Source organism: Oryctolagus cuniculus, chromosome 12, assembly GCF_964237555.1.
Source record: "Oryctolagus cuniculus chromosome 12, mOryCun1.1, whole genome shotgun sequence".
Classification (NCBI taxonomy): Eukaryota; Metazoa; Chordata; class Mammalia; order Lagomorpha; family Leporidae; genus Oryctolagus; species Oryctolagus cuniculus.
Genome location: NC_091443.1, coordinates 105655296 through 105777191, shown reverse-complemented (window position 1 = coordinate 105777191; position 121896 = coordinate 105655296). Strand labels below are relative to the sequence as shown.

The 121896-nt window shown below is 58.8% G+C and overlaps 1 protein-coding gene across 3 annotated transcripts; it reads right to left on the bottom strand.

Annotated features, from left to right (window-relative positions):
* Nucleotides 1–957: 957 nt before the first annotated feature.
* RASGRF1 (Ras protein specific guanine nucleotide releasing factor 1) lies at nucleotides 958–99936 on the bottom strand. Of its 3 annotated transcripts, XM_051834573.2 has the most exons (27): nucleotides 98898–99580; nucleotides 75850–75956; nucleotides 67994–68141; nucleotides 60178–60270; nucleotides 57841–58094; nucleotides 49302–49381; nucleotides 46848–47041; nucleotides 46500–46609; nucleotides 43692–43810; nucleotides 42225–42385; nucleotides 41435–41498; nucleotides 39496–39632; nucleotides 37750–37832; nucleotides 30882–31130; nucleotides 28021–28394; nucleotides 25145–25270; nucleotides 24376–24546; nucleotides 23427–23533; nucleotides 22679–22791; nucleotides 20295–20355; nucleotides 18391–18494; nucleotides 16851–16935; nucleotides 14587–14784; nucleotides 11400–11479; nucleotides 5549–5666; nucleotides 4615–4683; nucleotides 958–2225 (listed from the first exon to the last, which is right to left on the bottom strand). In XM_051834573.2, exons 1-27 carry the CDS (start codon nucleotides 99171–99173, stop codon nucleotides 2133–2135), a joined length of 3774 nt encoding a protein of 1257 aa, XP_051690533.1. In that variant the 5' UTR covers nucleotides 99174–99580; the 3' UTR covers nucleotides 958–2132. The 3 variants fall into 3 exon arrangements, with proteins under 3 accessions (XP_051690533.1, XP_051690534.2, XP_051690532.2); XM_051834574.2 differs by lacking the exons at nucleotides 958–2225; nucleotides 4615–4683; nucleotides 5549–5666; nucleotides 98898–99580 and adding exons at nucleotides 8764–10510; nucleotides 99727–99936; XM_051834572.2 differs by lacking the exons at nucleotides 958–2225; nucleotides 4615–4683; nucleotides 5549–5666 and adding an exon at nucleotides 8764–10510 and having other exon boundaries at nucleotides 98898–99584.
* Between the last annotated feature and the right edge of the window lie 21960 nt (nucleotides 99937–121896).

The following is a 121896-nucleotide window of genomic DNA, read 5'->3' as shown; positions in this document are numbered from 1 at the left end:
GTTCCCGGGGCACCACATCAGAGTGCTGCGTCCGAGTCCCAGCTCCACTCCCGACTCCGGCTTCCTGCTAACGCAGACCTCGGGGAGGCGGCAGGTGATGGCTCAAGTGCTTGGGGTCCCGCCGCTCCATGGACAATCTGGATGGGGCTCCTGGCTCTTGGCTTCGCCCTGGCCCAGCCCTGCCGTTGCAGGCACTTAGGGAGTGAAGCAGCAGATGGGGGCTTTCTCTGCTTTTACCTCTCAAAAAGAGAAAAATGCAGGGGTGACATTCTGGGACTTGTGACGTGGGTCATCGGAAGCCCTGCAGCTTCCCTCTGGGCCTCTTGGAGAGTCAACTCTTAGGACCCAGCTACTGTCCCGCGAGAGGCCCCAGGGCCAGGGACCGGCCATGTGTGGCTGCTCCTGTCAGCGCCGCCAGCGCACCGCCGTCTCCGACACCTGGGTCGCTGTTGCCCTAGATGGCCGCGGCTCCGCAAAAACTGCTCCGCCAGCCCAGGGTCTGTCCCTGGTGCGAGGAGGAACTGCCGGGCTCTGGGTCTCTGCTCCCAGCCTGGGGCCCGGCAAGCAGCAAGTGCTGATCACATATTCCTTGATGGGTTAAAGCCCCAGCCTGCGGTGCCGGCATCCCATATGGTTCGAGTCCTGGCTGCTCCACTTCCAATCCCGCTCTCTGCTGTGGCCTGGGAAAGCAGTGGAAGATGGCCCAAGTCCTTGGGCCCCTGCACCCACGTGGGAGACCTGGAAGAAGCTCCTGGCTCCTGGCTTCGGATCAGCACAGTTCTGGCCGTTGCACCCATTTGGGGAGTGAACCAGCTGATGGAAGACCTCTCTCTCTCTCTCTCTCTCTCTCTCTCTCTCTCTCTCTCTCTTTCTGCCTTTCAAATAAATAAAATAAATCTTAAAAATAGCCCACAAATATTCCTTGCGCAAATGAATGAAACTCCTTAGAAGGCAGTGTTCACCCTGAGTTAGAATAGATTTATTAGCAAGAGGTAATCAGGAAACATATATTTTTACAAAAATGGAAATTTCTTTTTTTTTTCTTCCAAACAAGCTGTAAGTTGAAATAGTTTAGAACTTGAAAGAGAACTCTCATACCACTAGGTATTGCTTACAGCAAAATGTCTGTTGTAGTGGACCATGCCTGCCACTTCGGAGTTCACCGATGTTTCCTATGCTGTACAACATAAAAAATACATGGTGATATTCACAGAATAAGCACTACCTTACTATATTCCTGCTAGAAGGCGTTTAGACAGGACTACAGTATATGCAATAAAAACACTAGTCCTACGGAGGGGTGCTAAGTACCACAGGGCACACAGACTCTGAGCAGCTCAACGGAAGCTTACGGCGACAGGTAGGCAGCTGAAGGAGGAAAAAGTGACATTTCTTGTGTTCCCGCCTTCCAGTGCAGGCTGGCAGGGCCCCCCGCCCCCACCCCGCCACTCACAGCCGCCACTCTGCGCTCCCCGCACAGGCCAGCTCCCCGTGCGTCCCAGAGCCGGGAGCCACAGGGTGCTGGGGCGACAGGGCGGCGGTGGTGGGAGGGGCCCGGTCCTGTGCGGAGAAGGCTCCCTTCAGTCCAGGTTGCTGGGAGACAAGACGGGGAGTTTCTTTTTTCTTTTTCTTTTTTTTTTTTTTCTTTTTTGAGACCTGCGGTTTTGGCTGAAAAAGCTGCTTTGGAAGCGGGAAGATTCGCCAGTGACTGGACTTCAGGGTACAGTCGCCCCTCCCGCCTCCCACCCCACCCCACCCCCCACCCAGTTAGAACAGCTACGTGGGACATGCTGGGGGGGGTGTCCCTGGGTGGCCAACTCAGCCCAGGGCCCCCGGAGCTGGGGCAGGGGGGAAGCAGGGCGGAGGCTAAGACTCGTGTCTGTGCGGGTTCTGTCTCCTCCCCACCAGCCCCCAGAAAGAGGGGAGGGGGTCTTCGAGGGACAGACTACGTGGCGGGGCGGGCAGCGTGTCCAACGGTACAGGAACTCCTATCCCGGTTCTGCAGGAATCTAAGAACAAGAACGGATTCGGGTTCTTGGAGAAGCACGTACTGAAGGAGAAGACCCAGAGAGACCAGAGCATTATGTACAACGTCACAGGGCAGAGTCCGGGGCGCAAGCGGCGCGGCGGCTTCAGGTGGGGAGTTTTGGTTCTAATCGGAGAGAGGACTCATACAGACTTTCTTCGTCCATGACGGAGGACTGGTCCAGCAGGTACTGTGTGACCTGAGGGGCGGAGAGGAAGAGGAACGGTAGGCGGAGGGGCCCATCCCACGCTGCCCGCCCTGCGGGCTTTCCTGGGGTGGCCGCGGGGGGCAGGACGGGGCGCCCAGGCTCCGGGTGTCTTGTCTCGGTTTTATTCTTCAGCGCTCTTTGGGGGACGGGTGGTGTTGCCTGGTGGTGAAGATGCCCGCGTCCCCCGTGCGAGGGCCTGGGTTCCAGCCCCAGTGCCAGCCCCTGACTGTAGCTTCCTGCTAACATAGACGGCCTAGGAGGCATTGGTGACGGCTGGAGTAGCTGGGGTCCTGCCACCCACTTGGGAGACCTGGATGGAGTTGCTGGCCCAACCCTGGTAATGCGGGCACTGGGGGAATGAACGAGACTATGAGAGCTCTGTTTCTCTTTGAAATAAAAGAATAAAAACTGAAATGGTCTTATTATTAATATTACATCACCTGGGGTCAACATTACCCTTGGCTGCTGTTCATTTGGTTGTAAACTTGAAGTGTTTTGGATTCAGAAATTCATACAAAATGGAATTAAAAGCTAAGTTTATTTTGGGGCAAAACCAAAAATCCATGCATAGCTTTTTCATGGTAGGCATTTTCCATGACATTTTTGATGATCCTTCTTATGCATGCTTTCAAAATATTTTTTTTGCACCCAAGTAAAATTATCTTTTAATTCCATCTCCCATGAACTTTTCAAAGTATTTTCCCCATTTGAAAAAAAAAAAAAAAGTCTAGAATGTCAGCTGTAGAGTCCAGGCAACAGGTGTGTGGGTGTTCCTACCACTTTCAACGCTTCTGTATGTTTGAAAAATTCCATCGTAAAATACTGGGACAGGGGCCGGCATTTTGATGTAGCGGGTACAGCTGCTGCTACATACGGGCGCTGGTTCAAGTCCTGGCTGTTCCACTTCTAATCCAGCTCCCTGCTAATGCGCCTGCGAAAGCAGCAGAAGATGGCCCAAGTGCATAAGCCCCTGCACCTGCATGGGAGACCCGGATAAAGAACCTGGTTCCTGGGTCCTGGCTTCTGCTTGGCCCAACCTTGGCTGTTGCCGCCATTGGACAGTGAACCAGCAGATGGAAGATTCTCTCTCTCTCTCTCTCTCTCTCTCTCTCCTTCTCTTTCTGTAACTCTGCCTTTCAAATAAATAAGTTAAATCTTAAGAAAAAAAAATACTGGGGTCACGTCCTCTCACACATCGGGATTCTACAGAACCATAAGATATTCGCCCAGGAGAGAGAGGGAGGGGTCACCCTTTCCTCCTCCCCCCTGCTCCTCCCTGCGCCCAGGTTCTGTGGGAGCGGAGAGCTCCACCCCTGCAGGCAGCCCCCCCCCAGAGGCTCCCCAAGCAAGGCTCATCTACTGGCCCATCGTCTCCAGCCAAGGTGCCTCCCCTCTCCCCACCCAGAAGCTCGGAGTAGAAAGAAAAAACCCTTCTATTTCTTGTTCTGTTTGTGAGTCTTCTGATAGCTGCAGGAGAAGAATCAAGTTTTTTTCTTTTCTTTTCTTTCTTTTTTTTTTTTTTTTTGGTCCAGGCTGACTCTCTCTGCACCCCAGGGCTGGAACCAGCGGTCTAGAATGCTGATTGATTGACAGCTGACAGGGGAGGGTGCGCGCACTTGGTTTAGAGGGGTAAGCAGCTGGGATGCCTGGGACCCTGGCATTCCATATCAGACTGCCAGTTCTGAGTTCTGGGCTACTCTGATTTCAATCAAGCTTCCTGTTAATGCACACACCATGGGAGGCAGCAGGTACTCTAACGACTGCGCCATAACGCCTCCCCTAATGGCCCAAGTATTTGGGTTCTTGGTGGGAGACCCGGATGGCGTTCCTAGTTCCTGGCTTCAGCCTGGCCTGGCTGTTGCAGGCATTTTCGGAGTGACCTAATAGATGGAAGATATCTGCCTGTCTGTCTGTTTATCTACCTTGTAAATAGCAATAATTAAATTAAAAAAAAAAAAAGGCAACCCAAATCAGCCACAGCCGCGATGCTTACGATGTCTGGTCGGCAGCTCAGACCCAGCACGGGAAGAAGACATGCACATGCCAGCCACAGCCACAGTGTGGTTTAACGGGTGACCCCGCTGCCTCTGGGAGGGAGACCTGCGACTTCTGTAACTCGTGGCCACGGCACATTGCAAGAGGGAGGTTATGAGTTTTTGCCTCTCTCTTCCTGGGTGAGGCCAGCCACGAGCTCAGCCTTGTGTCTGACCAGGGGGCAGGGGGCAGGCACGGCTTCCTGGAAGGGGTGGCCTTTGGGAGGTAGGCCCAGTGGAAGACAGGCAGGAAGCGGAGCCATGCGGAGGTGAGGGGGAGACGGCGCGGTCCAGATGGAGCCACAGGGACGGGGGGCGGGGGGGCGATCACCGGGAAATGCGCTCACCTTTGCTTGGTGCTCTATCTTGTAGGCAGTTTGCTGAAACTGGCGAATCTCCCGGATGATGTGGGATATCTGTGGGGAGGAGGGAGAGTTTGAGAAGCCGGCTGCCTTCCCCGCGCCCTTCTGCACCTGCAGAACTGAAGGGGCGGAGTCCACAGCTGCGTCTGAAGCCAGGCTCGGACATATTTATCTGTTTGTTTAAAGTCAGCAGCTTGCTTCCAAGGTGCTGCTGGTCGAGACTCTGGATTAGGCAGGCTCTGTGTGACGGAGACAGTGTTCCCCACGCCGGACACAAGCTACCCAACCTTGCTGAAACAGAACCCCATGGTGGTTGCCCCCCCAAGGGCCCTCTGCCGCTCTCCCAGTGCCCATGGTGGACCGGGCACCACTCAACAGGCCCCTGTCCCATCGCCAAATGGCATCTCTCATGCCCCTTTCTGTTGGCCACACGCGGAAGCCCAGAGAGGCTCCCGGGTTGCCGTGAGAGGGCGGAAGGAGCGGGCGAGAAGTCCCGCCTCCTTGTCCCCCACCCCCTTCCATGTTCTAGATTTTTCTGGGAGGATTTGGCGCCTCCTCTCGTAGGAGGCACAGCAGCCGCGATTTTGGCCCGAGAGAGCTGGTGCTTCTATGAACAGTAACGGGGGTGTGGGAACAAAGGGTCGCCCAGACCCGGATCTGGCTCTGCCCTTCCCTTGTGAGGGTCCCTGGGCCTCCCCCAGCCTCTGTAAGGTGCACCTCCTGTTGCATTGTGGGAGTTAGCAGAGGCAGACAGAGCACGGCTCAGGGCCACCATGCTACCCGCCCCTACACGATGGCGATGAGGCAGAAGCTGGGCTCAGGCACCCCATGTGGGGGTCCCCGGCGGGCAGAGCTGGAGAAGCCGAGGTGCAGCCTGGGTTTCGAAGCCCCGCCCCCCACGCCCAGGTGGGAAACGCACCATCCTCATCTTGGAGAAGTTGACCAGGCCGTCCTCCGTGTAATTGGGCGTCCCCTCCTCGATGAAGGCCAGGTCGGTGAGGTACATCCCCAGGTAGGGGACACACGGTGGGTCACAACTTGGAAGCAAACGGCATTCATCAAAGCTCGTCACTTGGAGAAAGGAACTCGTGCTACCGTCACAGTGCCTCGCAGGCAGCTGCCGGCCCCAGGAGTCACCGCGTGCTCTCGGGCCTGGGACTGTCGGCTGCGATTGTGGGTGGGGGGTGCCGTGGGCTGACGGGGGGCGGGGGGCCTGCCTGGGCTGGGGCATCTCCTTGTCTCCTCCCTCCCTGAGCCAGAAGACCTCGCTCTGCCTGTGTGTCCGCTGCCCCTCTGTCGCCAGCCCCTTCCGACTCACCCATCCTCTGTCTGCTGAAATCCCCAATGCTGATCCTGCCCAAGTCCCTCCCCAGAGGCCTCTGCGGCCCTGCCCCCCACTCCTGCAGCCACTCTGTCCTGTCTCCACTGAGCTGGGGGGCACAGCAGGAGACCCTCACCCTCTGAGCTCACTTTGCTACAAGCGGCAGTTTCCCCGACTGGAGACTCGGGGGACGGCATTTCTAGGGAGACAGGACCCAGGGCTGATGACGGCCCCACCTCTGACTCGCGGCTCTGAGGCCCCTCTTCCCGGCATGCACTGCGCCCCGGGCAGGAGCTGGGTGAGGGGCTGAGGGGGTCTGTGGGGGACTCCAGCTGCTGGGGCTCCCTTTAGCTCCCTCACAGGGACTCCTCGCAGTGCCCTGCAGCCTCCCAGCCCGGCGCACAGATGCAGGGGAATCGCTGTGCACGCGGCAGGAGCCCCTCCCCCGCCCGTCTCACCTGTCTCCTCGGGGCCACCCCGGGAGAAGATGAGGCCGGGAGGGTGGCAGAGCAAGGACAGGAGCCCAGGCTCTGTCTCCTGCCTGCTTGCTGTGTGACCCTGGTCCTCCGAGTCCTCATGGATAACAGCTCCGACGCCACTGACGCCGTGCTGGGTGGGCTGAGAGTTGTGCTCTCTAAATCTCTATCTATCTACCTACCTACCTACCTACCTACCTACCTACCTACCTACCTATATTCATTATCTATCTATCTATCTATCTATCTATCTATCTATCTATCATCTATCTATCTTCATCTATCTACCTACCTACCTATCATTTATCTTTATCTATCTATCTTCATTATCTATCTATCTACCTATCATTTATCTCTATCTATCTATCTATCTATCTATCTATCTATCTATCTACCTACCTATCATTTATCTTCATCTATCTATCTATCTATCTATCTATCTATCTATTATCTATCTATATCTAATCTATCTAACTCTGCCTTTCAAATAAGTGAAATAAAGCTTTAAAAAACACGGGTGGAGATTTAGCACAGCAAGTTAAGCTGCTGCCAGAGAATCCACACCCCCTATCGGCGTCCCTGGGTTTGAGCCCCAGCTCCGCTCTCCTTTCCGGCTTCCTGCCCATGCACACCCTGGGAGGCAGCTGGTCATGGCTCAAGTACTTGAGTCCCTGCCTCCCGCGTGGGAGACCCGGCTGGAGTTCCTGGCTTCTAGTTTTGGTCTGGCCTGGTCCCAGCTGTTGTGGGCATTTGGGGAATGAACCAATGGATGGATGGATGGGAGAACTCTCTTTGTCCTCATCTTTCTCTGCTTTTCAAATAAAATAAACAGAAATATTAGAAAGAGGACTAGAGGCCGGCGCCGAGACTCAACAGGCTAATCCTTCGCCTAGCGGCGCTGGCACACCGGGTTCTAGTCCCGGTCGGGGCACCGGATTCTGTCCCGGTTGCCCCTCTTCCAGGCCAGCTCTCTGCTGTGGCCCGGGAGTGCAGTGGAGGATGGCCCAGGTGCTTGGGCCCTGCACCCCATGGGAGACCAGGATAAGCACCTGGCTCCTGCCATCGGATCAGTGCGGTGCGCCGGCTGCAGTGCGCCAGCCGTGGCGGCCATTAGGGGGTGAACCAACGGCAAAGAAGACCTTTCTCTCTCTCTCTCTCTCTCACTGTCCACTCTGCCTGTCAAAAAAAAAAAAAAAAAAAAAAAAAAAAAAAAAAAAAAAGGACTAGAACAGAAACTATCTGAGTTTATTGCATGGAATAAGGGCAGGTGTTGCTTTGTGGAATTTTTGCTCCTGTTATGCATTGGTACACGGGGCTGTAGTTTCACACGCACACACACACACACATGCACACATGCACACACACACCAGGGTACTTCAGAAGGTTTATGGGGCCGGTGCTATGGCGTAGCAGGTAAAGCTGCTGCCTGCAGTGCCCCTATGAGCAATGGTTTGTGTCTCAGCTGCTCCACTTCCAATGCAGCTCCCTGCTAATGTGCCTGGGAAAGCATTAGATGGCCCAAGTGCTTGGGCCCTGCACCCACGGGGGAGACCCGGATAAAGCCCCTGGTTTCTGGTTGTGGCCATCTGGGGGGTGAACTGGAGGAATGAGGATCTTTCTCTGTCTCTCCCCACCACTGAATTTATTTCAAATAAATAAATAACTCTTCTTCTTTTTTTTTTCTTCTTCTTTTTTTTTAAAGGCTTGTGGAAAAGTGGAATTAAAATGTAAGTTTACTCTGGTACAAAAATTTTGAAACCCATGCATCCAATAGATCTTCAGAAGGGCCACAGAAATTGCCTATTTTGAAAACGCAGGCACGAATTTCACATGCTTTTGCACCAAAATAAGCTTTCCTTTTCTTCCCATTTTCCATGTACTTTATGTAATTATTATAACAATTTCTCCACTATGAGTTGTGATAGATAAAAATATTGTAGGGACTGGTATTGTGGTGTAGTGGGTTAAGCCATCACTTGTGATGCTGGCATCCCCTATTAGAACCAAGAACACTCAAAATACAAGATTTTTTTTTTTTTGTAAATGACAAGACTAAGTCATTACTTATGCACAATTGCCTTGAATGCAAACCGACTAAATCCCCAATTAAAAGACACAGAGGGGCAGGCGTGGTGATGCTCTCGGGACACCCGCACCCCACATCAGCGAGGCTGGGATCAAGTGCCGGCTACCCCACTCTTGACCCAGTTCCCTGCACTGGGAAGACAGCAAATGACGGCTCAAGTGCTTGGGCCCCTGCCACCCAGATCTGGATGGAGTTCCTGGCTCTTGTATTTGGCTTGGGCCAGCCCTGGCCATGGAGGCCATCTGGGGAGTGAACTAGCGGAGGCAAGATCTCTCTCTCTCTCTCTCTCTCTTCTTGCCTTTCACATAACCAAATAAATCTTTTATAAATGTTGCAGTGGTCAGCTTGGAGAGTCCAGTTGTGCTTTTTTGCCACCTGGACACCCACTGGCCTCTCATGCCGCCAGCAGCAGGCTGGGCTTTGCGGGGCGCCACCGGCAGAAAACAAAGCCGGAGCAGGTATGTGACCTTGCATGAGTCTTTGGAACTCTGGGATTCCAGAGTTTCAGCCTTTGGACTTTGGGCTCATGCAATCCACATCAATCAATGGACTTGCACACTGTCTCCTGGGAGGATGGGCTGGCCGGTCCCCACCCCCGCCCTCCCGCCCACAGCTGTCCCCAGGCTACACACAAGCCTGTACTCCAGGTCCCTCTAAATCTAAATCCCTGTTCAAATGAAAGACAATGGGACAATGTTTCTGTGTGGGAGCAAACTGTTGAAATCCTTACTTAAGGTATACTAAGCTGATCTTCTGTATATTAAGATAATCGAAAATGAATCTTGATGTGAATGGAAGGGGAGAGGGAGTGGGAAAGGGGAGGGTTGTGGGTGGGAGGGACGGTATGGGGGGGGGAAGCCATTGTAACCCATGAGACGTACTTTGGAAATTTATATTCATTAAATAAAAGATAAAAAAAAAAAAAAAAGAAAGACAATGGGACAGACGAGCACGTGGGCGCTGGGCTGAGACAGGACAGGGCAGTCAAAACTGGAACCACGCCCACGAGAGCTGGGACCTCATCTCGCTGCCAGCCAGGGTTGTGTCATGTGGAGCTGTGTCCACTCCCTGGGAGGCTGAGGAGGGCAGGGTCTTGTGGGCTTTGCGGGGTGTGTGTGTGTGGGGGGGGTTGCAAGAGAGAGATAAGGCCACTCTTGGGGTACCTGGGAGGGGAACGAAGGGGTAGCAGGTGGCAAGGGTTGTAAGGGGGGGCAGTGGTATTTAAGAGAGCGGCTGGGATTTGGGGATGCAGCCTTGGCTGCTCGAAGGTTGCAAAGCCATCCTCCTGCCTGGGGGTCGGCACAGATGCGACACTCGAATGTCAAGGTGAGGGCGATGCCTGGGACAAAGGATCGGGACTGAGGACCTACGAGGGACGTCCAAAGGTGCACAGAAAAGTGGAATGAAGAGTTTATTCTGGTGCCCACGATATGGAAATTTGTGCCTAGCTTTTTTCCACGCCTCACATTCCCCATGAATTTTCAAAAGACCATCACGGGGGGGCTCCTTGTCTGGTCCCCTCCCTATCCATACAGACCCTTACCTTGCTGCTTCTGCCACTGTCCCTGCCTGATGACTGGACCCCCGTGTCCGCACGGCATGGCTCCGAGGGAAAGGGTGCCGAGATGCTGCCCCCCAGAGCCCCCTCCTTGTCCCGCAGGGCCCTGCGTTTCCTGGTTTGCACAAAAGGCTGAGCTCCCAGGATACCCCCTGGACCCTGTGCGCCAGGGAGCAGAGAAGCTGGGGGAGGAGGCACTTACACGGCCTATAGTAACCTGGGAGGGGCAGACAGTGAGGACGGGACCCTGAGACAGAAAGGGGGGCCACGCAGCCGACGAGGAAGCCATGTGAAGGAGGCGGATGGAGCGACGCCCGGGGGCGGACGGACAGGTTGGTGAATGTACGGTGGGGCCGCTGCCCCAAGCACCTTCCACGGGGGCTCCGGGGAGCCCGGGCGGGAGAGAGACGGCCGACAGCACAGATGGGTGGGACATCTGTCTGAGACACAAACAAAGTGGAGATGGTCAAGGCGATGGCACACGGAGCCGGTGAGGGACAGGCCGAGGACACAGGGCAAACACGAGACGAGGCGGCAGAGCGGGGGTGAGCAGCGTCTGGCCCGGGCCGGGGGCTCTGCCTGGCCCACACCCAGATTTGGGGGGTGGTGCACTCCGGGCGGGGGGCAGCAACCGTGTGACGGAGGGACAGCTAGGAGCCTGGAGGGAGCAGCAGCCCGGCCAGGGGAGGGAGACCCGTCTCACACATGTGAGTGGCCAAGGCGCCTACACCCGGGCTGAGCCATGGCTTCCTTGGAGGAACCTGGAGGAGCCCCGGGGGACCAGGCACCGGCCTCGGATGGCGCCTGGCTGCGCAGCGTCTTTGTGGAAACAGAGTGAGAGGGGCTGCCTCGGGATGGCTCATTCTCAGGGAACGTTCGTCCATCTCTCCCTCCCCGGGGGCATTTCTGTCTGCCCTGGCTGGAGGGGCGCCCTTGGCATTCCCTGGGCAGAGGCCGGGGTGCTACTGAAGGTTCCACCACGCCCAGGACAGCCCCCACCCCAAAATAAACCAGGGTGCCGGGCTCCAGGAACCCTGCTGGGTGGAGCACCCTGCCCCCTGCTGGGTTCCTGGACTGCGTTTCTTGGGGCTATGGTGGGTACAGCGCCCTGTGGGTTTGGAAGTCCAACGACATGTCCATCGCCTTGAGGACACGGGGCCTCTGGGTTCACTCTTGGTGTCTGGGAGGTCGGGGGGGGGGCGGGGAGGGGCTCTTGTGGGCAGACAGAGGGACACACAGAGAGACAGACGTCCTGCTGCGGCCAGGGGCGGTGCTTGAAGCCCCGTGCCAGCGCTGAGGAAGAACAGCGAGGTAATGTCGCACACTTACTTTTTCAGAGCTTCTCTGAGGTTCTTGAATCTGCCCTCGGACGACACAAGCTTTTGGAGTTTGTCGATCAAAGCCTTGGTCTGGAAAGAATGAGAAGCGTTGGCGCACATCGGCCCGTGCTGCACCTGCTTCGGGTCTGGAGACGGGGGCGGGGGCTTGGGGGAGACTTGCGGGGTCAGGTCTGGGTCCTTGCCTCGTGTGTCGGGGCTCACGCACACACACCTCTAAGAAACACGGGCGTGGACACAGGGGTCCTCGCAAACGCGGGCGGCTCCTGAGACCCCAGTGGCTTAGAGGGGCTGGGGGAGGGGGTGACTCCAAGGAGTCCATCCGGGGAGCGGGAAGCCAACGATTTTTCCTGACCATCCTCTGTTCACCTAGCAGAAGCCTCCTGCTTGGCCAAGGACGTTCTCTCCCACCGGGAGCCAGAGAGAGACTCCTGGGCTTCGTGTCCCCGGGACAGGGGATCCCCAAAACCAAGTTAGCCATCGGTACTGACCCACGCACGGGCACTACCAGCCCTTTTCCAGGGGAGGCTGGTTTTATTTATTTATTTGACAGGTAGAGTTACAGACAGTGAGAGAGAGAGAGAGAGAGAGAGAGAGAGAGAAAGGTCTTCCCTCCAATGGTTCACTCCCCAAATGGCCGCAACAGCTGGAGCTATGCTGATCCGAAACCAGGAGCCAGGTGCTTCCTCCTGGTCTCCCATGTGGGTGCAGGGGCCCAAAGATTTGGGCCATCCTCCACTGCCTTCCCGGGCCACAGCAGAGAGCTGGACTGGAAGAGGAGCAACTGGGACTAGAACCGGTGACCATATGGGGTGCCGGTGCCACAGCGGAGGATTAACCTAGTGAACCATGGTGCCGGCCCTGGGAGGCTAGTTTTTATTTGTAAAGAGGATGTGGAGAGGGGGAAACGACAAGTGTCTAAACCTGACCGCAGGCCGCTGGCTGTGATTCAGGCCGGACTTGGACATGAGGCTGCTCTGCGCTGGGAGTAAGAAAAACTTGCTTCTGAGCCCACCTTACCGGCCCTCCAGCAACTGTGGGTCCCAGGTGTCCAGGGGCTACCTGCAGAGAGCTGCTGACCCGGCCACGGCCGGAGACCCCGGATGCACAAGCTGCTAGGGTGGAGAAGCCGGTGGGTCCAGCCTGCCGAGGGCACCTGTGACTTCTGCAGCAGGCTGGACGGTCCTGGGTCCCGCGTGCTCTCCCGGAACATAGGCCAGGCCTCGTGCCCTGGCCACTCACTGCCCTTGACCTGCACTGTCCCAGAAGGGAAGAGGTTCAGATGGCCAAGGTGGCTGTTCCCTCCCAGCTCCACGGGGACAAGGGTACTGGAGAAAGTGGCCAAGGAAGTGGACAGGGTGCTGTGGTGTAGTGGGCTAAGCTTCCGCCTGCAGTGCCGGCTTCCCATATGGGCACTGGTTCTAGTCCCAGCTCCTCCTCTTCTGATCCAGCTCTCTGCTATGGCCTGGGAAAGCAGCAGATGATGGCCCAAGTGCTTGGGCCCCTGCACCCACATGGGAGACCTGGAAGAAGCTCCTGGCTCCTGGCTTTGGACTGGTGCAGCTCCGGCCATTGTGGCCATTTGGGGAGTGAACAAGCGATGGAAGATGGTGCTTGCTCTCTCTCTCTAACTCTGCCTCCCAAACAAATAAATCTTTGCTCTGGGAAAGACTGATAACACAGGGCAGGGGGAGACAATGAGGGGTCTACAACAGACCCCCAGACCCTACAACTGGCCTACTGCAGCCCTGAGCGCTCGAATCAGCCTGGGTGATGCGTAGGCTCCATGGAGCCTTGCTTGACCCGTGCCTTGTATGCCCGAGGCTTACAGCATCTGTTCTTTCCTAGAGCCCACAAATGTGACAAGAGCCATGTCTCCATGTGCCAGGGGCAAGAGGCTCGGTCTGCCTGGGGTGCGAGGGGGTGGAGCGAGCAGGGGAAGGGGGCAGCGGGGCTGTCCCAGGCTGTCCCGACTTTGGCTTCTAGTGAGAAGGGGTCACGGCACGCCATCACTGCCTGCCCATGGGCAGCAAGGGGTGCAGCTTGCAGGCCCAGAGGGGAGCCAGAGGGTCTCCCTGGCACTGGCTGCAGGACCACTCACACGGGTGGGCCTGCTCAGCCTCCCACGCGCACACACACACACGGGGGCGGCCACAGTGCACCCAGCGAGTGTGCATTCCAGCATCACGTTCTGAAAGCCGCATTTAAGAGGAGCAACTATCCAGGAGGTAACAGGGACCAGCTGCCTGGGCGGCGGCCGGAGCAGCTGCTGACGGGGACTTGGGGGTCCTCCGGCCACCATCTCAGCCTCCCTGAAGGTCCGGAAGGGGGCTGGGAAGCCACTCTTTCTGGTTGGGACCGCCCATCCCTGCCTCACACTTCCCACATTGGGCTGTTAATGACTCAAGGGGGGACGGAAGTCCGGCAGGCCCCAGGGACTCCTCTGGATGCTGGAGGGGCAAGGCTGCTGGCCCCCAGCCCCGGCTCCTGCCCTGCCTCCAGCCCCACCACGCCCCGCCCCTGCCCCCAGATCCACGCCCCCATCCACGCCCTGGCTTCCTGCCCCGCCCCTGCCCCGCCCCAACCCTGGCTCCCCGACCCGGCTCCCTGCCCCGCCACGTCCCCAACCCCACCCCAAACACGCCCCCAGGCCAGCCCGTCCCCAGGCCCGGCACCGCCCCCCGCCCCGCCCCCAGCCCCGCTCCCCGCCCTGCCCCCAGCCCGCTCCCCGACCCGGCTCCCTGCCCCGCCACGTCCCCAACCCCACCCCGCCCCCAGCCCCGCCCCAAACACGCCCCCAGGCCAGCCCGTCCCCAGACCCGGCACCGCCCCCGCCCCGCCCCCAGCCCCGCCCCGGCTCCGCCCTGGCTCCCTGCCCCCGCCCCTCCCCAGCGCTGCCCCGCTCCCCGCCCCGCCCCCAGCCCCGCTCCCCGCCCTGCCCCCAGCCCGCTCCCCGACCCGGCTCCCTGCCCCGCCACGTCCCCAACCCCACCCCGCCCCCAGCCCCGCCCCAAGCACGCCCCCAGGCCAGCCCGTCCCCAGACCCGGCACCGCCCCCGCCACGCCCCCAGCCCCCCCCCCGCCCCGGCGCCCCGCCCCGGCCCCGCCCCGGCTCCCCGCCCCCTCCCCTCCCCAGCGCTGCCCCGCCCCCGCCACGCCCCGCCCGGCCCGGCCCGCACCTGCTTGGAGACCTTGAGCCACGTCTTCTTGAGGCGGAAGATGGCGCTGCGGTTCATGGAGGAGGTGATCTCCAGCACGGCGTTGTAGTTGTGCAGGCAGCGGCAGATGTCGGCCACGGCCACCCACTTCTCGATGGCGCTCACCCGCGCGTTGATGTCCTCGTTCCGGATGATCTCCGAGGCGATCAGGTTACTGATCTGCAAGCCCACGCGGGAGGCAGGGAGAGAGCGCAGGGAGGCGAAAGCACGAATTAGAAAACTGCTAGGGGGCCACACCGTGGGTAGCCGGTGACGCCGCCGCCTGCAGTGCCGGCATCCCATGTGGGCGCCGGTTCGAGTCCCGGCTGCTCCACTTCCGATCCAGCTCCCTGCTATAGCCTGGCAAAGCAGTGGAAGATGGCTTAGGTCTTTGGGCTCCTGCACCCACGTGGGAGACCCGGAAGAAGCTCCTGGCTTCGGCCTGGTCATTGTAGCCACTGGGGCCATTTGAAAGGCAGACTTACAGAAATCAGCATTCTAAATGGGGCAGTGTTAGAAGCCTCCCCCCAAAAACTGAGAGCCAGACCCGCCAGCACCACCTCCTTTCCACACTGTCCCCGAGAGGCCGGCCCCAGGACAGGACAAGGCGGGCCCCAGGTGTGAGGACAAGGGAGTGAGTGGGATGGAGTTCCAGGCTCCTGGCTTTAGTCGGGCCCAGCCCTGGCTGATGCGGGTATCTGGGGAGTGAACCAGCGGATGGAAGAATTCTGCCTGTTTTTCTGCTTTTCACATACATGAAACCAAATAAATAAAAATTGGGGAAAAAAAAAGAGCTAATAAGGCCAGGGAGAGATGGAGGCCATGATAGGCTCAGATTCTGGGCACCTGAAAACCCCTGGCACAGAGAAATGGCCAAATTCCAGGCGGCTAAGGGGCCACTGCGGGGGTTCAAGGGCAGCCTGGGGCCAGGTGATGTGGGGCAGAGCAGTGAAGGGGACCCCGGCTTCATCACTCATAAAATGCAGGAGCAGGATGAAGTGAGCGGACGTTTCTAAAGGCCCAGGCCTGTGTCCAGCACGTGGGTCTCATTCAGACTCCCACTGGCGTGGTGTCCAGAGCTGGGAGGCCCCAGGGGCTCCTCCCGGAGCAGCCAAGCCTGGGCTTTCTTGTTTCCTCCTGGCTGCCAGGGGCCCCTGTCACGGTGGAGTGTTGTTTGCTAGGTGGTCAGGACAAGTGGAATCCTGCGCTCCCACCTCCGGCCATCCAGGCTCTTGAGGGTGCGTTGATGATTAACCTTGGAGTTGGCCACGCCAAGTACTGCGGCGGGGCCGTCATGAGGCCGGGAGCTGATGGCTCGCGTGGTCGCTGGCCTCAGAGCTTGGGCAGATGCAGGGAAGTCTGCCCCACCCAGCTATCTTCCACCGGGCATCCAGGAAAGGCAGCGGCTGCCTCGCAGCGGGTCGGTGAGCTCAGGGACTCCGGGAGCAGGCTGTGGGATGCGCCTGTCTGAATTCAGGCCAGGCCCTTCCTGCTCTGCACACGGGGCCCCGCCGCAGGTCCAGTGCTGGGTCCCACCCCTCTCTTCCCAGGGAGCTAAGGTGCGGGGTTTCTGGGGGAGGATTCAGACACTGGGCCACCCTCATCTGGCTCTGTGGCTTCTGGTGTCTCCTGCCGCGGGGCCACGGCACCTGTCACGAGAAGGGGCTGGAACATCACATGTAGGGTGGTTGAAACCCAGCCAACATTCCAGGAGGTTCCAAGTGTTCTGGGAAATGTACGAGTGTACTTGTAACAGTTTGTGGGGAACAGAATCAAAAGAGAAGTTCGGGGGCAGGTGTTCAGCCTCACGGTTAAGAGGCTGTGCTGCGACACGGTGCTTGAGTTTGGTGCCCGGCTCCAGCTTCCTGCTCACGTGGGTCCTGGGAGGCAGAGGTGATGGCTCCCGTCACTGGGGCCCTGCCATGCCTGGGCTGGGGTCGTGGCTTCTGGCTCTGGCCCTGGCAGTTGTGGGCATGGAGAGTGAACCAGCTCTCTGTCCGTCTCTCAAGTAAATCATCGTCATAGTAAAGGTAAGTTTACTGGGTCCAAAACCTTTTTGAAATCCATGCATCCTTCAAGAGTCAGCCCCATGGTGCAGGAGAAGCCCTGAGCCCGCGGTAAAGCTGTCAGCCCCGGGCCCCACGGCTGGGAGCCAGCAGGTGTGTGGCTCCCTCGGTGCCCAGCCTCGGGAGGGACCTGCCAAAGACAGAACCAGCAGACAGAGGCGCTGCCCGCCCTGTACTCACGTCGTTAAAGTGTTTCGTGGTTTTCATGATATAGGGGGTCCGCTCATTCTTCTCCAGTTTCATCCAGCCTTGTCCAAAGAACTCCCTGCAGGAAGCAAGGGGAGAGACCACCCCCACCCCCGATGGGCGAGGTTAGGTTTGCTTTGTTGACCCCATGGTTTCACGATGTCTTTGCTTTCCGGGGCTGTTAGTGACTTTCTGCAGGGCCCTGTCCAGGAAGGAACCCCGGGCTTGCTGCTGTGTGGATTCGGCCAAGCCCTTCACATCCAGTTCTACAAAATGGGACTAGCAGCGGGGATACTGTGCGGGCATGGGGCGGGGTGGGGTGGTGCACCACTAGCTGTAAAGTGCTGTGGGCGCACTGTGTCTCGTCCCGGCTCTGGCCTGGACGCTGTGTGACTGTGTTCCCCCAAGGTTCATGTGCTGGATGTGTGGTCCCCGGTATGGGACCTTTAAGAGGTGGGGCTAATGGAAGCTGGTGCCGTCATATCTTGGAAGGGATTAATGTAGCTGTCCCGGGTACCTGGTCCCTTCCCACAAGGCTGTAAAGGAGGAGCGAGCCTGGCCACGCTGTCTCCCTGGCTTCCTGTCTCATCAGGGGCTGTCTCCCTCTCGCGCGCTCGGTTCCCTCGTGCTGCCGGCGGCACCAGGCCCAGAGCTGCGAGCTACACAAACCTCTTCCTTTTGCCAGTTACCCAGGCTGAGACAGCGGCTGGACTTCCCGTAACGGAAAATCCCATCTCCCTCACCCCCGCAGCAGCTGACCCTAGGCCAGAAAAAGGAACAGGGGCCGGCAGGCCACGGCAGGAGCGTGCTGTGGTAGTGGGCACCTGGCACGCACCGCCCCGGCTCCTGGCCTGCCAGGGGATGAGGCAGGAGCGTCCCCAGGGTGCGGCAGGTGTGGCTGGTTCCCAGCACGCTGGCCTCTCCAGCAGCTGGCGACGGCTGCGAGGGCGCCAGGGTGGGGGAGGGCTGTCCTTCTGGGCAGAGACCAAAAGCCATGCAGTGAGTCCCAGCCCCCCACCTGCTGGGGCAACCTTCAGAAACCAGAGGAGTATTTCGGCTGCATGCATGTTTATCTCGGCTTTGAAAATACGAAGTCAAAGCTGCAAGCAACTTGCAAGGTGAGAGAATGCCAGGCGTTTACTGAAAAATTGCGTTTGCAAACACCGTTGTTAGAGAAAAAAAACTGCTGCCTGAGGTCATATAATTACAGTGAACGTGGGAGTGGCCAACTGCGGGCCAGAGCAGGCAACACCAGGCCTGGGAGTCCCGAGCTGTCCCCAGTCTGCTCGTGCACACACACACACACGCACGTCCACACATGTGAACACAGACCCCCGAGTAGGAGCTCCATGTGTGTGTGCAGCTGACGGGCGAGAACCTGGGGGCAGATGCAAGGCCTCTCCCCAGGCTTGCGTGTCTGTTTCGAGCAGGGGCGAATCCGTGCAGCCCCTGGAGGCTGCTGCCCTGACTTGAGGGGCACAGCTGGACTGGCCCCGGGGAGGGGCAGGGAGGGCTGGGGTGGGTGTCCACTCACTCGTACGGGATCTTCTTGAAGACCAGGTGGTCCAGCAGCGTGAGCTGCTCCGCGATCTCCAGGGCCGAGTGGCTTTCGAAGGGCTCGGCCTTGACGCCTTCGGCCTGCGGGAGCAAGGGAGGGCTTGAGTGAGGCCCTCCAGGGACCCCGCCTGGCACCTGGCTCTTGGCCCCTTTGCTGAGGGCGCCCCTGCCTCAGGCCTGGTGGGGGGTGGGGAGTGTGGAGGGCAGGGGAAAGTGCCCACCATACTGCTTGCTGGGGTGTGCAGATCTGTGTGTGTGTGCGAGTCTGTATGTGTGTGCAAGTCTCTGTGTGTGCAGGTCTGTGTGTGTGTGCAGGTCTGTGTGTGTGTGGTCTATGTGTGTGTACAGGTCTGTATGTGTGCAGGTCTGTGTGTGTGTGGGGTCTATGTGTGTGTGCAGGTCTGTGTGTGTGTGGGGTCTATGTGTGTGTACAGGTCTGTATGTGTGCAGGTCTGTGTGTGCATGGGGTCTATGTGTGTGTGCAGGTCTGTGTGTATGTGGGGGTCTATGTGTTTGTGCAGGTCTCTATGTGTGTGGTCTATGTGTGCAGGTATGTGTGTGTGCGAGTCTGTATGTGTGTGTAAGTCTCTGTGTGCAGGTGTGTGTGTGTGGGGTCTATGTGTGTGTGCAGGTCTGTGTGTGTGGGGGGTCTATGTGTGTGTGCTGGTCTGTGTATTTGTGCAGGTCTAGGTGTGTGCAGGTATGTGTGTGTGTGGAGGGGTCTATGTGTGTGTGCAGGTCTGTATGTGTGCAGGTCTGTGTGTGTGCAGGTCTCTATGCGTGTGGTCTATGTGTGTGTGTGCGAGTCTGTATGTGTGTGCAAGTCTCTGTGTGTGCAGGTCTGTGTGTGTGTGGTTGTGTGTGTGTGCACATGGGTCTATGTGTGTGGTCTCTGTGTGTGTGCATGTCTGTGTGTGTGCACATGGATCTATATATGTGTGTTCTGTATGTGTGTGTGTGCAGGTCTGTGTGTGTGTGCAGGTCTCTATGCGTGTGGTCTATGTGTGTGTGCAGGTCTGTATCTATGCAGGTCTCTGTGTGTGTGCAGGTCTATGTGTGTGTATACAGGTTTGTGTGTGCAGGTCTGTGTGTGTGCAGGTCTCTATGTGTGTGGTCTGTGTGTGTGCACATGGGTCTGTGCGTGTGGTCTATGTGTGTGTGCAGGTCTGTATCTATGCAGGTCTGTGTGTGTGCACATGGGTCTGTGTGTGGTCTCTGTGTGTGTGCATGTCTGTGTGTGTGCACGTGGATCTATATATGTGTGTTCTGTATGTGTGTGTGTGCAGGTCTGTGTGTGTGCAGGTCTCTATGCGTGTGGTCTATGTGTGTGTGTGTAGGTCTGTATCTATGCAGGTCTGTATGTGTGCAGGTCTGCATGTGTGTGGTCTGTGTGTGTGTGCAGGTCTGTGTGTGTGCGCATGGGTCTATGTTTGTGGTTTATGTGCGTGTGTGCAGGTCTGTGTGTGTGCAGGTCTATGTGTGTATACAGGTTTGTGTGTGCAGGTCTGTGTGTGTGCAGGTCTCTATGCATGTGGTCTATGTGTGTGTGTGCAGGTCTGTATCTATGCAGGTCTGTGTGTGTGTGCAGGTCTGTGAGTGTGCGCATGGGTCTATGTGTGTGTGTGTGCAGGTCTAATTCAGATGGGGTTATCGCTGGGGGAGGAGAAGATGGCCCCCCCCAGGACAAGGGTGGGCGTCCCGCGGTGACACCCTGGAGGGGCTCTGGCTGCCAGTGCTGCGGGCACCTGCTTTGTGGGACTTTGCCAGGGCAGTCCCGGGAAATGAACACGGGCGGGGCCTTGGCTCAGCCAGGGGCCTCGAGAGGGGCTGGCGGGGAGGGCCGGCCTGGCCGGCAGGGGAGCCAAGGGCAGCCGGGCTCACCAGCTGTGTGATCTCCTCTAGCGTGATCTGGCTGTCCCCGGGGTCCTCCTGGGTCAGGGTCCTGGGGAAGAGAAGGCAGGTGAGGCCCCGCCTGCCTGCCGGGCAGCCCCGCCCCCAGGTGCACTAACTCCCTACCCCCACCACCCAACACACACACCTTGCACCCTGCCTCGTGCCTCTGCAGATGCCCTGCCCCTCCCCAGCGGACTTTTTCCTGACTTCCTGGCTGGTGGAGGCCCCCTCTTGGGGACCAAGGGGGCAGGGGAGAGGGGCTGGGAGTCTTGCAGACAGAATGCTGGTCAGGTGGCCCCGGGGAGGGGGCAGGCAGCCATGCGGGAGGTGGGACGGGGGTAGGGGCAGCAGAGCTGAGGGGTCCCGGGCAGAGATGGGAGACGAGGCTGGCGGGTGGCAGAGCCAGGGTCAGGATGCCGGGGGTGCAGTGCTGGACGGAGGCCCACTGGGACGACTGAGAGCCAGGCCTGGGGCCATGCCTGCTCTGGGCTGGAGGCCGTGGCGTCCTGGCCGGGGATCAGCCCTGGCGGAAGGGTCACCATATAATGGGAGGAGGTTTCTCTGGCATCTGTGCACACAAGGGCTTCTCCCAATGGTCAGGAGAAAATAAGGCTCATGGTGAAGCCGCTCACGGCCCGTATGGGAGGGCCTGGGTTCGAGTCCCAGCTCTGCTCCCGAGCCCAGCAGCCTGCAAATGTGCACTCTTGGAGGCAGCAGGTGATGGCTCAAGTATTTGGGTTCCTGCCACCCACGTGGGAGACCCGGATGGAGCCCCTGGCTCTAGCTTTGGCCTGGCCCAGCTCCAGCCATTTGGGGAGTGAACCAGCAGGTGGAAGATCTCTCTCTCTCTCTCTCTCTCTCTCTCTTTCTCTAACTCCGCCTTCTGCCTTTCAAATAAATAAATCTTGAAAGCAAAATGTGTATTTATGGAGAAACTGCACGTATCTCAAAATCTTGGTGCATTAAAAGAAAGTTAACTTTTAATTCCATTGTCCACGAATGTGTTGAAGTCTCTTAGATATTCTACAGCCAGGAAACAGCCACTCAGGACCACAATGCACTTGGAATGCCCGGGCTGCAGCTCAGCCTCTGTCTCCCACCATAGCCCCAGCACCGCCGAGGCTCTGAGGGCCAGCTGCCCGGTGTGTGCCTGCAGGGGTCGGGGCCTTTGAAGAGACTCCGGGTCTGGGCCTGGGGGAGTGGGGACCTGGGGCAGGAAGGAGGAAGGCTTGGGTGGGGAGGAGAGGCCGGCACCTGGTCCCTTATCCAGCTGGGCTGGGAGGGAGGAGAGCTGTGGGCGGAGTGGGTGGCGGGCCTGTGCCCCATGCCCCTGAACAACTGGCAGAAGCTACACCCCCTCAACACAGTCCTTGAAGTGGGCATTGGCCACCCATTTTCCAGAGGGGAAAAGTGAGGCCGAGAGAGTCACCGGCTGCTGCTGCCCCCTGGGCTCTGCTGGAGGGGTGGAGGGACTGGCACAGGTCTGAGTTTACTCAGATTTTCCTGAGCTCCTGAGCACACACAGGCCAGGGCTGTGCTATGCCTGCGCTGTCCAGGACAGGATTCGCCAGCCACCAGGGCGCAGGTGGCTGAGAACCGAATTTCCCACATTTTGAAAAGCTATTTTGAGGGGCAGGCGTTTGGCAAGGCAGTGAAGGTGCTGCTTGGGGTCTCCGCATCCTATATTGCTGGAGCGCCCGGTTCGAGTCCCGACTACTCCACTTCCGGTTCCAGCTTCCTGCTGATGAGCCCCCCGGGGGAGGCAGCAGGCGATGGCTCCAGTACTCGGGCCCCTGCCACCCACGTGGGAGACCCAGATGGAGCTGCCGGCTCCTGGCTTTGACCTGGCCCAGCCCTGGCTGTTGCAGAAATTTGGGGAGTGAACCAGTGAGTGGAAGATGTCTCTGTCGGTCTCGTTCTGCCTTCCAAATGAATAAATAAATAAATAATTCTTAAATGTTTTGAGAGGGAGGGAGGGAGGAAGGGAGTGGAGGAGAAGTTCCCTGTGGGTGTTTCACCCCCTAAATGCTCACGACGACTGGGGCTAGACTTGGCCGTGGCTGAAGCCGGGAGCTGGGCGCTCAGTCCTGATCGCCCTCAGTTCTGGAGCCATCCCTGCTGCCCGCTGGGGTCTGCCTGGCAGGAAGCTGGAGTCAGGAGCCAGGGCCGGTGGTAGAGGAGGAGGCAGGGAGGGGGCAGGACACCCCAGACCGCGTGCTGCTCAGCCTGGCTGTAGATGGGGGGCCCCGGGCTGCAGGTGCTCCAGCCTCAGTCTACCCTGCCCGATCTTGCCTGGGGCTGTTCTCCTGGCCTCTGGCCAGCCCCTGTGGAGGCAGAGGTTGGGGTGGGGAGGGCGCTGGCCCTACCCTTACCTGATGATGTTGGCCGCAGCCTTCCGCTCCTGGGTCAGGAGCTCTGGGTCGTGCATCACCTCCTCCAGGAAGCCAATCACCTTGCACTTGAGCTCCTCGTTGGACTCGAAGTCCTGCCGGGGGGACGGGACGGGGAGCTCCGGCTACTGCCCTGCTGTATGGGCCCAGGCACAGGAGGCAGCCACTGCTCTGTTTCCGCCCCACCTCGTTCCCTCTCCGGCGGCTGCTGCGTGGCCGGGCACACTGGGGCCTCGGAACAGAGGCAGGGCCCCACGGGGTGAGAGCAGGTGCCAGCCCTCAGCCAGCCACACCCATGGGCCAGGGAGGCCTGAATCTACCCGCGTCCCTGCTGCACACAGAGGTGGGGACATGCTCTGCATGCCCTCCAAGGGGCAGCTTTGGGGTTCCCTCCCTCCCTCGCACAGCCTGGGACAGCAGCTGGTTCCTGGGGACCAGTGTCCATGGTCAGCTGTCTTCCTGGGGGGCTTGGGGTGGAGGGGCAGCTGTCTGCCTGGGGGGCTCAGGGTGGGCAGGGCAGCTGTCTTCCTGGGGGGCTCGGGGTAGGGGGACAGCTGTCTTCCTGGGGGGCTCGGGGTGGAGGGGCAGCTGTCTGCCTGGGGGGCTCAGGGTGGGCGGGGCAGCTGTCTGCCTGGGGGGCTTGGGGTGGAGGGGCAGCTGTCTTCCTGGGGGGCTCGGGGTAGGGGGACAGCTGTCTTCCTGGGGGGCTCGGGGTGGGTGGGGCTCGCACCTGAGAGTGCTTGGAGACCCAGTGTCGCAGCACGTTCAGGACACGGTTGGTGGCCGCTCTTCGGATCACAAACTCCTTGTCCCCGTTCCTCTGGTCAGGAGGAAAGCCTGGTGGGAGGCATGGCAGAGGGGACAGGGGACCTGAGGCTCCCACGCCCGCATCTGGTGCAGCTGAGGCCGCTCCTCAGGGCTGCTGGGCGACGGGGTGATGATGGCACCGATCAGAAATTTTTTAGTTGCAGATTTATTTTGAGAGACAGAGATCTGTCATCCACTGGTTCGCTCCCCAAGTGCCCGCAATGGCTGGAGCTGGGCCAGGCCGAGGCCAGCAGCCGGAAACTCTGTTTGGGTCTCCCATGTGGGTGGCGGGGACTCAAGTATTGGCGCCATCACCTGCTACCTCTCAGGTGCATGTCAGCAGGAACCTGGAATTGGGCAGAGCCGGGATTTGAACCCAGGCCCTCGTACATGGGAGGCAGATGTCCCAAGTTTGGGCCAACGCCAAACCCCATTGGGAGCAAATGTTTAACAGCCAAGCTCTGGGCAGCAAGACAGACGCCATGAGTTTGCAGGAGACACAGTCCACACACACGGCACCCCCAGCAGGCCCCGGGGCAGCTGGGGGACCCTGGCGGCCTCTCCCTCCACCACTCATGGGGCCACACTAACTCCTCTGCCACAGAATGTACTCTGCGACCTGGGAGGAGCTGGCCCAGTGGGTGGCCAGGCAGCAGGCAGGGGCAGGCGAAGCACTGGGGTGGGGGGGTGCATGGGGGGTGGCCCCTGCAGCAGCCCAGTGAGGAGCTGGAGGGGAGGGTACAGGCCCTGGCTCCAGGTGTGGGGTGCAGACCAGAGTGGGGTGTGAAAGTCCCAGTGGGAGCCTGGAGTCGAGGCCAGGGGCTCTCCCAGCAGGTCCTGTCCCCGGGCCCCACCTTAGGGCCCCCGCGTACCTGCGCTGGCCAGGGACATCCTCCGGTACTTCTCCTTGTTGGGGGTGCCCTCGTTGGCTCCTGCGGTTGCTATGGCAAAGGCAGAGGCGGCCGAGAGGGCGCTGCGGGAGCTGTCCAGCTCGCGGCAGGAGGTCATCACCACCCCATTGTTGTAGGCAAACAGCGGGAACTCTGCGGAGAGTGCGGAAGGCCCTCAGCCCCCCAGGGCCCCAGTCCCGGGGCAGGCTCTGAGGGGGTGGCGCTGCAGGCAGCCCTGTGGGAGTCTCTGGGTGGTGGTGGGGTCTCACAGCTGTCCTGGGGTGGGACAGCACGGCCACCGTCTCGCTTCTGCAGCTGCCCCTCCTGCCCCTCTGTGGCTCCCAACGCACCTGGTCAGACGGCTGGCTCTGTCCTGGTGAGCAGCCACGTCCGGGGCATGGAACATCAAGGCATTAATGATCACCAGAACCCATGAGCAGTAGTGACAGGAGCCACTGACCATGCAAACCTTGGCTTTGCCTCCTAAGTCTCAGGTGGGACACAGCCCCAGGGCCTGCGCAGTGAGGAGCAAACGACCTCGTTCAAACACCCAAAGCCAGGGGCCAGCATGGTGGTGCAGTGGGTTAAGCTGTCGCCTGCAATGCCAGCATCCCATACGGACGCTGGTTTGAGTCCCGGTGACCCACTGCACCCTCGTGGGAGACCCAGCTGGAGCTGCTGGCTTTGGCTGGGCCCAGGGCCCCCTCCCCACCTGTGGATCCACACGGAGTTTCCCACCGGCGGTTTGTACCTGAAGAGTTTTTGCTTTTGACGGATTTGGGAGTGGTCGGAGATTTCGTGGGTGATGTCTCGGCCTCACCATCGTCACTCTGGTTCTGGTCGCCGTCCGACTCTTCTCTCATGGACACCTCGGAGCCTGGGAGAGGTGGGGAGAAACGCGCTAGCCCTCCTCCACCTGTTTATCGGCGTGCAGGCTCAGGTCTGCAGCGGACGGAAGCCACAGGGCGCTCACCCGCTGGAGCGGGGTTTAACCACAGGGCTTAACCAGAACCTTTGCCAGGCTAGTGGACGTGGGAACCTCCAAGGTCACTGAGGCTCCTTGGGGGGTGTCTCAAATATTACCGGCCATCCCTGGCCATCCCAGCAGGATTCCCGTCCAGGTCCCTGAGGGGTCCGTGGGTCTGCATTTCTTTTTTTTTTCTTTGTTTTTTTTGACAGGCAGAATGGACAGTGAGAGAGAGAGAGAGAGAGAGAGAGAGAGAAAGGTCTTCCTTTGCCGTTGGTTCACCCTCCAATGGCCGCCGCGGCCGGTGTGCTGCGGCCGGTGCACCGCGCTGATCCGATGGCAGGAGCCAGGTGCTTCTCCTGGTCTCCCATGGGGTGCAGGGCCCAAGTACCTGGGCCATCCTCCACTGTACTCCCAGGCCACAGCAGAGAGCTGGCCTGGAAGAGGGGCAACCGGGACAGAATCCGGTGCCCTGACCAGGACTAGAACCCGGGGTGCCGGCGCCGCAAGGCAGAGGATTAGCCTAGTGAGCTGCGGCGCTGGCGCTGGTCTGCCCCTTGTGGCTGGCCCTGGGCGGTCCTGGCCCCGCCTCTGGTCTCTCCAAAGTGCAGTCTCTCTACTCTCGGGAGGATTGTGGTCTCCGCACTTTGCACAAGCCGAGGAATTAGACTCAGAGCCCATGCCTGGCAGGCGAGGTCTGGACCCAACCCCTCACCCAGGGGCAGGCGCTTGGCCCGGTGTTAAGCTGCTGGACAGCTGCCTCCCACACGATGGTGCTGGGTTGGGGTCCCGGCTCTGGCCCCCCCGGCAGCTTCCTGCTAACGCAGACCCTCGCAGGCAGCAGCGATGGCGTGAGTGGTTGAGGCCCCCCTAGACGGGAGACCTGGCTGGAGCGCCTGGCTGCTGGCTGTGGTCTGGTCCAGTCCTGGTGGAAGCAGGTGTTTGGGCAGTGATCCAGAGACGAGAGGCCTCCGTCTTTCTTTGTCTCTCTGCCTCTCAAACAATAATGAAAACCAAACCAGACCAAAAACTAGTCTTACACACACACACACACACACACACACACACACAGTTACGCAATCAGACAGGCTCGTGGTCCCCTGGACCACAATCAGGCAGCCGGGTGCATCATGTGATGTTCACGGTGCCACCTTCTGGACTAACTGGGGGTTTATGGGCCCTGTACTTCGCACCTGCTGGGTGGCCTCTGTGGCCGTCACCCTGGTGACTGACTTCCAGCTGGGCACGGTGCTTACTGTGTGTGCTGTGGAGACCGTCCCCTGGGACGGAGCCTCCCCGGCTCTGCCCTCTGCCACCCTCTTCACCCCCCACAGGGCAGAAATGCTACTGGCCTTCCTCCAGGTAGTTGGCAAGGGCCCAGGGCTTCCGACTAGGCCAAGGATGTGTGTATGTACAAGCATGTGCACCCAGACACGTGAACGAGAATGCACACTGAGTGTGCAAGTGTGCACAAGGCACACATGTGTGAGGATGTGAGTGTGCAAGCATGTGCATGCACACCTATGAATGAGACTGCACATTGAGTGTGCAAACGTGCACAAGGCACACATGTGCGAGGATGTGAGTGTACCAGCATGTGCACACACACATATGAATGAGACTGCACATTGAGTGTGCAAACGTGCACAAGGCACACATGTGAGGATGTGAGTGTACCAGCATGTGCACGCACACGTGAATGAGACTGCACATTGAGTGTGCAAATGCACACAAGGCACACATGTGTGAGGATGTGAGTGTGTAAGCATGTGCACTCACACGTGAATGAGACTGCACACTGAGTGTGCAAGCGTGCACAAGGCACACATGTGTGAGGATGTGAGTGTGCAAGCATGTGCACACACACGTGAATGAGAATGCACATTGAGTGTGCAAACGTGCACAAGGCACACGTGTGTGAGGATGTGAGTGTGCGAGCATGTGCACCCAGGCACATGAGTGTGCTCTCCCAGTGTTGGTGGCACCCACGCTGTGGGCTGATCTGATCCAGGAGAGAAACAGACCAGCCACCCAAACTGATGCCCTTCTAGATGGTCCCGAGACGCCCTGAGACCAGGGAGGCACCTGCTCGCCCCAGCCGCTGCCCTGCACCCGACATCCTCTGAGTGTCACCAAGCCTCAAGCTGTCCCCTGAACTTCGCATGCTTTCCTCGCACCGCACTCCGTCACCTTCTGTTCCCACGGCCTAGAATGTTCTCCCTTCCCCCTGGTGGAAGTCCAGCTCGGATGGGTCCTCCGGAAGCCCTCCCGCACACCCTCTGCACCTGGGCTCTCTCCCTCATACAATACGCATGAGGTGTGCATGTGGTGCATCCGCTCTGACTTCTCAGTGACCGTGAGCTCCGTGGGGCAGGAGCATGGCGGGCGTCCCCTCCTGTCCTGGGCAAAGGACACATCCATGGCCAATGCGGGTGAGGCTGCCTTGGTCGCCAGGGCAGGGGAACACCCTCACTGCAGGTGGTAGGAGCTGACACAGTGTGGCAGTGCCCGGGGAGCTTCTGCCTGCCTCACCTGGCGGCCTGGGCCCCCACGATCCAGCCTGGACGCCCCAAGCCTCTCCCCTTGCCCACTCCCGCCTGCGGCAGCCCTGAGCCAGCTCAGGCCCCCCAGGGGTGGCTCTGCTCCCCTCCCCCACTCACCCTGCTTGCTGATCGCCAAGGGGTCTTCGGGCTTCTCGGTGGAGGTGGCCTCGCCCTCGTCCGGGATCTTGTTGGCGAAGCTGCTGGACACGTAGAGCTTGCTGGTGTCCAGGGCGGCCTTGCTGAAGGGCGACATGGCGGAGTACATGCTGGGGTAGCCGTTGGAGCTGCAGCTGAGGGCGGCCAGGTCCAGGGCCTTGCCCCCCGTGATGATGGGGATGTTGAGGGACAGCTTCCGCCGGCGGCTGGGCGACGAGGAGCTGAGGGACAGTGGTGGCGGCGAGGAGAACTTGCGCACGGCGCGCGGGGACTTGGGAGGGTCGCCGTACAGCAGTTTGCTGCTCTGGCCACTGGCGAATAGCAGCTCCAGAGACCTGCAGGGGCGCGGGACGGAAGGACCGTCAGCCAAGGCCGGCCTCCCTGGGCAGCCCTGGCGTCCCTGTGCCCCGGCAGGCTCCGGGCGGCCGCCATGGCTCCCTCGGTCTCGTAATCCCCAGTGTCCGAGGCTGGTCCTGGGGCTGGCACTGTGGTGCAGCGGGTTGAGCTACTGCTTGCCAATGCTGGCATCCCCTTATCAGAGTGCTGGTTCGAGTCCCCGCTGCTCCACTCCCGGTCCAGTTCCCTGCTGATGCACCTGAGGAAAGCAGCAGAAGATGGGCCAAGTGCGTGGGCCCGTGCCATCCTCGTGAGACTCGGAGGGAGTTCCAGGCTCCTGGCTTTGGCCTAGCCCAGCCTCAGCCCCAGCTGTTGTAACCATCTGGGGAGTGAACAAGCAGACAGAAGATTTCTTTGTCTCTCGCTACTCTGCCTTTCAAATAAGCAAAAATAAATCTTAAAAAAAAAAATGCAAGTGCCGTGTCCTGGATGCCTGGGGTGGGGTTTGGCGGGGATGGGTCTGTCTGCCGCCCCTTCCTCGCCTCCCTCTGTGAGCAGCTGTGCGGGGCCTGTGGTGCATGGCTGGGCTCAGGGACGGGAAAGGCCCCATCCCACATATCCGACTCAAACTCCAGCGTTGCTTCCACCCTGGAACTGAGCCTGAGCGGACACGAGTGGGAGGGCAGAAGGCGGAACGGTCAGGGTCAGGGTCGGGTTAAGGGTTAAGGGTTAGGGTTGAGGGTTAGGCCCAGGGTTAGGGTTAAGGGTCAGGGTCAGGGTCAGGTTAGGGTTAGTATCAAGGTTAGGGTCAGGGTCAAGGTTAAGGGTTAGGGTTAAGGGTTAGGATCAGGGTTAAGGTTAAGGGTCAGGGTCAGGGTCGGGTTAGGATCAAGGTTAAGGTCAGGGTCAAGGTTAAGGGTTAGGGTTAAAGGTCAGGGTCAGGGTTGGGTTAGGATCAAGGTTAGGATCAGGGTCAAGGTTAAAGGTTAGGTTTAAGGGTCAGGGTCAGAATTAGGGTTGGCAATCCCTGTCATGCCCCCACCTGAGTGCCAGGTGGACACAGGGGGTCACCTGCAGTGATCCCCCCCCCCAAGAGGCACCACCGGGAGCCTGCTCTCCTCCGTGTAACACGCGGGACAGCCCTCAGCTCTCAGCCCTCACCATGTACCAGGAAGCAGGCGGGATCAGAGACTCAGAGTTCAGGGACTTGGCTGTGGCCACAGGGCTGAGCTGCATTTTAATCTTTCTCTCTCTCTCTGTCTCAGGTTTGTTTGTTTATTGGAAAACAGAACACCAGAAAGGGGAGAAGGGAGGGGGAGAGAGAAAGAGAGAGAGAGAGAGAGAGAGAGAGAGAGAGAGAGAGAAGGAGAGGGAGAGGGAGAGGGAGAGGGAGAGGGAGAGGGAGAGGGAGAGGGAGAGGGAGAGGGAGAGGGAGAGGGAGAGGGAGAGGGAGAGAGATCTTCCATCTTTCCATCTGCCGGTTTGCTCCCCAAATGTCTGCAACAGCCAGGGCGGGGCCAGGTGGAAACCAGGAGCCAGGAGCTGCATCCGCGTCTCCCACGAGAGAGGACTTGGGCCATCCTCTGCTGCCTTCATTAGCAGGAAGTTAATTGGACACAGAGTAGCAGGGACTGGAACCTTCCACCCGTGCCCGCCTGGATCTGCAGGCTGTCTCGGGGCGAGCCCATCCAGGGTGGGGTGCTGCTCTCTCGGAGCCCTGGCCTTGTGCTGGGGTCAGCACCACCCCACGCAGCCCGAGAGCTGTGGCTCTGGCCCCATGGCTCGCTGGGGTGCCGGGAAGCACTCGGGGGCCCTGAGGCTCTGGGGGTTGTGGGCAGGACGAGCACCTGTTGGCTGTCCTGTCTGCAAGCAGGGCTCCACCATCCCTGCTGGGAGGGGCTTCGTCACCCAGTGCCTCAGTTTCCCCGACTGTAAAGTGAGGGTTAATAACTACCTCCCATATGAATCTCATACCAGGCGGCAGGTGGGCCCTGCCAGACCCGACACCCCCTCCCTGCCTCGCTCGGCGCCGCCCTCAGCCGCCGAACCATTTGGTGAGACAGGGCGAGGAGTCCCACCAACTCTGAAGCTCGTCCGCCATGGGCCCCATAATGGGGGGCGGGGCATGAGTGTCCTTGGCATTCTCTACCTGCGGGACTAAGCGGCCACCAGGCAGGACAGGAAGCAAGGTCACCTCCGCCCGGCCACAGGCAGGAGTCCTCACTTGGCCACCACCTCCCGGGGGTCTTGGGGCCGGGCTCGTGGCCTCAAGGGCAGCACAGGAAAGATGACCTTGAACCCAAGACTTAGGTGGCCTCTGCTGTCCTTTTCCTCCCTCTTCCTCCTTCAGTTGTCCCCCCCTCCTCCTTTCCGCATCGGGGAAACTGAGGCAGCTCCGTCTGCTGGACGTGACAGTCGGGAGCAGTCTACACTGCATGCTCCTCCGCCGCCCCCGCGCCCCCGCCCCCGGCCCCGGGCAGGTGCACCTGGCGGGGATGGCGCTGATGGGCTTCCTGTAGATGGTGATGAGCTTGTCGAGCACCACCACGGCCGTGGTGAAGACGCGGTAGGAGTGCAGGAAGGTGTTCAGGAAGTCAATGCTGAGGAAGCGCAGGTCCGTGAGCCGCTCCAGCAGCCGCCCCACGCTGGCGTAGCGGATCTGCAGCACCTTGCACGAGTTCATGGTCTTGCTGAAGCGGATGTCCACGTCGTCGCAGTACAGCGAGGCGTCCGACCTGCCGGGGGCCGGGGACGCACAGGTCACGGAGGTCGTGAGATGCCCCGGGTGCCCACGGCGCCCCCTCCGGCCAGCCACCAGCCACTGGCTCCCTGGGGGCTGCCACCTGCTCATGGATGCTTCCCCATGCACCGCGCCCAAGGACTCCCTATGAGAACAAAGAAGATTCTAGAAGGAGGATTTTGGCGAAGGGGTGTGACTCCTTTTTCCCAATACCCTAAAACTCTTACTTTATACAGTCCCTAGAAACACTGGAAAAAGACGACACACTCAAAAACAAACAAAAAAACCCACAAGTGCCCAAGAAGAACAGGCGAGTGCTCACTGCGGCATCGCGGCTAACGGCACAGGCGGAAGCAGCCAGTGTGGCCCCCAGCCCGCGAAGGGCGACCCAAATGTGGGTCCTGTGGAAGACAGCCTGCACACGCTGTGGAAGCCAGGGCGCGATCCATGACTCCGTTTATGAGAAAGTCCAGAGTGGCAAATATACACAGCAAGAGGAGGGGCAGAGGCCAGGGAGGAAGAGGTGGGGAGAGAGAGACAGAGACACAGAGAGAGACACACACACACACACACACACACAGAGAGAGAGAGAGAGAGAGAGAGAGAGAGAGAGAAGAGCTCCTGACTGCTAACCGGTGCAGGGCGGGGCTGCTTTTGGGGTTATGGAATCTTCTGGAACTCGAGAGTATGGCTGTACATCAGAATGGATAGTCTAGAACCACAGCACCATGCCCTTTGCTAGCTTATATCCTTATTAAAAACATAAACATGGGCACAACAAGGTATGAGGGCGGTTTCCAGGGTCACAGAGGAGGAGGGGTGTCGCTGACCCTTTAGCTGTCCTGACGGCCAGGGTCTCGGGCTTCCTGGGAGCAGGAGAGGAGCAGCTGGGAGAGGTGCCCATGTGGCCCTGGGGGCTTCGCCCTCAGTGGAGGAGCCCACGGCAGACCCCAGCCCACCTGCCATGGGCTAAGGCACGTTTTTCTGTTTGGCTGGGCTCTGATGAGAGCTGAGGGGGTGGGCAAAGCTGCCGTAGAAAAAACTTAAAATTTTTTGAAATAACATCTTATTATTTCTTGCAACTTTCTTTTAAAAAACTTAATATTTGATTACTTTTGGTATTTTAAAAAATGCAATTTGATTTTAATTGAGGTATATACGGCAGGAAAGCACTTTAGAACAGCGAGGACACAATGAAGGTGTATCCAAGGAGTACAACCGCATGTCTTGGGTGGGTTTTATAATTTCCTTTGAAACGAAATGTAGAAAGAACGACTCAATGCTTCTTCAAACACTAAACTACCTGTAAAGAATACAAGTTATAGTCACTGTCTTGACTTGTTGAAAAACAGATCAATACAGTGTAAATGAGTTTCTTGTGAAAGAAATCAACCCCGTTCATATATACTAAGTGTTTTGGGTACTCCGTGTATCAGCTGCAACAAATCGGAGAAAATGCGAGATTTGTCTTTTTTGGGGCTGGCTTATTTCACTCAGCATACCAGTTTTCAATTACTTCCACTGTATTGCAAAAGACAGGGTTGCATTCTTCTTTATGGCTCAGTAGTATTCCAGCAAGAATGTATACCATAATTTCTTTATGCAGCCGTCAGTTGACGGACATCTGGGTTGATCCCATGTCTTTAGCCATAGTGAGTTGGGCTGCTATCAACATGGGGTGCAGATCACTGTTTGTCTGCCGACTGCATTTCCTTTGGGGAAGTTCCCAGCAGTGGGGTGGCTGGGGCACGTGGGGGATCCATTTCCAGGTTTCATAGAAATCTCTGTACTGTGTGTAAACCGGCACAACCATTACGAGATAACAGTTTAAACTTAACTCCAGTTAAAGGCATATTGACTCTGCTCAACGAAGAGTTCAATAGAAAAGTAAAACAAACAAACAAACAAAAAAGGCCCCAGTCTACCAGGACAGCAAGCCTGGGCCACACGCGAGAAGCAGATGCAAACATGTCCAACGCCACTCCGTTGGAGGAAATTTTAAAATAATAGCAAACTCCCTGAAACCAGAGTGAGCTCTAGCTCCCACCAATTTGCTGGCCAGAGATTGAAAGCAAAGCCTGGCAAGACACCGTGTTCGCAGCCAAAACTGCTACGGAGCAGCTCTCTTTTTCTTTTTTTAAAAAATGTTAGCCCCCACATATGAGGGAGAACGCGCGGCATTTGTCTTCCTGCGTCTGGCTAACTTCACTCGGCATCCAAGCTGCCGCGGGCATGTGCTGGGTGTGTGGTCGAGGAGCAGCAAGCACGCAACTGTGTGTGTATGTGTGCATGTGATTACATGTGTGTGCACGCGTGCATATGTATGCATGTAGGTGCATGTGTGTGCCTGTGTGTGTGTGCATGTGCCCCAGTGTGGGCGGCAGGAAGGCGATGATCTGCTGCCCCCCAGGGTCTGCGTTGGCAGGGAGCTCGAGTCAGGAGCCAGAGCAGGGACTCGAACCCAAGCACCCTGATCCGGGACGCAGGGGTCATAAACGGTGACGTAACCATTAGGCCACCTGCCACGCCCTCCACTACATGCAGTTAGCGGCTGCTCTATTTTATTTTATTTATTTATTTTTTGACAAGCAGAGTAGACAGTGAGAGAGAGAGAGAGAGACAGAGAGAAAGGTCTTCCTTTGCCATTGGTTCACCCTCCAATGGCCACCACGGCCAGCACACCGCGCTGATCCGATGGCAGGAGCCAGGTGCTTCTCCTGGTCTCCCAGCCCAAGCACCTGGGCCATCCTCCACTGCACTCCCGGTCCACAGCAGAGAGCTGGCCTGGAAGAGGGGCAACCGGGACAGAATCCGGTGCCCCGACCGAACCCGGTGTGTCGGCGCCGCAAGGCGGAGGATTAGCCTAGTGAGCCGCGGCGCCGGCCCTGGCTGCTTTAAATCTTGTATTCTGCGGGATGCGGGCAGGAGGCTAAGTAATCAAATACATGTTACAGCGCCCCCAGGAGAACAAGCTTGGGAATCGCACCCTCAGGAGCTTCTAGGGAAGAGGTAGCTGACGACCTAGGTGTCCCGGGCCCAGGGGGCTGTCCCCGAGGAGGTGAGCACGGGACACGCTTGCCTTCCTCACTGCCCTTCTGCAGAGGTGTCTCGGGAAACATCGCGCGAGCTGACCCGCAGTGTGTGCGGGGAGGGGCTCCAGGACCCCTGCAGACACTGAAATCTCTTCTATAGAACAGGGTTGGTTTTGCACCTGCAGCCCCGGCTGCACCTGCGGGACCCAGCGTATTCACCCTGGAGCTCCCGCTGGCTCACGGCCTCTTTGCCAGCCCCCTGCTCTTCCTTTCCCTATCTTCAGGATCTCTGCAGAAGCAGAGAGCAGTTGTCACCGCCCACGGGTGGTCCCGGGAACACGGCACCACGCATGCGCACAACTTCCCGGGCGCTTGGCAGGTCACGCCCTCGTAGCGCAGCCGAGGGTCTGTGTCATACTGAGCCCGTGAGACGCCTCTGGGAGAGGCTGGGTGGGGGTCAGCCAGGGACCAGGGACCACCCGGAGACGCGACTCCCGGAAGGCTGCCTGGATCTGGTCGGTGAGGGTCCCAGGTGTGACGTAGGAGGGGGGCGGCTCCGGGGGCAGCAGCAAGCCCCAGTTCGGCCCTCTGGCCAGCGTTCCTGGAGGTCGCGCCACTGCCAGCAGCAAAGCTTCTAGCCGGTCCTCTCGAAGCCATCACCCCCGCTTCTGCGCATGTGCAGAGCCACTTTGCGTCCCGGCCGGCTCCGCCTGCGGGGAACACGAGGACGCCCGGCTCCTCCAGTTGCAGGGCGTCCAGGGCCCCGGACCTGGGGACAGCTTCCCTCGAAGTTACCCCGGGAATGAAGAACAGCGGCGCCGTGTGGACCCCTGGCTGGGTCGCGCGGGCTGCTGGATAGGGCAGATGGTGCACAGGACCTGCACAAACCCCCTGCTGCTTCAGGCATCTGCAGGCGACTGGAAACACAACGCAGCGCTACGCCAGTAGTTACCACACAGGTAACATCCCGTATGGACGCCGGTTCAAGTCCCGGCTGCTCCACTTCCGATCCAGCTCCTTGCTACAGGCCTGGGAAAGCAGTGGAAGATGGCCCAAGTGCTTGGGCCCCTGCACCCACGTGGGAGACCTGGATGAAGCTCCTGTCTCCTGGCTTTGGCCTGGCCCAGCCCTGGCTGTTGCTGCCATTTAGGGAGTGAACAAGCAGATGGAAGACCTCTCTCTATTTCTCTCTCTGTGCCTGTCTACCTTTCTCTGTAACTCTGTCTTTCAAATACATAAATCTTTTTTTTTTTTTTTTAAGTTCTTGAGCCACTGGCAATGCCTGCCGGCCTTGCAGGCCGGGGATTTGCCACTCTTGCCAGCGAATGTCTTTGGAGAACATCTGAGCGTGAATCCAGCCCTCTCTCTGGCACTCCTTGGAGAGGTTCCAAGTACTGATTCTGCTTTGGCTCCATGGAGGAAAGACCCTCTCTCCCCTCCCCCAGGCAGTGCCGCCAGTCCACCTTGAAGCTGCGTGCTGGGGCAGAGCTTTGGCACCCGGGATCCGGGCAGGTGCACTGAGCCTTCTTGGCCCTTTGGGTGCTGGTGGCCAACCATGCTGGGACCCTGGCCACCGGCCCACGGCCTTGGTCCATTCCCACTCTCGCTCCGCCAGAGTGGCCACCAGAGGGAGCCGCACACAGCCCTGGTTACAGGATGAAGCCCAGTGCCGGCTGCCCGTTGCTATTATCGGGCTCCCGCCCAGCTCCGTGGCCTCATCTTCCCCCTTGCGGCGTGGATGGCTGTGTTATTTAAGAAAGCCCTGTTGTGCTGTAAAAATATGAGGGAAGCCGCCGAGGAAGACAGGTGAGCTTTGGAGCCAAGAGCTTGGGAGACGCGGCAGACAAGGGAGCACCAGGCAGGGCAGCCGCAGCAGTGGGCGCTGCGTGTGCACGACGTTCGGCATTCACACGCCACACCCCACTCGCGTGAGGCACGCGGGACATCCCGTATCCTTGGGGACTTCCGCCACCCACTGGTGACGCCACGGTGGCCCCTAGCATCTTCTACGCGAGATGCGTGGATGGATGACGGCTACTCTTCAGGTGGCCTGGCACGCTTGTCCCTGTGCCTGGGACGCAGCAAGGGCAGGGTGCACCCCTGGCCCAAGGACTTCCCGTGGGTGACGCCCACTCCCCTGAGCATCTGCTCTGGTCCATCAGCTCCACCTGCAGGTGGCATGGGCAGGTGCACGCCCGTCGCGAAGCCAGGATCTGGGGGCACAGTCCTCCCACCCGCACACCCTCCAGCGTAACTCCTGTCCCCTCCCTCTCCCCTGGCCAGCCAGGATCTGGGGGGCACAGTCCTCTCACCCACACACCCTCCAGCGTAACCCCCGTCCCCTCCCTCTCCCCTGGCCTGCTGTGTGCACCTTCCTGTCCACGGTCTCTGGGGTGGACTGTGTGCTCCTGTCCTGGAGGACACCATGCATCCAGGCCGTCCTGTGGGACACACCACGCCCCCCACCCTGCTGTTCTGAGCCTTTGTTCCTGCTGTTCCCTCTCCCCAGAATGCCCTTCCCTCTGCATCTTCCCACCAACGCGAGGACATCCTCTGTGGCCAGCCCTGACGTCTCCTTCCTCCTCCGCGGCAGGTGAATCGGCCCCTGTTTCTGGCCCCCCCCCCCCCGGGCACGGCACACGCCGCACCAACCCTCCCGGTCGGAGCCTCCACCTGCTCATCTCTCTCCCTGGTGTCTGCACAGCAGCGAGGACACAGCCCAGGCGCTCCTCGAGGCGGGTGGGGGCTGGGCCTTGGCCTGGGGTGGACAGATCCCTGCAGTGGGGCTCCCTGGCCACTCCAGCACCGTCATAGTGGGCTGTATTTTTTTCCCTCGCAGGTGACTTTACTTGGTGTCACCTGTGCTCTTCCACGCTCTTTCCTGGAAATGAGGAGCACCTGCTAAATGCATGTAAGAGCAACCCAACGTGATCTTCTCTTGTCACAGCGACCGAGCCAGGCGGCAGGGAGGAGGGTGTGGTCCTGTGCCAGCACGCTCAGAATAGCTACCCGAGCCCTGGGCCGGGGCCCCTCCTGCGGGCGCCAATGACCTTGGCCTCAGCCATCATGCAGAGCCTCAGAGACTGGCAGGGGTGGGAGAGGGGCGTGCACCTGCCTTGGCACCCAGGAAGCTCATGTAGCCCTCACTTCTTCAGGCCCCAAGCTGCCTGGCCACCTGAGGGCAAGGTGAGGGGGCCGGCACACAGGTGCCTGTGGAACCACGCCTGGGGCTGCCTGAGGCCTCAGCTCGAGGCTTCTCCCCGCCCCCCCCCGGCCCCGCCTTGTCCCTGGGCATCGCTCAAACAAATGCAGTGGCTCTAGAGCCTATGTTTTGTAGTTTTCCGGCTGTCTTTTGGAACCTAGGTATTCATTTTGTAATTAGCAAAAGAAATCAACTTTCCTGTCTTTATATGTGAAATGTCCTAATACAAAAATATTGCACATGTGCAAAAAAAAAAAAAAACACCCCAAACAACCAAACCATAAAACACGAAAACTTGCAAGCAAACCCCGCAGACGGAAGCCAGCGCCCCCCACCCCCGGCCTCCCCTGGCCCCCTCTCTCTGCCCCGCCCTCACTCACTTGATCATCTGCGGCACCGTGACCTTGGAGTTCTCCTCAAAGGCATTCATCATGAGCCCGTTGCAGCGGATGTTGTCCACGCACTGGAGTGACAGGGAGGGCCCGGTCAGACCCCGCCCACCAGGATGGCCACGCCCCCCACCTGACACCGTGGCCACCGACATAGCCAGACTCAGTGCCAGGGAGCCTTCAGACTCCGGCCGGAAGTTGAATCCCAGTGGAGGGACCCCGGGGTCTCCCGTGACCCTGCCGGGCCTCAGTTTCCCTACATGCAGAACGGGGACAGCGACTGCTCTGACACTGAGCTGTGTGCAGAAGGCTGCACCTGGCATGGGCCATGTTGCTGCCGACCTCAGGCCAGGGTCAAGGGCAAGGGCAAGGTCGGCTCCCCGTGGTGACCGGGAGGCCAGCCCTGCGGGACCTCTGTCCCCCAGCCCTGCAGCACTGGCCTCAGCTCCACAGGCTCTGAAGCTGGGGGTGGATTTCCAGAGAACACCCCATTTGTGGGGTGCCAGGGGACAGGGGCGAGGGGGACAGCGTGTACCTTTCACTCAGCCTCTGAAAAACCACAAAGTCCAAACCTTGCTTTGAGTCACAAGTTCCCACCCAGGCAAAAGGCAAAGACACACACAGCTCTTGGTGGCGGTGGAGGAGGGGCTGCCCGTTTCTCCTCTTGGCACAGGGAGGGTGGGGGCCACCATCCCGGGCCACACCACAGAGTCCCCTGTGTGCCACAGGAGGCGCAGCCGCTGCAGCCCCATGCCTCCGGTGGCTGCGGCTCCCCCTGGGGACGTGACAGGCCAGCCTCGGGGCTCCTGGTGTTCTCCAGGGTGTGCCGGGGACCCTGGGAAAGGACAGAGCCCCACTGTGCATGATCCCAGCCCGCCGTGCTCTTCTGGGACTACGGGAAGGGCAGGCTGGATGGAAGGCCGGGGGCTCACGCAGGGAGCCCTGGCAGGAGAGGAGGGAGTGGTGAGCTGGGGCGGGGGCTGCCATGCCCTGCAGACTGTTCTTCCAGGGCCTGCAAGTACTGACCCCCAGCCCCCAACCCCGAGCCCCTGGCTGCAGGGGGAGCTGCCAGCCTTGCTTCTCCTCCTGACTTGTGCAGCCCGCTCTGCACAGAGCAGGGCCATAGCAGGTGCACGGGGAGGCAGGTGCACCGGGAGGCAGGTGCACCTTTGCCGCCGGATGGCCTGGACCCTGGTGCTGCTGTCAGCATGTTCCCAGACTCAAATCCCTGCCTCTTGCATTCAGGTGCTCCCAGGGGTCCCTGGTTCTGCTGTGCGGCCCTGCAAAGCCCGTACTTCTGCTAATGCTCTGGGCGGGACCACTGGTGCTGACACTTGCGGGAGGCAAAGACAAAGACAGCCTCCTCCCTCTGCAGAGTTGACGCTGTGTTTCACCTCTGATCCTGTCCTGGCTCCCAGCTTCCCAGGGCCAGTGCTCTCTGTCCAATACCTTGATGCCTATCAAGGACCTGGGTGCAGACTAAAATGCACACACCTGCGACCTGGCTCTAGCAGGTTCCTGAGGTGGGGGAGAGGGGGAAGAGCCGGGGATTCAAGTGCAAGGGGCTCCCAGCCACACTGAGGGTGGCCCAGGGCCACCAGTGTCCCGGGCAGGTTTGCTGAGTGGGTCTTGGTTGGGGTGCAGACCTGGAGTCTTCCTCCAATACAACAATGCCCTCCCCGCCCCCACCAGGTCTGGCCAGGTGACAGTGCTTTCAGGGACAGTGACACTGCTCACCTGGCTGATGTCACTGGTCCACGCTGCCTTTTCCTGTCTGGATGAAGCCACGAGGATGACCGTGAAGGGTGGGGAGTCCTTTGGTTCCACCCCGATCTTGAAATCCAAGTGGTCAATATCTTGACCGGATCCTTTGGCTTCCCGTGGGAAAATACCGAGAGGAGTGAGTGTGAATCCCAGTCTACACCACCAGGGGGCGCTCTGCCCCAGTGGACCCCCAGCAATCAGAGGATTTAGTGCTTTTCCCTTAAGTGGGGGAAGCCATGTTTTAAAGAATGAAGAACTAAGGCCAGGAGGGTGCAAGGGGCTTGCAGACATGCAAGGGGCAATTCTGGACGCAGAGCTGGGAGACACTGCCCTCTGCACGCAGGGGATGTGGCCGAGACCCTAGCAGGGGCCAGCAGCCCAGGCGTCGCAGCCGGGCCAGGCGAGGAGCCCCCGCATCACCCAGCGTTTACAGATGCACGGAGTCCTGAGTACTTCTGCTGCCCTGCACCTGGGAAGGTCCCAGTGGGAGGAGTCTTCCAGGGCTCTCCTGCTAACTGGGGGTGTGCTGGGTGGGTGGAGCGTTGTGGGTGGTCGGCTCTGTCGCTCGTTGGCTGTGCAACCTTGGGACAGGGTCTGCCCTGCTCTGGGCTTCGGACATCCTCCTGTGCATCAGGAGTGGGGCTTGGGGCCTCCGAGCTCTCCGTCCAGTTCTGATAACAAGGATTTTAGGATGGGCCTGGGGGCATGTTCCAGGTGGTGACTTGGGGGCTGTGCTGGCTTCCCAGGAAGTGGGGTGTGTGTGTGTCGGGGGTGCTGGGGAGCCGTGTCTAGGAGAGGTGACAGGAGCCTGCGTGGTGAGAATGCCCTGTGTACATCTTGTGCATGGCTGAGTCCCAGGGGAGGGGCCCGCGGGTGGCCAGGGCTGGCCAGGATGTCCATGTGTGTGTTTGTTGAGGGTGCCTGGGGCAGCCCCTAAGTGCCCTGGGCCACCTGCACCAGGGGCTCAGGCACAGTCTTATTCCCAGGCCCCAGGCTCGGGAGGGGCACGGGTCATTGGTCCTGTTGGTATCACCCTGGGGCGGGGCATCCAGAGGGCATCTCTGAGTCTCAAATGGGGTCAGCGAAGAGGGAGACAAGAACAAGCTCTGGCCCAACAGAGAGACGTCCGAGATCCCGCCCCCACCCCAAATAACCACCCATCCCCCGAGGCCGAGGCCCGGGGACAGAAATCCCACAGGACGCGCAACAGAGGCTGGGGAAGCACCAGGGCCCCGCTGGCCTCGTCCTGTTCCTGACCGTCCCCCCAGTCACGTGCTCCCCTCTCTGTCTTTTCTGCCACCCCAATCTCCTCCCTCAGGACCCCCAGTCCTGTATCCCCTGCATCGGGGTCCCCACACCCCCCTGCCTTCCCACTGGAGGACAGAGATGGGGCCATGTGCAGACACAGGATGGGGAGCCAGGGGTGTTCAGTGAGATGATGGGTATCAGCTGGTCCACAGACCCCGAGGAGCCTGGGTGGAAGTGGGAAGGTGGATCATGATGCTCCCCTCTGAGCCAGGGCACGCTTTCTTTAAAAAGCCTCCGTTGGGGCGGGCACTGTGGCGTAGCAGGTAAAGCCATTGCCTGCAGTGTCGGCATCCTATACAAGCACTGGTTCAAGACCCGGCCGCTCCACTTCCTATGCAGCTCCCTGCTAATGGCCTGGGAAAAGCAACAGAGGATGGCCCAAGTGCTTGGGCCCCTGCACCCATATGGGAGTCCCGGAAAAAGCTCCTGGCTCCTGGCTTCGGTCTGGCCCAGCCCTGGCCATTTTGGCCATCTGGGGAGTGAACCATCGGATGGGAGATGTCTCTCTCTCTCTCCCTCTCTCTGTAACTCTGCCTTTCAAAATAAAGCGACAAGCTTCCTGTGTGCTCACATGCGTGTGCACACACACTGCTGCCACACTCACCTTCCTCCTCCGTGCTTTCTGGGTCTTCCAACAAGGTGCAGTCGATGAGGGATATGACTCCATTCTGAAATACAGCAGTGGGCACCACTGTGGGGCCAGGGGCCAGGTGTGCCCGTTGAGGGGTCCTGGAGCATTGGCGTGGGGCAGGGCTGCCGCACGTGGGTGCGGGTGCGTCTGCTACAGGCCCGGGGCGGGGGGCAGGGCCTGGCTCCCCTGGTGCAGGCCAGAGCCCTCCCTGGCCGCCAGGGCAACAGCTTGTGTGTGAGCCTGTGAGTGTGCATGTGTGCATGCTTGTGTGAGTGTGTGTGCCTGCATGAATGTGTGTGCTTGTGCTCATGTGTGTGTGATTTGTGTGCACATGCATATGTCTGAGCGTGCATGTATATGCATGTGCCTTGTGAGCACTGCTCCTGTGTGAATGTGCATGGGTGTGCACATGACTGTGTGCTTTGTGTGAGCAAGTGTGTGTCGAAGCATGCATGTTCTGCACCTGTGTGTTCCCATGTGACAGCCCGTGTGCTTGTGTGACTGTGTGTGCTTTGTGTGAGCAAGCGTGCGTCTGAGCATGCGTGTTCTGCACCTGTGTGTTCCCACGTGAGAGCCCGTGTGCTTGTGTGACTGTGTGTGTGCTTTGTGTGAGCAAGCGTGCGTCTGAGCGTGCGTGTTCTGCACCTGTGTGTTCCCACGTGAGAGCCCGTGGCTCGTGTGAGTGTGGGCGCTCCCACGGCCCTGACAGCCTCGCCCAGCGTCCGGGCCAGGCTCGGTGCCCGTCACAAGCCCGCGTGCTCACCTTGGTCAGGTGCAGTTTGCCCCCGGAGCCCCTGGTGCAGATGATGAGGTGCTTGGAGAACAGGAAGCACTGCCGCTCGCCCTCCTTCCTGAGCGACAGGGAGCCCAGGCGCCCCCTGGTGATCTTGCCCTTTTCCGACATGGGCACCTGGATGAGGGACCCTGCCATGGGGGAGAAAGACCCTGAGCCCAGCCCGGCCTCTGGTCCCCGCAGCCCACATAGGGCTCCCCTGCCTCCTAGCCAGGGACCAGGGCCTCCGTGGGCAAGGGAGCCCTCAAGGGCATGGCCCCAGGTGCTGGCTTGGGTCTGGGGGTGGCATGAGGCTGAACAAGTCGGGAGGGTGAGGGATTCACAAGATCCACCGCACACCTGCTGCTACCAGCAGCCATGACAGACATCACCAATCAAGCCTGGAGAGCTCCAATAGAACCTTGAATCCTCAACTCAAGCCATGGTGAGCACAGTTCTGCTTGTGATGAAGCGCAGGCCCCCCACCCCCAGGCCGCCTTGTGGTCTAGATAGGGCACACCCTGCCTCTTCTCTTGCTGTTTTCTCTCTCCCCTCTCCTTTCTCTCTCCCCACCACGTTCCAGGTCAAGTTGGCCTGGAGAGACTCGGTGTGGTGCCAGCTCTCTGGGAAAGCCTCGGGGACGCTCTGCCCAGGCCGTACTCTGCAGGAAAAACTGACTCAGGCCGACGGTGAGCACTCCTGGTCTGGGAGGACACTGCCCACCCTGGGAGGGGTCATGCCTCCAGTCATGGTCTACTCTGGGTTTCTTTCCGCCGCTCCCGGAAACACCTCTGTTACAAAGAGTGTCCCATGCAGTGTGGCGAGCCGGGGGACATGCAAGGCCGACTCTGGGCTCAGCAGCTCACAGGATGGGCCGGGGGAAGGGGCTTGGGACAAAACTCCAAGGGACCACACTCTGGCCAAGAGCAGCTGCAGGGGCCAGCAGGGGGCGCTGGTGCGGCTTTCCCGAGTCAGCCAGGGCTGGACGGAAGGGACACTGCAGGTGGCCACCGGGGCGTCAAGACTGAGTTTCCCACAAAGCACGAGCCGCCAGGGAGGTGGACGTCACGTGCGTGGCAGCCTGGACATCCCTGCCCACTCCCCCCCCCCAAGGGCCACGCCCTCAGATCCCGCTCAGACGCTGCAGCTGGGGCTACAGGGCACCAGAGCCGCCACCTGCGAGAGCTACTGGGCGCACAGGGCGAGGAGCAAGGCGGCGGGGCGGACCCAGAGGCCACTCTGGGGCCCTGGACTGCGTCCCCATCCTCAGGACCCGCCAGCGTCTGCGAGGACACACACGGTGCCAGGCCAGGGCCCCGTCGGGGAGAACCCCGTCTGCAGAGAAGGCGACGGGGGACGCAGCGCCAGGTGCATCTCTGCGGCCACACTCCAGCGTCCGCGTCCGCCGCCGCTCGGCCGTGGTGGTGTGCGGCGGGGGTCACGGGCCAGGGGCCGCACCTTGCCGGACGAAGGTCTGGCTGGTGTCCAGGAGGATCTCGCAGCCCTCGATGATCATGCGCTCGATGGCCAGGTTCTTCCGGATGTTCTCCGTCTCGCTCACCTCGTCATGCATTATCCTGGGGGAGGGGCGAGGCCGGGAGACCATGCGGTTGGACATCAGCCGCTGGCTAGCCACGCCCAAGGAGAAGGCCTGGCACCCAGGGCTGGGGTGGGGGCGGGGCCTGCGATTCCTGAGCGGCTGCTGTGTGCCAGGCACCTCACAGGTGTGTGACCCCATGGGCTAAGGAGGCAGGTGTTTGTCCCTCAGAGAAAGGGCCCTGGGAGTGAGCAGCTAGTAGGCAGGTCCTGGGTTCAGTGCCTGCCCTGGTCCGCTCCTGGCCTCAACTCACGGGCGTCTGCACCTGTGTCTGCACCTGCCGCTTCCTCCTCCTCCCAGCCCCCTCCCCAGCTCTTTAGAGCAGACCCCACACCATGGCCAGGAGCACTGGGAGGGAACCAGGACAACTCCCCTCCTGTCCAGGAGGTGGCGCCCTCTCACGGCTTCTTGAAGACAGCGTGGGAGGGACAGGGTGGGCGCGAGCGCTCCACTTTACCTGGTGGGCTTCTAGGAGTGCTGGGAAAGCAGTGAGTAATTTTTCCCTTGCCCACCGGCTCGGAGCCAGAGCACACAGCCCTCATCTATCTGCTGTGAGAGCCCCCCTGGAGGGCCGGGGTCCGCGGAAGGAAACAGGCGTGGCTTACAACACTCTCATCCCATGGGAACCTTACAACAGTGAGACGGGAGATTGACTGATCTGGCCTGGCACTGAGCCAGTGACTCAACCCCCGCTCTCTGGGGCTCTAGCCCCAGGTCTGTTCCTGGCAGGTGCTTGGATGAGGGGGTGGGGGCCTTGCTGCTACTGTTACTGGCTGCACAGGTATTCCTGGTTGTTTTGTTTTTCTGGTGGAGGACGTGCACTTTCGGCTTAAACTCACTAGGCTGGAGCTTCAATGGGTAGGGCATCTGGATGGTGGCGCCCCCTCCTCCTCGGAGCTGGGGCCTGGCCTCACCTCTGGGGTGGAGCGCACTGGGCAAGTGCTGGGGAGAGGCCAGTGGGGACCGGCACCACTTCTCGTGGTGGGTGTAGGGTCCCAGCTGGACGTAGGTGCAGGAAGCGGCCTCGGGCAGTTCACGGAAGATAGAGTTAAAAGGTGAGTTTATGTCGGTGCAGAGAAGTTTGTAAGCTCTGCTGTCCCCCCCCCCCCCCCACAATGTGCACTTTCTGTGAACTCTTTGGAGAGCCCTCGTGTGTGTGTGATAAAACACAGAACGGGGGATTCCAAAGCAGCAAAGCCAATTTCCCTGCTAGGCTCATGCAGGGTGCTCCACTCTGGGGGGGGGGGCGGGGCCAGCCCCAGGCTGGGGGCCCTGGAAGTGCCAGGGACTAGGATGACAGGTGGGAGGAGGGCCCGACCCCCTGAGGGGAGGGGTGGCCATCTGGGGGCTTCCTGCAGGGCCAGAGCAGGGGCAGGAGGAGGAAAGAGCTGTTCTCATGGCAGCAGGAGAATTCTCTCTCTGCGGTGAGGCTGGGTTCAGGGCCAGGGGCAGGTGGTTGAGTAGCAGAGGGCAGGCCGGCCGCAGCCAGGGTCCTAACACCTTGGCCCCTCTGCCAACGTTTGCCTTGGGACAGGAACTCTATCCCCACTGCCCTGTGGGAGCCCCAGCTTCCCCACAGGGAAGTCTGTGTGGGGACGGGGCTCTCGGAGGACTGGGGTGCCCCTCCCGCACCCTGGGACGGTCCTCACCCTGAATCTCCACTCTGGGGGCTGCAACCCGGCTGGGCCCCACACTGCTCCGTCCAGCACGATCCTCCCTCTGCCTGGCTGGGAGCTGGTCCCCTCCCCCCCCCCCCCACCAGCCTCAGGAAGCCTCCAGGGTATGGCAGGGCCCCGGGGAAGGCTGGTGCTGGGCCCCCACACGGCAGCCCATCTCTGACCACCTGCCCCTCCTCATCTCTCAGTCCCCGCACGGTGGAGACCCCAGGGCTCAGCCTTCGTTCTCCTTTGATCTCCTGCCCAGACCCCCTCGCCCCTGCCCAGAAGTTCCCGTCCTGTGATGCTAACTCCACTGGCAAGCTGACAGCTCCCCAACCCCCCCACCCCCACTCTCCACACCCCACTCCCTTCTTGCCTCTCCATGTGACCGTCTCATCAGCACCTCAAGTTCAAGGTGCTCCCAGGGAAGCTTCAGGACCCCATCCAGTGCGGTCCTGCCTGGTTTTTCTCCATCTCTGCTACAGGCAGCTCCACCCTGCGGCTGCTCAGCCCCACATTTCAGATTCACCCTGGACGCTAGCGTCTCACTCCCCACACGGAGCCCATCTGGAACCCCCAAATGCACCCAGAGTGTGAACCCCTGCAGGCCTCCCCTCCCCCCCACCCCCACTCAATGCAAAGGGGCCTCTCCCTGGCCCCTCTGCTTCTGTTCCCACAGAGATCACTTCTGGACTAAGTGAGTGGCCTTGGCCAGCGACTTGGGGCCCCTGGAACGGGCGTCCCTTGTTGGAACCTTAGGCACAAGAGGGCCTGGCACCCGGGATCTCTCTGTGGCTCCTAAAACCACAGAGGACAAGCACCCAGTCTCTGGGGGGCCCTGGCAGCTCCCTGAAGTGAGGCCCAGGAAACAGCCCCATCCCCAGCAGGGACCCCAACCCCGGGCTGGCCTGTAAGCCCCCTACAGACCCTGCAAGGGGACTTTCTTTGTGGCGAGTGGGGTAGCTGTCCCCTCCCCCCACACACCTGGGCAGGTGCGGGGACGGCGCTCACCTGGACAGCTCCTCCAGCTTGGACTTGGCGTAGTCTAGGCTGTTCCGCTCCACGTGCTCGTGAGGCGTGTGGGCCAGGAGCTCATGGAGGGTCAGGATGTACCTGGGGATCTGCAGAGATGGAGAGCAGAGGAGGGAGAGGCAGAGAGGAAGCAGGAGACAGAGAGGGATGGAGAGAGAGAGAGAGAGAGAGAGAGAGAGAAGAAGGCAGAGACGGGTCTTTCAGTCCAGGGGCTGGGGAGGCGACAGGTGCACCTGCGGCCCCGGACTCTCTGACGTGGGGGCTCATCCAGGGTGGTGCCTGGCGGACAGGCCCGGGGGAGCCCGCCCGCTGCCCGCCCTCGGGCACCTGGAACATGGGGTAGGTGAGGAAGGTCTCGAGCGTGCGCTCCTCGCAGTCGGGCTTGGCCTCGTAGTGCTTGAGCAGCTTGTCGAAGTCGCGGTTCTGCTTGCAGTGCGCCAGGATCTGCAGGCTGTACTGGTGATTGCGCACGAACTCCTGGTAGATGTTCAGCATGGGCAGCAGGATGTCGAAGAGGTCAGCTGCGAGGGGTGTGTGGGGCGGTCAGCGCGTGGCCAGGGCACCCGCAGCACCCTGACCCCGCCCAGTCGCTGGGACCACATCAGCTTGGAGACGCAGCTCCCGCCTGCCTGACGCGAGGGGCTGGAGCCCCAGTGAGAGGAGGTGGTCCCTACGCCCTGCCTGGGGGCAGCCGCGTCTCCCTTCACACCCAGGTGCCCAACCTGCTGGTGGCCGGTGGCCGGGGCGCTGGTGGCTGACGGCTGTCGCTCTGCGAATGGCTCTCAGCCACAGGACGCTGCCCCACCCCATGAGCGGTCCCCGTGGGGTGTAAGGACCCCGGGGGCCAACGTGGGGTCAGCTGGGGCTTCAGCCAAGAGCAGGGTGGCTGGCTCCTCCCTGTGTCCTTTCTGCTTAGAGGAGCCACAGAAGTGACCCGTGGTGGCCACAGGTGCCTGGGCAGCTAGCCTGCAGCCAGGTCTCCTCCCCTTGCCACGCCCCGCCATGCCTCGCCATGCCTCGCCCTCCCGCCAGTCTCTGCTCCTGCATCCCTCAGTCTCTCTGTCTGTCCTTGTGCACACTCCAGCTCCCCTGGAGGGAGAGGGAGGGTGGGGCGGGCAGGGGGCTTCCCGCCCACTCCCTGCAGGGGACATTTTCAACCTTGTGGAGGGCCCAGCCCTCTAGGGACAGGAGCTGATCTGACCTTGGGGAGAAGCTGGGGGTCTTTGACTGGACAAAGGTACAAGAGGGCCTGCTCCCCACCCTGCCCCCCAAGCACTGGGCTGGCCTCCATCTCCCTTGAGGTTGTAGAACCCCTCCTCCTCTCCCTGTGGGAGGTGGTCGGCGCCCACCTGTACCTGCCCCGTGAGGCTGGGGGTGACGACGCCCAGCTGGGCTGAGGCCGCGCTGGGTAGGGGCAGCAAAGTCTCCAGGGAGTGCAGCCGGGCAGCGCGAGGGTCCAAAGCCCTTGGGAAGTGTGCGTTAGGAAAACATGTGGTGTGCACTTCCATATTTTTTTGGGGGGGCACCAAAATCAGCTCCTATTTTGACTTCATTTCCCAGACTTTCTTTTTATTTATTTATTTATTTTGACAGGCAGAGTGGACAGTGAGAGAGAGAGACAGAGAGAAAGGTCTTCCTTTGCCGTTGGTTCACCCTCCAATGGCTGCCACAACCAGCGCACTGCGCTGATCCGAAGGCAGGAGCCAGGTGCTTCTCCTGGTCTCCCATGGGGTGCAGGGCCCAAGCACTTGGGCCATCCTCCACTGCACTCCCTGGCCACAGCAGAGAGCTGGCCTGGAAGAGGGGCAACCGGGACAGAATCCGGCGCCCCAACCAGGACTAGAACCTGGTGTGCCGGCGCCGCAAGGCGGAGGATTAGCCTAGTGAGCTGCGGCGCCGGCCACCCAGACTTTCTGAAGGACCTCGGAGGTAGGAGAACCTCTTGTTCTAGTAATTCTGCTTTCGGAAACGTGGCCCAAGGAAACAATCTCTAATATCAAGGAAACTCGCTATGTAGAGGTGGTTGGTGGTTCTTTCTAATAACCAAAAACTAGGGGGCCGGCGCTGTGGCGAAGTGGGTTAAAGCTGCTGCCTGCAGTACCGGCATCCCACATGGACCCTGGTTCGAGTCCTGGCTGCTCCACTTCCGATCCAGCTCTCTGCTATGGCCTGGGAAAGCAGTAGAAGATGGCCCAAGTCCGTGGGGCCCTGCACCCACGTGGGAGACCTGGAAGAAGCTCCTGGCTCTTGTGGCCATGTGGGGAGTGAACCAGAGGATGGAAGAGCTCCCTCTCTCCCATCTTTCCCTCCTTCTTTAACTCTGCCTTTCAAAAAATCCCCAAAACTGGAACGTCTCCCAGAGCCGATGTGACGCAGCTCACGGGGGTGGTCTCAGGCACTGGGGCGCCGCCACACAGCCAGCAGAAGGCAAGCTTTTGGCAAAAGAAAAATCTTAGGCTGTGATGATGAAGTGAAACAAAAAAAAAAACACCCCCCCCCCAGCAGGATTCCGATTCTATATTCGGTATGTTTGCAATTATGTAAAATGGGCAAAATAAAAAAAATTCCAAGATCTATACAGAGAAAAAAAAAAAACTGGAAGAAAACACGCAGAAGCCTTTAGCATGGTTGCTGTGGGGAGTGGCATTGCGGCTGGTGTTTTTAAACGGTTTCTCCTGCTCTGAGTGTTCGAACGTTGGCAGGTGAACAAGGACAACATCGCTTCCGCCCCTGCCCAGGGCCTGGCCCCTCGGGGAGCGTCTGCGCGGGCCGGCTACTCACCCAGCACCAGCGTGGGCCAGCTGGAGATGCGAGCCTTCAGGCCTTGGTAAAAGATCTGGTGCAGGAACATGATGGTTTCGCTGCAAGAGGAAGCAGAGGGTCAACCCCGAGCAGGGGCTTCTGCCTGGGACCCCTCTTCCCCTGGGCCCCCCCGTGCTCGGGGCCCTTTGGAGGGGCCCATGCAGTTCTGCAGCAGCGCACCCTGAAGGGGGCGCTCACAGACGATTGGCAGGGCCCGGTGCAGAATGCAAACCGTCTTGTTTCAGGAGGGCGTGGGCTTTTCTGAGCAGGGGGTCAGGTGCCACGAGGCTGGAGGAGGGGCTGCAGCCCCTGGTGCCTCTGCAAGCCTCCACCTGGGGAGGGTCCCTGAGGTACCTGGGGGGACCCTGGGCTCTGCAGAACACCAGAGAAGCCACCGATGATGGAAAAGCAGCCTGGGTTTGGGACCCGCACAGAGCTGGGCTCGAGTTCACCTGAGGACCCCTGTGGTGTCAGGTGCACAGTGGTCCTCAGTGGATGCCACTGGCTCCTCCTCGCCCCAAGACCACCCTGTTTTGGACCTGAAGTCAGAGAAGCCAAAGACTCAGTTTCCCTGCTATGTCCCCAGCAAGGTGGCCAGGAGCACGGCTCTCCTCCGCAGTGGGGGAGTGTTCTGCAATCCATTCGTCATGTCTGCACTGACTGGAGAGAGGCACCAGCACTTGAAGCCTCCAGGAGTGCCTGGCAAAGCGCAGCAGGCAGAGGGTGGGGCAAAACCTAGAGCCCTGGCTCTGTCCCTCTCGGGCCCAGCCCTCTCCGGCTTGGGCCGGCCTCGGGCAACTCATAGCCCTTGCTGGGCTCAGGGACAGAACCAGGCCAGATGCGCAGGTCCCAGGTGTGTCCTGGAGACAGACCACCTCCGCTCCCTTCCCACAGCCCTCTTGTACTCCCTCCCTGTGCCTCTCCTTGCATGTCATGGCCCTGCCACCACCCTGCCACCTCCACCGTTGGCTCGTGTCCCCTGGTTGCGCACACCAGGGCTTCCTCCTGTCCCTTCTGCAGCCTTCACCGCTGTTGAGTGATAATTTCCTTTGTGTCTGGATCTCCCGCAGACTCTAAGCTTCTTGCAGGTGGGAGCCACAGAATACAGCTGTCTCAGTCGTGCACTGCACAACACAGGGGTCCCTTGGGTGCAGACCAAGCACCGGCAGAGTTTCCCTGTACAGGGCTTGATAATAGACAGTGTGGGCTCTGGGAGCCGTACCGTGTTTGTGTCAGCTAAGCAGTCGCAGATAAACCATGAACGAATGGGAGGGACAGCGTGCCAATAAAACTTTATTTATGGACGAAATGGGAACTTCACCTCCTTTTTCACCTGTCACAAAATAGTCTTTGGATTTTTTTTTCAATCACTTAAAAACGTCTATCTGGTGCGGCTGAGATAGGGAGGCAGAGAAGCAGCTGGGCCTCCTGGAGATAACATAGGTGACCCATAGGACACGGGTCGGGTTCCCCGACAAACAAACCCCGACCAGTTTATGGGGCCAAGGCTGACCTAGACTGGCCTCCAGCACATTGTACTCCTTAGCCTGCTCCGTGAGGCACCGCCAGCCGCAGTGACGGCAAACACAGATCCAGGTAAGGATCTGTGGATCCAGGAAGTCTCCAGCTACTTCCCAGAGAAACCAGGAGTATCTCTCACCTCATTGGAATGTACTTTCCCTTCCACTGAGCCAGCCCTGCACTGTTCAACACAGCCCAGCACCGGGGCCCTTCTCCTCCATCTGTGTTTGCTTTATCAAGAAAATGCTGCTTGCTATTCGCTGTCTTGCCTTGCTCCTGGGTTCCTTCTGGAAGCAAAGTTGAGGGTCTGGCTGCTGTGGGGCTGTCCCCGTGGTCCTGCACCACCTTGGAGAGCCGGCCAGGAGTCAGGCAGTGGAGAGGACTCTGGACCAAATCAAGACACACACACCCCATTCTGTCCTTCTTCCATGAGTCCATCTGTCTGCCCATGGCCACTGTGTTTTCTTGTCTCATGCTTTAAAAAAGATTTATTTATTTATTTGAAAGGCAGAGTTCTGGAGAGGGAGAGAGAGAGAGAGAGAGAGAGAGAGAGAGGTCTTCCATCCTCTGGTTCACTCCCCAAATGGCCACAATGGCCGGAGTTCTGCTGATCTGAAGCCAGGAGCCAGGAGCTTCTTCCGGGTCTCCCACGTGGGTACAGGGGTCCAAGGACTTGGGCCATCTCCACTGCTTTCCCAGGCCACAGCAGAGAGCTGGATCAGAAGTGGAGCAGCCGGGACTCGAACTGGCACTCATACGGGCTGCCGGTGCTGCAGGTGGTGGCTTTATCGCTCTCTTCTCTTTTTTTTCCAGTTCACCATGGCCCCACCTATCTCACTTTGGGGGCCCCTCTGGGATGCTGGAGTAGCCTAGGTTGTCAGTGACTTCCTGCTGGGCCATACGCTCACTCCCCAGTGGGCATCCCAGGTGAGAGTCCATACTTTCCATCGTGCAGAGTCCAGCGGTCCTAGACACTGCTCCACGGGAGTCCTGGGGGCACTGGTGGGGCACAAGCCACACTGAGCAGGAGGCCACTTAGGACCCTCCCCCTTCTCTCTCTTTGGTCTGGGCGACCCGTCCCTGCCCATCTTGGTTTACCCGAATCCTTCGCCGCCGTCTCCCTGGCTGCTGAGCTGTTGCTGCCTCTTCGGGGGTGACCCGAGGGTCCCTGCAAAACCTTCCCCCCTCGTTCTTCCTTTGGGGGTTCTCAGACGCCTTCTCTGCCACACCGGGGAGGGCCACTGGCCCCCTTTCTTATTTCCACCTCTTCCAGAATCTTTAAAAACATCATGGCAGGGGCGGGCGCTGTGGCACAGTGGGTTAAAGCGCTGGCCTGAAGCACCAGCAGCCCATATGGGCGCCGGTTCTAGTCCTGGCTGCTTCTCTTCCTATCCAGCTCTCTGCTGTGGTCTGGGAAAGCAGTAGAAGATGGTCCAAGTCCTTGGGCCCCTGCACCCGCGTGGGAGACCCGGAAGAAGCTCCTGGCTCCTGGCTTTGGATCAGCCCAGCTCCAGTGGTTGTGGCCATCTGGGGAGTAAACCGGTGGATAGAAGACCTCTCTCTCTCTCTCTCTCTCTCTCTCTCTCCTTCTCTCTGTCTGTAACTCTGTCTCTCAAATAATAAATAAATTTTTTTTTTTAAGACAGAGGGCCCTGTGACAGTGGACACAACACAACAGCAGCGACCTCAGCAACCCGCGAAGACCACGGTTAAGTATGAAGTACAAGACGCAACCAGAAATGGGGCGTACTGCCGTGGAGGAGCCCCGTTAGAGCAACCTCGGCTTCCTGGGACGACCCTAAAGAGGAACGGGGCCTCCCTTGTTCTGTACTGCTGCCCGGCCTGAAATACAACCAGGCGTCGAGCCCGATGCTCCGGTCCAAACCAGAACATTTTCCTCCAGTAGATATATTTCGTAAGAGGGAGGGAAAGCAGGGCACTAGGACCCTGTGGCGCTGTGTCGGGACGCTGGCCTGGGCAGGCAGGGTGGGGTGCTTCTGGCTCCTGTCTGGGGCCTGATGTCCCAGATGCTTCCTTCCTGGGCGCTGCTCCCAGGAGGCCCCTCCCATTTCTCCTCCACCCTCAACCTCTGAGTGGGGAGGAGACGGCGGTTCCAGCCCGGCTAGCTGTGCCCCAGGACCTTGCGCTGTCCCCTCCCCACTGTGGGCCTTTGTCCACCCGACCTGAGGACCTGCACCTGCAGTGATGGGAGGGAGCCCACGTCCAGTAGTTACTGCAGTCCCCAGTGGGGCTGGGGTCACCACCAGGGCCCACGTGCCTTTCTCTCTCGGGGAGCCACAGCCTGCGGAGCCGATGCCAACACATGGCACAGGAAAGGAAAATGGGGCTCTAGGGGAGAGACGATGAGGCCGGATTTCACTGCCACCCTGGGGTCATCCAGGCCAAGACAGGTGTGCAGGGACAGGATCTGGGTGACCCAGATCAGAGCCACCACCCTCCGATACCAAGTGTCGCCACCGTAAGTGTGGGAGGCCGCTGGAAGGAGGACCAGGCTTGCCTGGGGGGTGGCCTGTGGCAGCCCGCACCATGATGTTCAAGACTGTCTAGGACGGAAGGGGCTGAGCCCCCTGCTAGCTCCTCACCTCTGCTGAGGAGCCTTGGGGGGCATTTCCTTGACAGGGTCTCTAACATAGTTTGAGAAACCCCAAAGGGCATTTGCATGCCAGGCCTGTCCAAATAGGACTGGGAGCTCCCAACTCCCATCCTTGTGAAAGACAAGACCCAGCCCACCCGAGGCCAGACAGGAGCTGCAGCCGTGGCTTCCAAGTTCTTCCAGAGTGGGCGTGGAAGGCCTTGGCAGTCCCCTGACAACTCAACACCCCCTTCCCCCACAAAGGAACACAGCGGGGGCTACAGACCCACGCAGGGTGGAAGAGTGGCACACAGGGCTGTGCGCCCGCCACCCGACAGCTGCTCACCCCAGCGCTCTGTCTTCCTTCCCTGCCCCGTTTCTGCTTCCTAAGCACAGGGCCTCTCATCCACTGTGAATGCCCCCGGGGAAGGAAATCACCCAAAGCCACAAGACCAACCGTCCAGGAAGCTTTCTTAGCATGGGTACCCCAAACCCACTTCCCTTCCCACTGCACACGACGCTCACTGGTGCTCCGGGGGTCAGAGGGGTCAGCCAGGTGGGGCCTGCTGGGGTGGCTTCCCCCCTCACTCATTGAGACCTACTCATCAAGACCTGGTGGATGGCAGGTGTTATCAGAAGTACATGGGGGGAGGGGCTCTTCCCCACTGCAGGCCGTGTGTCTGTCCCCGTACAGCGTGATCTGCGGGCACCACCAGTATGACCATCCTGGCCTACACCACGCCCGACCCTTTCTAATGCAGACAAACAACCTCTACACGGCGGGGAAGGCTCAGTGGGAGGCGTGGCTCCTAACGGAGTTTCTGTTCATCAGCTGTCAAGTCCAGCATGAAAGAAGCGAGTTGACCTTGGTGGGCACAGGAGTGGCCACTGGGTTGGCAGCTCCTCTGGGATGCATTGCTCACCAGGAATCATCTCTCTCTCTCTCTCTTTATATATATATATATATATATATATATACATACACATACATATATATATATAAAAATCTCACTCTGGCCACGAGGGACGTTGAGGGCCAGAGCACAGGTGAGGATGCTCTTGGTCACGTGCAGACAGCTCCTGGCTGCCTGGTGGTTGTGGTTCTTGACAATGAACTTGCCTTTCACTGTCTGCTGAACCAGGTGGCATAGGTGCTGCGATGAACCACACCTGCTAGGTCTCCACTGACAACTCAGGCACAGAGGGATTAGATATTAGGGGCAGTTATCACCAAGCTAAACGGCTACGCTCTTTTGGCCAAGCAACGCCAGAAGCTAACCCCATCCGGCAAGGGGAAAAGGAGGCCCTCCCACCCGTCACCTGGCTTTGGCCCCTCCGAGGACCCCTCAGCCCAGGTCTGCTCCACCCACTTGTTAGGTGCGTCTCCTCTGGGATACAACGATTCTGCGTCTGGACGAGGGTTCCAACCACCCTGGGGACTGAAGCCGGACCCAGCTCCTGTCTTAACTGTTCCACCGCTGGGACCCTGAGACTGGGTGTCCGGAGAATTCCACGCCCTCAGTGGGCAGGGACCACAAGTCTATACGCAGCACCAAAGAAGCTGCAGGAGGCAGATCATCCCTCACCATCAGCCCCTTAAGACTGAGGGTTGGAATTCTCCCCGGGGGACTGGGACTGGCACAGGGCACGGAGCTGAGCCACCTGGAGATGACGGTTAGTTCCTACAGGACACAGGTTTGGTTCCCCTTGCTCTGGAGATGGACAGATCCCCTGCCTGGAGCATGCTCAGACCAGGATGGGGGCCACGGCTGACCTACAGCTCATTATACGCTCATTGGCATATTCATTAGCATGCTAAATGATGCATCTGCCAGCTGCCATGAGAGCAGACATCGGAGCTCATAAGGACTGCAAAGGGGTGGGGGCTGGATTCCAGGAGCCCCCACTACTTCCCAGAAAACCATGAATATTCCTCCCCCTTATCAGAATGTCCCTCCCCTTTCATTAAATAGCCCCGTGACGTTACACACGAGTCGGAGATGGTGCCACACCCCTCCGGTGGGCCCCACTGTCTGTGGAGCGTGTGTGTTTGCTTGCTCATGAAAACTTTCACCACCCACTGTTTGCTGTCCTCCAGCTTCCCCCCGGATTCCTCCTGGAAGCAGAGTCAAGGACCTGGGTACCGGGCACAGAACCTGCAGACTCCTTGGTCCACCCAGAGTTGCAGGCAGCTGGCGTTTGAAAATCCGTGAGCCCAGCTGAGCTGTCCAGGGCTTACTGGGGGCAAGGGTTGGGGGCGGGGGAAGAAATTTATTCCTCACCGTTTTTTTTCAGCCTACTCTGGGTCACTAAGTCTGCAAGGCTACCTGGAGTTCCTGGGTGGGGGGGTAAATGTTACTTGAGTTTATAAAAAGATAATGCTAATTTCCTTTGTTCTGATCAATGCATCTGATGATAAAAACTGCTCAACACATATACTAGCAAGCGGCCTTGTGAGGCTCAGAGGTTTGATCTTTATGTCTCACGAGGCCAGAAGCTGCCCCCTCCTCCCTTCTCTCTCTGCATCCCGACTCTGAGGCTTCATCCACGTCCATGGTGTCAGCCCTGCCCCCACCATCCCCCTCCCCCGCAAGGGCTTCCAGCCTCTTCAGCCTGAGACTCAGACCCAGGTCTGACCACTCCTGTGGCCTCTCCTGCAGGGTGGAAACCCTCAAATCCCCGCCCCCCCCAACACACACCCCTGGCCGGGAGGGGGCGCACAGCTGGACACCGGGAAGGGGACCCTGCTCCTGCAAACCCAGGCTTGTGTGGCTTAGCGGAATGACTGGATGCTGAATATTTCACTAGTTTATTTGAGAGACAGAAACAGGCAGAGAAGGCGCTCCCCCATCTGCTGGTTCATCCCTCTCCCAAATGCTTGCAACAACTGGAGGGGCTGAAGACAGGAGGCAGGAACTCAACCCAGATCTCCTAAGTGGGTGGCAGGGACCCCACTACTTGAGCCATCGCCGCCCCCTCCCAGGATGCACACGAGCAGGAAGCTGGAACCGGGAGCAGTCGGGACCCGGAGGCAGGTGTTGCAATGTGGAAGGCAGATGCCCCAGCTGGGATCCTAAGTACAGACCAAGGGGAGTCCTGCCCCTGAGGAAGGAAATGCAGTTGGCTGAGCATCTAGGGGCACACAAAGACTTACTTTAATTCCCAGCGGAGGCGCATTAGTAAATAACAATCTGTTTGTATGTCTTCATTTCGGTTGCTTTTATGCAGTTTATACAATTTCCTCGCCCACCAAATAGCTTATTGAAACCACTTCCTAAGGAAGCTCTCTTAAGAACAGGCTGACAGAATAGCAGCTGTCAGCTCTGTCTCCCGTGATCAGCGCCTGGAGCCATCATCTGGGACAGCTGCCTGCTGCTATCGGGGAGCGGCCAGAACTCGAGGGAGCCCGGGAGCTCTGAACGTGAACTTGGCCTGCAGGTCACCGTGACGGCATCAAGATGGATTGCCGCATGTTTTATTTGTGTTCTTGGAGGTTGATTTGTGCTGTGGTTTGCATAGGGCTGGTCCCCACCCAAACCCGTGTTGAAGCCGCCTGGTGCCCAATGGAATGGTGTCCAGAGGTTGTGGCTCCTTTAAGAGGCGTGGCCTAGCAGGCGGTGGCTGGAGAAGGGAAAGGATTAATGCTGGTCTTTTTGGGTGGGTTAGGTCTCGCTGGAGAGAGTGAGCTCACAGAGGCACACTTGGTCTCTCCTCCTCTTGCGCCCTGGGACCCCTCTCTCCCTTGCGCATGCTCTGCTGTGCTAAAACCGATCTCTTTTCTAGATGAAATCCCAGCCACAGGGATTTTGCTCCAGCAACACAAGACAGACTGGGAAGACAGCGCGGAACTCTTTAACACTGACACCGGGGTGGGGATGGGGCGGGCATCTGGCGTGGCGGTGAAGACCCTGGTTGGGTGCTTGTGTGCTGTACTAGAGAGCCTGGGTCCCGCCCCAGCTGCGACCCAGCAGTGCAGGCCCTGGGAGGCAGCGGCGCTAGCTCAAGCGACACCCGTGGGGGACCTGGGTTGAGTTTCTGGCTCCCAGCTTTGCCCCTTCCCCAGCCAGCACTATGTCGGGGGTGAACCCGTGAATGCCTGTCTCTGTCTCTCTGCCTCTCAAATAATAATTAATAATAAAACTTTATATAAAAAAGTCAAATACTGTACAACGTCAAACAGACAAAAATACTGGACTCAGGCTTCCTGAACTGTGTCACCACTAACATCGCGGCTGGAATGAGTCTTGGTCGGAAGGGCATTTAGCAGTGACCTTGACCTTGACCTCCACGGCAGAGGCCGATAGCGACTTCCTCCAACCACGGCTAAGGGTCGCCACGGGGGGCCTGCTTGGTTGGGGGGGCGGGGGAATGGTCCCGGCTGGTGGCTCTGAGCCTGGCGCTCACCTGTTCAGGAAGATGCTGCTGACGTCGTCGTGGGTGATGGGCGGCTTCTTGGAGCTGGCGGCCATGCGCAGTGGACGCAGGAAGTTGTTGACCAGGATGTGCAGCTGCTGCACGTACTCGGCCTCGGCCTCCAGCATGCTGAACACCACCTGGTTCCTCTTGCGCATGCTGTCTGCGTGCGGGGACCGGATGTAGTCCTGGATGATCGTCTTCCACTTCCGCCGGCACAGCCAGCCCCGCAGGAAGCTTTGCACCTGGGGTCGGGGCGGGGAGGGAGAGGCCCTGGTTAGCCAGCCGTGGCCGCTCTGTACCAGCGCCCTGCGGGGCGAGGGCTGAGGTTCTGCCATCCCCGTGCTGGGCGTCCCTCAGGCTGTGTGTCCCTCAGGCTCAGACATGGGTGGGCTTGGCTCCGGCCCTGCGGTCCCTCTGAGCCAGTTTTCCCATGGAGATGCGGACATGATGGCAGGACTCAGTGTGGCTCCCGGCCAGAGCTGGCCTCTCTCAAAAGCTTGTCCGGGATGGAGGAGCCAGGCGGTGCGCACCTGGTCTTGGCTCAGGATTTGCCCCGGAGCCCAGCAGCTTCCACGGCAGCTCATCTGGATAGAGGGGTGATTATCGACCAGGACAGAAGGCGGCAAATCAGCTAAGCACAGCCTTGGGCCCTCTTGGGCAGCTCCTGGGGAGGCGAGTGTGGGCGCTCGACCATGGAGTCGGGCTGCCTGGAGGAGCCTTGTGTCACCCGGGACTTGGTGGAGGGCCTGCTCAGGATCCGAGCGAGGGCCCCCCTGGTTCCCTGTGTTCTTGCTACTGAGCAAGCTCCGTCCGCAGTTGGGGGGACACTGGCACCTGGAGCAAGGGTGCTGGCTGGGCTCCAGCCACAGGGCTCATCAAAAATACCCGCAACTGGGCACAGGTGGCAGGCACAGCCGTCCCGGTGCAGGGCTGTGTGCTGTGGCGATGGGAGACCCAACCGCAGCCCAGCAGCTGTCGCTGAAGACAAGAGGGGCTTTCCGCAAGGTGCCAGGAGGTGGGGCTCAGCTGGTCTGCAATGGCCAGGATAGCTGCTTAAGGTGCCAGGGGCACACGGCATGGCCCTGCCTGCATGGGTGGGGCAGGGATGGCGAATCCTGATGCCTGTGGGCATGCAGGTCCCGCATATGTAGGCAGCCAGCCCCTCTCGCCTGGGGCCGTGTCACCACGGGTGGGAGGTGGGCTGGGGTGCCCGGCCTTCTGTCTCTCCAGGATGGCGCAGGGCACGGGGACAGGATTTGAAAGTCACTCTGCAAACACTTAGCTGTGTGCCCTTGGGCCAGTTACTTTGCCTCTTTGTCTGGGCTTCCCCGAGTGCGAAAGGGAGACACGGATAAAACCCCAGAGTGTTTTAGTGAGGATGAAATTGGTCTGTGTCAGGCTCCCAGAATAGCATGTGGCAGTAGAAGGTGGTTAATGAACTTGGCTGTTTCTATTTTTGAGAAACCAAAAGTCCTAATTTTTGGGTGGAGACTTTGGATTTGAAAGTACAGGCAATAAACGCCAACGAAATTCACAGGCAAAGGAAACTCAAACGCGATAGACTCTGGGGGCAGCTGAACTTGGCCCGTGGGGCTCCACATTGCAATTTCTTGTCTGGGTGATGCTGGGGTCTTTTTTGCACCTTGACCAATAGGAGTCTCTGGTTCTCCTTGTTCTCCTTAGCGTGAGCAGGGCTCACAAGAGAACTCGGCCGAGTGTCCATGATCACCTCCGTGTGGCATGGGGGAGAGGTGTGAGCAGGTGCCAGGGCTCCGAAGCTGCCCCAGAGGCCCGGGTCTGCTAGGCCACACACACAAGCCGTGCATTCCCCCTCTGCCCTGGCTCCATGAGGGCCTTTGGTGCTGTCACCACGGGGACACACCTGGTACCTGCTGACCCCTGTGGGCCCCAGCAGGGCAAAGGCAGTGGGTCTGACTATGGGGTCTTGAAGGCCAGATTTCCATGCTGAGGTCTGCTGGGGACGCGAGGGGCAGTTGTGAGAGGTGGTGGTGTAGGTGGTGGTGGCATGGGGGTATGCGGGGGGTGACAGCCGGGAAGTGGCCGGGGGTGCAGATCTGGGCACTGCTTCGTGGCTCTGTGAAGAGAGCTGTCAGCTGAGAGGCCAAGGCCCGCCCTGGCTCTGTCCACTCCTTTTGCTATCGGAACCTCAGTTTTCTTATCTGTAACATGGGAATGATGAGGTGCCATTCAGGGGCGAGGGGCAGTCTTGGGAGCTGGGGAGGGTGCATGCGTGGGGTGACCCTGAGGACAGTGGGATAGCAGGTGGACACGCAAAGAGGGCCCCTGCAGCGGGATGGTGCAGACCTTCTTAATCTTCTTGATGTCACTGTCCTCGTCGTTGGGGGTGACGGTCTGGGTGGACTGGATGCGTTCGTTGTCCTTGAGCAGGGACGCGATCTGCAACAGAAAGGCAGGTTGGCCGCCGGCCAGGAGGGGCGCCCGCACTGGCCATCCAGCGCCCGGTGCAGTCCCCTGCCGGAGACACACATCTGGGTCACAGGAGCAGACACGCCCCTCGACAGAGAGTGCCGCCCTGGAGAGACCGGTCCCTGCCACATCCCGGGCCAGCAAGACCGGGTGCTCGCGGGACCCTGCACAGGGCCCTTCTGCTCCGGCGGCTTCTGCAGATGCCTCGTTTGGAATCCGAGGGCCTTGTCCTCAACCTGCGACTCTCCATCCTACTCCCCAAGCTGCCACACCTTTTTATATTCACTTTTCATTGTAGGAAAATACAGGCACCATGAAACGGATCAGCTGAGCATTTCCAAGTGTGCACCCCATGGGCGTTAAACACATTCGTGTTGGCGTAAAACCAGGTCCAGCCTGCACCTCCTCAACTCCTCTCTGTGGGAACTGAGAGGAACTGAGACTGTCCCATGCCCCGGAGCGCCACACCCCTCACTCCCTGGCCACCACCACCCTACTTCTGTCTCCGTGAATGTGACGGCTCTGGGGACTTGCTATCTGGGGAACCTCACAGGTGCACTTGCCTTCCTTAGTGGAATGTCCTCCAGGGGCAGGTGTCACCTTCCCCTTCCGGTTGAAGGCTGAGTAATATTCCACTCGGCGTCTCCACTGCCTTTTATCTGTTCATCTGCTCTGGGACATCTGGGTTCTCCCTACAGCTCTTCAAGCCAAACCACCCCAGATAGAAACCAGATCCGAGCAGGCTGTGCCCTCCCCAGGCAGCCTTAGAAATCTCTTCAGAGCACATCCTGGAACCTAATGGCCCAGACGAATGGAGCAAACATTCACGATGCTCTAAAAAAACCCTCCATTTGTCTAATGTCACAGAAGCTGGCAGAGCTACAAGAACCAAACCAGGACACCTGCAGCCGTGCTGTGCGATCAGGCCGGTGTGTGCCCTCCTGGGCAGGGTGCAGCTGCTCCCTGTCCTGCGGGTCCCCCCCGCGGTGCCAGGCACTTTCCCCTTGAAATGCTGGCATCGCGTCTCTCCTCCATGTTGGGGGAGCGCCGGGTGAGACGGGGCCACAGCCACTTGCTTCCTTAATGGGCTCACTGTGGCTTAGCACCAGGCTGCACTTGATGCATGGTTGTTGGCTACACATGTAAGCGACTTTTGCAAAAAAAGAAATCGAGCCATAGCAGGCAGTGAAAGCAGGGGCCGAGGACGGCAAGGGGGTCAGGAAGTCCCGGGCGTCTCAGGATAATAGCAAACGCTGCCTCTCCAAGACTCGCGGCTGGGTTGTCTCAAGGTCACTGGCGGAGCCGGGATGAATGGGCTCTCACGGCTGAGCGCGTGCAGCACTTTGAAAGCAAAATGGAGCAGTTACCTGCTCTCCACTCCTGCCTGCTAAAATTACCAGTCTGTGCTGGAAGTGCCGCGGAAAATACCCGAGACGGAGCCGGTGTGGAGAGCATCTTCCTTTTATTATTCCGCTTCCGACTTCCCCTCCCCGCTCATGGAGCTCCCCTGAGAATATTCACACAGTGAAATACGATGACTTTGTCAGTAGTGTACGGGGTCAAGGCGTGTGCGTGCACACACACACACACACACACGCATGCGGCATCTTTACCTGCCCTGCGCTGTTTCACTGGCTTTGCCTGTTTGGGGGTTTGCACAAAGCTCTCCCTGCCTTTTCTCTTGGGAGTGCTGTGTGTGTGTGTGTGTGTGTGTGTGTGTGTGTGCTGGGAGGAGGGAAGGAAGGAGTCGGTATTTAACACTGACCGTGTGCTTCTCGGAGACAGGCATTCCGGGACATGCACTCAGCAGGGACCAGGGCAAAAAAATAGATGCAATTAGGTCAGACAACCATGTTGCACGCACAGGCGGCCCTGGCAGCCCGAGAGCCTTTATTTAAGGAGCAGGCTGGGTGGGCAAAACTCCCCAGGGTGAGGAGCCGGGGGATCCTGCAGAAGTCTTGAGGGGAGGGTGGTGGGGGCACTGGGCTCGGTGGGCTCCCGGGGACAGTCTTTCCTTAACTCTGGCAGCTCCCATCTGGCAATGGATTTGCTCTGGCCCCTGCTCTGTCTGGGGGCTGTCCAGGCCCTGCTCGGCTGACGCGCGCTCAACCATGGCCAGAGGAGCTGGCCCTCTGGCACGCTGCCCGACCCTGCACCTGGTGCCCCCGCTGGCCCCTGCCCACCTGCCACCTGCACACTGGCTTTGTCTGCCCATAGAGGCGAGCTCTTTGTGGACCAGAGCCCTCGGGGCTCTGGGCACTGGCTGCTGGCCCATCCTGCCCCATCCTTTGGCCCTCTCTGGGGGATACCTTCTTTAATCCAGAATGCATTTTGGCAGGGCAGGAATCAATGGTGGAATTCATCCGGGTGTTTTTCTATCTGCAAGCAGCCAGGGGCCTCTGCATTTCTTGCTTTTCACACAGCTGCCACGCGACTCAACCCTCTCTCCTTCCTTCTCGCTTCCCTCTGGCCCCTTCCAAGCCCAAGAGGGGTCATCTCTGTGTCCCCCTGGGCCACCTCCATGGGCACATCCTGACGGTGCCTCTGTGTGGGGCACACGCGGGGCACTGGGGGCCCCGGGCAGTGGATGGTCAGCTTGACCTCTTCCCTAGAGGAGCGTCCGGCTGGAGAAGGGGGTCACAGCGTGGGAGGGCTTCCCCCCGGCCTTGGCAAGGGCTTTCCAGAAGCTGCTTCGAGGACAAACACGAGTCCTCCAGGTGGACTCTAGGGGGAGGGGTTCGAGTGGAGGGAGTGATGTGAACACAGGTGCAGGGCTGGGTGCCAGAGCACAGGTGCTTGGGGGTGGGGTGTGTGTGGTAGGGGGAGAGATGGGAAGCAGGGCCCCAGGCCTGGAGGGAGGTGATGGCTGGGGAGGGGTCAAGGTCACCCGTCGGACTTCCCCCAGGACGGGCTCCCTTTACCTATGAGTCCAAGGCTAAGTTTTTTTTTTTTTTTTTTTTTTGGACAGGCAGAGTGGACAGTGAGAGAGAGAGAGAGACAGAGAGAAAGGTCTTCCTTTTGCCGTTGGTTCACCTTCCAATGGCCGCCGCAGCCGGCGCACCGCACTGCTCCGATGGCAGGAGTCAGGTACTTATCCTGGTCTCCCATGGGGTGCAGGGCCCAAGCACTTGGGCCACCCTCCACTGCACTCCCGGGCCAGAGCAGAGAGCTGGCCTGGAAGAGGGGCAACCGGGACAGAATCCGGCGCCCGACCGGGACTAGAACCTGGTGTGCCGGCGCCGCAAGGCAGAGGATTAGCCTAGTGAGCCGCGGCGCCGGCCCCAAGGCTAAGTTTTTATTTGCCACCACCGAGATCTCTGCCCATGCTTCCCGGGCCGCTCTTCTAGGAGGCTGAGTGTTTCCAAGCCAATAAAACATCCCGACCATCTGTGGGCGCCTGCCCTGCCCTCGGTGCCTGTCTCCTTCCCTCTCCAAATGTACGCCAGTCCCGAGTAAGAGAACATGGCGGAAAGAGCCCAGCCAGGCGTCCTCGGGGAAGGCGGGCTTCCTCTCCCGGTGACTGCGCCCTGGGTCTTAGGGGGCTCCTTGATGGGGCTCTTGGCGGGGGGTCAAAGCGCTTCTGTCGCTGTCTTGACCTTAAGGGCCGCACCTGCTTGTTCCAGCTCAGCTCCTGGTTCCAGCCTCTTGCTAATGCATACACCAGGGGGCTGCAGGGGGCAGCTTCAGTAATTGGGTTTCTGCACCCACCTTGTGTGGGAGACCTGGACGGAATTCTGAGCTCCTCGCTTTGGCCTGGCCCAGCTCTGCTGCTGTGGGCATTTGGGGAGTGAACCAGCAGATCTCCAATTTTTTTTAAAAGAAGGAAAGAAGTGGCCGATGCTGAAGACTGGATCTTTGATCTGTAGCACTTGCCAGTGCCCGTGGGGCAAACACCCTGACCTTGGCCCGTTACATGCTACAGCAGGTCAAATATGTGGCTGGTAAATTTCTCAGAAATTCAACAAGCGGCTCCTACAGGCTTGCCTGGGCCAGCTGCAGCAGCACACGGGATACGAGGGAAGGAGATGGCGAATGGCATGTGGGAGCAACAGCAGAGGCCATGCCAGGGCGTGGACATCCGCTGCCCTCCGTCTTAGTGGCAGAATCTCTAAAGCTTCCAGAAGGCCCATTTCACACAGCAGCCTGTGTCCCGGGGCTGGGCCTGGAGGGAGGAGCCACATGGCCCCGTCCTTGGGCTTCTGGGGCTGCTCGTTACGGTGGCACAGCTCAGCACAGCCTGACAGACACTGCAGTAGCCACCTGTGACCAGGGGCAGGGAGGCTCAGGGAGATGGCTGCTGGGGGCCGGGATGTGACAGGTGTGAGAAGTCCCTAGGGCAGGTGGCTGGGGGCTGCAGGGCCCTGGAAATCCCAGGAGTCTCGGGGAAACGGTGTGAGGAGCTGTTCCAGGAAAGGCGGGGTGAGAGAGCTGCCATGCTGGGGGACTCTGTCTCCCAGCCCCCTCCCTGGGTGGGGGGAGGAGGAGGCGGGAGCGGGTGTCAAGGAGCTGAGCTGGGAGACCCGCCGCTGGGGGGAGCCCGAGTGCCTTCCTTTCTGGGCACCGCCGTGTCCTCAGACGGCTCCTGCCTCCGACGCTGCCCTGCGCCTCCTGCCCACCTGGCTGGCGGCTGCCCCTCTCAGACACGAACTCCATCTCTGCCTTCTTGGAGCCTCTCAGAGCCCACAGGTGCCCTGGATCCCACCGTGTGTGTGTGCGTGTGTGTGTGTGGTGTGTGGTGTGTGTGTGTGTCTGTGTGTGTGTGTGGTGTGTGTGTATGTGTGTGTGTGTGGTATGTGTGTGTGTGGTGTGTGTGTATGTGTGTGTGTGTGGTGTGTGTGTGTGTGGTGTGTGTGTGGTGCGTGTGTGTGTGTGTGGTGTGTGGTGTGTGTGTGGTGTGTGGTGTGTGGTGCGTGTGTGTGTGTGTGGTGTGTGGTGCGTGTGTGTGTGTGTGTGGTGCGTGTGTGTGTGTGTGTGGTGTGTGGTGTGTGGTGCGTGTGTGTGTGTGTGGTGTGTGTGTGTGTGGTGTGTGTGTGTATGTGTGTGTGTGGTGTGTGTGTGTGTGGTGTGTGTGTGGTGCGTGTGTGTGTGTGTGGTGTGTGGTGTGTGTGTGGTGTGTGGTGTGTGGTGCGTGTGTGTGTGTGGTGTGTGTGTGTATGTGTGTGTGTGGTGTGTGTGTGTGTGGTGTGTGGTGCGTGTGTGTGGTGTGTGTGTGTTTGTGTTTGTGTGGTGTGTGGTGCGTGTGTGTGGTATGTGTGTGTGGTGTGTGTGTGTGGTGTGTGGTGCGTGTGTGTGTGGTGTGTGTGTGTGAGTGTGTGGTGTGTGGTGTGTGGTGTGTGTGGTGTGTGGTGTGTGTGGTGTGTGTGTGTGTGTGGTGTGTGTGTGTGGGGGGTGTGTGTGTATGTGTGTGTGTGGTGTGTGTGTGTGGTATGTGTGTGTGGTGCGTGTGTGTGTGTGTGGTGTGTGGTGTGTGGTGTGTGTGTGGTGTGTGGTGTGTGGTGCGTGTGTGTGTGTGGTGTGTGTGTGTATGTGTGTGTGTGGTGTGTGTGTGTGTGGTGTGTGGTGCGTGTGTGTGGTATGTGTGTGTGGTGTGTGTGTGTTTGTGTTTGTGTGGTGTGTGGTGCGTGTGTGTGGTATGTGTGTGTGGTGTGTGTGTGTGGTGTGTGTGTGTGAGTGTGTGGTGTGTGGTGTGTGTGGTGTGTGGTGTGTGTGGTGTGTGTGTGTGTGTGTGTGGTGTGTGTGGTGTGTGGTGTGTGTGTGTGGTGCGTGTGTGTGTGTGGGGTGTGCGTGTGTGTGTGGTGTGTGTGTGTGAGTGTGTGGTGTGTGGTGTGTGTGGTGTGTGTGTGTGTGTGTGTGGTGTGTGTGGTGTGTGGTGTGTGTGTGTGGTGCGTGTGTGTGTGTGTGGGGTGTGTGTGGTGTGTGGTGTGTGTGTGTGTGTGTGGTATGTGTGTGTGTGTGGTGCGTGTGTGTGTGGTATGTGTGTGTGTGTGTGGTATGTGTGTGTGTATGTGTGTGTGTGTGTGGTGTGTGTGTGGTGTGTGTGTGGTGTGTGGTGCGTGTGTGTGTGTGTGGTGTGTGGTGTGTGTGGTGTGTGGTGTGTGTGGTGTGTGTGTGTGTGGTGTGTGTGGTGTGTGTGTGTGTGTGTGTGTTTAGGAGGGAGAGAGAGAGAGGCAAATAGAGCGACAAGCTTCCCTAGGCTGATCTTCGGTCTAAAGTCATCTTTCAAAGCCTCTTTTGCCCAGGGGGCAGTGCACTCAACTGAAACCCATGCTCCAGATTCCGGTCAGCTAGGGCTCTGCTGCGGCCTGGAGTTCTGAGACGCACATGCACACACGCTGACCCGCTGCTGCCCGCTCCCCGGCGCCACAGCAGGCTCGGCCCACGGCGCCCAGAGCCCCTCCCCGGCCCACAGCCTCCTGAGACCCTGCAAGACAGGTGGAACCCAAACCCTCCGGGGCTGTGAACAACTCGCCCCCTGTCTCGGGTTCACACGGCCGACTTCATCACGGCCCTGATCCACGCTGTCCTGCACCCCAGCAGGTGCAGGACAGGTGGAGCTGGCTCTCAGGTGGGGGACAGGGCGTCAGAGGGCAGGGTCCTGGCCTGGAGACCCCCAGGAGGCGACTTTGCACTCAATGGGGCTTCACCAGGTGGAGTGAGTGGAGAAGGGATGAGAGGGCATTGCAAACAATCCACCAGCATGTGCAAGGGCCAGGAGGTAGGACGACACACAGCAACAGAGCAGGGCGACCTGCGCGTCTGGAGAGGAGAAGCAGGCGAGGTGAGCAGGTGGGTGGTCTCGGCTTTGAGTGAATGAATGAATGAATGAATGCCTCTTGGAGCCCCTGGCTCGGGAAGCTTGCAGCCTGGTACCGGGGCTCAGTGTGCATTCAGGGATCCAGGACAGATCTTGGCGTTGACCCCAGGGTGAACCAGGTGGGCTGTGGAGGAGGCTCCAGGAGCTGTGGGAAGAGGCTCTGAGCCGGGGGTGGGGGTGGGGGATGATGGACAAGCAGACAGGAGACCTGAGGGGTTTCTACTGCGTGAGCCTGGACAGGTGTCATGGGCTCCCTGAGCCTGGGCGAGCCAGCCCCTCCGGGTGGTCGTGGCGCCTGGCTAAGGGTGCATGTCTGGCAGTACCTGCTCCGGGGCTACATCTGGGGTCTTGTTAGACCTGAACTTGCATGTGGCTGTGACTGGGAGTTCAGGGTGACACCGCTGCAGGACCAGGTGGAACTGGGGGCTCTGGGTCTCGTGAACAGAGCTGGGGTATCGGGTCCCACCTCCCTCTCTGAAGCGAGCTTCCTAAGTGTCATGTGACCAGACCACAGCACACACCCCCGGGGCCTTGCAGCCTGTGGGGTCCTGCCTCTCGCTGCCTCCTCCTCTCCCTGGATGGGTTCCCCACACCCTGGCACCTGGGGCCCCAGGACCTCTGCTACCTCTGCCAGGGGAGCACCCACACTGCCCCTCCCCTGGAGAGGGGGCTCCAGCAGCCAGAGCCCAGCTCGGCCAGCCTGGTATCCGTCTCACACGTGAAGAAACAGGCCCAGACAAGTCGGCGACCCGCTCCAGATGCTACGGCAGAGGCGCCATGGCAACCCGTCTGAGCACAGGACCCTGCCCTAGGCACCATGCTGGGCGCCCTCCCCTCCCCCACCGCGCCCCATCCCGGAAGCTCCCCGCCAGCGGCCACCTCTGCCTTCAGCCGCTCGATCTCGATCTCTCCGTCCTCGATCTGCTGCCGGAGCTGCTTGGCCACCGTCTTCTCCGTCTCCACGATCTGCAGCAGGTGCAGGTACTTCTGCATCAGCGCTTCGTGCTCCGTGGCCAGGGTCCTGTAGCTGTGGACAGGCAGACGGGAGGTGTGGCGGGTGCGAGGCTGCCCCCTGGTGGCTGCTGCCGCCCCTGCCCTCCCCAAACCCCGGTCCCATGCTCTGATGGCTCCAGCTGGGCCCCGTGCGCATTCTCTCTCCCTGTGTCTCACTCTTGTGCACACACCACTCTCCTGCCGGGTCTTTGCACAGCGAGGACCCCGCCGTCTCCTCCCTGCCTCCCTGGATTAACCCCATCCTCTCTCTTAGGCCAGCTGCAAAGCCACCCCCAGGAAGCCCTCCCTGGTAGCCCCTGGTCTTGATGGGGGTCCCTACAGCACCCAGGCTCCCACGTCTCCAGGTGCTGCCACTGCCTAGGCTGAGTCAATGCTGTTTGCTCCTGCATCCCCAGAGCCTGACACCATGTCTGGCAGGTGCAGGTGTGTGGTGAACATTTGCGGGGAAGGTTTGGCATCCTCGGGTGTGTCTGTCCCCAAACCTGGCCCGAGGCCCTCAATTCTCCCTCACCCTGTCCCCCTACTCCCCTCTCCACTCTGTGCCCTGTCCCAGGACCACCTGGGAGCCCCCTCCCTGCCCCTCCCATATCTCTGGCTGTTGGCACCACCCAAGCCCCATCCCTGGGTCTGTCCTCGGCCGCAGGGCCCTCTGCCCCCCACCCTCCCTCTGGGGGCCTCTGAGCACCCAGCAGTGCCCGCCCAGCTGCTGCAGGCGTCTCCCGCCTTCCTGCTCCCATTCCTGATTGTGCTCTTCCTGCTTGCTGGTAGTGGTGGTGGTGGTGGTGGGGTCCCGCCATGTCCTGCCTGGGCCCCAGCACAGCCTCACTCAGGGCCCAGCTCATGAGAGGCCTCATCCTCTGACCTGGTCTGCCTGGGCTCAGTCCCAGCACCCCCCCACCCCCACCCCGAGGGGCCCTTTACCAAGGTGTGCCTCGGTTTCTCATCTGTAGAATGGGGAGGAAACCAGCAGCCACCCTGGAGCGTTGCTGCGAGGGCTGACTCAGCAGCAGCCCAGGGGGAGCCGAGGATGTGTTGGGCACATGTTGGCTGGAACACCCCTGGGCCCCCTCCCTCCCTGCTCTGTCCCTGCCCAAGCCCAGGGGCCTGCCCTCCCCCGTCCCCAAGGCCTTTGCTCCTCCTCTCTAGGAGCTCTTGCCCCTGCCGCACACCCACCCAGGCCGACAGAAAGATGCACACGGCACCAAGCTGTCCCCTCCATTCCCCAGACGCCCCGCCCCCACCCCACCCAGCAGTGACCCCTTTGCAGGAAGGGCAGCCTCCATCATGTACCCGTCTTCTCTCCTCCCATTGGCATCAGACGTTTGCCCCCTGGCACCCACAGGGCCTGGTCCCTCCCTGGGCCACCGCTCTCTCCCATCGGCCCAATGGAGAGGCGCGTTGGCCATTCCTGGTGTGAGCTTCCCGCCAGCCAGGACACGGTGCATTCCTGGGGGCCACGTGCGGGATGCCGGCTTCTGTCTCAGATGCGGGAGCTGCGTTGCTCAAGCTCACGCAGCCTCCGTGGTTCTAGGTGCACAGGGGACAATGACAGCTTCCCCACCACAGGAGGCTCCTCGGCTGATGGGGACAGGGAGGCTCCAGAGCGCTGTCCCCTGAGGACATCAGAGGGAGCTTCCCAGCGCAGGAAGCGGGTCGTGGCGGCAGCCGGCAGAGTGGGAGGGGCCTGGCACCAACAGGACAAGAAGCAGGTGCGGAGAGCAGGTGGAGTGCTCGCCCCGGGCTTTTCAAGGGAGACAGCAGCTGGCAGAGCGCGCGCCGGCTTGCAGCGCTGGCTCAGGACTGCGGCGGGGCTGTGCGTCTCCTAAGAGGTTTTACAGCTCCTCTAACACCCCAAGGGACTCAGCTGGCCAAGTGTCTGCTTCCGCGCCCTCACACGGCCCAGTCCCTGGTGCCTCCCCTCCCCCTAAGGCGCCAGAGCCCAGGCTGGTCCGCAGCAGGAGTGGCTGCCTCTCCTCCCCACCGCCCTCCCTCCTTCCCGTCCGACAAGCATTTCCTGGGCACCTCCCTGTGCCCTGTGCCGGGGGGGGGTGCCCTTTGGAGACAGGCACAGGCCAGAAGGGACTCACGAATCTGGCAAGGCAGAAGACACTGAGGTGGGGCTGTGTGCAGGGGGGTTGGGGAGCGACTTGTCCCGGAAGCAGCCAATTAGCGATGGAGGTGGAGTCAAGGTGTGTAGGGGGTATTCCCCTACCTGGGATGCCGGTTACAAGACACACACAGTTCCACTCTGCCCTGCACATGCGCACACACAGCCATCCCATAATGCTCAGCTACGACACATCCAGCGTGAGGGGACATTGTGTCTGCACAGGTACTAACACACCACTGCGTTTATTTTTATGCACAGAACGTATCTGTTATGCTGATGTAAATAAAAACTAAGTTGGGAATATGCAAAGATACTTAATATTCAATATGGTAGCCGGTAAAGCCTCCACCTGCGACACCGACATCCCACATGGGCGCCGGTTAGAGTCCTGGCTGCTCCACTTCCAATCCAGCTCTCTGCTATGACCTGGGAGAGCAGTAGAAGATGGCCCAAGTGCTTGGGCCCCTGCACCCACATGGGAGAACGGGAAGAAGCTCCTGGCTCCTGGCTTCGGATCAGCACAGCTCCGACCATTGTGGTCATTTGGGGGAGTGAACCAGTGGCTGGAAGACCTTTCTCTTGGTCTCTCCCTCTCTGTCTATAACTCCGTCTCTCAAATAAATAAGTAAATCTTTAAAAAAAAAACACTCCGTGTGGCTGTGGAAGAGAGCCAGTTTCTCCCTTGACACGTGTGAATGCACACACACGTGCACACACTCATACACACGCATGCACAGTGCACACACATTCACACACATACACCATTTGCACACACACACGTGGACACACAAGCACACACATGCCCACACACATGCACAATGCACACACACATTCTCACGCCAGCACATACGCACACTTACACACACATGCATGCACACGGACGCACACACACATGCCCGAGGTCTGAGGCTGAGGAAAGATGGGGGGTTGTGGCTTCCCCTAGGCCTGCAGCCAGCTCCCTGGATAAGCAGGTGATGGCTCACGGAGGCCCAGGGGCTCAGCCAGGCTGGCAAAGGGCCACTCTGCTGGGGAAGCTGACTTGGTTCCCTTGCCAGTGGGCATCACTGTGCCCCCCCCCCCACCGGCTGAACAGGCAGTGTCCCTCCGGGGTCAGTGAGCTGATCCACACGTGACCTGCGTGGCCCACTGGCACAGCCCGGGCTCTGCAGATGTTCATGAACACAGGGCAGTTTCTGTTCAGAGGGAGCAGCCCCTTTGCTGGGGTGGGGGGAAGGCAGACACCAGTTCGGGCAATCCTGGGAGCCAGGATCGGGGACACTGCAGCCTGTGTGTGGCCCTGGTGTCACCACCCATGGCTGTCAGATGGGCCGGAGCGGCCGGCACGCTCGCTGGGGTTCCCTGAGGAGCACAGGACACGTGGTGTGGAAGAGCCTGCGGCCGGCAGGGGGTGGGGTGGAGGCAGAGGCGTCCTCAGAGGGGATGCCCTCTCTGGCAGGCCACTGGGGACGCCCACAGCCCGGCGAGGGCGGATACCGATCACATGCCTGATTTCCTTGGCCACTCAGAGCCAGGTTTCTGTTTAGTGAACGGCTTAGAACTGCCCTGCCTGCCTGTGACGGGTTTGACACCTGCCACTGGGCTCTGGTATGGGCAGTGCCCTTGCTCTCAGGATGGGGCGAGCCCCAAGGTGGGCGTGGCCTTTTAGAGTGGGAGACTGGGGAGTTGTTAGCTTGAGGATTGGGCAGGGGGTGGCCCCAGGAGCTGAGAACCAGCCAGGAAGCAGCAGCGACAGTCCACCAGGACCTGAATGCGGCCACCACACGGACTGAGCTGGGAAGCGGATTCCCCCCCGGGGCCCCTGGACACAGCCCAGCCTGACCGCCTCCTGGAAATTCGGCCACTGCCCGGCCCAGAGCGCGACCTTCCAACAACCCTGAGATGCTGGGGGTGGGGACAGGCGCTGTTCAAGTGCTGAGTCTGTGGTGATTCGCTGTGTAGAAAAGAAAATTAACACATTTTCTCTAAAATCAATAGACGTGGAGGTTCTTCGAAAAGTTTTCAGAAAAATGCAATGGAAAGATAAGTTTATCTTGGAGCCAACATGTTTTGGAACCCATCTGTTGTGTTTTCATGAACTCGTTGAAGACATCTTGTGCGTATGGATTCCAACTTGTCTTGCACAAAAAAAAAAGCTTTCCTTTCTCCCTCCCTCCCTTTGATCATTCCTTCCTTCCAGAGGCAGAGAGAGAGAGAAAGAGAGAGAGAAAGAAAGAGGGAGAGAGAGAGAGAGAGAGGGAGAGAGAGAGGGAGAGAGAGGGAGAGAGAGGGGGAGAGAGGGAGAGAGAGAAAGAGGGAGAGAGAGAGAGAGAGAGGGAGAGAGAGAGGGAGAGAGAGGGAGAGAGAGGGGGAGAGAGGGGGAGAGAGGGAGAGAGAGAAAGAGGGAGAGAGAGAAAGAGGGAGAGAGAGAGGGAGAGAGAGAGAGAGAGAGGGAGAGAGAGAAAGAGGGAGAGAGAGAGAGGGAGAGAGAGGAGCACTCCCATCCACTGATTCACAGCCCAAATGCCTACAATGGCTGAGGTTAGGCCAAGCCAAAGCTGGGAGCTGGGACCTCACTCCAGGTCTCCCATGTGGGTAGGAGGGCCCCAACCACTCGAACCATCGTCGGCTGTGTCCTGGCACCTGCAGGAACAGGGAGCTGGAATTGGGTGCCCAGGAACTGGGATGTGGGAGGTGGGCATCTTAACTGCTAGGCTGAGCACCCCCCATAAATTGATCAGTTAGCTCCATTTCCATGAACTTGGTGAAGCACCTGCCTACATCTCCCTCATTTTATAGATGGGGGTTTGGACGCGCAAACCACGGACGCCGGGATCCTGACCACCCCCACCCCTCAACGTGTCCTCTCGAACCAAGGTTAAGACAATTCCATCGCCGCGGGAAGTTTCTCCCGCCCCTTTCCAGTAACCCCTGCCTCAAAGACGACTACCGCTCTTCTCTCTGTCCGCCCAGTTCTACCGCTCCGCTCTCTGTCCGCCCAGTTCTACCGCTCCGCTCTCTGTCTGCCCGGCTAGTTTTGGCTGTCGTAGAATTCCACGCAGCTGGAGCCACGCAGCCGCACGCATGCGCTACTCTGTCCGCGGCTGCACCCGGCGTGTTGATTTCGAAGGCCTCCCGCCTCGTTCACGCATTTGCGGGGGATTCTTTCTCACTGCTGAGCCGCATTCTATGGCACGGGTGGACCTCGCTTCATTGAGACATTTCCTGTCGATGGACGCCCGAGCCAGTTCCAGGGTTCGATGACTGTGCACACAAAACAGATCCTTTATGTATGAGACCGTGGCATCCGCGTTTCATTTTTCTGGGATAAATACCAAGAAGAGGAACTGGTAGGTCAGAGAGTAAGTGTCTGCTTAACTTTCTTTTTTTTCTTTAAAGATTTATTTTTTTTTGAAAGTCGGAGTTACACAGAGAGAAGGAGAGGCAGAGAGAGAGAGAGAGAGCTCTTTCATCTGCTGGTTCACTCCCCAGTTGGCCGCACTGGCCGGAGCTGCAGTGATCCAGAGTCAGGAGCTTCTTCTGGGTCTCCCACATGGGTGCAGGGGCCCAAGGACATGGGCCATCTTCTACTGCTTTCCCAGGCCACAGCAGAGAGCTGGATCAGAAGTGGAGCAGCAGGGACTCGAACCAGCACCCATATGGGATGCACTGAAGGCAGCAGCTTTACCCACTACGTCACAGCGCCGGCCTCTGCTTAACTTTTTTTTTTTTTTTTTTTTGACAGGCAGAGTTAGTGAGAGAGAGAGAGAGAGACAGAGAGAAAGGTCTTCCTTCTGTTGATTCACACCCCAAATGGCTGCTATGGCCGGCGCATTGCGCCGATCCAAGCCAGGAGCCGGGTGCTTCCTCCTGGTCTCCCATGGGGTGCAGGACCCAAGCACTTGGGCCATCCTCCACTGCACTCCCTGGCCACAGCAGAGAGCTGGCCTGGAAGAGGGGCAACCGGGACAGAATCTGGTGCCCCGACAGGGACTAGAACCCGGGGTGCCGGTGCTGCAGGTGGAGGATTAGCCTAGTGAGCCACAGCGCCGGCTACCTGCTTAACTTCTAAAGCAACTGCTAGCTATGGTTCCAGGGTTGTGTGGCATCTTATGCTCCTGCCAGCACTGACTCTGAGTGGTCCTCTGTGCCCCACATTCGTATCACCAGTCTTTGTCACTGAAGCCGCTCTGTTTTGCACTGTGTCTAGGAGACCCTTGGGCTTGAGGATTTGCCGAGTCAGCGTAGCCCTGGTCCTCAGAACGTGCAACCAGCCTGAATTCTTCCAAGCTCACCCACTTACAGAGCCTCTTCACATAAACTTCCCCTGACCCGCAAATCAACCCCTTGAATAGTTCCACTTTGGTGTCAGGCAGAATGAGGTCCGACTGCTCTGCTTGAATCTGGGTTCCTCTTCATTCAATTCCGTCCTCCGTGACGCCGGCAGTCTCAACTCCAAATCACAGCTCTGGCCGTGTAACGCCCCTGGTGTAAGACTCTCCATGGCTCCCTACTGCCCGCAGAACAATGGTGAAGCAGCTCAGCCAAGCTTTCAAGGCCGGTTATGGGCTGGGGCCAGCCCACCGTCCAACCTCGTCTACCTCTGACATCCAAACTGTGTCTCTTCTTGATTCTTGGAATTCCCTTTCCTGTATCAATGCTTTTATTTAAAGCCTTTAATTAATTGATCGATTGATTGATCCTTTCATCCATCCACCTACCCATCCATCCACCCATCTATCCATGCATCCACTCACCCACATCCCTTTCAACTTTCATTCAAACCTAAACACAACCTCTCTCTCTCCCCCCTCCACGCTAATCACTCTTTCTATGCCTTTATCAGGCCCTGAGAATGCAAAGACTCACACCTTGTCCAGGCCCTCAGGAGCGTCCGTGTTACAGCAACGTGGACACGGAGACATAGCCTTATACGCTAAGCCGCAAAATCTGCTGCCCCAAAGGCGCCGTAGCCCCCACAGTTCTTGGCCCTGCCAAGGGACTGTTAGCTCAGGGCCACATCCCGGCCCACAAGCCCATCACTTGCCCAGGCCCCGAGGACTCAGCCCGGCATGAGCCCCAACTGCTTGGCAGCAGGTCCTGTCCTGGGCTTCCCTCCCTGCCCGGCTCAGTGGGTCCCTTCCAGAGAGCGGGCGGAGGAGAGGGTCCAGGATTCCTGAGAGTTCAAGTTCAGAGAGGCTTAGTGGACTTCAGTCTCTAGATGAGAAAGCTGATCCCGGGGAGAAGACGGGACAAGTTCATGGTCACGCAGTACCCGGGAGGCCACGGCTGGGTTAGAAGCTCATACCCCTTTGATCAGACCGAGTCACACTAGGCTCCCCCAACGGGAGCCAAGCAGCTAGGCTGATGGAGCAGGGTGGGAGAGGGTGCTGCTGCTCCCGGTGGTCCCCCAGTGGGGAGGCACATCCCAGAGGTCCAGGCTCCAAGGGGGCAACATACAGACTTTCTCCCTCAACCCCCAGCCCGCGCTGTCCTCTGCCCGGAACTTGCGTTTGCTCATGACACAGCCCTGAGGTTCGGGCCCCTGCTGCCTACACTGCGGTTGGGGGCTTCCTTCCCCCTGGCAACGGGGTGGGGGGGTGGTGACACCTACCTGGCATGAGCGATGGCTGCCACCCACTCGTCACAATCCTTTGCATCCTCTGTCCGGAGCTCCAAAGCCTTCTGGTTCTCATGGGTGAAGTTCACCGTGAAGTAGTGCTGCGGCGAGAGGAAGGCATCTCCAGTTAGCAGGGAGCTCACGGGTCAGCCACGTCTCCGGCGACCGATCCAACTGCCTTGCCTCGTTTGCACACGACTGCACTATCTGGGATGGTCGGAATGCCATTCTACAAACAGGCTGTCATCCGAGTTAACAAAACCCGTGCTTACGATGCAGGAAGGGGGCAATACCTACAAGCCCTCAGTGCCCACAAATCGCAAAAAGCCAGTTGCAAAACGTCAGGCCCCCCAGGGGCGGGGGCGGGGGCGGGGAGGAGAGTACATCCTGAGAACTCTCCCCTTGGACACTGGGTCCCACTTCATTGCAGCTTGCATTTCATTCACTACAAAAGCTGAGAAGCACTCTCCTAGGTGCTGGGGTTACAGCAGGCACAGTGTTGCTGTGGATTCGTTTCTGGGAGGAGGAGAGAGCCCACCGGAAGCTCCCTCCGTCCAGCACAGGTGCTGACAGAGCGCTGAGTCAGCTGGGGGCCCTGTCCCCTGAAAGCCCAGGGCTCAGACTGTAGACCCATCTTTGCACTCCTGTCACATGAGTGAAATACACCTGCAGCTCTTGGAGCAAGGTCCAGCAGTGAGTAGGCACCACGTGTATGCTGTGATGAATGTAGTGTGGTCACTCCTGTAACGGAGGGGCCGGAGACAGCACGGGGAGCTCAGGAGGGCTTCCTGAAGCTGGGGCGTTGGTCCTGGCTCTAGTTCAGTTGATCGGAAGACTGTGGTGGGAGAGGGGGAGACGTCTGAGGGGCAGCCTCAGGGTGCAGAGGGAAGCTGGGAGTGAGGGGAGGCAGGCGAGGGCCAGGGGTTCAAACTGTGCATGTTTCTGGGGCCTGAGCCTGGTGCAACTGGGAGAAGGGAGGCAGGGAGCAGGTGCGGAGCAGGGCCCTTGGGGCTGCCGCTGGCAGGTGCACCTGGGGCAGGCCCCGGGTGGCTCCTTGCCAGAGAGGGTGCCAGGGAGCAGCACAGGGTGCGGTGTGTAAGCTGACGGCAGCCTCTGCTGACGTCACTGTTTCTGCTAACTGTCCGTCAAGGTGGCAGCCGGGGTGTGCGCGAGAGGCTGTTGTGGCCGAGTCAGTCTCTCGCTTGTTTCCTAGGAAACAGACAACTGGGGCTGGGGAAGGAAATGCCAGCCACCAGGGATTGGGGGGGGGCTCCAGTGGGCACCCCACCCCCTCGAGAGGGAAGCAGGATGAAAACCGAGCCGCCGGTGGCCGCCAACACCTCCCCTTCTCTCTCTCTCTCTCTCTTTCTCTCTCTCTCGTGTGTACATACTCACACACACACATGAATGCACACTGGTCTCCCATGAGCTCGGTTTCCCCACAGCCACCAAGTGAAACAGGTGTAGTGTGCTTTATAGCTGATGAGCCAGGGCTCAGAGAAGTCAAGCCACTTGTCCAAGGCCACACAGCTGGAAGAACACCTGGCCACAGGCACCCAGCACTGTCTACAGAGATGACAGAGGTGTGACTCGGAGGTGAGACTCTGGGTGCGGGGGTGGGGGCAGCATTACCGCGTCCCTTTAGGCCCCTGGGAGATGCCCCAGTTCCGGATGGGCCCACTGGCACAGCCACAGTGGGAGTGGTCCCTTTTCCCCTGGGTTTCCTGGGGGCGACACAGAGTTCCCAGCCCTGGGGAGGGTTGCGGGGTTGGCGGGAGGGCAGAGCTCAGAGCCACAGGGGAGACTGGGCTTGGCTGGGAAGGGCTGAAGCCACGCTGGAGACCCGCAGCCCCCTGCACCTCGCCCCTGACGGAAATGTGACCACAGCTAGAGAGGGGCACCAGGAAGACCCCACAGGCCTGGCCCCAGCCCTCAGGGACCGCCGTGCCTGACAGGTGCCAATGCTCTCGGACCAGGAGCGGGGCTCCCGGAACCTGCTGGAAGCTTGTCCCTTGCGAACCAGAGACTCCTTCCTGTCACCCCCCCACCCCCAGCCAGGTGCTGCCCATCAGCCTCGGTGTGGCCTCGCCCCACCTGGTCATCACTGCTCCAGGCGGGCCTCGGTCTGGTCTTCCTTGGAGGCAGTGTGCTGGCTCTGAGCCCGGAGGATCAGGTGAAGTAGAGAGGGGCTTTGGGGACAGCTGTGACCTGGGTGGGTCCCCGTGTGTCCTAACAAGCGGGCTGCAGGGACCAGGGTGGCAGTAGAGCATCTCCAGGCCTGGGCCTTGCAGCTGCAGGCGCTCCAGCCAGAAGGCAAAGGGGAACCTGGAGCACCTGCCGTGCCCAGCCTAGGGTGCTCGGTTCTTAGCACACATGTATAGAAAGGGGACAGCAGGAAGGTCGTGGACAATGCGCACATATCCTGCCTCTGGGCAGTGGGAGGAGCACACCCCAGCTTTGCGTGGGGCCCAGGCCAGACAGAGATAGGGCAGGAGACAGCCGTGAGTGGGAGGGGGGAGAGGCGCTCACAGCGGGAACCCTCCCGAAGGCGCAAAGCCCACAGGTGCAGACCGGGTGAGCGCCAGGCTCCTGGAGGATGCTAGGGCAAACCTAATGGAAACCACCAGGTTCTCCCAGCCCCGAGAAGAGAAATCTGAAGAATAGCCAGGGGCATGGGGCCCTACTGTGCGCCTGGCACCGTGCAGGTGCCTCCGTGGGGGACTTGCAGAGGAGGGGACATGACCCCCAGCCCACGGAGGGGCTGAGGTACCTGTAGGAGAGGGGTCCAGGGCACCCCATTGTTCTTTGCCCATCACACGTAAGGGCTCCCTGGGAGCTCTCTGGGGGCTGGTGGCTTCCTGGGTAGGGAAGAAGCGCTGGAAATGGGGTCTGATCCGGTGTCAGCTCGGCAGCTGGCCCAAAGCGTGGCTTGGGCAGCAAGTTCCTTCCTCCTCTTCCCCCCCCTTCCTCCCCCCCCCTTGAGTTTCTTCCTCTGCTGCCCATGAGTTGGGCCCTGAAACTTTTGCGAGCCCCCCCCCCCCCCATACAAATCAGGGGATCGCAAGCAGTTTGAGGGAAGTGGGGCTAAGGGGGAAATTTATCCTGCTGCCCCCAAACACCTGAAATTCACACACAGTAGGGATCGTCAAAGGGTTTACAAAAACATGCATTATGAAAAAGCTATGCATGGACGTTCAAATTGTTTTTGGGCATCGAAAAAACATCTTTTCATTCTATTTTTCCATGAAGCTTTTGCAGTACCCAAGTATGGACATACTCACATCTCACATGCGTCTGTTGAATGTGAGACAGACAGACAGACAGACACACACACAGAGACACAGGTGGAGAGCGTGTTGGGTCTCTGGGTCTCTCTCTCCTTGCAACTTGGACACGCCTCTGGTGGTTCTCAGATGCCTCCTCCCCACCACAGCCCTTGGGAGGCCCTGAATGTGTTTCTGGCTCTTTCTCCATTCAGGGCCAGGTGTGCAGCCCCAGTATGGCCTCGGGGCACTGTGTCCCAGGATCACCCCTGGTGGGGTGCACCCCAACATAGGCCAACCTGAGGCAGCCCCGGCAGGTCCCAAGGAACACTCAGGCTGGAGGCTCAGGTCCGGGTGCAATGCATTTGTCTGGGTCTCCGGGCAGCTTGGCCCAGGCTTGGGGTGGGGGTGTCTGGGACCCTTTTCCTTCTCCCCAGCACCCCGTGCCTGGCTGACCCACAGGCTTTTGGGCAGCTCAAGGTGGGGCTTGGGTTTGCTTTAACTAGGGACTCCAGAGTCCCGCTCTGAGCCTGGTGGGCACAAACGCATGCCTGAGGAATAGGACAGCGGGAAGACGCACAGACTGACTTGCAGGGCACCACTCAGAGGGCACCAGGGCGCTGTGGTCCTTGCCACAGTCAGTCTTGTTAAGGTTGATACGGGCATTGCAGACGGCCCCTCTGGGTACCTGGCACGTGCCAACCCCGCTGCCCTGTGTGGCTGCGCCTTGCACGGACGCAGCCCGTGTGCACAGCCCGGGACCTGGAGTTTGCTGTGCTCCGCTGTTAGCAGGGGTCAGCATCACGGTGGGCTCGCCCCAGATGAGCAGAGCCCTGGGGGCGGGCACTGGGGCGATGCCGGTTTCTCCGGGCCACTCTCTTTCCCACCCCCACCCTGCTCTCCAGCAGGAGCCAGGAATGGAGAAGGTGTCCTGGGGAAGCCGGTTCTGCTGCAGCGTCACAGTGAGGGAGGCTGAGGATGAGGGGGAAGTGGGCAGAGGGGGGGCTTCCTGTTGCCTCCCAGGGGGCCCTTCAGGTCCCCTCTCCCTCCTCCCTGCCAGCGTTCGGAAAATGTCAAACATTCACAAATTCCAGAGAACTTTTGCGCCAACCCCTGTATCGCCGCCTAGGTGTCGCCGTTGGCAACACCAGCAGAAAAGCTGGACCTTATCAGAGGGTCTTGGGCACGACTGACCCCCACAGAGGACCCCCCACACCACCCGTGGGCGCAGGATGTGTCCTCCGGGCACGGTCTGGGGGGATGGGCCCTCAGCTTGCACAGTTGTGGGGGCGGGGTCTGTAGGAGGCTTAGGGACCTTCTGGGGTTTCCGAGGCAAAGAGCACAGGGAAGTCTTGGCTTGGAGTAAGCCGGGCTCGTGGCTCAGTTTGGGTCAAGGCGTCCACGCCCCACCAGTCCTCACTGGGGGCCCTCTCGGGCTGGGACAGAGCTTCTGGGACAAAGGGACAGAGAGCAAGAAGTGGCCTCAGTGATGGGGGGAGAAGGGACGTTCACATTCCCACACGTCTTGGGTGACAGCAGATGAACAGTGTAGGTGGCACCATGCTAGCCGGCAAATGCTTCTGCCAGCTCTGGGGACTTCCAAATGCTCGCGGGAAAAGTGTTTTATGAAAAAAATTTAGGCACGGATTTCCAAACTGTCTCTGCACCCAAATAAACTTATACTTTAATCCCATTTCCATGATGTTTTTCATTTATACTGATTTCTTTCCATTTTATTTGAGACAAAGATCTTCCATCTGCTAACCCTAACCCTGACACTAACCTGAACTCTAACCTTAAGCCTAACCTAAATGCCCACGACAGCCAGCGCTGGGCCAGGCTGAAGCCAGGAGCTGGGAACTCCATCCAGATCTCCCAGGTGGGTGGCAGGGACCCAAGCTCTTGAGCCAGCACCTGCTGCCTCCCGGGGTGGAGTCAGAGCAGGGCCAGGATTCGAGCCACCACTCAGAGGAGACGCGGGCGCCCCAGGTGGCACTCGAACCTTTGTGCCGAACGCCCAGCCTTCCATGAACTTTGTGAAGCCGCCTCATTGTGTCCGCTGTGCAGCCTCAGGGCGGGTGCTTGGTGGCTCCCACCTCGGCTTCTTCGCCTGTAAAACCCCTTCCTTTGATGACACTTGGGGGGATCACAGGTCCAGCATCCAGGTCTTCCATCTGCTGGTTCACTCCCCAAATGGCCACAATGGCCCGGGCTGGGCCAGGCTGCAGCCAGGAACCAGGAAGTTTCTCTGGACTGACTATGTGGGTGCAGCGGCCTAAGCACTTGGGCCGTCCTCTGCTGCTTTCCCAGGTGCACTAGCAGGGAGCTGGATCAGAAGTGGAGCAGCCGGGACTTGAACCAGTGCCCACGTGGGATGCTGGCCCTGCAGGTGGAGGCTTAGCCCACTACGCCACAGCACCAGCTCCTCAGAAATGTGTTGTGACAGGCTTCTTGGTGCTGGAGCACTGTGATCTGTACCTGGGGCCTGGGCTTAGGCAGGAAGGAGGAGCCACTGGGCTGCTTGGGCTCCCCAGAGCCTTGATGGGGGCAGCCCAGCTCCCTGGGACTCGGAGACAGCTGTCCAGGGCCAGGGAGCATTACGTTACGTCCCTGAGGCCCTCGTCTACAGTGGGCTGGGGGCTCCCGGGGGTTCTGGATCAATACTCATCTCAGTGTCCATCCAGGGAGGGGCGGTGACCCTGGGAGGCCGCACAGCCCCGAGACAGCCCCGTAACCTCAGCTGGTGTTGGATCAGAGCTCAAGGGCACCGGGATCATCCCCGAAAATGGCATCACCCCTGCACTCCAGGTTGCCAGGCTGGGCAGGGTAATAGAAGCGGGACTCAAACATGGGGGCCCTCTAGAGCTGCTGGGCTGGGACCGGGACCTCGACTCCGGCGTCCGTAGCACGGCGCTGAGACCAACCAGAGTGACCACGCAGCTTCTGAGTCTGCAGGTCTTGCCTTCACGGTGAGGCCGAGTGCCCACCCCATGCGAATGTTGGAGGACCACTGATGTGAACCTCATCCCGCTCACAGATGGCAGCCGAACAGGCCAGGACCACAGGGTCGCAGCCCTGGCTCTACCAGGCACTGGCCAGCTTTTCAGGAGGGAGTAAGTACTTCCTATGCAGCTTCATTGGGGCGGGAGGCCCGGGTCCTGGACCATGGACGAGGGCTGTGTGGAAAGAACCTGTTATGGCCTTCACAGGGTTGCCTGGGCCAAGTCAGAGCCACGCCCAAGCCTCACCACCCACCCAGCGGCCCACGGAAGCACCCCGGGGCCCAGCTGTCGTTGTATGAACTCTCTGAGGGGCAGAAATGTGACGGAGGCAGGACCCACCAGTGGATCGGTGGATGGCACCTGCGTTTGTTAGCGGAGGAGCAAGGCTGGTGGACCGCCTGTGGCACCCGCCAGCTCTGCAGAGTGGCCTTGAACCCCACTGGGGCCTCTGCAGGGAGTCAGGGCGGGGCTGGAGCCCCCTAGGCTTCAGGTAAGAGATGGAGAACCTGACACGCTGCTCCGCCAGGGGTTCCAAGATGGACCAAGGGACCGACGCTCTGGGGCAGAGGGTTAAGGCCCTGGCCTGCAGCGCCGGCATCCCACATGCACGCCAGTCCCGGCTGCTCATTTCCGATCAAGCTCTCTGCTAATGCACTTGGGAAAGCAGTGGGGGATTTCCTGGGCCCCTGCACCCATGTAGGAGACGCAGAAGAAGCTCCTGGCTCCTGGCTTCGGATCGGCGCAGCACTGGCTGTAGCGGCCACTTGGGGAGTGAACCAACGGAAGGAAGACCTTTCTCTCTGTTTCTCTCTCTCACTGTCTAACTCTGCCTGTCAAAAATAAATAAATAAATAAATAAATAAATAAATAAATAAATAAAAGATGAGCAATGAATGGTTTTACTGCAGTGCATTGAACCGTGGCATTCCCCCTCCTGTCTCAGGATGAGCCTTGGTGCTAGGACCCTATCTAGGTTAGCTGAAGGGCACTGAGTCTCTGGGCATTGGGGAGGGGGCTTGGTGCTGGGCCTCCCCTCGTGCCCTGTCGCAACAGGCTGCACCTCCATGGGGACACAGAACACCAGACAACTGCCCACAGGCAGGTGGTGACCAACTGTCCCAGATTTGAGCCAGCCCCGGATTTGGCCACTCTCTGACGGACAGAGCAGGTGGAAGTGCCAACAGCTGGGCCAGGCCTGCTGCACTGCCTGGAGCTGAGGACCCTGGGTAATCCCGCCTTCCCTCCCAGTCCTGGGATCTGCCCAGTAAGCAGGCACCTGTCTTGGTCGTACACTCCCGGGGCATTCACAGTGAACAACAAAGTCCTCACACCGTTCACCTCTACCCGGAGCGTTTCTCATTCACTAATTCAACCGGCAAGTTCGCAGCCCTCACTATCAGCCAGACGTGGGGCACCTGTGGCAGCAGGGAGACCTGGGACTTTCTCCGAGTCCGCTCTGAGCTCCGGGCTTTTACGGTGAGCTGCCACCCACCGCCCCTCCCCCATCTTCCCAACAAAGCCATTCTCGACTGTACTGTGAGGACTTTCTCACGTCTGCTGCGACGGCCAAGCGTCTCCACTCATCTGGGCGGCACGTGCCGGCGGGGACTGGGGACATGGCAGCCTGGAGCAGCGGTGGACGCAGGCCCCCGGAAGTCAGCTTTCTAGGGCTCCTGGTGATCTCAGACTGATGAGCTGTGTGCACTGAGCTCCAACGGCAAACGTACGGGGACTGACCAGGAAGCAGACCCCGGGAGGCAGCACTGATGGCTCGGTCATTGTATTCCTGCCACCCATGTGGGAGACCTGGATTGAGTTCCCGGCTCGGGGCTGTGGCCTGGGCACGGAGAAGCCAGTGTTTGCCGTCTGGGTAACCGAAGGCATCTGCCATCACCGCACATGTGTGCAGCTGTTTAATGAATGATTCGCACCAAAAGCCGGAGGAGGGAGCACCGGACTTGGTCCTCAGGCACCAGGCACGGGCAGTGGAGCTGGCTGGAAGGCGTGGCAGGGGTGGGGTGGGGGGCTGGTTTTCCATCACAGTGCCCCTGGCTTTTGAAGGACAGCAGGTGGCGCACCGGGCAGACCGGCAGCGAAGCAATCTTTTCACTAACACGCCCCACCACGGAACCCTTTTGTTTCCACCTTGGAGGGTGATCTGTCCGTATTCCACGGGATCTGAGGTCCTGGGGTCCCTTTTGGGGTCGTGGCGTGTGCCAGGGTTTGCACCTGGCAGACTTGCTTCAGGTTCATTACTGCTGTTTCGCCTTGAGGTCTTCAGCACACACTTCCACTTGGGTGGGCGGCCCCCCTCTTCCACACGGTGGGCACATGCAGTGGACGACACCTCCTAGGGCTGGGTAAATCATTGTTCTACGAGTGTTCCATTCAAAGGCTCAGGGGTGGTTTCCCAAGCTCTCGGCTCTTCTGCAGGGTGGACTGATGGGTCTCACCAGCCTCCCACTGGCAGCTTACTGGAAAACACAGCTGCATGTGTGTGTGTTCATGTGTGTGTCTGTGCACACACACCCAGTTCCCTTCTCTCCATCTTCCTCCTGCCCAGCCTCAAGGCTTCGGCCTCTCCCACCTGGACGACTCAACAGCGCCCCCTACTGCTCCTGCCCCTGTAGTTCATCGCACTTTGGGAGGAGCAGGCTTGGCTTGGCAGATGGTCAATCTAACCAGGTGTCACTCCACGGCCCAAGCCAGGCACGGCCACCTTCTCCCCCGTGGGAACCTGGTTCCCTCCTTCCTGCTGGGCCCAGCTGGCTTCAGCCAGTTTGCTCTGCCTGATGTCCCTGTGCAGAGCGGGGCTGGCTATGGTGTGTGCGTGTGCACACGTGTGTGCATGTGTGTACGTGTACAAGTGCATGTGTACACCCTTGCCCAGTGTTCACCGTCTCCTTCCTTCTTCAAATAAAGGGACACTCGTGCCCGGTGTTGTGGCATAGCAGGTAAAGCTGCTGCTGCCACACTAGCATGCCATATGGGCGCTGGTTCGTGTTTCTTAAAGATTTACTTTATTTGTTTGACAGACAGAGTCACTCAGAGAGAGGAGAGGCAGAGAGAGAGAGAGAGAGAGAGAGAGAGAGAGAGAGAGAGAGAGGTCTTCCATCCACTGGTTCACTCACCAGCTGGCCACAATGGCCAGAGCTGAGCCGATCCGAAGCCAGGAGCCAGGAGCTTCTTCCAGGTCTCCCACACGGGTGCAGGTGCCCAAGGACTTGGGCCATCTTCTACTGTTCTCCCAGGCCATAGCAGAGAGCTGGATTGGAAGAGGAGCAGCTGGGACTAGAACCAGTGCCCATATGGGATGCCAGGGTTCAGGCCGGGGCTTTAACCTGCTGCGCCACAGCGCCGGCCCCGCTGCTCCACTTCTGTTCCAGCTCCCTGCTGTTGGCCTGGGAAAAGCAGCGGAAGATGGCTCCAGTGTTTGGGCCCCTGCCACCCATGTGGGAGACCTGGAAGAAGGGCTTGGCCCAGAGCTGGGTGTTGTGGCCATCTGGGGAGTAAACCAGCAGATGGAAGGATAGAAGCTTCCTCTCTGTCTCTCTCCCTCTCTTCTTTAACTCTGCCTTTCAAATAAATAAATGAATCTTAAAAAGATAAGGGGCACTCATCCAGGCCTCTCTCCTATCACGTCTTTCCCCTTCCCACAGTGAGGCTCCCCGGAAGCCACTCTGCCAGCCCTTGTACCTTCTCACCTCTCACAGCTCCCGAACACAGTGCATGCCTGGTGCCGGTCCCTCCAGCCCTGGCTGCACGCCCCCATGCCTGGGGCATTGTGGGAACTTCCCCAGGGGTCCTTGTTCCCAAGTGAGCCCAGTTCAAGGAAGCATTGGCCTCTACTGGCCCTTGGGGCTCCCCCACATCAATGCAGAGAGGACTGACCTACCCTGCACACCTTCCCCACTGCACCTGATGAGGCTGCACACAGGGTCAGGACCCCTCCTGCTGGCCTCATCCTGCCCACGCTGGGCCTCCAAGCTCTCAAGTCTGAGTCTTCCAGGGGCTTGGTTACTGCACCAGGACCTCCGCTATGTCCCCAAGCTGAGCACCTGGCCCAGGCCCATGTCCAGTTTCCTGGTCTCCCATAGGGGCTGAACCTCTGGCCAGCAATCCAGCCCCAGTGTGAGGCCAGAGACTGGGTACCATCCTGCTTCCTTATTTCCTGGCCCATGGTGGGCGGGGAGGAGAGCAGGTGTAACTGCAGCATCCGAGCCTAAAGGTCCTGGGAAAGCCTCTGTGTCTGCCATTTGTGACCGTGCGGTCCTGTTTTGATGGGTACGACCCCATGCCCTTGGAGGCACGTCCATGATGACATGGGCTCTGGCAGCTGTCATGCCTGGCTGGTCCTGCCAGCCCACCCTTTGCTTTCCCACCCCTGCCTCTCTGAGTGTGGGCTGAATGAAGGCGTGAACTTCAGTCTGAAGGCACCTGCCTCTTCTCTTCTGTCAAAATTCCAGTTAGAGGGGCTGGGTTAAGCCACCGCCTGCAATGCTTGCAACCCATATGAATGCCGGTTCAAGTCCCAGCTGCTCCACTTCCAATCCAGCTCCCTGCTGATGTGCCTGGGAAAACAGCAGAAGGTGACCCAAGTGCTTGGGCCCCTGCACCCACATGGGAAACCAGGATAGAGTTCTAGGCTCCTGGCTTCAGTCTGGCCCAGCCCCAGCCATTGTGGTCGTTTGGGGAGTCAGCCAGCAGATGGAGAACTCTCTCTCTCTCTCTCTCTCTCTCTCTCTCTCGATGAGCTATGCACAAAGGCATTTGTTAATTGCAATTCTGTGTGTGAAAGTAAGATTTGAATGGCCCAGATGTCCCATGAGAGGAGCATGGCCAAAAGATCCACAGCCCATCCCTGCCGTGGGACAAAACATGGCAGCCACGAGAAAGAACGCGTGTGGGAAATCATCTGTACAGCACAGTGAGGAAACCAGGGGTGGGACAGCGTCCGTGGTATGCATAGCAATCATGCACACATGCATATATTAACATATATTTGCATATATATGAGTATATGATGTACTTCCAAAAGTTCATGAAAAACAGAACAAAAACATGTTTGGTGCAAAACATTTTGAAATCCATGCATAGCAGGGGTCTTCACAAAGTTCATTGGTGCTGTGGCTAAGACACGGCTGGAAACACCTGCCTCCCGTATCAGTGCCTGGGTTGGAGTCCTGACTCTGCTTCCAAGCCAGCTTCCTGCCAATGAGCACCCTGGGAGACAGCAGGTGATGGCTCGAGAGGTTGGAAGACCTGGATGGAATTCTGGGCCCTGGCTTCCGCCTTGCCTACCCCTGGCTATTGTGGGGATTTGGGGAGTGAACCACAGATGGAAGACTTCTCTCTGTCTCTCAGCTTTTCAAATAAAATGAAAATAAACCAATATTTAAAAAGTTTTGGTGGGTGGGCTTTTAGCCTGGTGGTTAAGGTGCAGATAAGACACCTGCATGTTGAGGGCCGATGTTGTGGCCCAGAGGGTTAAGCTGCTGCTTGCAATGGGGGCATCCCATATCGGAACACGGGTTCAAGTCTCGGCTGCTCTGCTCCCAATCCAGCTCCCTGTTAATGTGCCAGGAAAAGCAGCAGACGATGGCCCAAGTACGTGGGAGATCCGGATGGAGCTCCAGGCTTCTGGGTTCAGCCTGGATCGGCTCCAGAGGTTGCTGCCATTTGGGGAGTGAACCAGCAGATGGAAGACTTCCCAGTCTCTCCCCCTCCCCCCCCCCCGCCCAGAGGAGCATCTGGTTCAACACTTGTCTCTGCTTCTGACTCCAAACGAAGACCCTGGGAGGCAGCAGGTGATGGCTCAAATGATTGGGTTCCAACCACCCATGTGGAAGACCCCAGCTTCAGCCCTGGCCAACACCCAGCCACTGACGACATTTGGGGAGTAAACTAGCAGATAGACATCCTGGGTGTCTCTCTGTCCCTCCCTCCCTGTCTTCCAAATAAATAGATGCACTTTAAAGTTCATGGAAAATGTGTATTATGAAAAAAATTATGCATGAATTAAAACAATTTTTTGCACCAAAGCAGACTTTTCATTCCATCTTCCAGGAACTCGTTGAAGCGGCTGTGTGTAAAATCTCTCCCTGAGAAAGCCCAGGAAAGCGGCACTAAGGACCACGCCTGGGGAGGAAGCTGGGCTGCTGAGGGTGGGGGTGGGAGGTGGCTGTTGCTGTATGCTTCTTGGTCATTTTTGGATCTTGAGCCATGCAAATGTCCTGCCATTCCTACAACTTTAAGTACAGGCAGGCAATGGCTATTTTAGCATGTCCAACTGGCCTATTCCCGGGGCTTCTCCATGCTGCACCCTGTACTGTTGGGTCATCAGGACACTCCCCCTACCCAAGCCTCACCAGCATAGCCTGCCCAGCTTCCCGATAGCCAGCCGGAGCTGCAGATGGCGACAGGCCCCTAGCTTTGATGTGACTGCCCTGGGGGTCACCACCGTCATTCCCCTACTGGTTCCCCTTCTGCAAGGCCCGAGGGCACTGACAGGCACTCTTGCTCCTCTGGCACGAGACAGGGGGTGGCCCACGGCCAGTCTGCTTCCCTTTTTGCCTTGGCTACCAGGGGGCTCTCAGACGTAGTCACCCCTGTCACTCATGTCCACTTGATACCGGATCTCCTGACACTTGGATGCACCTGCAGGTCTGCCAGCAGTGAAGGGAGCCGGAGTGGCGACAGGTGTGGTAAGGGGACAGGGGAGACCCACGGGGACAGGTGAGGGGGTGGCAGAGTGGCAGTGGGCTCAGGACAAGGGTGGATGGGGGACGCCAAGTAAGACACGTTTTCCCACGTGACCTCCCTAATTGTTTGGGTTGGAAGTTGTCTGTGTGTCCCTCCTACGAATCCACTCATCCATTCATTCTTTCTTCTATGCTTCATTCTGAAAGTTTTTTATTTTTTATTTTAGCACTGCAGTGGGATTTTACAACTTGAAAAAAAATCAGAGCTCATCCCCCGCCCCCAAACGGGGAAGATGCTGCTTTGGCTGTGCCCGCTTAGGGTGATCTGGTCTTTACAGTAGACGGCGACCAGGCGGCCTGAATGTCTGTGATCCTAGCGACCCAGAGCTCAAGGTCGGACGTGGACGTTAGCAGCCAGGCACAGGGGTCCGTGGGTATCTGCGGAGAGAGCGTCCCCTGCCAGAGGATGATGCCGTCCCCTCCCCCGCTGTCCCCCGTCTCCACCAGGGAGCCCCACGGCGGCCGCAGGGTCACCTGGTGGCTAAGCTGAGAAGGTGCTTTTCCTAGTGGGTGTCGATACGGCGGGGCACAGGCAACACCTGGGGCTCCAAACCCAGGATGTGGGCAGCCCCGTGGGGTCTGGGGCGTGGTCACAGGTGCACTGGAGCTCTGGATGGTTCTAAAACCATCCAGCACTAGAGCCTTGACTTGAGCCCAGGATCACAGGCAGGGACGAGAGAGAAGGGGCCTCTCCTGCCCCTAGCACGCCCCTAGGACAGGCTTCTGCGTGTGTGTGTGTGCATGTGTGTGTGCGCGCACACACACGAGCGTGCCCGGTTCTGCAGCCACCTCCTGATGGGCCTCCCGCCTCCACCCTGGAGCCACCTCCCTAACTTGAAGGTCACAGTGACCTCCCTCCAGCTCAGAGTTGGGTGGGGGAGGGGAGGAGTGTGAGGGGGTGGGGGCCGGCTTCCCCACACCAGGCCTGGGGAAGGCACGACGGTGACCCAAATGACCCGGAAGTGCTTTGGCCACCTCTCTGGACCCCCAGAGCCCCCGTCCCTTCGGGCTCTCCTGGGGGTCAGCGGAGCTCACACGGTGTGGTCACCGTCCCCATCACTGGACCGGGGGCCTGGCTCCTGGGCTCTGTGTGGCTGATGCGGGCAGCGGAGTGTGAGTAATCTCAGGCTGACATTTCAGCCTCAGCAATCTTCCTCCTTGTTAGTGCCGGGGACGCCCAGTGGCCAAAACGCCTCTGTGGCGCTTGGCCAAGGGTGCCAGAGTCCCCGGGCTTCAGGCAAGCAGGCAGGCCTGGCCGGGCTCCTGCCCTGTTGGAGCTGCGTTCTCCGCCGGCTCCGTGAACCCATCGCCGCGGCTCCTCCACCTTCCTCACCCCGACTCCGTGCACACGCACGCCATGACGAGCTTGGCACCCGGGAGAGGTGATCCGACCGCCGAGCGGTCCGCAGGACCGGTGCCCAGGGCCCGCAGGGGTCAGCAGCGCGGCTCACCCAGGACTGCGGGGGCGCAGGTACAGAGCTAAGCTTCCTCCTCCTCCAGGGGCTGCACTCGGAGTGGCTCCCTCTAAAGGGCACCCGCCCCTTCCCTGGCCCCAGCTACGGTGGGTGACAGCGGAGGCCTGAGTCGGCACCAGCAGGGGGCAGCACCCTCCTGCCAAGTCGCACCCAGGAGCCTCCGCGGTCAGAGGTCACTGCAGCGTTTGGCAGGTGCCGGGGCTCGGAAGCCTGCACAATTCTGGATGGGAGGCGAAGGCGGCCTGGGCCGGTGCAGGAGAGGAAGAGAGGGACGGAGAGGGCCAACTGGTGCATGATGGGAGGGGGGACCCACAGGGCTGGGTGGGGGCAAAGGAGGCCCCTAGCAGTAATCGGCTTCCTTTCCCGGGGGCAGCCTTGCCCGGATATTCCCTGGAAGCTGATGTTTTCATCTGATGTGCAGATCCAGGGTCGGAGCCCAGCGAGGACCAGGGTGACGGACAGGGGCCACTGCTCCATCGAGGTGCCGCCTGGTCACCCTGATGACCACGACTGTGCCGTGCTGGGACTTCCAGTTTGATACGGAGATGGGGAAACTGAGGCTTAGAGGGCGTGAAGGCCTCCCTGAGCTAGGAGGTGGCAGGAAATCTGGCCGGAGGGAGGGAGGCCGGAGGCTGGGGTGGAGGCTGTGTGGTCCTCTCTCCTGGGGGGACCAGGAGTTGGGGTGTCCAAGGCTCCCAGCTGCTCCCAGCACAACAGTGGCCCTCATGGAAGTTGGGGTACTGCCAGTGTTCCAGGCACCTGTGAAAACACGGGGAACCGAGTTCTCCACTTGGCTGCCTGCACACAGGCACCAGCTCTGGCTCCCATGCACGCCAGGGACACTGGGCTGGGCACGGGTATGTTTTCCCTCCAGGCTCATGGGATTTGGCTGCAAGGTTCTCACCCAGCAGAAGCCAAAGCCACCCACAGCGAGGTCACCAGGGCGTTGGTGGCACATTTCCACTCGCTGTCCATTCTCCTGTTCCCTTCCACTTGTCTTTGCAGAGAAAGGCAAGAACCAGTTGCAGAGAGACAGAGTGCTTCCTTCCTCTGGTTCACTCCCTAAATGCCCACAACAACTGAGGCTGGGCCAGGCTCAAACTGGGACCCAGGAACTCCATCCGGGTCTCCCACATGGGTGGCAGGGACCCAAGGACTTGAGCCCAGGGTGGGCAAAGGCAGGAAGCTGGAGTCAGGAGCCAGACTCAAGCCCAAGCTCTCCAGTGTGGGATGTGACGCCTTCGCCAGCATCCTAAACCACTAGGCGCCCAGCCCGCCCCCAGCCTGTCTTCATGCTGTGTCTGTGGTTGGAGCCAAGGCTCCAGAACTGGGCAGGCCAGGCTCCCATAGCAGCTTTTCCACATCTTTCGCTGCAGCTTTGAACAAGGTACTGGGCATTTCTGGGCCTCAGCTTGTCACCGTGAAAACGGATGAGCAGTGCTAACCTCACCAGGCTGCTGGAATACTTAAGGGAAGTGCTGGGTGTAAAACACGCATGTTGGTGCCGGGCACATAGTAGGTGCTCAGTACACAGCTTTTATTCTTATTCAGTATTTTTGGTCTCCTGTTTTGAAATACCCTACTGCAAGATTATATAGGTTAAATCTGCATTCGTACCAGCTTAGTAAAAAGTTTGGTGAAGGGTCTGGGTAATGTGGCACAGCAGGTTAAGCTGCCATCTGCAACGCTGCCATCCCATATGGGCACCGGTTCAAGGCCCAGCCGCCCTGTTTCCACTCTGGCTCTCTGCTAACGCGCTTGAAAAAGCAGTGGAGGATGGCCCAAGTACCTGGGCCCTTGTGCCCATGTGCCCATGTGCCCATGTGGGAGACCTGGGGAAAACTCTTGGCTCCTGGCTTTGGACCAGCCCAGCTCTGGCTGTTGTGGGGATTTGGGGAGTGAACCAGTGGATGGAAGACCTCTTTCTCTCCCTCTCTTTCCCTCTCTCTGTAATAATAGCTTTCAAATAAATTGACTAATTTAAAAAAATTATTTGTTTATTTGAAAGGCAGAGTTACAGAGAGAGAGAGAGAGAGAGAGAGAGATGTCGATCTTCTATCTCCTGGTTCACTCCCCGAATGGCCACCGTGGGAATGGGGGCTGGGCCAGGCAGAAGCCAGGAGCCAGAAGCTTCATCCGGGTCTCCTACGAGGATGCAAGGACCTAGGTACTTGGGCCGTCTTCTGCTGCTTTCCCAGGCTATTAGCAGGGAGCTGGATAGGAAGAGGAGCAGCTGGGATGCGAGTCGGTGCCCATACGGGACACTTGTGTCACTGGTTGCTGCACCACAACACTGGCCCCTTCACCAACTTTTTGAAAACCCCTCGTATATAAAAGTTAAACTGGGCAGCGGCTCCCAGGGCTCCTTGGAAGGAGGCAAGAAGGTGTAGGTGAGGGGCCGACCCAACGGCGTCTCCACAGGGACAGGTGGCTGAGACAGCTCAGACTTGCTCTGCCCTGGAGCTCTGGCCAAGCCTCTGGGCTCCTGTCCTCCCTCCTTGAAGCTGCAGTGACCTCCCCTGCCTGGCAGGGTTGAGAAAGTGGAATCCAAGTGTGGCCATGCCAAGTTCACTTCCCACCCTCCACCAGCCGCCCCTGGAGAAGAGAAGGGAGAGGCTGGTGGGTGAAGCCAGGCTGTGACCCCGAGGGATGAAAGGAGGCCCCGTCCAGTGGCACAGTCCTCTGCCGTGCACCTGCCCTCGGTACCTCAACCTCAACCTCATCGTCACCTCCGCCCCACCCGCCTCCCCGTGGACCGCACATTTCATCCCGTGCTCACCTCTGCTACATCCAGTGGGGTGGCGGGTAAAATAATCTTTTGTTTATTTATTTGGCTAGTAGGTAGAGAGTGTAAGAGGCCTCTTCTCTGCTGCTTCACTCCCCAGAGGCCTGCGACGGCCAGCACTGGGTCAGGACCTAAGCCAGCTAGCCAGGAGCTCCGTCCAGGTCTCCCGCCTGCATGGCAAGCACCCAGGTACTCGAGTCACCACCTGCTGCCTCCCAGGGTCTGCATGAGCAGGCAGCTGGAATCGGGAGCCAGAGCTGGGCATTGCATCCAGGCACTGTGGCCTGGGATGTCTAACCAATGTCAACTTCTAGGCCAACGCCTGCCCCAGCTGAGTCTGTCTCGTTGAAGTCTTTATTATAAGGGAATTCCACACCACCCAGACTCTGAGTTAGAATAGCCCACAAGTACACGGAGTGACCACGGACTGCGGACAGCACTGGAGTGCTATAAAAGAGGGAAGCTGGGGCCACGGACAGGGCGAAGACCTGCGGGAGCGGCTGGCCTTCAAAGGGTATGGAGGTGGGCGATTATTCCAGGCAGATGCACCGGCTTCGGCCAAGGCCTTGACCCAGGGCAGAGGGATGGGAATGGAGGTTCAGGCCGGGGTGAGGAAGCAGGTGATGGAGTGAGTGGGGCCAGAGCCTGGACCTCCAGGGCCTCAGATCTTGGCTGGGAGTTTGAAATTTTTTTTTTCTTCTTTTTCTAAAGGCCAGGAGAGCCACTGTTGCTTTCATGATGTGATTTGCATTTTAAAAGATCATTCTGGTCGCCTGCTGCCTGCAGGGGGATCTGGGGGAGGGGAATGACAGGACCTGGGAGCACCTGGGCCAAAGAAGGGCGGAAGTGTGTGTGTGAGTGTGTGTGTATGTGTGTGAGTGTATGTGTGTGTGAGTGTATGCGTGTGTGTGTATGTGAGTGTGTGAGTGTATGTGTGTGTGTATTTGTGAGTGTGTGTGTATGTGAGTGTATGTGTGTGAGTGTGTGTGTGTGAGTGTGTGAGTGTATGTGTGTTTGTGAGTGTGTGAGTGTGTAAGTGTGTGTATGTGAGTGTATGTGTGTGAGTGTATGTGTGAGTGTGAGTGTATGTGTGAGTGTGAGTGTATGCGTGTGTGTGTATGTGAGTGTGTGTATGTGTGTGAGTGTATGTGTGAGTGTGTGAGTGTATGTGTGTATGTGTGTGTGAGTGTGTGTGTGTGTTGGGGGTGGAGAGTCTGAGAGTCTTCAGGATGGAGGATCAGCTCGGGCCAGACTGGAGGAGAGCGCGTCCCTCCTCTGGGAGCGGTTTGGAGAACAGGGACTAAGTTCTCTTCCATCTGCAGAACCCGACACAGGCCTGGCTCTGAGAGCCGGAGCATCTACTGTGTGAACACACAATGCGCACTCTGTTCCGGGCCTCCTCAACCTCTCGCCAGCTGGAGGAGCATTTGGGGAGAGAAGCAGCACCCCACGCGGTTAATCCTGGGCGCCACACCTGCCGCGGGCACCTGGCTGGCTTGCCCTGCACGGTCTGAGCTGGCCCCGCATCTAAGCCGTGCTGCTCCGACAGCGGCTTTTGTGGGGGGCACCGCTCTCTGCCGGGCTGAGAGCCCCTGCAAGAGCCGGGTCCCTGGGCCGTGTGCTCCGTGGACACCGTGGCCCAGCAGCATGGCGAGACAGCCAGAGAAGCAGTTTTGTTTCTGCGAGTGCCTGGCTGGTGGCCACTGCTGAGACCCTCCTCTCATCTGTCAAATGGGTACACTCCAGCCTCAGGGCTGCTGGTGGTCTCAACTCGCCAGCCAGAGCGGTCACGTGTCTGTCCTGTGAGGCCGGGGAGTGGACCTTTGTCTGGCCTTCAGGGAAGGGTAACAATGGGGTGGACAACAGGAACAACGAGGCCCCAAGCATCCGGGCCTCCTGCCCACACCAGGCCCCGATACTCTGGCCGCAGAGATCTGTGTCTCTCCTGTCTTTAGTGACCCAGGAAGATGCCGGAGGTCCACACTGTGACCTCTCCGAGCTGGGAGGGGTGAGGGAGAGCTGGGGTGGGTTTGATCAGGCCCCCTGACTGCAAAGCTGGGCTGGAAGCCTTATGCCAGGGAACTTGGAACAGCCAGCAAGGGGGGACTTCATGCCCAAGCAGGGGCTGGGACACCAAGGCCAACCTGTAGGGAAGCTGGACCCCAAGTTCAAGTGCATGGCCATCGGGCCTCCAGGGAGTGTGCAACAGCATCAGGGCCAGGGGAAGCCAGGAATAAGCAAGCAGGGTCCCAGGCCAGGGGGTTTGCGAGGCATGGCTGTGCCAGTCCGACGGCGGGAGGCCTCGGCAGCTCAGCCTGGAGCCCCTGGGTGCTGTAGCCACAGCAGCAGCAGGCAGGGTCCTCTGGAGGTGGCCAGGAGAGGCTGCACCATGGTAGGATGGGTCTGGCGCTCGGTGCCCCAGTGCCCTGAACGTCCCACTCTCCACGTCTTTCCATTGCCTGGTGCCTACTCTTGTCTGGCTCTTGCTTCCCCAGGCTGCAGGGCCTGTGGGGGTCAGCTTCTTCAACCCAGCACACAGCCCAGACAGCTCTCAGCACGGGCAACGTGCAGTTCGCACCTGCTACACCAAGTCCAGCTCCACAAGCATTTTCTGTGCCTCGACTATGTGCTACGTCCCTGACACTGTCCCTGCCACTGGGGGCGGGGGGAGGTTCCCAGGCAGGATCTGGCTTCTGTGCCTTCAGGAACCATCCCCAGCCATTCCAGGAGGAAGCTGCCTGCTTGGACCTGGGTAAAAATGACATCTTGGGGGCTGGCGCTGTGGTGCAGCAGGTTAAGCGGCTGCTTTCGATGCCGGTATCTCATGTCAGAACAAAGGTTCAAGTCCTGGCTGCTCTGCCTCTGACCCAGCTCCCTGCTGATGCGCCTGGGAAAGCAGCGGAGGATGGGCCAAGTCCTTGGGCCCCTGCATCCAAGTGGGAGACCTGGAAGAAGCTCCTGGCTCCTGGATGAGCCCTGGCCATTGCAGCCATTGAGGGAGTTAATGAGTGAATGGAAGAGACATCTCTTTCTCCTCCTTTTACTAACTAAATAAATCCTTTTAAAAATGACATCCTGGGGCTGGTGCTGTGGCATAGCGGGTTAAGCTTCTGCCTTCATTGTCGGCTTCTTATATGTGCTCTGGTTTGACACCTGACTGCTCCACTTCCGATCCAGCTACCTGCTAATGACCCGAGGGAGCAGCAGAAGACGGCCCAAGTGCTTGGGTCCCTGGGAGAAGCTCCTGGCTTTGGCCTGGTCCAGCCTTGATCATTGTGGCCATTTAGGGAGTGAACCAGTGGATGGAAGACCTCTCTCTCTCTCTCTCTCTTCCTCCTCCTCCTCTCTCTGTAACTCTTTCAAGTAAATAAAAAAAAATCTTAAAAAATAAAGACATCTTGCTAAAAGCAAGCCTTCCCCATACACTCACAAATTCCCCCAAACCGGCAGCTTCTTTGAGGCCCTCTGCCACTCACATGCCCTGTGGGCCCATACATGGTACCAGAAGGGCCTGGCTCCAGGCCGCTCATGCCAGCTCACCAAGAGACAGGGTTAGGGTCAGCCATCCATTTTGCTCCAATGTTTGGAAAAGAGTTGGTTTTTTTTTTTTTTTCAACACACATACAGGCCAAAAGGGCAGAATCCGCTTCCCCACGAGCCACAGGTGCTCTAGAGGTAAAGGGAACGCCCACACCAGGGCAGGAGGCGATCTCCAGTCCCGGGCCGGGCTGCCCTTGGGAAGAGGCTTGAGGTCCCGGCGCTAGCGTTGCGGGGACCCAGCTCTGATCATACGTGCGTTTTGTCCACTGGTTCTGACCCCCACCCCCACGATTCAGTTCCTGAGCTCAGACACTGGGTGAGCTCTAGTCTGCTCGTGCCGCTGCCTTGCCCTGGTGCTGGACTCCTGCCTTTCCCGCCCCGCCCCTCAGTTTCCCTCTCTGTGAAATGGGAGGAAGCCTCAACACCCAGTGACCTGAACAATCCTGCCTGGGTGAGTGTCATTCAGAAACCAACTACGATCCATCTGCACCCAACTGAAACGCACGGCAAGCATATGGTCACGTCCCCTCCTGGTCTCAAAACCACAGCAAGGTCAGGGGCAGCAGCTCTGTGCTGACGATTTCAAAGCGGAGGCACCGAGAAGTTTGCAAGTTAACCGAGGTCACACAGCAAGCCAGAGAGCAGAGATTCTGCCCCAGGGCACTGCTAACACACCTGCCCCAGCCTCCTTCCTCCCGCCCAGAGGTGGTTCTCAGCCTCTGGGGTAGGGGCTGAGGGGTGGAGGGGCTTCTGGCTGGTCTAACGGGCTGTAGGCCACTGGTCCGGACACGTGGACTTTGGCTGGAGAGGCGCAAGTTGTTAGGGCTGAGGGCACTGTTGCCAGCCATGCCTGGGCCACAGGCTCTATCTGGGCTTCAAGGTGAGGAGCCACCTGCTCTTGGATGCACCTGCCCCCTGGCTTGTTCTCCCCAGGGACCCACCCACCCCCAAACACTTCTGTCCACGACTTCCGGCCCCCCTGACACCACCTCCCCACGCCCGGGGGCTGAGGGCAAGGCAGGAAGAGCCTGGGCTTAGACTCCTGCCCTGGTGTCGGGTACCAGGCGCCCAGCGATGCTTTTATGTCCATCAGTTCAACCCTGCCGCTCCGCACCCGCAGCAATGGCTTTCCATGTCCCGGGCTTCCTCTCAGAACCTGGTGTGGCCCTGGGAAAGTGCCTCTCTCTCTGCTTCCCTCTCTTCCTGGGCTCCAGCGTCCCCCACTCTCGGCAGCCCCCAGCAGGCTGGGGCCCTTGGATGTCAGGTGTCTCCCTGCACTGGCATTTACTTTGCCTTCCCAGAGCAGGGGCCCGCACTGGATACTTCTGGACAGCGCCCCAGGCTTGCGGCTCTCGGTCTCGCGGTCTCGGTTCCCCCTCGGCGGCGGCGGCAGGTGCCCCTCCTCCCCCACTCCAAGGGCGCGCCCCAGCCCGGCCCCGCGCAGACCCTTTAGCAGTGTAGCTCCGGAAACGCGCGCGCAGCGCTGGAGCCGCGACTGCGGCGGCGGCGGCGCAGGGGCGGGGAAGGAGAGAGGCGCCCACCTGCCCTGCCACCTCCGCAGCGGCCCTGGCCCCAGCCCTGCGCGTCACCGCGCTCCTTGGGACCCCTCCGGGTTTGTTGCTCCGGCTCCGGGCGGGCTGGGAGCCCAGGGCCACTCGATGGCACGGCACCGACCCCTGCGGCCCCGCAAGACCCCGACTCCGCCGAGCTAGCGCTGGCTGCTCTTTGGCTCCAGCCGCGGGCAGGCAGGGGCCGCGGCGCCAGGACGCCCCCGTCTCACCGTCCGCTTGCCCGGGCGCGGAGAACCACACCGTCCGGGTCCAGGGCAGGCGGTCGGGGGCCATCGGGACTGGAGGGGGTGAGGGTGGGGGTTGGGAGCCTCATTTTTGGCTGGACGTGGGTCCAGACTCAACGCCTCTACTGGTGCTTCGCGCCCCGTCGGCATCAGCATCTCCCGGTCTCGGCCCCTCTTGTCCCCGCCTCCCCCGGGGCTCTCGGGGACGAAGGGCAGCCGCAGCCAGCGCCTACTCCCCGCCCGCGGTCCCTGCCCCCGCTGCCCGCCGCAGGGTCACCTGCGCGGCTTGGGCCGACCCTCCCTCCCCGTCCGGGGCGCCGGAAGCGCAGGGGCGCAAAGTTCGGGTGCCATCGGGCCGACCGCAGGCCCCCAGCCCCGAGACTCCGGGCGCGGGGAGGTCAGAACGCGGCGCTCGCCTCACCTGTTTCTCCAGCGGCTCCTTGGCCGACAGCGTCGGCTTGGGGGAGGGCGCGCGGTCGCAGACGCAGCCCTCCAGCAGGTAGAGCCCGGAGGGCCGCGAGCTCGAGTCGCTCTCGAAGTAGAAGAGCAGATTCTGCAGGAGCGCGAACCACTTGGTTTGCCATTTTGTGTTGTCCGAACTCCGCTTGCTCAGGTACCCTTTGCGAGTGCCGTCCTTGCGCGCCAGCAGCCCCAGGGACGCGACGTGGCCATCGTTCAGCCGGATCCCCTTCTGCATGGTGCTCGGAGGCCAGCGAGACCCCAGCGCTTACATCTCCGCGCGGCACCCAGCAGCCCCCCGTCCGTGCGCGCCGCGCGCTGCCTCTCTCTGGCGCTCGCTCGCTCGCTCGCTCCCTCCCTCTCTCTCTCTCTCCCTTCCCCCTCCCAAATATCTACACTCCAGGGTCCAGCGCCGAGCCGAGACTCCTGGAATCCAGAGCTACCCTTCCCCGCTCTACTCTGCAGAGCCTTGAGGCCGGGGAGACGCCACCCGACCCTCCCCAGGCGCGGGGCCAATTGATGGACCGGCGATCTGCGCGCTGGCGAGGGGCAGGCGGAGTCATGTGACGCCGATCCCTCGAAGAGCCCGTTCCAGCAGCGCGGACAGGGACACGCACGCAGCCCCGCCGAGGCGCAGAGCGGCGCGCAGGCTGCGCCTGGGCGCTCCCCACCCCCGCGCACACGCACACGCGCGCGCACACACACACACACATACACCTGCCCTCCCGCCGCGGGCCTCCCCTTCCCCCCTGCGGATGTTCAAAACCAAATCAGATCAATTTTCGCTTCACCTGGTGGAACCCTGGAGCTTCCCGGCTCCGGGAGTTTGCGTCTTTGAGCCCCACGGCCGCGCACTGAAGACCCGGGCTTAAGTGCCGGTTGCCCCTTTCTCCTCCGGCGGCTCTCCTCACCCCCACCCAGCCCCGTTACTTTTATTTTTCTCATCCGAGGCGGGTGGAGATCCGAAAGACCTCCTGTCCCAGTCTTTGCACGGGCGGCACATTCATGTCAGCGCCCAGCCCCGCGACCCGAGCGCAATACTGGGGGCAGAGTTGGGGGGGAGGGGCTGGCTAGCGTCTGCTTTATTTTATTTTGAGCGTTGCCATAATTCCCGGCGCCACCCCCTGCGCCCTGCGGTCTGGCTGGCGAGCCGCGGCTGGGTTTTCTGCAAACAGCCCCCAAAGCCTGCAGGCGGGCTTCAAACGCGGGCGCCGGGGGCCATGGGAACCTTCAAATAGCTGCGCTGGCGCAATGATACCTTAATGATAGATTTTCCGTTCTTATTTTTAGCTCCCATTCGCCTACACAGTTACACGGCATTTATCCGAGAACGTCACAGCGCCCGCATGCTGCACCGGGAGGGCGCGCAGGCTGCCCGGCGAGCCCCGCGCGGGAGCGGGGAGCGCGCACCGGCGTCTGCCGCAGAGGGCAGCGGCCTCGCTCGGCCGGGGAGCTGCGCCTGGCCCTGCCGCCTTGCCACCCACAGGAGCGCCCGCGCGGCTCGCGCAGGAGGAGGAAGGATTCGGCCTTCGCGCGCGGAACCTGCGGCGCCTCTTCCCTGGCACGCGCGCGCGCACACACACACACAGGCGCGCGTACACACACGCACGCACACACGCAGGCCTGGAGTGCCCGGGAAGGGGCGTGGGGGGTCAGGGCCCCGGGCCGGATACAGGAGGGATCCGCCGAGAGCTGCGCTGTGGGAGACGACTGGTCCTAGGCGCAGCGGCTGAGGCCTGTGTCCTCGGGTGCGGAGCGCTCCGGGGAAGACCCGGCCCTGGTCCCCTGTGCCGGTCCGCCCAGGGGTTCAGACAGGGACTCTCTGTAAGGACTTGGTGAAGAAGAAAAGAAAGAAGGCGGGGGCTAAGGCTCTTCTTGATTTTCCTACGAGGCAGCCCATGCTGTGGCTCCATTGCGCACTGGAGGAAGCGGAGGCAGGGAGAGGTCCAGGGGTGACTCGTGCTGGGGTCGCCCAGCTAGGAGGTGGCAGCTGTGGGATCTGGACGGGGCCGAGTGTGTGGGCTCTGGGTTGCAGGGACTGGGATGCTGTGCTAAGATGGGCCCGGATGGTGAGCTGGAGCCAAGGCTGGGCTTGTGGGGTGGGGGTGGGGGTGGGGTCTCTGGATCCGGGCTGCGGTTGGCAGCACCTGGGGACATTGTCAAAGAGCTGCCCACAAGGGGTCATGGGCGGGCTGTTCTCTTCCAGGGGCAACTGATCAGGGGATGGGAGAGGTGGACTGGGTGGGATTCACTCATTCGAACTTCATTCATTCATGCACTCACATAGCTCGTTTCCCCCAGTGTTCATTTAGCCCCTAGCCTGTGCCAGGCGGTGGCGGGGCCACGGAGGACCCCCTGACGGTGCAGCTGAGGCCAGCTCCAGGGCTCAAGTCATATCTGGCCGGTAGTGTAGCAGGAGGCAAGCCACCTTCCCCCACACGTGGGAAGAAATTCTGATCCAAGGTGTAGCTCAAGGGTAGGACTCAGCCCAACCCGTGGCACTTGAGAACCGCATGGGGAGATTTACAAAGCACTCAGCTCAGGCTGCACTGGGGCCCGGGCAAGCCAGGTGGGGCCTCTGACCCTGCACCTCCCCAGGGCTTCCTGCTCTGAGCGCTGGGGAGGCTGAGCGGGCCCCTCTTGCTGGTCCTTGGCTCAAAGCCTCCTGGTTGGAGAGAGGAGGGGGCGGTGCCCTGGCACACATTCTGACTACCCCCATGGGAGCCGTGTGCGTGTCACCTTCCTGCAGTCTCCATGCAGAAGCTGAGCCGAGCCTGCGCCCGGTCCCACCGGGGTCATTTCTCCGGTTCCAGATGGAGTTCGGGGCTATTACAAGGCACGCAGGGGAGCTGGCTACGGGGACTGCAAGGACTGGGCTGACCCTGGCTTGGGCTGGAGTTGGGGACACCAGAGAGGGGTTCAGAAGCCAGCGGAAGTGGGCACATCGAACTGCTGAGTGCATGGTCCTCCAGGCCCGAGGCTGAGTCTCCTCCTGGGCAGGGGTGGACAGGGTGTCCGCAGGAACATGGTACGTGCATCTGGGCTGGTCTTTGTGGTCCATCCTCCCGGGAAGGAGTCTGAATAAGACTTCTCAGCCCCATTTCACAGAAGGAGAAACTGAGGTACGCAGAATGGCAACCAGGGGCCCAGAGTCTGCCGTGCAGATGGGAGCAGAGGTTCTGAGCGTTTTTGAAGAGCCCCCGGGAAACCACCTGTCTGTGTTCCCTACCCTCCAGCCCTTGGGCTCCCATCTCTGCAGATAAAGGAGCAAGAAAGCGAATGAAGAGAATTTTGGTGGCGCTGATCTCTGCTGGCTGCTGACAGGGACATGGCCCAGGGCAGAAATCTCGCCAAATCTCCAGGAGAGGTTTCTGCTGGGCTCTGGGCTGGAGATGGACGTGGGCAGCTGTTGAGATGGGTGACTGAGGATTCCGCTGGCCCGGACATGGGCCAGAATCCATTCGGGAGGTTTGTTTCTCTGGCTTGGATCTCGCCCAGTCAGCGGCGCCCAGGGACCTCAGGGTGATACACGTTTAGCCCGTGAACGTGGTCGTACCCGCCCATTTGAGTATAAACGTGAAAAATTAAGACAATCTACAGAGGTGAGTCCTGTAACTTTTTGCCATAGCACCCTCTCAGCCTTTTTCTATGTAAATATATGCTGCAAAATGCGTTTCTGGCATATATACTCTTTTATAATCTCAATCTCTCTTGAGCTCTTTTTAAAAAAATTATTTACTTAAAGGGCAGTTTTACAGAGAGATACTGATCTTCCATCCCCTGGTTCACTCGCGGAATGGCTGCAATGGCTACGGCTAGGCCAAAAGCAGGAACCTGGAGCTCCATCCGGGTCTCGCACGTGAGTGGCAGGGGCCCAAGCTCTCGGGCCATCATCTGCTGCCTTCCCAGGAGCATTGGCTGGGAGCGAGCAGCTGGGACTGGGACTGGCGTCCCCGAATGGAGTGTCGGTGTCCCAGGAGACGCTCAGCCTGCTGTGCCTCAAAACCGGTCCCCTGCTCTCTTTTTACTTCTTGGTGTGTGTTGGGGAGGGGACTTTAATTCTTTCACACTCCTACCGATGGAATTCGCTGATTCTTTTTTTTTTCTTTTTCTTTTTCTTTTTTTTTTTTTTGACAGGCAGAGTGGACAGTGAGAGAGAGAGACAGAGAGAAAGGTCTTCCTTTGCCGTTGGTTCACCCTCCAATGGCCGCCGCGGCCAGCGCGTTGCGGCTGGTGCACCGCGCTGATCCGAAGGCAGGAGCCAGGTGCTTCTCCTGGTCTCCCATGGGGTGCAGGGCCCAAGCACTTGGGCCATCCTCCACTGCCTTCCCGGGCCACAGCAGAAAACTGGACGGGAAGAGGGGCAACTGGGACAGAATCCGGCGCCCCAACCAGGACTAGAACCCGGTGTGCCGGCACCGCAAGGTGGAGGATTAGCCTAGTGAGCCACGGCGCCGGCCCGCTGATTCTTTTTGACTGGGCCTTTTGATCACCATCAGGCCATAGTTTTTGGAAATCACTTTGCAATTAATATTTTGTATGTTTACTTTCTCCTGTTAAGCTGAACTCCTGAAAGTGACGTTTCTTGGTTGAAGAGATGTGATTGCAAACACGGGTATGAATTGCTTTCTTTACTTGTTCCATGGCTGTTAGGGGATGAGACAGCCCATTCTCCCTTCTACTAAGCAAGCCAGGATACTGATACCGACAATCTCTTAAATACTCATCCATGTTGAAAGGGCAAAAATTATATCCCTTTTTGTATTCCTGTTCATTTATTTTAGGAGTTGTGAAGTGAGATATTTTTGAATGTTTCCAGTCCTTCTTTGAATTCCTTCTTTTTGAGTTTGTGTTTGTATCTTTTTCTTTGAGCAGATGTGTTTGTGTTTGTCTTGTGGATTCTTGACAGCGTTTTATATGTCAGGGGTAGGAACCGCTGACTATCATGCGTTACAAATAATTTCCACGGTTGGTGCCTTCCTTCTCTGTATTGTGGCAAAATACAGGGAGCCGGGGCCTGTTGTTGTGGTCCAGTGGGTTAGGCCACTGCCTGTGACGCTGGCCTTGCAAGCTGGAGCGCTGGCTCGAGGCCTGCTTGTGCTGCTTCTAATCCTGCTTCCTGCTGCGGTCTGGGAAAGCAGTACAAGATCCTCCAAGTGTTGGGGCCGCTGCACCTTGTGAGAGACCAGGATGGAGCTCTTGGCTCCTGGCTTTACCCTGGTTGTTGCAGCCATTTGGAGAGTGAACCAGAGTATGGAAGATGTCTCTCTCTCTCTCTCTCTCTCTCTGGCACCCTGCCTTTCAAATAAATAAATACATATTACAAATATACACATAGCATAACATTTACATCTTAACCATTTAAAGATGTGGGGATCAGGGGTCAGGGCTATGCAGGCCATTTACAGTGTTGTGTAACCCTCACCACTGTCCATGTCCAGAACTTTCCATCTTGTAAAAGTGAAACTGGGGCTGGTGCTGTGGCATAGTAGGTAAAGCCACTGCCTGCAGTGCCAGCACCCCATATGGGCACCGGTTTGAGTCCTGGCTGTTCCACTTCCCATCCAGCTCTCTGCTATGGGTTGGGAAAGCGGAAGATGGTCCAAGTGCTTGAACCCCTGCACCCACGTGGGAGACCTGGAAAAAGCTCCTGGCTCCTGGCAGTTGAGGCCATTTGGGGAGTGAACCAGTGGATGGAAGGCCCCCCCCCTCAACTGAGAATTTCAAATAAATAAATTCGCTTTTTAATCTGAAACTCTGCCCATCAACACTGACCGTCACCACCCCCTGTCCTAGACCCTGGAACTACATACACTCTACTTCCTATGATTCTGACCCTATTAAATACGTCTCATGAGGGGCTTCACAAAACTCTTGGAAAATGGATTAAGAGATGAATTTATTTTGGTGCCAACAATTTGAAAGTCCATATCTACAAGGGGTCTTCACAAAGTTCATGGAAAATGGATACCATGAAAAAAAAAGCTATGCATGAGTTGCAAAATGTGTTTGAACCAAAGTAAGTTTATCATTTAAATCCCATTTTTTTTTTTTTTTAGATTTATTCATTTGAAAGGCAGAGTTACAGACAGGCAGCAGAGGCAGAGAGAGAGAGAGAGAGAGAGAGAGATCTTCCATCCCCTGGTTCACTCCTCAAATGGCTGCAACAGCTGGATTTTTGCCCATCCGAAGCCAGGAGCTTCTTCTGGGTCTCCCACACGGGTGCAGGAGCCCAACCACTTGGGCCATCTTCTACTGCTTTCCCAGGCCATAGCAGAGAGCTGGACTGGAAGAGGGGCAACCAGGACTAGAACCTGTGCCCATATAGGATGCCAGCACTGCAGGCAGAGGCTTCACCCACTATGCCACAGCGCCGGCCCCTTCCGTGAGCTTTTTAGAGTTCCCTCACCTCTGTGTGTCTTTGTGTCTGGCTTCTTTCCTGTGTTGTTTAACTGTGCACAGCAATGTCAACATGCTGGGCCTGTTATAAATCACTTCTAATTAATTTCAGAGTTGTTTAAAATAAGATTTATTTTTCTGAATGGCAGAGGGACAGAGAGGAAGGGGAGGGAGGGAGGGAGGGAGGAGGGAGGGAGGGAAGGAGGGAAGGACAGAGACAGATGTGTCTTCTATCTGCTGGTTCACTCCCCAAGTGCCAGCAGCAGCCATGGCTGGGCCAGGCTGAAGCCAGGAGCCTTGAACTCCATCCGGGTCTCCCATGTCGGGGGCAGGGGCCCACATACTTGGGCCGTCACCTGCTGCTCCCTAGGTGCGTTAGTGGGGCACTGGATTGGCAGCAAGGCAGCCGGGACTTGAACTGGAGCCCGTACAGGATGCCAGCGTTGCCAGCAGTGGCTTTTCCTGCTGTGCCACTACGCCAGCCCCTCCCCCCATTTAGGGTCAAGGTAGACAAATCTTTTTCTTTATGATTTTGGGTTTCCGAACTCCCTACCCTTGTGCCAGCTCCTTCAAGAGTGAAACAAATTTGCTCTCTCCCCCACCCTTTTTTATGCTTTGATTTTCTTAATTTTTATTTATTTGGGATTTGTGAGATCTTGTTTGTGGAATTTGTCAAGATAGTGTTTGCCTTTATTATTAATTTCTCTCAAGCGTCTGGCAGGTTTCCCCAACACCTCCTGTTTGCATGATCCAAACTCCATCACTGAGAGGTTATGAGTTTCTATCACAGGCCAAATTCTTCTGCATACTTGGGGTTATTTCTAGATTCTGCCTTTTGATATAAAATATTTATTTTATTTAGGAAAGGCAGAGTGACAGAGACAAAGACAGAGATCCATCTGCTGATTCACTCCCTCAAGCAGCCATAATGGACTGGTGTGTGCCTCGCTGAAGCCAGGATCCCGGAACTCCATCTGGGTCTCCCACACAGGTGGCAGAGACCCAAGCCGTCTCTCACTGCTTTCCCAGGCGCATTAGCAGGGAGCTGGATCAGAAGCGGAGCAGCCGGGACTTGAACTGGCGCTCCAATGTAGCTTGGTGGTGACGGTGCAGGCCATGGCTTACCCGGCAGCTCCATGGTACCGGTCCCCAGATTCTGTCTTCTCGTCCCATCGTTGTATCTCTGTGTTCTCACACCAGTGACACATGATTTTATTTCTTTCGCTTCATCATCCATTTTGAAATCAGCAATATCCTCATTGCTTTTCTTCCTCACAGCATCGCTGAATAGTCCTGCTCACCGACCCTTCAAGTTCAATAAGTTACTTGCTTGGTCAGTTCCAGAAGAGTACACTGAGATTTGGGCTGGAATTACATTGAGCATATTTATGAGTTTATGAAGAATTAATACATTTGTAATGTTTTGTCTGATTCAAGAGAGACATGTACCACTCTAATTCTTTGTCTTTCAAAATCTTATGGCAAATGTTAGACTTTTCTTTATATATATGCCTTGCACATTTCTTGTCTAATTTATTTCTGGATATTTTATGTTTTGTGTTTACTATTGGAACTAAAATCTTTTTTTCTATTAAAAATCCTGGATATTGTAGGTATATCAGAAAGTTATTTCTTTTTTTTAAAGATTTATTTAATTATTTGAAAGAGTTACACAGAGGATGAGGGAGAGGGAGAGGGAGAGGGAGAGGGAGAGGGAGAGGGAGAGGGAGAGGGAGAGGGAGAGGGAGAGGGAGAGGGATCTTCCATCTGCTGGTTCACTCCCCAATTGGTTGCAATGGCTGGAGCTGCTCCGATCCGAAGCCAAGAGCCAGGAGCTTCTTCCAGGTCTCCCACGTAGGTGCAGGGGCCCAAGGACTTGGGCCATCTTCCACTGCTTTCCCAGGCCATAGCAGAGAGCTGGGTCCGAAGTGGAGCAGCCGGGGCTCAAACGAACGCCCATATGGGATGCTGGCACTGCAGGCGGCAGCTTTCCCTGTTATGTGACAGTGCCGGCCCCCAATCCATCTTGTCTTACAAGGGTTTTAATTACATTATTGCTAGCACTTTCAGTTTATTTCAATTCTAACTCATTAATATTCACCTATATCTTTTGTTAAATTGTTAAATTCTCACTTTGTTTTTGCTGTATTCCCCTCCCCCGTGTCTTGAATGCATAGTGTGTTTTCACTATTTCTTGTTTTTAGCATCCATAGTGTTTAAGACAATGCCTTTTGTTATAAATGCAGATTGTTTTCCAGATCTAGTAAGATTGCAATGCAAATTTCTGACATAACCTGAAGTTAGTTTTTAGGTGAATAGTTATCCACGTTTACCTAAATTCTCTCTGAATTTCCAAGTTGGCTTTTCCTTGCTTTGCTTGTTTCTGCTTCTGCTCTCCTGTGCCCCGAGAATGTGGCCCACATTCCTTCTGCATTTTGGGATGAACTGCAGCTTTCCTGTGTCTCCCATGGCCAGCTTCTGTGATTGCTCCATGGACTCCATGGAAAAAGGACGCACACGCGCTGTGTGCAGGATGCGGAGTTGGATGTGTATCTAGCAGTTTGAGCTAATAAATCTTAGGATTCAGGAGTGAATCTCCAGCCCTGTCTCTGTTCAGGGCAGCTGGCAGCTGTGCACACGAGCTCGCCCGTTCTGTGGGCCACAGACGGGCCACCCTTGGGTGTGGGCTCCCCTCTCGTCTTGAGAGACCCCCGGACACATTGGGTCTGCTCCGAAGGGCATACATTGAGCCTGTGTCCCAGGGGACGCGGTCTGGTCCCCTGCCTGGTTCCCCAAGTGGCTGCTCTCTCTCTCTTTTTTTTTTATTATTTATTTTTTAAAAGGACTTATTTATTTGAAAGGCAGAAAGAGAGGAGAGGGGGAGAGAGAGAGAGAGAGAATGAATCTTCCATGTGCTGGTTCACTCCCCAAATGGCTGCAATGACCAGGGCTGGGCTGGACTCAAGTCAGGAGCCGGGAGCTTCTTCCAGGTCTCCCATGGGGTGCAGGGGCCCAAGCACTCGGGGCCATCCTCCACTGCACTCCCTGGCCACAGCAGAGAGCTGGCCTGGAAGAGGGGCAACCGGGACAGAATCCGGTTCCCCGACCGGGACTAGAACCCGGTGTGCCGGCGCCGCAAGGTGGAGGATTAGCCTAGTGAGCCACGGCGCCGGCTGGATTCTGTGGTTCTTATCTTTTCGTTCATCCCAACCTGTCCGGACATCCAGCCTCGGGTCACCTTCCATCTCCAAATGACAGAGAAATGCACTTGGTCCCCACTGGAGCTGGAAGACCTTGGATCTGCCGAGCACCTGACCACGGCTTCTCTAGGTGGCCTGGGTCTCAGGAAAAGACCCCCTCCACCCAGTGCCCAGTGGTCACCATGGACAGATCCACCACCTCGGGCATCTCTCACACACGTCCTACCCCACCTCCGCCGCCGCGCCCCGCAGCCTGGCTTCTCTCCAGATCGGGGGACAGAAGCCCCGTGACTCTCAGAGGGCTCAGTCTGCCACACCCTCTGCTGAGTGTGTGCTGAGTGCGGGGAGTTCCCTGGCCCTCCAGGGCTGTTTCGTGCCCCTAGAGCTAACAGGTGCTTTTCCTTCTGCCTGCAGCATCCGCCCTTCTCCTCCGTCAATGCGAAGTCTTCCCCTTCCAATGTCTCTGCACCCAGCTCCCCATTAGCAGTTACTTCTGCTTCCCTCTGACTGTCTCACAGGACAGGCTAAGCTCTCCGCATCGAGACTTAAAGCCATCAGTTGGGCTTTCGGCACAGCAGACACACACAGCAGACAGTGTGCTGCTTGGGATCCCATATTGGAGCGTCTGGGTTTGAGTGCTGGCTCTGCCTCCAATTCCAGCTTCTTGCTGGTGAGCGACATTGGCGATGGCTCAAGTACCAGCGTCCCTGCCACCCAGGCAGGAGACCTCGCTGGCTGGAGCTCCGTGTGCCTGTCTTCATTCTTGCCTAGTCCTGGTTGTTGCAAGTATTTGGGGGGAGTGAACCAGCAGAGAGAAGATCTTTCTCTGCCTCTCAAACAAAATTAAAAAAATTAAAAATAAGCCAGCACCGTGGCTCAATAGGCTAATCCTCCACCTAGCGGCGCCAACACACCGGGTTCTAGTCCTGGTCAGGGCGCCGGATTCTGTCCCGGTTGCCCCTCTTCCAGGCCAGCTCTCTGCTGTGGCCCGAGAGTGGAGGATGGCCCAAGTGCTTGGGCCCTGCACCCATGGGAGACCAGGAGAAGCACCTGGCTCCTGGCTTCAGATCAGCGTGGTGCGCCAGCCGCAGCGCACCAGCCGTGGCAGCCATTGGAGGGTGAACCAACGGCAAAAAGGAAGACCTCTCTCTTTGTCTCTCTCTCTCACTGTCCACTCTGCCTGTCAAAAAAAGAAAATAAAAAAAATTAAAAATAAAAAAGAGGGAGCCTGTGCTGTGGCTCAGTGGGTTAATCCTCTGCCTGCAGTGCCGGCATCCCATATGGGCGCTGGTTCTGGTCCCGGCTGCCCCTCTTCCAATACGGCTCTCTGCTGTGGCCTGGGAAAGCAGTAGAAGATGGCCCAAGTGCTTGGGCCCCTGCACCCACATGGGAGACCGGGAAGAGGCACCTGGCTCCTGGCTTCCAATCGGCACAGCTCCGGCTGTTGCAGCCATTTGGGGAGTAAACCAACAGAGCGGGGACCTTTCTCTCTGTCTCTCCCTCTCACTGTCTGTGGCTCTACTTCTCAGATAAATAAATAAAAAAGTAAATAAAAAAGAGAAAGTTGAAAAACAAGTTTGACGTCGCAAGAATGAATCCCTTCCAGTGTTATCCTGGAGATGCACGGGGCTGTGCCCGGGGAAAGCCACACAGACGTCTTAGCAGGTGCTGGGAAGCCTCAGGTGGCACACTCTGAGCGACAGAGGCAAGTTTCACACCAGGACTGTGTTAGAAGGTGTGTCAGGGCTTGGGGAATGACAAGGGATGGTGCGGTCCCCGAGGGCTAGGACAGAGGGAGCTGTCGCCACACTGGGCTTGAGGGGCCAGCTGCCTGTCCTGGGGGAGAGCTGTGTAGGGGAGGGGCATCCGACAGGGGCTACAGCCTTCATTACTGAAAGACCTGGCCGAGAGACCTGGCGGCACCCGTATTCCAGCCTCTGCTCCTCGCAGGAGCTCCTGCAAGGGGATCCCACCAGACAAACGTTACCAGAAGGCAGAGGGCCAGGGAGCCTTGGAGGGGCCCACGAGCTTCTGGGGGACCCAGAGAGTTCTGGGAGAGCCCCTGTGTCACTCATAAACCAGACCCAGAGACACAAGCACACTGCATGGGGGACTCGGGCTCCAGGTGGCATTGGCTTGGGGCTCCGAGGGGACATCTCCACGGTGGAAGAGATGTGGGAGTCGCCCAGAACTGAAGGTGCTGGGCTCTGGGGGAAGCACCCCGAGTTGCAAAGGGCCTCAGAGTGGTGCTGAGAATTCTTTTAAAAATTATATTTATTTGCAAAGCAGAGTGACACAGAGGGAAAGACACATAGACAGACGGATCTTCTATCTGCTGGTTCTGTCTCAACCACTAAGTCCCTCTCCCTGCCAACCCCACTTGAGGGAAGTTAGTGACTCACTGGCTCAGGCCGTATGTCCGTCTTGGCAGGTGACAGTGGAGCAGGCCACTTGAAGATGCCCTCACCTGTGCCAGGTGTGCCGGTGGCCCCACTGCACCCCCCGCCCCGTTGGGTGCAGCTCAGGGTTCCTGGGGAAGGAGTTCACAGTCTTGCAGGGGGGATGCTCTGTCCTGCCCCCGGTGATGGGCGGACAAAGGTGGGTGAGGGGCCACCTGGCTGAGGAGCTTCCAGACAGGTGTCAAAGCTGGGTCTCAGCTTCCCGTGCCTGCGCATTGGTTTGGGGCCACTGGTTGCCACCTGCTATCTGTCACGGAGTCTCCCAGGTGGTTTTATTCTCTGCGGTGAGCTGGCATCTCCCTCCAGGTCTTTCCCCTGGGCCACTTCCTCAGCCACAAGTGCACACAGGAGACGAGAAGGCTTTGGCTTCACACCTTTCAACTCCTGGTAAGAAGGTTGCTGCCTGGCCCTTTAAGTAAAAGCCCAGGTTTGTCTTATCCTCTCTCTCTCTCTCTCTCTCTCTCTCTCTCTCTCTCTCTCTCTCTTCCTTTTGCCAGGAGCCTGGAGTTTCTTTCTGGGTCTTCCATGTGGGTGCAGGGGCCCAAGCACTTGGGCCATCTTCTGCTGCTGTCCCAGGCCGTAGCAGAGAGCTGGATAGGAAGAGGAGCAGCCAGGACTTGAACCAGTGCCCATATGGGATGCCGGCACTGCAAGCAGTGGCTTTATCCACTACGCCACAGCGCTGGCCCCAAGCCCAGGTCTTCTTTGGGGGTCGAGTCCCAGGCTGTCTGAGTGCAGGGTCAGAGAGCTTCCTCTGCCCTCTGGGGACCAGTGCTCCCGGGTGTGGGTGCCGAGGACTCAGCTCCTTCCTGTCTCGTGTTGGAACAGCGCCGTCTTCCCACCATCATGATCTCTCCTTCAGCCTCTGGTCAGCCCCCTTCCTTCTCGCCCCCAGGGTCACCCCAGGATTCTAACATTGCAGAATTGAGCCCTCCGGGACCCCTTCTTGCTCATGCTACGTCAGACGGCCCAGTGGCAGTTGGCAACTCTGCACCCGCGTGCTATCACCGTTGTCTGTGCAAAATGCATCCTCCTCCGTGGAGCTTCGCTTCCGGCTTGAGCCTGACCAGACAGGAGGCAGGCGGTGGTGACTCCTCTGAGCTCAAGTTCCCTGTCCGGGTTTCACTTCTCTTTCCCTTGCTACTGGACCTCCATCCTGGCGATGGACGCGGTGGAGGACAGAGCACCCAAGAGACGAGGCCTTGAACGGGCTGCTCGGGCATGGTCTGGATCTTGCTGTCCAATGCGCAAGGTCATTGCTGTTCCCTCTTTATCTCCGACTCGAAGACATTTGGGGGTACACTTTCAGCTGCTTCAGTGCCACCTGACCCCCCACCCCTCCAAGGGGAACAGAGGGCTCTGAAGATGCCCGCTCTCCCCCACTGCCCTGGCACCAAGTGACGTGTGTAGTACTGGGGGAGTGGAAAGAGGTGCGGGGCTCCTTCTGCTGTGCGACCCCCAAGTGCACAGAGCATTTCTGCCACGCCCTGTTCTATTTCTAGGGGGCCCCTTCCAGGGACGGCAGGTGCAGGGCCATTCTTGAGGACCCCCTGTGCTTCCTAACTGTCCCCATCGTCCTGTGACTTTCCCATCTACCAGCACAGAGATTAAAATGTAGGAAAAAGTATTCAAGAATTTGTGCCGGGGCAGGTGCTTAGCCTAGCAGTGAAGTCGCTGGCCAGGATGCCTGCATCCCACACTGAGTACCGGGGTCTGAATTCCAGCTCCAGCTCCCAATTCCAGCTTCCTGCTGATGCGCACCCATGGCTCAACTAGTCGGGTGCCTGCCACCCACGTGAGAGACCTGGGCTGAGCTCCCTGGGCCCGGCTTCATTCTGTCGGACCAGTCTTGGTCCAACCCCAACCATTGTGGGCGTTTGGGGAGTGAACAAGCAGATGGGATCTCTCTCTATGTCTTTCATTCTGCCTCTCAAATAAATCAGTTAAAACATAGCATGTATACTAGCTGAACAATAGTGGTGTCCTCCGCTTACTCTTGACCTTGGGAGAAAAGTATTCAGGCTTCCACTTTTGAGTATAATGTTAGCTGTGGGTTTTTAAAAATAGATTTTCTTTATCAAGTTGAGGAAGTTCTTCAACTTGGAGAGATTCTGATTGAAGTGATCAGGCGTGGACTTCTGTCGCATGCGTTTACTGCATCCGTTGATACGGGAATGGCCCGTTAGGATGGAAGATTATTTATACGGTGGGTTGTTAGTATGGCCGATTAACTACCGAGTATATCGAATCAGTCTTGCATCCCTGGTCCTGGTGTGTAATTCTTAGTATAGATTGCTGTATCCTGTTTGCTGATGTTTTGTTAAGGGTTTTTGTATCTATGCTCATGAAAGATGGGGTCTGTGGTTTTCATTTGCTGAGCCTTTGTCTTATTTTGCTGCTAAGGTAACATTGGTCTCATGGCATGAATTAGAAAGTTGTTCTTCTGGATCTTTTACATGATCGGAACTGGAGCAACCAGGACTCGAACTGGCACCTGTGTGAGAGGCCAGCAACACAGGCAGAGATTAACCTGCTAAGCCACAACGCCAGTCCCAAAATGAACATCTTAACTAACTTGCAACCCATGAATATAGTATGTCTCCATTGATTTACTCTTTGACTTCTTCCAACAGCTTGTGCAGTTTTTAAACATACAAGTCCTATCCACATTTTTAGAGATACCTAAGAATTTTACTTTTTTTTTTTTAAAGTTTTATTTTATTTTATTTGAAAGACAGAGTTACAGAGAGTAACTGTAGGGCAGGGGATTTAGGCGACCAACTCTTCCTGTTGGTCCAAGACCGAAGGCTCACGGCACACAGCAGTCCTGGGAGAACGGTCCTGGTGTGCTGGATCGGAGAGAATTCCGGAATGCAGGACTGTCAGAGCCAGCGCTGGGAAACTTTTGGGTTGAATGCGATGGTCGGTCACCCCCCACCCCCCGCCATTAAACTACCACTTGCAATGCGGGCGCTGGTTCAAGTCCCGGCTGCTCCACTTCCTGATCCAGCTCTCTGCTGTGGCCTGGGAAAGCAGTAGAAGATGGTCCAAGTGCTTGGGCCCCTGCACCCACGTGGGAGACCCTGAAGAAGCTCCTGGCTCCTGGCTGCAGCCTGACACAGCCCTGGCTATTGCAGCCATTTGGGGAGTGAACCAGCAGATGGAAGATCTTTCTCCCTCCCTCCCTCCCTCTCTCCCCCTCTCTCTGTAACTCTGCCTTTCCCATAAACAAAATAAATTTTGAAAAAAAAAAAAAAGAAAAGAAAGAAAGAAGTGTAAGCTGCTCTCCTGCCTCCCGGGCAGACCTCAAGATTGGAAAGGCCTCCTGCTCTCTCTGGAGGACAAAACGAAATTGAGCGAGTTGCTCTTGCGTTTGCTGCCCGTTCCCCGCCCACGTGTCTTTGTTGTCGCAAATCACCCCGAGCTAGCGGCCCCTTGGGTCACCTGTCACATTCCGCCTCCTCCCTGCAGGGCCTGGACCCGCGTTCTTATTTCAGGAGAGTGGACGGATGGAGCACGCAGGGAGGCGGGACGCTCGCCACGCCCTGGCACACTGGCCGGGCTGCTCTAGGAGGCCCAGCGCTCCCCACCTCGCCCCTGCCCACCCGGGGCTTTCCTGCGCCTCCACCCAGACCTGCTGGCCCAGGACGGAGTCTCCTGTCTCCGCACGGCGTCATTAGCAGCTCTCGGGAGCTGTGCGCTCTGAGTGAAGCCGCCAGCGACTTCTGAGTTCCCAGTGACACTCGATGAAATGCCCAGAATAACCGCAGCCAGCCGGCGACGCCGATCCAGGGAGGCGGGAGCGCAGACACAGGGCGTTTATGGGGAACGCCGGGGAGCTCATCTACAAAACCCCGGTGAGAGCTCGTGTCGCTCGCTCTCCACGGAGGATGAGAAAAGTCCTGGTGCTTGCAGCCCCTCCCCGCTCCCCCGGGAGGAGGAGGAGGAGGAGGAGGACAAGCGGTCTGCGTGCGCCTGCGCAAATGGGCGCGCGGGGGGGGGGGCAGAAACCACTGGAAAGAAGTCATGCAGAACTTGGAGTTACTGCAAGGAGAGAGAGAGAGAGAGCGCAAGAGAGAGCGAGAAAGAGAGAGAGATTCATGCATTCATTCAACAGGTGTGGGTGAGCCCTTGGTACCAGGCCCTTGGCTAGGAGGGGGACACACCGGCGGACTAAGGAAGTGGGCTGGATGCTCTCAAAGATGGGAGGGGCGGACACTGCGACAGATCACGCCAGTGCTAAAGCGCAGGCCCACTGCGTACAGTTGTTCAGGTGCTTCACTGCACCAGGGGCTCTGGTGCTCGGCCTTTGCCCTGGTGCAGAGCTGGGCCTGCCTGAGGAAGGGGCGCGTTTTCCTAGTGGTGACACAGTTGTACAGGTGAGCCCCGGCCTGGCCGCGACACCCTGGCCCCACATCTGGATAGCATTGTCTCTGTCACCCAGTGCAGACACGACCCATCAAAGGATGTGTTAATAACAGCCGCCCGCCACATGGACTCTGCCTCTTCCCTACCCTCCACCCTCGGCCCTCTGCGTTGGGGTGGAGGCCCCCGCACTCCACCTGCACATGCCTCCTGCTAAGGCTGGGGGCGCGGTGGTCCCTGGGAGCCGGGTAGGGGCAGAGGGAATCATCAGTGAGGCAGGAGACTCTAAGGAGGGAAGCCCAGGTCATGAGAGCCCTGGGTCTCAATTAGGACAGAGGGGCAGCCTGAGCCGCTCAGTGGGCGGGGCAACTGGGGCTGTCAACCAACTGGAAGGCCTATGGATGGTGATTGGCATCTAGGGGTGGGTAGGCGGCATAGGGCACACTCCAGCTTGTGGGCTCAGTAAGGCAAAGGCCAGACTAAGGAGCACAGCTGCAGGGGGTGGGACCCAGGGGCGCTTCCTCTCCTGCACCTGTTTAGCAACAATGGGCAGAGGAGTCAGGTTCCAGCCTTGCTGGGAACCCACTAAGGAAAGCGGAGACTGAGAACAAGAGGCAGGGGTGGAGAACGCTGGTCAGTGAGGCAGGGGCTGGGTGGAGCTGTGGGGGAGGGGCAGCCAGACACCCCAGCACCCATCCCAGCCCTGCGCTCTCGAGCTGGGGGACTTGGGACAAATAACTCCTCCTCTCCGAAGTCTCAGTTTTCTCACCTGTAAAGTGGGCACAAAAAGCTCGGCTTGGCAGAGTGGCTGTGGACCTGGGTGGCGGAGGATAAGGAGTCCGTCCCCGTGCAGGGCCTGGCTTTCGTAGGCAGGGGCCTCCATTCGCTGGACAGCACCCAGCTGGGGCGCGGTGCGGCTCCCAGTAAGGACGAGCTTTATAGCATCTGCTGTCCCTGCCGCACCCCTGCAGGACGCCTGGTTCCCACGACTCCTGCCTTTGCTAGAAAGAATCCGAAGACCGGAACGCAGCTGTCCTCTCCCAGGACCGCGGGCATCGGCCCCAGCCCCGCGCTGAGCTGACTCAGGCTGCGGGGAGCGAGGCTAACGAAGCAGGGGGGTGTTTGCCCCTCTTTTTTATTGCCCTTTCCGTCGGCGGCTTCCGCGTGGGACTATCGCAGCCCGGAGGCCGCGGCCCCGTATCACTGCGCATGCTCTGCCAGGTGCATCAAGTCCTTGCGAAGCTCTCTCTTTCAAAAAGTTCGTGGAAAATGCATATTACACCTACAAAAAACTCTGCCTGGATTCACCTCGTTTGCACTCAAACTTATCTTTTTAAAAATTATTTATTTATTTGCAAATTACAGAGAAAGAAGGGGAGAGAGAGAGAGGGAGAGAGAGAGAGAGAGAGAGATATCTTCCATCCGCTGGTTCACTCCCCAGATGGCTTCAATGGCCAGGGCTGGCCAGCTTCTTCCAAGTGTCCCACACAGGTGCAGGGGCCCAAGCACTTGGGCCATCTCCCACTGCTTTCCCAGACCAGAGGAGGCAGCTGGATCAGAATGGAAGCAGCTGGGACTCTGGCGCCCGACTGGGGTTCTGGGGTGGCAGGTGGCGGGGGTTAACCCTCTGTGCCACAAAGCAGGGCCCTGAACTTATTTATTTACTTTTTTTGACAGGCAGAGTGGACAGAGAGAGAGACAGAGAAAAAGGTCTTCCTTCCATTGGTTCACCCCCCCAAATGGCTGCTGTGGCCAGCGCACCGTGCTGATCTGCAGCCAGGAGCCAGGTGCTTCTCCTGGTCTCCCATGCAGGTGCAGGGCCCAAGGACCTGGTCCATCGGCCTCTGCACTCCTGGGCCACAGCAGAGAGCTGGCCTGGAAGAGGGGCAACCGGGACAGAATCCGGTGCCCCGACCGGGACTAGAACCCGGTGTGCTGGCGCCGCAGGTGGAGGATTAGCCAAGTGAGCCGTGGCACCTGCACTGAACTTATGTTTCAACTCCATTTCCCCCCTTGCATGCCCGCCCTTCGAAGCCCACACCCCAGGGGCAGCTTCTCCACCGCGTGTGGGCTGACTGCTTTAGCGTTATCTTCTCTGGATCGGAAGGAAGCCCAGACAGGCCCCGTCTCCCAGCTTTACCCTGCGCTGTGGATGCTGCCTGCCCCCCAGGACAGGCCCTGCTAATGACTGGGGGTTCCACGATCCTAATGGGGAGGATGCTAGGCCTAGGGGCCCACAGTATCTGCTGTCCCTGCCGCACCCCTGCAGGGTGATTAAATGCTGCTTAGACCATCCTCCGCTGCTTTCCCAGGCACATTGGCAGGCAGCTGGATTGGAAGTGGAGCAGCCAGGGCTTGAACTGGCACCCATATGGGATGCCGGCACTGCAGGTGGAGGCTTAACCTTCAATGCCACAGCGCCAGCCCCCATGACTGTTCTGGACAGACACTGAGATCTTAGGGTATTTGATTGATCAAATGAAGGGTTGTGTAGGGGCCAGTGTGGCAGCACGGCGAGTGACGTGCCGCCTGTCTGCCGGCATCCCATACGGGAATGCAGGTTTGAGTCCTGGCGGCTCTGCTTTGGATCCAGCTTCCTGCTAATACGCCTGGGAAAGCCGCAAAAGAGAACTCAAGTACGTGGGCCCCTGCACTCTCATGGGAGACCCACATGGAGTTCCAGGCTCCTGGCCTGGCCTTGGCCATTGCAGCCATTTGGGGAGTGAACCAGTGGGTGGAAGAACTCTCTCTCTCTCTCTCTCTCATCCTGTCACTTTCAAATAACTATTTTTTTTTAAAGGAATCATGTAACTAAGGCTACCTTTGAACTTTGGCCACCTAGAACCTCACCCCTAACGAGTAACGCAGTTTTGACAACTTTCCAGGTCAATGTCGAGGCCACGTCCGTGACTTTTTATCTGACTTCACCTTGCTCCCTGGGCCCTTTTGGTGTTGGCCCAGGGAACGGAAGCTTAGCACTCACGGTGAGAGTCACACATTCCCTCCCTTGGCCAAACAGTATCTCTGCCTACTTCCCGAATAACTGCAACAGAGCTACAGCAAAGGATGGTCTGTGTTCCTCAGGGCTATCCCTTCTGTACCCCGGGGCCCTTGGGGCTTGGGCCTGCCGGGGAAGCCTTGTGATGAGAGAGTTTTACTCTGGGTGGACAGGGCTATAGCTCACCCACACAGAGCTTTCATGCAGATCAGCAAGAAGCACCTGTATAGGCGGATGCCTTGCGGGGCAAGGGCAAGTGTTTCGGCCAGTAGGGAGATGGCTGCATTTCCCATCCCTCTTGTCCCTTGGCTGGTTGCCTTTGTGCAGAAAACTACACGAACCACTGCACATGGTGGCCTTGAATGGGAAGATCTCTAAGATCGGAGACCATGTTGCTTGCCTTGGTAACCGGACCCCTCTCTGCAGTCCTGGTACAGAGGGCTTCTGTCGTCAGTCACAGCTTCCCTCACCCACCTTAGGGTCTGCACAGCCCCTTGGAAAACCTGGCTGGGAGTGGGAGGGGGGTTGGGGAGAGGGGAGTGATCAGGTGCTGGACATAGCATGGCGGGCTATGACCTCACCCCTTTCCCATGGCCTAATGGAAGGAGCACACAGACAAAGGAAGTGTGAACAGATCCTGCAAGTGAATGAGTACGGTGGTGTGGAGGCGGGGTGGGGAGGAGCCCAGGACCCTCTCTCGGAAGCCGTGAATGGCTGCTCAGAGCGCATGCGCCGTGTCTCGTGTACCTGGAGGAACTCCTACCAATGCAGCGAGGGAAGGGCGTCCCCGCAGGGGCACAGCAAGGCCGAGGCAGCGAGCGCTGCCCGAGGGGCTCGGGAGCGGACACTGCGGGGGGTGCGCCAAGTCCTCCTTCCAGCTCCTGTCCATGCAGTCATGTCACCTCTTCCAGGAAGCCATCCGCTGCTCCCCTGGGCCACCCCCTCCAAGTCTGTCGGAGCCGCACCGGCCACATCACAGTCAGCCTCACCCGTCCTGGGCTGGGTGCTAGGCAGAGCCTGGCTGGATCCCTGGGGACGCCTCCGTGCCCCGAGCAGGATTTGGGGAGGAGGGCTCAGGAAGCGGGCAAGGCCCGGGGGCGCCTCTGCTAGGGGTCTTGTGCCGCAGGTGATACACAAGCAGTATTGCCTGTCTCGCTGGCAGTCAGGTTATCAGGCCTCTAGGCACGAGGGCACTTCCAATAGTTTATGGAAAAGGAATTAAACGCAAGTTTATTGCGGTGGAATTCTTTCTTAAAAATCCACGCAATTTTTTTTCATAATATGCGCTTTCCGTGAACACTCTGAAGATCCCTGACATGCACAGATCTCAAAAATTTTCTTTGTTGGAGCCGGCTCACTTGGTTAATCCTCCACCTGCGGCGCCAGCATCTCATATGGGCACCAGGTTCTAGTCCCAGTCGGGGCGCCAGATTCTGTCCCGGTTGCCCCTCTTCCAGTCCAGCTCTCTGCTGTGGCCCGGGAGGGCAGTGGAGGATGGCCCAAGTGCTTGGGGCCTGCACCCCATGGGAGACCAGGAGAAGCACCTGGCTCCTGCCTTCGGATGGGCGCAGTGCCGGCCGTAGCAGCCATTTGGGGGGGGTGAACCAATGGAAGGAAGACCTTTCTCTCTGTCTTTCCCTCTCACTGTCTGTAACTCTACCTGTCAAATAATAAATTTTTTTTTCTTTGCACCATAATAAACGTCTCTTAATCCCGTTATTCCCATGAGCTTTTTGGAGTGCCCTCGGATAATAATTGTATCGAGTTCCTTATCTCCCTGTCTCCCGACTTCACTGTCGGCTCCATTGCAAGATGGGGGCAGCAGTGTCCGAGCCACACTCGGATCCAACAGTGTCTGAGGTCTCATTTCTAAGGGCGAGGAATCCTTTCCCACAATTCCTGAACAGACCTCCCCTCCCATCTCATTGGGCCCAACTGGGTCACATGCTAACCTCTGCACCAATCACAGGCAAGAGGCTGGGACCATGATTGGCTTAGACCAATCAGGAGCCAGGATGGGGTTGTCTTGTCCTATATCCGGGAGCAAGGCACAGAGCATAAGAGAGCAAAGCGAGTTACAGTGGTAGAGGGAAGTGGAAAAGGGAGAAGGCTGGGAAGTGGGCGTTAGAGAGTATCCTGGCCCTTGAGGCTGGTCCCGAGGGCGCATGAGAAGACGGCCCTAGGTGCTGGCCAGGTGGGGTCCCGCAGCCAGCCTGGCCCGAGGCTTGATGAGCTAGCAGCCTGGGCTGGGCCTGGGCCGTGGGAGGGAGGCTGCACAGCCTGTTTCCCACGCCCTCCCACACACCACCAACCTGCAGCTCCTCAGCTGGCACCGCGCCTGCCCACGCAGCCACGGTCAGGACCTGGCTCTGGTGTAGAGAAATACAGGGCGCTTCTCGGTGTCCCGTGTCCTTCTGATGGGCACACCTGGGCATCTCAAAGGCCCTAAGTGGCCATTCCCCCAGCCAGGATGGCCGTATCCGCTGGGGACTGCCTGGCCGGCCTCTCTCTGAGGACAGGGGACACGGCTTTTTACATGGAGGCCGACTTCCAAGAGGGCAATACAGTGGAAGCTATGAGCTTTTTAAAGACTGGGCTCAGAAGTTCCAGTATATCACTTAAAAATGATTTGGGGGACAGAGAGAGAGACAGAGAGAGAGAGAGAGAGCAGTCCCATGCACTGGTTCTTCCCCCAAGAGCCCACAGGGGTCAGGCCTAAGCCAAGAGCCAGGAACTCAGTGGAGGTCTCCCAGGTGAGTGGCAGCAGCCCAGTCACTTGAGCCGTCGCTGCTGCCTGCTGGGGTCTATGTGAGCAGGAGGCAGGGGCAGGAGGCAGGAGCTGGAGACGGGCGCTGAACAGGCAACCCCGCTGTGGCACACAATCATCTCAACCAGAGCCTTTTGCTTTTATTTATTTTTATTTTATTTATTTGAAAGTCAGAGTTACACACACACAGAGAGAGAAAAGAGACAGACAGAGAGAGAGAGAGAGAAGAGAGGCAGAGAGAGAGAGAGAGAGAGAGAGAGAGAGAGATCTTCCATGCACTGGTTCACTCCCCAATTGGCCGCAATGGCCGGAACTGTGCCAATCCGAAGCCAGGAGCCAGGAGCTTCTTCCAGGTCTCCCATGTGGGTCAGGGGCCCAAGGACCTGGGCCATCTTCTACTGCCTTCCCAGGCCACAGCAGAGAGTTGGATCAGAAGTGGAGAAGCCAGGACTAGAACCGGCGACCATATGGCCACTGCAGGTGGTGGCCTCACCCACCATGCCACAGCGCCGGCCCCTCAACCAGAGTCTTAATTGCTAGGCCCAATGCCTGCCCCAGGGTATCACTTCTATTTTCCTGTTCAAAGCAAGGCACATGGCCAGGCAAGGCCAGCCCAGAATGAAGCAGAGGAGAAACAGACTCCATCTTTGAAGAGAGGACCGGTCACGGGGGTGGGGACGATTGTCGGCGGCCGCACTGAGTTGGTGAGCAGCAGAGCTGGGGCTCAGGTCCACGCCCGTCTAATGCCAAGTACACAGCGGCACATCGCTGAT

Bases quoted from the DNA above. Each gene is read 5' to 3' on its own strand.
- RASGRF1 (XM_051834572.2), bottom strand. From the start codon at position 99,173: ATGCAGAAGGGGATCCGGCTGAACGATGGCCACGTCGCGTCCCTGGGG. The intron at 31,131-37,749 runs GTGAGTGAGGGC...GGCCCCCGGCAG, and splicing joins ACGGTGCCGCAGATGATCAA to GTCGGACGCCTCGCTGTACT. The intron at 22,792-23,426 runs GTGCGAGCCCCA...TCCCCCCGGCAG, and splicing joins GGGTCTCCAAGCACTCTCAG to GACTTCGAGTCCAACGAGGA.